Source organism: Cricetulus griseus, chromosome X (assembly GCF_003668045.3).
Source record: "Cricetulus griseus strain 17A/GY chromosome X, alternate assembly CriGri-PICRH-1.0, whole genome shotgun sequence".
Taxonomy (NCBI): domain Eukaryota; kingdom Metazoa; phylum Chordata; class Mammalia; order Rodentia; family Cricetidae; genus Cricetulus; species Cricetulus griseus.
In genome coordinates, this window is record NC_048604.1 from 58123383 (window position 1) to 58267561 (window position 144179).

The following is a 144179-nucleotide window of genomic DNA, read 5'->3' on the forward strand; positions in this document are numbered from 1 at the left end:
ATACAGAAATATCTGAAAAATATTTCCCTATGTAGTTATTATAAGATCTTAATTGCCAATTAACCATTTCTCTTGATTCTTCTGTATTAGGAAAGAGGTGGGTAAAATAATAATACTAAGGATGTCTGAAAAATATCATGAGGAATCATACTATTAACTATCTACATAAAAACCCAATAATACACATAAGTTCACATATAAAAATACATAGTTGAAATGTAATTTCCTTTTCTGGGCTGACAATGTTCCCACTAAGAACCAAAGACCATCTAATAAAAGTCCCAACACCAAGCATGAGAAGCCCTCTTTTTGTGTCATTGGTCAGAGTTGTTCATGAGATTCCCCAAACATAACAGACAATTTTTGTTGCCCTTTCTTACCCCACAGAGATGGAAGGTAAGTCCTTAATGCTGAAGATATACTTCAGACAGAAGGCCCAGAGGGCCCTGAGCTAGAAATGACCTGAAAGTGTCCCTACTAAGGACTAGATTTCATGGTACCAGAAGGCACCCTGCAAGCTTCCAAAGGAGAAAAACAACTAATAGTCCCATTATCTATGGTGATTATGAACCACAGCAAAAGCTACATGGCATAATTACCCTAAGCATGAAGTAGTAGCACACATACCTTGACGGTAATCAAAAGCTCTCTAACTGGACTTAAGACCAGCACAAGAGAGAAATCATTCCTAGTACTAGAAACCTAGCTAACTACCCAGGGCTAGTGAAGTCATGGAACTTAGAGAAAATTCTACAACTTCTACTCTATTAAACCAACACAATCCCTAACTGTTTTCTAAATATTTGTCCTTATACACAGAGATAAGTGTAGTCCTCATCCCTTATCAAAGAAATGTCCCTTTTCAATAGACAGAGATCACTACAGAAAACTACAACCAATCAAAATTCAGAGTTGTGGAGTCCAGTAACAATGGATATATCTACAGTACAACCACTGAACCTAAGGTTCAGGAAATCTTGTGGAAGAGGAGATAGGAAGATTATAATAGCCAGAGGAACACGCAATTTGCTGTGAAACTCTGTGTCATGTCAGAAGCTACACATATGAAGTTTCACCATCATGAATTCCAAAGCATAAGCTAATGAAGGACAGCAATAGTTATGCCAAAGTGGACAGAAGCAAGTAGCCCAAATTAAATGTTTTCCTTTTTAAGAGTTACTGTGGTTATTTATGGTGTCTCTTCACAGCAATAGAAACCATAACTAAGACAATGGTTGTAAAAGCATAGACATGAATAATTCAAATATTAATTGAAAATTAAAAAGAGCAATTAGACACCATTATTGATATTCTGGATAATATTCTTTATAATTTTTCTATTAATAGGTTTTCCAGAATAATTGATATTGTATATTTGTGATGGTAAGAAATTCATGTGTTGAGAGCCTGCTATACAAAAAGATGGATGAAGATGAAGTGACTTGAAAGTAATTGTCTTATATGGGTTCTGATATAATTTGATGATATGCATGATAGGTCATAGAAAGTGGGAGACCCAGCTGGTTAAAGGAAATAGATCACTGCTGTTTTATTTTTGAAGAATATATCTTGCTCTCGCCCCATCTCTTTTTTCTCTACTTCCTGGATTTTATAAGATGAACAACTTTCATCCATCATGGCATTCTACCGTGAGTTTTCTGCCTTTTTACAGGCATACAAACAATGTAGACAGCTGACTGTTGAATAAAACTCCTGAAACCATGTGTGAAAATAATTTTTTTTTATTTCCTTAATGCATTTTATCATGTGCTTCACCACAGCAAAAATTTAAGATCATAATAAATATGCACACATAGTCATACATAATTTTCTCTGTTGATATTTTCTGCTACATTAATATATTCAGTGTAACTATCACCTAGGTAAAATACACTTTCATATATAAGTTTAAACTAAGCAAGAGAAGTACACTCATGAGTAAACAAAAAATTATATATATATATCAGTAAACATAAATATTATAAAGTATTATATTAATTTACATGCATATATATTAATAATGTTATCTATACACAAATAATAACATAAATATGATTTTTAAAAGTTTCAAGATAACAAAAACAAAGGTAAGGTTAATCATCTTCATGTCAGAATACATGGAAGAGAAAACCACATGAGATATTATAGAACATGTTATACTATTCAGGTGCACAGTTCACAAAATAAGGAAAATAATTCTTTTTATGCTTCATAACATGACAGAAAAAGTTAGATAATATAAATTTAAAAATCTGAAGTTTACAAAATCAAATCAAATAATTGATTTATATTTAAATTTTAAATCTCAGAGCAGATGATATATATATATATATATATATATATATATATATATATATTTGTGCAAATATCTTGAACATCTACATTATTAAATTATTAGTATAAGCATAAATAAATGCAAATTTGTATATTTGTGTTGGGATATAATTATATATTCAAGAATTATAGAACGTATATGTAAAAATTACCATCTGTTAGACATTTGTTGCACAAAGTACAACCATGTTATTATGGTAGAATTTATTAGATTTACCCCTCTTACCAGGTCTGCTGAATCCTAAACTGTATAACAATTCCCTCAGGAGATTTGTTCATGTATTAAATTTTAATATGCATTTATGAGGCTACATAAAATTCTTAAGGAACAATATCAAACATATCTGACCCCAGTGGTGCAAAACTCAAATATATTGCAAAATCTGAAGACTAAACTATCCTTTTGCTATAAATTAAGAAAACAGCTCCTAATTCTTCATAGACCCAATCCCCAAGTTTTATTCTCTGTTTCAAAAAACCTGCTGCAGTATCCCCAATGTCCAAGGAATCACAAAGATCTCTTTGAACCTGCCTTCCCTCAACTAATTTCAGTATCCCAGTCTCCAACACTAGCATGCATTCATTTGTTACACACCAGCTGAGCATGACCAAGGAAACAGAAAAGACAGTGGCATCACACTATTCAAAAATACAGAATGGAAATAGAAACCAAGGAGAAAAGCACCCACCCAATGAAGACAAGTCCAGAAATCATGATCTAGGCATATAACAAACCGAATCCCAGATGCCTAGGTGCCAACACAAAACAACAGCAGCAAGAACAATATGTCTCCACTAGACCCCAGCTTTCCTACCACTGTGGGCTGTGGATATTCCAACATAGTGGAAACACAAGAAAAAGACCTTTAAAATGTCTCTAAGAAGATGATAGATGTCCCTACAGAGGAAATTAATGAATCCCTTAAAGAAATACAGGAAATCCAGGGAGTGGTTGCACATGACTTTAATATCAGCACTTAGAGAGGCAGAGGCAGGCAGATCTTTATAAATTTGAGGACAGCCTGGTCTACAGAGCTAGTTCCAGGACTGCCAGGGCTACAGAGAGAAACTCTCTTAAAAAAACAAAAACAAAAACAAAAGTGAATCAAAACAAAACAAAATAAAACAAAAACAAACAACAAAACAAAAAAGAGAAAGAAATAAAGAAAAACAAAACAAATATTGTATGAAAATGAATAAAACTGTTCCAGACACATTGATAAATGAAATTTAATTGAACACCCAGACATGAGTCCACACACCATGGCCAGCTGATTTTTTTTATAGAAACAGCAAATATACACTGGAAAGAGATAACATCTTCACCAAATTATACTGGTCAAACTAAATATCTGTATGCAAGTAGATGCATATTTATCCCCCTGAACAAAACTCAATTCCATGTGGATCAAAGACATCAACAAAAACTAGAAGAAAAAATAAATGTACCCAATAGAAGAAAAAGTAGGGAATAGCTTTGAACTTGTTGGCAGAGGAGAGGAATTGCTGAACAGAACACCAATTGCATAGGCCATAATATCAATAATTAAAGAATGGAACCTCATGAAATGGAGAAAACTTCTGTGAGGCAAAGATACCATCATTTGTACAAAGTGGTAGACTATTGAATGGGAAAAGATTTTTTTCTTTTACAACTCCTCATCTGATAGAGAACTTATATCCAAAATATAAAGAGCTCAAGAAACTAGACACAAAAATAAACCCCAAGTAACTCAATTAAAAATGGGGCACAGATCTAAACAGACAATTTTCAATAAAGGAAACTCAAATGGCTGAGAAACACTTAAAGCAATGTTCAGCATCCTAAGCCATCAGGGAAATTAACTTCAAAACTACTTTGAAGTTGCATCTTACACCTGTCAGAGAGGCTGAAATCAATAGCACAAATGACAGCTCATGATAGCGAGGATGTGGAATAAGGAAACACTCATTCACTGTAGTTGTGAGTGCAAACTTGTACAGGCACTATGAAAATCAATATGACAGTCCCTCAGAAAGTTGGGAATTGATTTATCTCAAGATCCAGCTTTAAAACTCTTGGGCATATAACCAAAGAATGCTTCATTGTACCACAAAGACACTTGCTCAAGCATGTTCATTGCTGCTATATTCATAACAGCCATGAATTAGAAACAACCTAGATGTTCCTCAACAGAATGGATAAAGAAAATGTCATACATTAACACAATGGAGCATTATTCAAATCTTTTTAAAAAAATACATCACTAAATTTGTAGTCAAATGGATGGAACTAGAAAAACAATCATCCTCAGTATGGTAAATAAGACCCACAAAGATACATATGGTATGTATTTACTTATATATGGAAATTATCCATTAAATAAATGGTAAACAAACTGTAATCTGTAGACCCAAAGAGGTTAGGTATAGAGGGATGGATTAAGGTGGACACTTGGATCTCCCTGGGAAGAGATAGAATGCATTTCTAAGGTGGGCTGGGGGCAGGGTGGGACCCAAATCTGAGGATCAGTTGGGATGTGGGAGGGTAAATATTTGTTTATAAAGGGAATTCAGGGAGAGGCAGCTAGAATTGAGAAGCATATGAGGGAAACCTAGCACAGTGGAAATCTCCAAAATGTATGCAGGTGATCCTAATGAGATCTCCTAGTAATAGCAGTGACTGAGTTCCACCTTGCCTTCTCTTGTCAGTAAATGAGTCTTCCAGTGGTGTAACTGGGTTGCATTCAATAGAGTTGTTGGCAAAGGAGTTCCCATTGAAATCCTCAAACAACCCAGGCTATAATTATAACAATGGGTTGCTCTCTACAAACTGACCGTGGGGCCTCATTGCTGAGGACAACACTCACACAACTCACTTCATGCCTACATTCTAATGTCTTTGGTGCAGAAAGGTATGCTACAGGCTACCAAAAGGGAAACAGAAACAAGAAACACCAACCAAACTATAAAACCTTTGACCTAAAATATGTCCTACCCACAAGATATGCTAGAGCAATAGTGACTTTGAACTTGTAGGAATAGCCAATCAAGGTCTGATATGACTCAAGGCCAAACCTACAAGATGGAACCCATACCTATCACTGGTACGTTGACCATGAACCAGAGACTACATCACCTAGACTCCTAGAGTAAATTCAAATACTACTGGTCTAAAAAAGAAAAAGTAACCATAAAATTACTCCTTGATTATAGTCTGAAGTACTTATAGATTTGGGCCTTAGTCAGTCATCATCAGAGAGGATTCCTCTTGCAGCAGATGGAAACAAATACAGAGACCAATAGCCAGATATTATGTAGAGAGAAACACCTTGGAACACACAGCTCTGAATGGATGTCTCCATCAAATCCCTCTCCTCAGAGCTCAGGGAACCCCAGAGAAGATAAGGCTTCTTGAAAGAGTATAAGTCAGAAAAGACGGTAAAATAAAATACAAAAGTTTATAATTGGAACAAATAAATAATATATAGCTATATTTTTAAATGGAAGTACAATGAAATTAAAAACATAACACGCTAGGAGAGTGAAAAGCTCTTGTTTGTGAGCAGATATTTTCAAGAAATAATCTGAAAAAGGAATGAATTTATTGCAAAGAACTGATTGCTAGTAAGTCTTTGTGAGACAGTCTCTTCTAGAAACAGCTGCATAAACAAGAACAAACCAATGACAAAAACTAAAAGGTGTGTTAAAGTAGAGTTGGGAATATTTTGTGTGGTCCTAACCCTAGACAAAGAATTACAGACTAAAAATGAGTGCTCAGAGGAGAGTTAGCTTCTCCCAGGGATGATCCCCCTTACTGCTTGTCCAGTGCAGAGTGTTCAGTCCTGAAACCATATACATGCACACACACACACACACACACACACACACACACAAATGCATATATTCATGCACCTATGTATTTGTGTACATATGCAATTATAATAACCAAAGAAAAAGCAGACCATCAACTTGAGTATAGTGGAGGAGACATGGGAGATGTTGGAGGGAGGGTAGCTGGGAGGAGCTGGAGGGAGGAATGGGTTGAGTGAGGGAAAGCGATATAACTCTATTTCAATTAAAACATATTCAAAAAACAAATAAATGGAAATTAAAAATCATAGTAGCAAAATAATCTTTACAAAATCAGTAGAAAAGGACAACTAAATGAAAATGCCTAAAACTATGGAATAATCAGTTCCAAGAACAGGATATTAACATAGATGAAAAACATGTAAAGATACTCAACATCATTCATCAAAAGGGTAATGAAAAATTCACAATATAATCTGGGCCACATGGCACATGCTTTTAATAGGAACACAGGAGAAATTGAGACAGGAAGTTTATAAACTTGAAGCCAGCAAGAGCTAAACAGCAAGATGCTGTGCCAAAAGTAACAAATGAACAAATAAGCAAGGAAGCAGACAAATAGTAATTTTACTACATGTTGACAGAAGCAAATAAAATTCTGTGTTTTGTAACGATGTCATGTTATTGGGAATATCTACTGTTACTAGGGAATTCATAATTTGTATCTTTAGATACTCTCCATTCATATACATGAAGATGTATACAAATGTCACCTGAAAGAAATACATGAAAATATTCATATAACTTTAATCATAAAGGCAACAAAATTGCAAACATTTACACTCACATCAGTACAGCATAACCATAACATAAAACTTCTCAATAAAAAGGATTCTTAACACATGTAGAAACATAAGAACAAGAAAACCATTTATTCTAACAAATCAATTTTGTTGTATTGGTTTCTTTGCAGAGCTTGCAAATGAAGGACAAAGGAAATAAATAATATTAGAATTGAAGATAGCAATGACCTTTGGATTCAAAAAGGGAAGTTTCAAGTGGCATAGATATGCAGTATCTTGATCCATGTACTGATTACTATGAGGTGTTGATTTTGTGAAAATCGGTGATCTATGTACTCATATTTATCATATTTGCATATAGTATGTATCAATTTGTATTTTATTAATGGAATTTTTAAATGAAAATAATGACATGGTGCTTTCTGCTTATCAGACATTATTCCAAGTAATTTACATGAAGGAAGTTCTTTAGCATTTTCAATGAGGGAACTGAGATTTAGTCATTACCTAGCTTGCCTAAGGTTATGTAGCTAATGAGTTGTACAGTAGAATGTGAAATCACTACAGCTTGTCTGTAAAGCCTAAGCTCATAACTACTGTATCATAATATCTTAAAATGTCATTTCCTCCTCTTCGCTATGTAACTTTTAAGATTTTAAAATATGACTTAATCGTTATTTATGCAGAAATTAATTATCCCATCTAGCAGCTTTTGTTTGTGCTGGTGTTGCTTTTCTACATTTCAATTACACAAAATTGGATATTAATCTTAATCTTAGATTTGTATCTAGGGAAATCTCTTGTCATGAAATTGAACTAGATTAATGGAACATTCCTTGTCTACTTTTACTCTTAGGTGTTGTGGGACATTTCCTGACCATATAGGCCATATTTAAGCAGTCCATCTGCCTTTTTCCATGAATTTGATTCCATTGCTTTGAATTTCCTTCAGGCTTTTATTACACATGAAGTAGTATATCAAAATCCTATCATTTATTTTCCATTCACATGAAAACACAAAATGATAGCAAGCTACTAGGGATAACAAGCTCACTTAGTTATAGCAAATTACATCTAATTTTCTTATTAAGAAAACAGGTATTGATCAGACGCTTTGAAAAGTGTCTCATGTAGACTTTCCCAAAGCATTAAATTATGTTTATGATACAAATAAATATACAATTTGTGCTCTTTGTTAAAACAAATAAGCAGTGATCTTTTCATCATTGTGTGTATCAAGTATTTTATGACTATTTATTGTCCACTTACACATAAGCTTTTTACTTTTTGTCATTTTGTTAGGCTTAGTATAACTATGTTATCCTGACTTGCCTGGAACTCACTATGTAGACCAGCATAGCACAGAACCCACAGATATCCACCTGCCTCTGTCTCCTACATGCTGACATCGGAGGTATATTCCATCACATTTGGCATATAGGCTTTTTTAATGCAATAAAATGCATGTAGCATTAAATTTATAATAAATGTTTTAAAGTATATGATGAAGTGACATTAGCACATTGAAAATGATATAAGTCTATGTGTCTTCAGAAATAAATCAATTTAAATTAGTACTTGAATCCATTAAACTAGAACAAAGCTATTCTCCACTTTATCTAGAAACTCATAACTATAATTATACTTTCTCTCTCTCTGAGTCACACTGTTGTGTATATTGCATGTAAGTACTATGCTGTCTAAACTTAGGTCAACTTTACACAAGCTTGGCTTTTTGAGGGTGGGGAAAGGGAACTTCCATTGATGAACCAAAAGGTTGTTCTGTGGGAAAGTGGCAATTTTTTATTGATAATGTGGAAATGCTAAGCTCCTGTCAGTAGTGACACTCCTGTGTTGGTGGTGGTCTGGTTGATAATAAAGAAGTCAGGCTGAACAAATCATGAGGAATAAGCAATTAGGCAACAGTCATGCATAGTTTCTGCTTCAGTTCCTGAATATAGATTCCTGTCTTGAGTTTCTGCCTTGCCTACCTTCAATGATGGATTTTGATGTGGACCTTGAGTAGAGATAAACCATTTCATTTCCAAGTTTTTTGGGGTTATGGTGTTTTATCACAGCAGTGGAAGCCCCAAGACAAGGTAGTAGAAAAATAATTTGTAGTTGTGTATATATCTAACATTACATAGTGTAATGTCTTTGAAGTCTTTTGATGCTATTGTAATATGTATCTGAATTTCTTTACTTCCTATTGGTAAATAATATTAAATTGTTTATATATGTCATATTTATGTTTATCTATTAATCCACTGCAGTACTCTTGTGTTTTTCTACTTTCTGAATATTGTGAATTACAAGAAAAATGATTATGTGACAATATATTTCAGTCTTGTTTTCAATTCTTTGGGTTATGTACTCAGAAGGAGAATTGCTGGGCTATATTGTAATTTAATTATTTTGCACAGTATTTCTGTCATGTTTTTTTCTTACCAACAGTTCATAAGTGTTGCAAATTCTACATGGCAAACTCAAAACTTTTTCTCTTTACTTTGTTTCCTCCCAAAATGTATGCTATAAATGTTATAAATACATTGGTATATCTTTGTTACATACTGGCATAGAATTATACTTATCTCATGCAGTTGATTTTTCAGCACTTTAGAAAATTTGTTGTAAATACAAGTAAATTTGCAAACATGATTTACCTTATATGTTTTCATTGTTCAGAATATAGCAATTTAATGCTCTCAGTTGATGTCCTTACGGAAAGATGTCTAACAGTTTTGTTTACCTTTATGTTACTTTTTTAGAGGATAAAGTAATATAGTAAGAGAAGAAAGTCAGGGAAGGCTTCAGTTAACCAATGTCTTCTGGACATGACTTAACTCTTTCAATCATATACTCACAGCAGCTGCAGAAGCCTGAACATGATCAAATCAGTCAAAACTACAGGATATATGTGGAAGGAGCTCAGGAGTCCCTACCCTTAATTGAGGTGTTATTTACAGTTCATAATTGCTAGATGTGGAAGAGTCAGTTTTCTTCAGAGATATGGCCCCAGATTAATTTCCATGCTCCAGTGTTATGGCCTTAAAACTATAAGGGCAGAACTGACTGGCCTTAGTACGTTACAAATAAAAAAATAGGGCATAAGATTAAGAAAGTATGGGGGAGTGGGGAGTGGATCTGAGAGAAGTTAGGAGGGAAGTAGTATGTGGGTAAGATCAAAATATACTGCATTCATGTATGGACTTTTCAAATTACTAAAAACCTGTTATGGTAAATCTAGTTTTAGCTTTTCTCTTATGATCACTCTTAATTATCTAATACGACTTTTTATTATTTTATATATTTCAATTTAATTTTTAAATAATTTCACACATTAATACTGTATTTACCTAATTTCTCTGTCACCATTGTCCAAGTATTCACAGTCTTTGGTACTAGTTTTCTAATTCTGGCTATTATTGAGTCTATTTAGGACTGCTTTTGTATATGTGTTTAGGGATGACATTTTAGGATTGGATAATTTACCAGGAGACTGATTTTTTCCCCTTTCTCATCAACCATTAATTACATGGGCCTTTTTTGGATAGCTGGGGACTTTTGTGGTTCCATATGAATTTTGGTATTTTCTTTTTCTGTGAAGGATGACATGAGGATTTTGATTGGGATTACATTAAACCTGTAAATTATTTTGGTAGTGTGTTTATCTACACAGTGTTATTTCAATTAATCCATGAACATGAGGGAGGGTAACACAGAGGGAGAAAGAAAGAAGAGAGATAAATTGCACCAAAAATGTTTGTAAGACCATAATGAAACCAATTATTGTATGTTTACATAAAATACAAAAATATTTATTTTTGTTGCTTAAAACACACATAGGTGTGCATATATATGTATATGTAATTTAAATAAAATTATGCCACTTGAGGTGAAAATGTTCTTCCCAAGAGTCATACACTATGTATCAAAACCCCAGTGCTAAGCAAGGGAAAATAAAAAATAAAAACAAGAACAACAAAATGCAGAAATATAGCAGAGAATACTCTCTTAAAGCTATTGGTCAAAGAAGTCCAAGAGACTCCCAAAACAATATAGTTAATTGCCATTGCTCTTGGTTGTCTCTGAGGTACTGAAGGCAAGACTCTATTGTTGAAGGCACCACACACTTCAGAAATAAGACATGGAAGAATCAATGTGGAGCTGACTTGGAAATCTCGCTGAGGATAAAGTTCTCACAATATCTTGAAGGACTTATGCAAGCTTCCAAGGGAAGAAAATATTCAATAGTTCCATTCAGTTATAAAAATTACAAAGTACAATGAAAATCCTAGGAAAATATACCCAGGAGTTTAGTGGTTACCCTTGAGGATAAACAATAGCCATCTAATTGGGCTTAAAGCCCAATCAAAAGGAGGGGATTAATACCAGGCACTGTAACCCTAGCCAACTATGTGGTTATGGACCTTTGAAAGGAACACACTACTGCTATTTTGCTAAATCTATATATTTTTAAATGCATCCTAATTATATATTCTTATATCCATAGATGACTATAGCTAGTATGTCTCATCAAAGCTTTGTTTTGTATCAGACAAAGACTTATTACAGGCATCCATAATTAGTTAAAATGCAGACGATAGCAGGTTGTGGGCAGCTCAACTCAATTGGTACATCTACACCATAAATACTACACCTAAGGCTCAGAGAAAAATCACAGAAATCAGTGAGTCAATGCAAATGGAAGAATCTATCACAAGAATCTACCCTAGATGAAAATATTTATTAGATTTTGAAATCCAATATATGGTATTTTCTTTCTGGTGATATAGTCAAAAGTCAATTCCTTGAAGTTAATTACAAATGGATATTAATATATCAACATATTATTTCCAAACTTTTGTGTGAAAGTACACATTTAATTATAGTAGCAAATGTAAGGTATTTTCTTTTCAGAATCTTTCACATTAGCCCACTGTAGTGGTTTAACTGAGAACTGCCCCGCATGGGCTTGAGTATTTGAACACTGGATCCTTAGTTAGTGTAGCTCTTTGTGGGATATTATGGAAATTTTAGGAGGCCTGGTCTTGAGGTAAGAAATATGTCACTGGGGATGAATTAAAAAGATTTTACTCTGATCTGAGTTTCCAGTTTGTTCTCCCTGCTTGTATTTGCGATTTCTCAGCTTCCTGCTCTGGCCACTTGTTGTGAGGCATTTCTGTTTCAGTCACTTTTCTGTTGCTGTGACAAAACAGCATATTTCATTCCATGGCCACCATATGTTCATGTGTAACTCCTAATGCCAAATGCATTTATTACTCATCTTTCAGTAACAACACTTTAAGAGTCCAAAGTTAAAAGTCAATTCTGAGACTCAAGGAAATCTCTTAAGTGTAAGCACCAACAAAATCAAAAGGCAAATTACACAATTCCAACATCGATAGTACTGAAAAATACAGTTTATCACAAATAGAATTTGGGTATAGTGAGAAAATGGGCCACCAAATACTGAAATCTAGCAGAGAAAGCTCCAAAAGCTATAGATGTCTGAAAAACTGTGTAGCTGGTTCTGCCCTTTCAGGCTTGCCTCCTGAAAGACAAATTCCTCTCCTGGGCTGATTCTACTTCTTATATGAAGCTTTCTTTTGCAAATACCCATGACTTTGGTATCTTTAATATTTTAGTATCTCCAAGTGTGGTAGTTTGAGTGATGATGGCTCCCAAAAGATCATATGTTTGAATAGTTAATCAACTATTTGGGAAGGAATAGAAGATGTGGCTCTTTTGGAGGAGGTGTGCCACTGGGGATGGGCTTTAAACTTCCAAAAACCCTCATACCATTTCCACTCTTTCTTTCTTTCTGCCTTGTAGTTTTGTCTCAAGATTGAGCAATCAGCTATTACACCAGTGACATGTGACCATGCCTGTTGCTATGCCTCTTGTCATGAAGGTCATAGACTCTAATTCCCTGAAACTGGAAGCCCCAAATAAACTCTTCTATAAGCTGTCTTTTTCATTGCGTCTTATCATAGAAATATTATACTATGATACTGCAGCAATCCAGGCTTCACTTTGACAGCTTCATGCCTCCATGCAGAGACAAGGACTCTCAGGCCCTATGCCTGGCATCAATGCCTTCACCATTGAGTCAGATTCCATAATCCCTTCAGTGCTTTATTCTTCATGACTCTAAAGCCAGAACCATATACATTAGATTGTCATGTTTGGTTGCCTGCTTGGAATGGAGCCTGGCTTTCCTTGAATCTCAGTTGGTAGCTTTTTTTTTGCTGATGTCTTTTAGGAACAGAAATTCCTCCTGTCTAACTTTCACAAGTTTGAAGTTATCTGGGTGGAGTCTTGCCTTGAGGGCACCCTTCACTTTAGTCCATTTTGTGTCAGGCCTCTCATTAATGACAGAAGCCAACATTCCAACATTAAAATAAATTTCCGGATGCTCTTTTTCTCTCTAAGTGCATTTTGTACTTCTTTTTGCTCTACTTGTTCTTTTTCATTGGATAACTCCATAAAAGTGATTATTAAGAACCACATTACCGAGACAATGTTAGTCTGTTTTGAAATGTCTTGCAAAAAAGAGCTTAGTCCATTACTTTGCAATTTAGCCTCAAAATCTAATGACAAAAGACAGAAAACAGCCACAGTTTTGCCTAAATATCACAAGAACAGTATCTTGCCCAGTTGCTCATATTCTTCCCCTCTAAAATCTTTTGATCAGGGCCTCCACAGTCTGTTGCTCTTAACACTATCTTCTAAGTGCCAAATAGGATGTTTCATTAAGCTCCACTTAGAATGTTCAACTGCTTTCCGAATGAAAAATGCCAAGGCCTTTCACATCCCTTCAAAATACATTATGGTCAAGTATATTGCAGTAGTAGTCCACTACCAACATTAGTCTTAGTTACTTTTCTATTGCTGTTACAAAGCACCATGCTCTATGGAATGTCCTGGAACTGTAAGCCAAAATAAACCCTTTCTTCCTCCATCAATTATTTATTCTAATGCAATGTTATCATGGCAACAAAAAGATACTGCTACACTGTCTATCCACTAAATTCCTTATCATTCTCTATATTTACTGGTGATAATGTTGGATGATGATGGTGTGCTCCAACGTGTTTCATTACTGTATAAAATTGTTATTTTCCATTTGTTTTCTTTTTGTCAGAAATATATTTTTTCTTCCTATTATATTCTTTTTATTTTAATTAGAAACAAGATTGTTTTACATGATAATCCCAGTTCCCTTCTCCCTCATATCCTCCCCTAACACCCCCCCCCAACTAGAACCCTACCTATCACATATCCTTTCTGCTCCCCCTGGATGGGGAGGCCTTCCATAGGCTGTCATCAGAGTCTATTGTATGCTTTGGGATAGGACCTAGGCCCACCCCCATGTGTCTTGGCTCAGGAAATGGGCTCCCAAAGTCCACACCTATGCTAGGGATTAGTACTAAACTACTACAGGAGGTCCTGTAGATTTCCGAGGTTTCCTCACTGAAACCCAGGGCATTTAAGGTAGCCTCTCCTCTGTTGCTTAGATGGTTAGTTGGTATCATCTTTGTAGATGCCAGACACTTCCCTAGTGTCTGATTTCTCTGTAAACCTAAAATGCCTCCCTCTATTATTCTTGATTTATTTCTTTCTACTGATTTCTTCATCAAAACATGAATATTTGAGATTACATGATTACATTTTCAGCCTTGGTAGCATGTTCTGACAATAGTTCCCAGAAATTTGATTTTTAAGCATTCCTCTGCAATTATAATGCAGGTGTTCCAAAAGTTCAAAGGAAAATTTATGTAACATTGTCTGTAACTTCAGTGGATAACAAAGATAACAATGGTTAGAAGTGTTCTAAGCTGTGGGAGGCCAAATATAAGAATATTGACTAACATGGTAGTAAGAATATATTTGCCAATTTTAGTAAAATCAAACATTCATTGTGCACTACCCCCCAAACATTTGAAGGAGTTTAAGAGGGCATCCAAGTAAAAGAGGGAAAATAAAAAAAAAATCATTGTAGACAAATGTAAAATTATTTTCTCTTAGGAATCCAATTAATACAATCAGAAAATACAACTTTCCTCCCATATAAACCCTATGTATATTATCTGAGTGAAGTAGAGAAAAAAATTTAACTCACTTATCTCATGACTTAATTATATCTAGTTCTATATCTATTTTATAAGGTCTAATTGTACTCATTATAAAATACATGATACAAATATGTTTAATAATTTGGGTTAAATGATATTAGATACCATTAGATTTATAGACATTTTGCAAGAGCTACTATGAGGATAGGAATTCCTTTATTTTATTGATTAGCATTTGAATTTTACCTTTTATTTTTAATGTAGATCAATTCTGCATCTTACAGGCTTTATAATATCACAAATATTTATTTTCCACAATCAAGTCATTTAAATAGTACACAGGTACTTGAGAGATTTTTGTTGTTTTTTTGTTTTGTTTTTTGTTTTGTTTTGTAGCTTTTGAGACAGATTTTCCCTACATTACCCTGGCTGTTCTGGAACTTACTATGTAGAACAGGTTGGGTCTCCAACTCAGATATCCACCTGCCTCTGCTTCCTCCCAAAGTGGAATTAAAGACATGTACCATCATGGATGGATTACTGTTTTTTTAATCATATACATTTATATGTAAACTATTTTATGTACTAAAAGAATCTGAAGCTTTAAAAAAAACTATCCATATTGTGCTTTCTATAATACACTGTCCTGTCTCCTCCATTATTTTTATCAAATTATACTCTTTTAATAAGTTTACATGCAAAGTGGATTAAAGTAAGAAACATAAAAAATAGACCAGATCTGCTTCCATATGTGATATCAGATTTATTCCAAAAATGTTATATTGATAAAGAATAATTGTTCTAAAAAATTGCAACTGTGGTCCCAGAAAAACTAATATGGCAACTTATTAAGCTAGCAAAATGCTGTTTTCTGGACCATCAATTGCCTTCCCCTAACACTCACCATTTTTTTTTATTTGAATTAGATACAAGATTGATTTACATGACAATCCCAGTTCCCTTCTCTCTTCTTTCCTCCCCTATCATCCCCCCAACTAAAACCCTACCTGTCACATATCCTTTCTTCTAATCTACACCTGATTCAACCTTTATGCTCCCTCATGACCTCTGCATCTTTCCTCTTCTTGGACAACCATCTTCTGTCTAGTCACACATAGAGGCAGGCAGAGAATGCCTATTAAGATAAGTTATAGCTAGGTTCTTCATCTGTAACATTCCAGCTTCTCCACAGTCACTGAAAGTCAGTTAAGCAGCCTTTGTATAATGTTCAATGTAAGGTACACCTTCTTTTCAGAAACTTCTCTCATAATCACTTGCTATGAGCTATTTCCTCAAATTACTTAAGTACAGATGGAGCAATGTCCTCTCCTTTCCATAATCCATGAGTATGATATAGCTTGCTTTCAGATTTATGGAGTAAACTATTGATTTGAAGGAAAATTCTATTTATTTCCTAAATTTCCTACTGAAATGAGGGAGATAAAGGACAATTAATGTCAGAAAGTAGGGCATTGATTTGATATGCTGTAACTGTAACAAGGCTTAAACTCATAGCCATAGGAAGAGAACAACTTAGTAAGGGCTCAAATACATGATCTGAGAACAACTTGTACATGCTGAAGGAGGGCTATGATGTGGCAACCACTTCATTATTTTTTGCATAAAAATAATTACCATTAAAATATGTTCTTCAAACAATAGAAATTAACATACAATGATAAATTTAATGTTACCACAAAGAGTTATAAATGTCTTTTAGATGTCTCACAATGAAGGCTTTCCTTAATATTTTGGATAGCATACAAAGCAAATAGAAATTTAATAAATAATCAAATAATTACTTGATGTCACATTTGCGAAGTATCCTGAACATAAATTTAATAACCATTAGATTATACCACATCAATAAATCTTTTATTTATTCATATTTTATGAATGCAATCAATGGTTTCTTTTTTCAAGACGTAAATGAGAAATTTCATTTTCATGTTTTTTATGGTAAAATATTAGATTAATTTTATAGTAAGTTATAAAAGTTCATTTTCTTTCATCATTAATTCCATTTTTCTTTAATGCAGAATAACAATTACAAATAACATCATTTGAAGGGTGTCTCATTAATCAGTGAGTATGATATAGCATGCTTTCAGATTTATAGAGTAAACTATTAATTTGAAGGAAAATTCTATTTATTTCCTACTGAAATGAGGGAGATAAAGGACAATTAATGTCAGAAAGTAGGGCATTGATTTGATATGCTGTAACTATAACAACATTTTCTAGGTAACTCATTACTGAATAAATTCGATAAAATATGTGAAAGCCTCTTTCAAAGGATTTAAGAAAAATTACACTGGAAGAAAGGTTTAAAATATCTTATCAAAAGTATGAGCAAGTATATAACATAAAATTATGTAATTATCTCTTTGCACAGACATATCTATATCATATGAACTTTCTAGCATATCCTTGAAAAAATTCATAATTTAAAAAATGATGTACTTGTTAAAACAAATGTTACTTTCTATATCAACCATTTGGATTCTGTATTTATATTTATACTATGCCTAACTTAGCTATTATAAAAACAGCAATATATCAAAAATATAATAGCTGCATCAAAGATATTCAAAATTTCTTCTCCTAAAAATATAAATGTGAAAAGAGATTATTTTAAAGTATTTCTCTACATTGTTTCTTTGCTTTCACTACAAAATTACAGCCATAATTCAAGAGTCCAGGAAGCTACTGTTAATTAGTTAAACTGATGGGAACATCTAACTATGCTAAAGGCTTTGTCTCTACAACCAGTCATGCCAAATAATCATCAGCTCAATTTAAAGCAAGAAAAATAAGTACAGAATGAAAACAGTCACCAACAGAGGAGAAAATAAGGAGGTATATGTTAAAGTATTATTAGAATTCTTATACTAAATAAACCCACATATTTGAATAGCATAACAGGTTTTAAATATTTTTTAAAAGTACTAAGCAGATTGTTCAAGACATGAAATTATTTTGGATGGCAATTATTGAAAAGGGAACTTTTCCCATTATACTGAATGGCTACAAATAAAAAAGCCATAGTTGATGGTATTTCCTTCATTATTAACATCACAAGCTGTTAGCAATTAGTTTGCTGTTTTATTGTAAAATGGGGCTTTAATGCTGTGCTGCAAATTGTAGAGTTTTCTATAGAAAGACAAAACAGTTCTCTGGAACTCTAGGCTGTATTTTCTGAGAGTAATCATCACATATAATGCTTTTCATGAACAAAAGGGGCAATTTGTGCAGCATTAGTTCTTTTATCAAGTGGTCAAGGTGAGCTGGACTGAAATGTCAACTCTCCTCTGTGGTTCCCTTGTGAGCAAAATGCAACCTTGTATGTGACATCTGACCAATGCTAAAGCAATCTGCTTCAATAATACACAAATAATGTAATTATTATATGGCATCTCAGTGACATAGGCATCCAAGTATCGAATAAAGATAGATATTTACTTTAATATTCTGTATCACAGGTTTGATCCTATGGCCCAGTTACTTAGACACACTGAATTTTTGATGTGTTAGAGCTTCTTTATAGGAGAAACTATTTAAAATAGAGATGTATTCCATATGTACACCATACATATTCTCTTATCCCTAGTTCTGTATCTGAGAGTGCCAAACAAAATAACGTTGTGTCATTTTGCACAAAATTTTAGCTTAGAGAAAGAATGTTAATTTCCTGCTACTAGGAAAGGTAGTACATGTGTTTGCTCAGCTATGCATCTCTCTCTCTCTCTCTCTCTCTCTCTCTCTCTCTCTCTCTCTCTCTCTCTGTGTGTGTGTGTGTGTGTGTGTGTGTGTGTGTGTGCGTGCGTGCGCGCCCACACACGTGCTTATACCATTGTCATCTGTAAATAACCAAAGCAGCACTGTTACATTGTTGGTTGTGTGTAGCTTCAATATAGTTATATTATAATTGCTTCCCACTCTTTCACAGTCAATTTTTTTAAGTTCCAGAAACCTACATATGACACACAACATATGAAACTAAATAGAATACTTAAAAATAAAAGTCATGAATTATCTGCAATTAAACTCATGTACAAAGTCCATAACTAAAGCAGAAATGTGTTAAATAATGAAAACATAACCAAGCATGATGGTGCACACCTTTAATCCCAGCACTTGGGAGGCAGAAGCACATACAACTCAATGAGTTTGAGGTCACTCTAGTTTTTTGCTTTTAAATTTATTTTTATTTAAATTAGAAACAAGCCTTGTGGCGCAATGGTAGTGTGTCTAAATCCAGCCTAGTTTATATAGCACAAGTTCCATGCTAGCAAGAGCCACACAGTGAGTCTCTGTCTCAAAACATAAATAATGAAAAAAATTGAATAATAAAATTGACCATATGAAAACTTGAAGTGATATTTAATTGTCAATAAAACAACGAGAGTGGTAATACTAAAATACTGACACAATTTAAAGCAATGATTTCTAATATGAATGCTGACATATAACTCCAAATAGTAAAAGTGTGAAAATTGGTAGGTAATATATGAACAATATTGACATATTCACTGGTTCTTTCATTCTGCACAGCCTTATTACATTGAATGGATTTTCACATAAAATGTAAATAGGAGGCACAGACTTTTAGACAAACTTCCAAGCAAACTTCTGAAAACACTACACACCTCATTGTCTTTCAAAAGAGATTGAAATGCTATATATTGAGAGAAGTGTTAGTTTACCAGATTAAAAGAAAAACTTTATTCCTTAAGAAATCTTATTTTTTTGGTAAGTAAGTCATGAATACTTAAAAGAAAGAACTTAAATAAACCAGAATACTGTATATTAGGCAAAATTCATGGAAATGATCTTTTAAATGCAGATAAATCATTTTTGGCTGTCATAAATATTATATTTTAAAAGAAGACACTGTCTTCTTTTCAATTACAAATATAATATATTAAATATGATTTTTGTACTCATACACTTAATACCAAGACACTTTACACTTAGAAGATACAATTACCTGGTATTCTATCACTGATAAAATGAAACTTTATGTGCATTTTCAGATATTTTTCTCATTTATTTAATAAAATTTCATATAAATTACTATAATGTCATACATAGGCTGAAGTATTGGAACAATTGATCTACAGTTAATGACACTGTTTCCAGAGGTCTAAGAAGTACAGTATTATTGAAGGAAGTATGTCACTGGAGGAGGGTTTTGAGCTTTCAAATCTTCATGATATCCCCAGTGTGTGTTTTTCTCTCTCTCTCTGCCTTGTGTATTTTGTTTGGGTTGTAATCTCCCAACATCTTGCTTCAGTAGCCATGCCTGTAGCTTGCTGCCACACTTTCCAACAAAGATAGATTCTTAACCCTCTGAAACTGTAAGCCAAATAAGCTCTCCTTTTTTTTTCTCTTTTTCCATCAAACGTATTTTGGATATCTTTTATTAATTTGAATTAGAAACAAGATTGTTTTACATGACAATCCCAGTTTCCTTCTCTCTCCTGTCCTCCCCTCCCCCCTCTCCCCAACTAGAACCCTACCTATCACATATCCTTTTTGCTCCCCCTGGATGGTGAGGCCTTCCATAGGCTGTCATCAGAGTCTATTGTATGCTTTGGGATAGGCCCACCCCCATGTGTCTTGGCTCAGGAAATGGGCTCCCAAAGTCCACACCTATGCTAGGGATTAGTACTAAACTACTACAGGAGGTCCTGTAGATTTCCGAGGTTTCCTCACTGAAACCCATGTTCCTGTGGTCTGGATCAGTCCCATGCTGGTATCCCAGCTATCAGTCTGGGGAGCAAGAGTTCCCCGATGTTCAGGTCAGTTGTTTCTTTGGATTTTACCAGCCTGGTCTGGACCCCTTTGCTCTTCACTCGTCCTTCTTTGCATCTGGATTCCAGTTCAGTTCAGTGATTAGTTGTGGGTATCTGCTTCTACTTCCACCAGCTGCTGGATGAAGGCTATCGGGTGGCATATAAGTCAGTCATCAACCTCATTATCTGGGGAGGGCATTTAAGGTAGCCTCTGCTCTGGTGCTTTGATTGTTAGCTGGTGTCATCTTTGTAGATCGCCAGACATTTCCCTCGTGTCTGATTTCTCTGTAAACCTAAAATGTCTCCCTCTATTATGGTATCTCCATTCTTGTTATCTTCTATTCTTCCCCTGACTCAACCTTTCTGCTCCCTCATGTCCTCTGCATCCCTCCTCTTCTCCCCTTCTCATTCTCCTAGCTCCCTGCCCCTCTTCCCGTGCTCTCAAATTGTTCAGGGGATCTTGACACTTGACGCTTTCCCCTTCTCCAAGGGTCCATGTATGTCTCTCTTAGGGTTCTCCTTGTTTACTAGCTTCTCTGGCAGTGTGGATTGTAGGCTGGTAATCCTTTGCTCTATGTCTAAAATCCACATATGAGTGTGTACATATCATGTTTGTCTTTTTGTGATTGGGTTACCTCACTCAGAATAGTTTCTTCGAGTTCCATCCATTTTCCTGCAAATTTCAAGATTCCATTGTTTTTTTTCTGCTGAGTAGTACTCCATTGTGTAAATGTACCACATTTTCTCTATCCATTCTTCGGTTGAGGGGCATCTAGGCTGCTTTCAGTTTCTGGCTATTACTAATAGTGCTGTGAACCTAGAGTCCTCTGCCTCAGTCTGCCCTTTCCAGGTCCCTGTGATGACCACTGCTGTACTGGTTGCAATACATAATCCTAACTTAGAGTGGTTTTTCCAACTTGAAAATACATAATGTAAGGACTATGTGGGCCCTACTACTTTAAGGTTTGGCTGATTCTTTTGGGAACTATCAACCAAAACATCATCATTTTATAATTTCTGATCAAAAAAATAATTCATTCATTTTCGACATGTAGATACTAAGCTTCCCAGTCAGTACTGGTTTAAAGGCTATCACATTTTCACTGCATGCTTTTGGTACTTTGAGGAAAAAGAGATATGAATTAACCATGTATTTATTTATTTATATCTCATGTATTTTATTCCATTGATCTATGAAATGGATTTTTGTCAGTACTGTATTGTTTTGAGTAATCTGGTTTTGTTATGAATATACTTTGTAGTAAAGATTTATCACATAATACCTCTAGTTTGTCTCTTTTTCTCAGAATAGACTAGTGTCTTACAGACCTTTGTGCTTCTTTATGAATTTCATGAATTCGAGAATTTTTTTTGGGGGGGTCGAGACAGGGTTTCTCTGAGGCTTTGGAAATTCAAGAACTTTTTAAAACTAGCTTTGTGAGGAAATGTCGTTAGAATTTTGATGAAAACTGCATGGAGTCTTAATATAAATTTTGGTAATATGAAAATTTTACCAATACTAATTGAATTCTAATGGATGTGGGATGCATTCTTATCCTATAGTATCTAGTTATTACTTTGATGTTTTAAAGCATTCATTATGTAAGTATTTAAGCTACTTTGCTAAGCTTATTCCTTGGAATTTTGAAGGCAATTAGTAATAGAAAATAGAAATGTTTTCCTGATTTATTTCTCAGAATATCTATTATTTTTATATAGAAACGATAGTGATGTTATATGCTAGTGTATCATTCTACTTTACTGGAACCATTCACCTGCAGTGAGTTTTCTAATGGAATATGTAGAGTCCATCTATGCTGAAAATTGTGTTGGCTTGATCTTGGGCATGTCTTCTACAGATAATAACAATTTGAGTTCATGAGGGCAATAGTTTGGCATCTCTCTGAGCATGATGTTTGACTAAGTTTAAATTGCCAGGCATGAGTTCTCTACTGTATATCAGGCCTCAAATTCAATTAGAAAGCAGTTAGTAACTCCAAAGCAGTCATCTTGCCTGGTAGTTGGGTATTGTAAGAGAATCCTCATATAGTATTCATGGAAGCCTAAACAAGTGCAGTCATTTTAGACATCAGTCTATAAGTTTGTCAAAATCCATAAACATATTTATCATATGAATCAGTTATGCTACTCCTGGGCATATACCTAAAGGATTTAGTCTACTGCTATAGAGACACTTGAACATCTGTTTAATGATGCCCTGTCCACAATAGCTAGAAAATGGAGTCAATCTCAATATCCATAAACAAACAAAGTAGATAAAGAAAATGTGATACATATACACAATGGAATATTGTTGAGCTGTTAAAAAACATGAAATCACAAAAATTTAAGGTAAATGGAAAGAACTGGATAAAAATATTTCAAGCGAAGTTAAGACTCAGACAAATGCAGGATGTGAGGATCTTATGTTTGTTAAATTGTTAGTTTTTATTAAGAGCTGACTGAAACTGTCAAGTCTAAGGATAAATGAAAACTCATGGGAAGTTTTCTGTGAGCTTCTCTGAAACACTTGTTATGCTTTGAAGATATGGTCAGTTGTGGGTTATATCAGCAGATCTTATCACCACAGAGGTATCAAAGTGAACCTGGAGAAGTAAGTACATCAATATGTATTATGGGATAAGATTCAAAGCTATATATTTTATATGGTTAGACCTCATACCAGAATTTATATCAACCAAGGTGACAAGCATCTAGAAAGAAGTTAGCTTTGTGGCCGAATTTAGAGCAGCTAGTAGGAGAAGTTGGTAAATCCAAAGTCTCCTAAATTAAGATACATGATTTGGTTTTCATCAAGAAATGAAGTAAGCCATATATTAATTAACATAGTTAAGGCATCACAGAATATGCAATCATCTTTCCTTTTCTACTTGATTGATTCTGGGGTGTATTATAGACAATCATATGTACAAAGTTTCACATTCCTTATTTAGATAGGCATGGTACTTGTATTTAACCTAAGCACATATATGTTAGCTTTTCATTAGACATAATAACTATTAAACCGCATCATTTAGACTATAATGACAAAAATTAAAGGCTATTACAGAATCAGTTTAGATACAATTTTGAAAATTATTTTAGGTTTATGGTTGGCTAACTCTATGGACTAAGACTTGATGGATACAAAGACCCAAATATGTAAATATTTCAAAACAACAAGCTGTACATGAGAGATATGTACAAGTTTCATTGAATAACTAAATATGACTTGTATAAAAATGAAAATACTCTTGAGGAGGGCATGAAAATCGTTACTGGTTTTTCTTAAATTGACTCTGTTATATCAAAGTTTGTAATATAATTAGTTTTTTCACAAAATGCAATGAGTGAAATTAAGTAATATGAATAATATGAAATAACATATATAGCCAGATGATTTATTTATATTTTCATATAGCAAATATTCTTCTGACATATCTATAAAGTATGTAATTCAATTTTACATGTTTATAATTACAACAAAACCTTTATTATTATGACTAGAAATAGCATCATAAAATTTTAATATTGTTTTTGTACTAATCAAAATGATTAAAAAGCAAATCTTAGTTTTAAATTGTTAGATAATAATGCATATTAAGAGTTATTACTTTTTCTTGCTTTGAACAGTGGTAGTTGTAATTTTGTAAGGCTCCAACAATGATTAAAGACTAGAAAAGTCATCACTTCTGAGTAATGTGGGAAATAAATAGGAAAAGTCTCCCCACAGACAAAAACAATAAACCCTGCTAATCTACTGTAATGAAATTAATAGGTTTACAATAATGGAATGTGCCACATAATGAGATTTATTTGTGGGTTTTTTTTGGTTTAAGGTTTAAATGATCACAAAACAATTATGTTTAATAATGTTGTTTTAAATGTTAGCAAAACTACTTTGCCTGATAATGCTTTCATATAGCAGTATATGATTAAAATTGTTATTTTAGAAGTTTCTTTCTTAATTAGAGAGTAAATTTTCGAAGATTCCTTGTGTAGTTCAATATCTTAGTTTTAATTCTTAGTGTAATTTATTGCCAAAATACTTGTCTAGGATATATAAGACCCAGTATTTAATCCATTGCACTGCTTCCCAAGTTTGCTTCTGAAACATCTGACAACTAACAATAGATAAACTTTTTAAAGAAATCAGATTTTGAGAGGGAAAAGGGGAGGACATGTGAGAAATTTTAGAGGGAAGGGGTAATGTGGAAATGTTATATGTAAGTACAGTACTCAGGTAGGAAGTTCCCTATAAAGTAAAATAAATTTCAAAGCAAAAATAGAAATTGATATGAAAGTAAGCCTAGTTACATTGCTATTTTATGTACTCAATTATTAGTTTATAAACATGAAAAGGCTTCAGTTATATGTGTTTAGTATAGCATGTTTATATTCACATTATTTTTCTCTGTCATCAGATACATTTGTGAGAAATCTATAATAGATAAATGTTAATGTTATCTGTTATATCTCTCCAATATAGAGATACATGTAAATATTCACATATGAAACAATAATAAAAATATTTCAGTTGATTAAAATGACAAAATGGATGAATTTAGTTTTGATTTGTTATTTTCTTAACCATTATGTTTTAGAAAATCTTTGGATATTATTTTTAATAACAATTTATGTTACATTTAGTTTATGGAATGCCAGGAACACTTCTATTTTTCCATAAAGTATCAAGGTGACTCAGATAAAGTTTTTCGGTAACAAAATTGTAAGTTCACTAGAATTAAAATTACATTGGAGCTTCTCTTAACTAAGCTAAGTTTATTTGAAACTTTAGTATAATCACAATTTGAGGGGAAGAAGTCAGGGTAATGGCTTGGGAAGGCAGAACAAGATGACATCTAAAAGTTGAATAACTATAAATATCTATTCACATACAAAACCATCTGCCTAGGAGCTAAGTAAATCAGAAGAGAGACCATTGTGCCCAATTTCATACATTTGAATGGAAAAAGATGCATCAAAGAAAGCAGGAAATATCATTGTTTATGTTATCACCACCATCCCCAAAGTATAAATAGCCCACCATAGAGGGTGTCACCTCTTGCTTTGGGGAGGAAAGGAGAGTCTGATCTATTCTTTAAGTTGACATTCATTACTATGTCCCTCACAGTGAATCTCAGTATTCATAAAGACCCCAAACCTATATCAAAAGCCTATGATTGTACCTGAGCCTCTGTAATTGTATTGTCAGGTGAGAAAGAAACTACCTATAAAATTCTTTCTCCATTCTCAGTTAGAAGAGCATTGAATAGCTCAGAATGAAAGATAACATATGCCTCGGAATTTAGTTTCTGGATCATTGTGGTGAGAAGACACTGAGGGTTCCATATAAGCAATAATTTGTAATATATCTATATTACTTCTAACATCAAGATCAAGCTTTTTCAGGTCATACTTATTTCAGCCATATCAATTTCAGATTTCTGTGGGCCTGGAGTGTGTCCACTTCATTTAAGATTGTACAATTCTTTTCTGCTGTGAGACTCTGGTGTGATCCAACTTTGCACTAGCTTTGGTGGCTAAACAATTGTCACACCACTCATCACCCAACATCTGGCAGTACAGTCATTGCTAAGCCAGTATACATAGATAGGGATGAAGAACTTCCACGGCACCAAGAGAGACCTTTGCCTCAGTGTGCCCATTAGTCCGCCCCCCACTGGCATTATCATTGTATGGAGCATTGGACTTAGTATAACCCATAAAATTTTGCAGGCTCCTTGAGCTGAAATATTTAGGCATAACCCAGCTTAGCATTATTGCAGATGGACAGAAGACTATTTTCCTTATTACTTCCTAAACTTGAGCAACTTAGTAGCAAGCAGACAACATTGCCAAAGAACTTAGTGCTGAGTTGATGAAAGTCAACATTAGATAGAATCTAGCATCACCCACCTCACAAATTACTGTGGAAGTCTCTGTAACTATTCTAGTGAATAGTTGAAATATTCAAGGAGAAACATGCATCTCTGGTATATCAGAAATCTGATCTTGATCAGATCAATTGTGACTGACTGCAATTGTCTAATGCAACAAAACCATCTACATAAGAAATACCCCATATAAGTGTGAGCATTTTTCCTAAGCTGCAGAAACAGCTGACCTGAACAAATGCAGGCTCACAGACCCCAGACTGACAGCTGGTGAACAAGCATAAGAAGGAACCAGTCCTCCTGAATGTGGGTGTCAGTTAGGGGGCTTGGACAGTCTGTGGGAACTCTGGCAGTGGAACCATTATTTATCCCTAGTTCACGAATGGGCTTTGGGAACCTATTCCCTATAGAGAGATACTCTCTCAGCCTAGGTACATGGGGGAGGGGCTAGGTCCTGCCACAAATGATGTGACAGACTTTGATGATTCCCCCACCGGAGGCCTCACCCTCCCTGAGGAGTGGATGGAGGGAGGGATGGGGGATTCCTGGGGGCAACTGGAGGATTGGAGGGAGAGGGAACTGGGAGTGGTATGCAAAATAAGATTGTTTTTAATTTTAAAAAATAAGGATTGTATTCATTTTCATAGAATTGGAAACAATCCCACAGGCTCACAAAGGGGTGAGAGAATGTCATTGGCACATACATATACTGGGGATGGGGATACTAACATGGTATAACGTCTAAGGCAGGAGAAAGCATGCTTTATTCTTTAATGTATTTCTTTCTCAATATTATAAAGTCAATTACGGTATAATATTGCTGCTGATACAAGTTGTAAGAGAAAATACTCTCTTTCACATTAATTTGAATGGGTTTGAAATATTTGTTTTTATTTATTGTTATGCACAGCTTATTTCTTGCACTTTGTTTCTTTCAATATCTGTAGTGATATATTATTTATGAATTATTAAGGCTTGACCAAGGGTTTAGAAAAGAAAAGTCAGCCTCAAACTATAGAGATCAGGCAGTGGTGATACACACCTTTAATCACAGCAACCAGAAGCCAGAAGGTGGTGATATACACCTTTAATCCTAGCACTCAGGATTAAGAAATAGATGGATCTCTGTGAGTTTAAGGCCATGCAGATCTACACAGGATTGAAACAGTCTAGAAGATAATTAGAGCTCACACATTTAATCTCAGCACTAGAGGGGTATAAAAGACAGGGGCAAATATTCAGAGAGGCATTTATTCTCCGGCCACACTGAGGAGAGGTTACAGTCTGAGGCTTGGTGAGAGATTGTGGAGACAGAATCAGCCCATCCTGAGGTAGAGGTAAGAAGCTAGTGGCCAGCTGCTTTGCTTTTCTGATCTTCAGCTAAAGTTTGAACCCCAATATTAGTCTCTGTGGTTTTTTATTTATTCATGTTACAAGTAATTAAAGATTTAGATTTGTCATTTTCAAATACTTCCTTGTTATAGTAAATTATAAACAGTAAGTGTGGCCTACTAAGCATTTGCTTTTGAAAGATTTTCTTTGCTATCTTTTCTAGGATATGCTTTCAAGGAATATGGTCCAATACAAAATCATAAACTTACTTAAAACATTATGAATTTTGTGATTTTTAAAAATTTTATTGTGGGGTAAACAAGCATGGATAGGTAGATGTCAATGTTATATTTTAAAGTGAAATATTGAACATAGTTGCAAATACAGACTTATGAGAAACTGTTAAGACTGTTCAAGGGATATAGGCTTCTAAATACATATATTACATATGCCAATTAATTTTATTATTCATCCCTTTCCCTGTTCTCGCTTCCCATCTACAGATCCTATAATATTTGAATCGAATTTAAATAGTTTAAGACTAGTGTAGCTTTCAAATCTCAGAGTTTCTTTGTACAATGGATGGTGGTTGTATTCATTACTTTTCTGTCACTATGAGATAAAACACCACAAACAAAGGCAACTTAAGAAGAGATTTTATTTGTGCTCACAGATCCAGAGGAATAAGATAATGATTGTGGAGTGGAGAGTGGCAACAAAACACAAATACAGACACAATAGGGGTCTGAGCTCACACCTTGAACTGCAAGTATGAAGCAGGCAGTGGGAGAAGGAACTAATAAGCAAAACTGGTAACAAATGGCAAGATTGTAACTCCTAGGCTTCCCCACATAGTACCACCAACTGGCAACTAAGAGTTCAAATGCCATATCCTATGGGGAATTTTTTCATTCAAACTGTTAGAGTTATTAATAGAGAAACTCACAACTGGTCAAAATACAGGACTGGGATTTTCAACAACTGTGACATCTATATCATACCTCCTCCTCAGGACTTAGGCATAACCATGGAATATGGGGTGGAAAAATTATAGGACCCACATGTCAGAGACAATAGGAGCAAAGTAGTGTCTTCTAAATATGTCAGGACCTTTGCACTGAAAACCACAGCATTTGTTTGTGGTGATGTACACATGATAAATCCAGCCAACATTCTCTCATGGAAAAGACAGGGATTTGGGAGCCACAACCAAGAATTGAGGAGCTATGGACAGTTAATGGCTTGGGGAATGGGGAGAATTAGTTTTCTTTAATATGTGGATTCTGGTAAGTGCATGGCCTCACACAGAGTTGCCAGATTTTTAAATTTAAAAAAGCAGATGCAATGAGGTTTAAATTATTAAAGAATTAATACAAATATTTCAAACAGAACAAAACATGTAACTCTTACTAGTGCTGTTGTAGTGTTTTAAATAAGAATGATTCCCATAGGTATGGTGATATATTGTTTATGACCTAATAAAACCCCTGGAGATCAGAATGCAAAACTAGCCACAGTCCTAGAAGCTGGTCAGTGGTGGCACACAACTGTAATCCCAGGACTCAGGAGACAGAAGCAGATGGATCTCTGTGAGTTCAAGAACACCCAGAGCTATGCAATAGTGAATCAGCCTAGAAGAGTAACAGAGCTCATGCCTTTAATCCAGCACTAGAGAGATATATAAGGATGAAGCAATGGGTCTCATGCGAGATTCAGTTTCCAGTCTCAGGGAAGACAAGATCTCCATTTCAGCCTTGGTAGAGGTAAGAGCTACTGACTGGGTTCTTTGCTTCTCTGGTCCTCAGCACGAACCCCAATATCTGTCTCTGGGTTTTTAATATTCATGTTACACATAAACTCATGTATTTTAATTCTTATTCACCAGAAATTGTAAACCTTTGATAAGGTTTGAAGGACTTAGAGGTGTGGGATTTTAGGAGGAAGCTTGTCACTGGGGGATGAGCTTTGATATTTTTAAAGCACATGCCAGGCAACTGTGGGAATTACCAATATGGAGCCAGGTAAAATACAAGGGAATTTATTAGGGAAAAGCCTTACTTACAGAGCGACCTAGCCAGCCAGCAGAGCAGCAGTAAGTACAGAAGGCCGAAGATGAAACAGAAGAAAGGAAGCCCACGTGAGTGCCCCTCACTCTTAAACTTTCTGAATGTCACCCTGACCACGCTAGCAGGCATGGCTACAGTGTCTCCTACAATTCCCCTTTTAGTCTAAAAGAGGATTAAAATTTAACAGTGTAAAGTATACAAAATTAACAATCATAGAGGTGAAATATAAGAAGATACAACAATCTGCTTATGTTACATCCTAACTATCTATTTTAAGTAAACCCTAAAGTTATCTGAAGGAATTGTCCAAGTCTGAACACCTCCTTCCAATCCCAACCATAAACAATAGGAAGCTATCCTTAACTAGGTGTATATTATCCTTAGTGACAACAATGAGGAAAAGGGGGTGTAGCATACTCCAAGTTACTTCCTGCTCAAATGGGATGGCGATAGCCTTGTGGGGTCCTGTAGGAAGAAAATGTTAGTATAGTGAAAGTCTTGAATGGATTGTATCCAGTCTATGTTAGATGGGATTTGCTTGATTGAAGATCTTGCTTGAAATCCTCAACTTGATTGAAGTCAATACTGGAAGCTTGGCGGGCAGAACTCAAGCAGGTAGCAGAAAGATTTATCGTAACACCAGGCCTAGTCTTTCTCCCTGTGGTCTATGGATCACGATGTAAATCTCTCAGATATAAGACTATGCCTGCTTGTGTGCCACCATCATTCCTGTGACAATTATTGTCTTAGGGTTTCTATTGCTGTGAAGTATCACATGACCATAGCAACTCTTATAATGGAAAACAGTAATTGAGGTGGGGACTTATAGTTTCAGAGGTTTAGTCGGCTATCATCATGGTGGGGATGGCAACATTCAGGAATACATGGTGCTGGCTACATCTTGATCAGGAAGCAAGAGGAAGTGGATATGAGGGTAAAGTGAGGTTTTTGGACTTGCTTGGTCCCGCAGGCACATCAACACCAAATGAATGAACAAGACTTATATTAATTATAAAGCTGTTGGTCGTTGGCTAAAGTTTCTTATTTGCTAGCTCAGTCTTAATTATTCACCCATTTTCTAATAACCCCTGTATTTCCACATGGTCTTACCTTACTGGAGAAAGGTCCAGGGACCTGTTACTACTCTGGCATCCTATATCTTGACTGTTCAGCATCTCTGCAGTGAAAAGAAAAGAACATGATTTCCTGTTTGTCCCTGCTTATATGCTGATTCTGCCCAGCTATGTCACTTCCTAAATTGGCTAAATCAGCCAATCAGTGTTTTATTCATTAACCAATAAGAGAAACATATGCACAGAAGGACTTTCCCCATCATCTCCTCTTTTCTGTCTAAATAAAAAGAAGGGTTTTAACATTAACATAGTAAATATATATGTATATATATATTATATATATATATATATATATATATATATATCAGTTACCAAGTAAGAACTATAGCTACAATGTTATTTAATTAACTTTTGGCAAAATTTATAAAAATATTCTATCATCTATCCTATCTTCATGAGTCTACAGTCTTATATGTAACTTATATTAATCATAACTAATGAAACTATAACCCTAACTGTCTTCAACTCCATCAAAGACCACAGAAGATTAGTATATAAACTCTAGAATTGACAGAGATATATTGATAACTTTGTCAGTCATCCAAAGTTTCTCTATAATATTGGAGTACCCATCTTCAGCCCATAGGCCACAGTGTGTCTGGCAGACTTCTCATCAAAGCAGGAAACTTTAAAGTGTATACCAATATTGACAGTTTGTCAGTCAATTTTCTCTGTGTACTGCAGAATGTCTGTCAGACTCTTCCACAAAGCATGAACCCTTCAAAACTGTTCATCTTGTTTTGCAAGTTCAGCAGTCACTTTCCTGTGTGTCCTACATGTCCATTCTATCAAACAGTCCAGGTAAGAGTGGTATCTTGCCCAAATAGCTAATCTCAACACATTGAAAGCAAACTCCATAATGATGTTCTTCGATGCCTATCCTCCTTTCTAACATAATTGATGTGCCAGGAGCAGTTGTGTCTCACTGTCATGAAAAACCCTAAACCATTTTAAATGCCATATTCTAAACGTCTTTGAAAGGTTTGAAGACTATTGATACAGTATTTGAGATGGATAACTAACTAACCTAACTATAAGTTTTGACTATTATAGGTGACTATATACAATCTGTATTTAATTACACATTACATTTTTAAAGGAGATGTATAAGCACAATACCTAAACAAGAGAAGAAATATACATATCACAAAATTGACCTTAAATTTGTATCAATAAATGAAAATCCATACCCATTCAAAGTATTCATTTCTATATCATATTTCACCCTTTTGTTTTAAAAGGAAGATAACTGTAATCGGGAACCATCTATAACCAACCCCATTTAACTGAAAATGAACATTTATAAACAATATTTGGGAATATGGGCTTCGTTCTCTCCAAACTACTTTCTGCTGTTCAGGGGTACTGTCTTAGGGATCCTAAGAAAACCCAGATATCCTGGCTGTATTGGTCTATGAATGCATTGTCTCAGCTGTTTTTGATGTTGGATCTACTGGACCACTGCTTCGGGGGGTGTCTTGCTTCATCAAGCCATATTAGTCTGGAAGGAATCCACAGCCTTCCATTTTCTGTGGAACACAAATTAAATCTCTGTTCCAAAGTAACATATCCTTATCTTTAAATTTTGAAGTCAAGGCATTATTTAAAAATACAAATTGGATTAATCCAGCAGCATTTCTTTTAGCAGTTGTTGCTATTTCATCAGCAGTCAAGTAATTCAAGACAACACAGTAATGTACAGTATCCAGACTCTCTGTATTTTCCATCTTTAGGTGGCTTATTTATTTATTTATTTATTTATCTATTTATTTATTATTACTATGTTTCTTTTTTTCCTTTTTTATTAGAAAGAAAATTATTTTACATGTAAATCCCAGGTCCCTCTCCCTCCCCTCCTCCCCTGTCCCCACCCCCTAACTAATGCCCTACCTATCCCATACCCTTTCTGCTCCTCTTCAAAGTCTGTCATATTCTTTGGGATAGGGCCTAGGCCAACCCCCTTGTGTCTAGGCTCAGGGAGTATCCCTCTATGTGGTATGGGCTCCTAAAATCTATTCCTATGGTAGCGATAAGTACTCATCGACTACAAGAGGTCCTATAGATTTCCAGGTCTCCTCACTGACACCCAAATTTAGGGGATCTGGATCAGTCCCAATCTGGTATCCCATCTATCAGTCTGGGGACCAAGAGGTTTCCCTTGTTCAGGTCAGCTGTTTCTGTGAGTTTCACCAGCCTGATCTCGACCCCTTTGCTCATCAGTCCTCCTCTGCATCTGGATTTTGGTTCAGTTCAAGGTCTAGCTGTGTCTGCTTCTACTTCCACCAGCTGCTGGATAAAGGCTATACAATGGTATATGAATTAGGCATCAATCTCATTATCAGGAGAGGGCATTTAAGGTAGCCTCTCTTCTGTTGCTTAGATTGTTAGTTGGTGTCATCTTTGTAGCTCTCCAGATATTTCCCTAATGCCTGATTTTTCTTTGAACTTATAATGTCTCCCTCTATTATATTATCTCTTATCATGCTCTTTTCTGTTCTTCCTCCAACTCAACCTCCCTGTCCCATGATGTCTTCCTCACCCCTCCTCGTCTCCCCTTCTCATTCTCCTAGTTCCCTAGCCCCTCTCCCCATGCTCCCAATTTGTTCAGGAGATCTTGTCCCTTTCCCCTTCTCCAGGGGACCATGTATGTCTCCCTTAGGGTCCTCCTTCTTTACCAGCCTCTCCAGCAGCCTGGGCTGCAGGCTGGCAATCTTTTACTCTATGTATAAAATTCACATATGAGTGAGTACATACAATACCTGTCTTTTTGTCCTGGGTTACCTCACTCAAAATGGTTTCTTCTACTTCCATCCATTTGTCTGTGAATTCCAAGACTCCATTGCTTGTCTCCCCCCCACCCTCCCACTAAGTAGTAGTCTATTGTGTAAATGTACCACATTTTCTCTATCCATTCTTCAGTTGAGGGGCTTCTAGGTTGTTTCCAGGTTCTAGCTATTACAAATAATGCTGCTATGCACTTTGTTGAACAGATGTCCTTGTTGCATGAGTGTGCTTCTTTTGGGTATATGCCTAAGAGTGGAATATCTGGATCCCATTTTCCTGAGGAGTCAAAATACTGATTTCCAAAGTGGCTGTATGAGTTGGCACTCTCATCAGCAGTGGAGAAGTGTTACCCTTTCTCCACATCCTCTCCAGCATAAAATGTCATTGGTGTTTTTGATTCCAGCCATTCTGACAGGTGTAAGATGATATCTCAAAGTCATTTTGATTTGCATTTCCCTGGTGGCTAATGATGTTGAATACTTTCTTATGTGTCTTTTAGGCATTTTAGATTCCTCTAATGAGAATTGTCTTTTTTATTTCTGTATCCCACTTTTTAATTGGATTGTTTGGTGTTTTGGAGACTAGCTTCTTGAGTTCTTGTATATTTTGAAAATTAGCCCTCTCTCAGATATGGGGTTGGTAAATATCTTTTCTCAGTGTGTGGGCTGCCATTTTGTCTTGCCAACTGTGTCCTTTGCCTTAAAGAAGCTTCTCAAATTCAGGAAGACCCATTTATTAAATGTCGATCTCAATGTCTGTGCTACTGGTTCAGGAAGCAGTCTCCTGTACCAATTAATTCAAGGGTATTTCCCACTTTGTATTTTAATAGATTCAGTATGGCTGCATTTTTGTTGAGGTCTTTGATCCATTTTGACTTCAGTTTTGTGCATGGTGACAGACTTGGATCTATCTGCAGTCTTCTACATGCCAGCATCCAGTTATGCCAGCACCATTTGTTAAAGATGTTTTCTTTATTCCATTGTATAGCTTTAGCTTCTTTGTCAAAAATCAGGTATTCATAGGTGTGTGAGTTAATATCGGGGTTTTTAACTCTATTCCATTGGTCTACCTGTCTATTTTTGTGCCAATACCTAGCTGTTTTCAGGACTATAGCTCTGTAATAGAGCTTGAAGTCAGAGATGGTGATGCCTACAGAAGTTCCTTTATTGTACAGGGTTGTTTTGGCTACCCTAGGTCTTTTGTTTTTCCATATAAAGTTGAGAATTGTTTTTTCAAGTTCTGTGAAGAATTGTGCTGGGATTTTGATTGGGATTGCATTGAATCTGGAGATTGCTTTTGGCAAGATTGCCATTTTTACTATGTTGATCCTACCTATCCAAGAACATGGGAGATCCTTCCATTTTCTGGTATCTTCTTAAATATCTTTATTTAAAGACTCAAAATTCTTATGATACAGGTCTTTCACTTTTTTGGTTAGTGTTACCCCAAGGTATTTTATGTTATTTGTGGTAATTGTAAAGGGTGATGTTTCTCTGATTTCTTTCTCAGCACATTTATCATCCATATATAGTAGGGCTACTGATTTTCTTGAGTTAATCTTGTATCCTGCCACTTTGCTGAAGGTGTTTATCAGCTGTAGGAGTTCCCTGGTAGAGTTTTCCGGTTCACTTATGTAGACTATCATATCATCTGCAAACAGTAAAAGCTTGACTTCTTCTTTTCCAATTTTTATCCCCTTTGATCTCCTTTTGTTGTCTTATTGCTCTAGCTAGAATTTCAAGGACAATATTGAAGAGATATGGAGAGTGTGGACAGCCCTGTCTTGTTCTTGATTTTAGAGGAATATCTTTGAGTTTCTGTCCATTTATTTTGATGTTGGCTGTTGGCTTACTGTATATATATATGTTTATGTTCAGGTATGTTCCTGTTATTCCTTATCTCTCCAGGACCTTTATCATGAAGGGATGTTTGATTTTTTTCAAAGGCTTTTCAGCATCTAGTGAGATGCTCATGTTTTTTTCTTCTTCAGTTGGTTTATAAGATGGATTACACTGATAGATTTTTGAATGTTGAACCTACCCTGCATCCCAGGGATGAAGCCTACTTGATCATGGTGGATAATTTTTCTGATACGTTTTTAGATTTGCTTTGCCAGTATTTTATTCAGTATTTTTGCATCAATGTTCATGAGGGATATTGGTCTGTATTTCTCTTTCTTAGTTGTGTCTTTGAGTGGCTTGGGAAACAAGGTAATTTTAGCTTTGTAAAAAGAGTTTGCCAAAGAACCTTCTGCTTCTATTGTGTGGAACAATTTGAAGAGTATTGGTATTAGTTCTTCTTTGAATTTCTGGGAGAATTCTGCACTGAAGCCATCTGGTTCTGGGCCTTCTTTGGTTGGGAGACTTTGAAGACTGCTTCTATTTCCTTACAGGTTTTATAGGTCTGTTTAAGTTGCTTTTATGTTCTTGATTCAATTTTGGTAAGTGATATCTGTCCAGAAAATTGTCCATTTCCTTTATATTTTCAAATTTTGTTGACTACAGGTTTTCCAAGTATGACCTGAAGATTCTCTGGATTTCCTCGGTGTCTGTTGTTATGTACACCTTTTCATTTCTGATTTTGGTAATTTACATGTTCTCTTTCTGCCTTTTGGTTAGTTTGCATAAAGGTTTGTCTATCTTGTTAATTTTTTCAAAGAACCTACTCTTTGTCACATTGGTTCTTTGAATTGTTTTCTTTGTTTCAACTTTATTGATTTCTGCCCTCAGTTTGATTATTTCCTGGAGTCTATTCCTCTGGGGTGAATTTTCTTCAATTTGTTCTAGAGCTTTCAGCTGTGATGTCAACTCTCTGGTGTGACTATTCTCTAGTTTCTTCATATGAGCACTTAGAGCTATGAACTTTCCTTTTAGTACTGTTTTCATTGTGTCCTGCAATTTGGGGTATGTTGTGTCTTCATTTTCATTGAATTGTAGGAAGTATTTAATTTCTTTATTTCTTCCCTGACCTAGGAATGGTGCAATTGTGTGTTGTTCAATTTCCATGAGTTGATAGGTTTTCTGCAATTTGTGTTGTTTTTTAATTCTAACTTTAAATCATGGTGGTCTGATAAGACACAGGGGGTTATTCCAATTTTTTGTGCTTGTTGAGGTTTGCTATGTTGCCAGGTATGTCGTCAATTTTTGAGAAGGCTCCATGTGATGCTAAAAAGAAGTTATATTCTTTTGCGTTTGGATGGAAAGTTCTATAGATGTCTGTCAATCCCAATTGGGTCATAACTTCTATTAGTTCCTTTGTCTCTTTGTTAACTTTCTGTCTGGTGTTCCTGTTCAGTGGTGAGAGTGGGGTGTTGAAGTCTCCCAGTATAACTGTGTGAAGTCTTATTTGTGATTTGAGTTTTAATAATGTTTCTTTTACAAATGTTGGTGCCTTTGTATTTGGGACATAGATGTTTAGAATTGAGACTTCTTCCTGATGGATTTTTCCTGTGATGTATATGAAAAGACCTTCTTTTGATTGAGTTTAGATTGAAGTCTAACTTGTTAAACACTATGATAGCTACCAAAGCTCATTTCTTGGGTCCATTTAATTGGAATATCTTATCCCAACCCTTTACTCTTAGGTAATGTCTGTCTTTTAATTTGAGGTGTGTTTCTTGTACGCAACAGAAGGTTGGATTCTGTCTTTGTATCCAATCTGTGAGCCAGTGTCTTTTTATAGGCGATTTAGGACAACTAATATTAAGGGAAATTAAGGAACATTGAGTGTTTATTCTTGTTTGTTTTTGATTTGTTGTTGGTATTGGCATTGTGTGTGAATTTACCCTGCTTTTTCTTTTGGGTTTTGTTAATGTGGGATTATCTATTGCCTATGTTTTTGTGAGTGTAATTAATTTCCTTAGGTTGGAGTTTTCCTTCCAGTACTTTCTGTCAGGCTGGATTAGTGGTTACATATTGTTTAAATCTGGTTGTGTCTTGGAATATCTTGTTTTCTCCATTTATAGTGATTGAAAGTTTTGCTGGTTATAGTAGTTTGTGCTGGCATCCATGTTCTCTTTGGGTTGGTAGAATAACTATTCAGGTCCTTCTGGCTTTCAGAGTTTCCATGGAGAAGTCCTGTGTAATTCTGATAGGTTTGCCTTTGTACGTTACTTGGTCTTTTTCCTTTGCTACTCTTAATATTCTTTCTTTATTCTGTATGTTTGGTGTTTTAATTATTATGTGATGAGGGGACTTTCTTTTATGGTGTACTCTATTTGGTGTTCTGTAGGCTTCATGTACTTTCATTGGCATGTCTTTCTTTAGGTTGGAAAGTTTTCTTGTATGATTTTGTTTAATATGTTTCCCACACCTTTGAGTTGGGTCTTCACCTTCTTCTATACCTATTATCCTTACGTTTTGTCTTTCACGGTGTCCCATATTTCCTGGATATTTTGTGTTAAGGATTTGTTGGACTTAAGATTTTCTTTGCTTGATGAATTTATTTCCTCTAATTTATCTTCAGCATCTGAGATTCTGTCTTCCATCTCTTGTATTCTGTTGGTTATGCTTGCATCTGTGCTTCCTGATTGTTTACTCAGCTTTTCCACTTCCAGCATTCCTTCAGTTTGTGTTTTGTTTATTGTCTCTGTTTCAGTTTCCAAGTCCTTAACTGTTTCCTTTAGCTGTTTAATTGTATTTTCTTGGCTTTCCTTGATTTCTTGCTTCTTTTGGTTTGTCTTTTCTTCCATTTCTTTGAAGTATTTTCTGATTTCCTCTCTTAGGGTCTCTATCATATTCATGCACCTGTTTTTGTGGTTGTTCTCTTTTGCTTCCTCTGTGTTGGGATGGTCAAATCTTGCTGGTATAGAGTTCCTAGACTCTGGTGGTGTCCTATTGGTTTTCCTGTTGTTGGATGTGTTCTTATATTGTCGTCTTCCCATCTCTTCTTCCAGTGGGTACAGGTGGTATCTCTTCCTTTCCTTGTGTGTATGGGTCCAGTGTTCTCTTCAGGTGGGTGCAATTGGCTCCAATACTCTGATGGGTCTCAACGTGGGTGCAGGCAGGTCTGAGGCACTTGCTCTCCAGGTGGGCGAGAGTGGGACTAGGGCACAGATATCAGCAGACTTTGGGTTGCTTGGTCCTCAGGGGCCAATTCAACCTGCCTCTACACTGCTTGGGGGCTGCAATAGCCCACCATTCTCAACAGAGTCAAGGTTCCTTGATCCTCAGGAACTGATTCAGTCTGCCTGCAGACCCTGGGGCAGGATTTCCCAGAGTGGACAGGCAGAAGTTGGGCCCAAGGCAGGGGCCAAAGCAGCTCACCTCTGCACTCTGTTGGGGCCAGAATACCCCAGTGACCTCTGCAGAGTCAGGGACCCTGGGGCCTCAGGAACCAATTCAGTCTTCCTGTAGACCCTGGGGTGGGATTTCCCAGAGTCCTCTATTTCTTTTCCATTTATTTTTTTTGTTTTTGAGATAGGGTTTCTCTGTGTAACTTTGGCTGCCCTTGAACTCACTCTGTACACCAGACTGGCCTTGAAATCACAGAGATCTGCTTGCCCCTGCCTCTCAAGTACTGGGATTAAAGGCATGTGCCACCACACCCAGCTACTCTATTTCTTTTTTCTCCCAAGCCTATGTATATTTTTAAGCACATTGAAAACATTTTATAGTGTTACTTTATCTGAATCTGTCTTTAGTGTAAATGTTTATCTTTTTCTAGCCATAAGTCTTTTATCTGCTAAACAACATTACTGAAATTAAAGCTGCAACTGTTTTAGCCACTGTCTTTTCAAGATGGTGGGGGTATGTTTATTGTCAGCACTGAGAGCTGTGTGCACTGAGTTGGTTTATGCTGCCATCAATCAGCATGCTGCCAGTTTGGAGATGTGGTCACTGCCACTACCAGCTGCTTATACATACCATTCAATTGTTAGCAGGGCCTCCAAAAGAGCTTTCCACTTTTCTCTGCTTACTCTGAGTTAGAAAGACTCCCTTAAAAGAGCCACTTGAGTTTCTGCTTGTCTGTAGCAAAACAGCTCGCCTGAGGAAATGCTGCTACCAAGAAGCCATGCTTGTCTTTGTTCTTTTGTTTTTAAAAATCACTTTTTAAACTTTTTAAGTGAAATCCTTGCCTCATGTTGGGTGCCATTTTGTTATGTGAGGTTTTCTGCCTAGCAGGTCCCTCCGTTGCTTCAGCCCCTAATGATCACACAGACACTATATTAATTATGAAACTGTTGGCCACTAGATATGGCTTCTTATTGGCTAGCTCTGTCTAAAGTATTAACACATTTCTAATAATCTAAGTATTTCCACATGGTCTTACCTTACTGGAGAAAAGGTCCAGGCCTCTCACTCCATTTGGGTCTATATCAAGTCTGTTCAGTTTCTCCAAAGAGACGAGATGACAGTGATTTCCTGTTTGTCCCTGCTTATATTATGATTCTGGCCAGCTATGTCATTTCCTGCCTGGCCAAACAGTCAATCAGTGTTTTATTCATTAACCAATAAGAGAAACAGGAGGAATTCACCCATCAGGTGACACTGAGTGCATCATAAGCAAAATATAACTCAAATCCAACTCCAACATGTTGACACACTTCCTTCAACAAGGCCACACCTATTTCAACAAGGCTGCACTTCCTAATAGTGCCACTCTCTATAAATCTATGGGGGCCAATTACATTCCAACTACCACAATGATAATAGACTAATCATCTTTATTCCTACTTATTCTTATTTCCTTCTATGGTGCATAAAAGTATGAAATGAAAACTATAACCAAGCCTCCAATTAAATACTTTCTTTTATAAGAGTTGCCGTGTTTATAGTGTCTCTTCACAGAAAGAGAACATTGACTAAGATAGCTGTATCAGTGGTCACCTTTTAAAATGCATGAGTTTGACCCCTTCTAGCTCATTCCCTGTCACATTTCAATTCTAGCTTGGGATATCACAACAAAAGGACACTCACTTGGTGTGGATTATTTTCAATCTTGACGTTTGACTACACTATATTCTATATGAACTGAACCAAAAATCCTAGATAATGTTTGATAATTTTTATTTGGATAGCAGCATTGTAGAAAGAAATTTTACATGAAAACTTTCTTCTCTTTCATATAATAAATGATCACTTGGGCAGTATTCATTTGATATTGACACATGAATGAATAGCTGCAGTCTCATATGAGAGATGCCCATAGTTAAAATTAATGTCCAGAGGTTGTGGCAATAAAATGTGGTATATAATGGACAAAACAATCCCAGGTGATAAAAGAAATAAAAATGAAATTTCATTTGATAGTAGAATGTTCCATATAAACATCAGTACAACTTGCCTCTCAAAGGCCAATGATATCTGTTTGCCCTCTCTGTGTGCAAGTAGAATGAGAATTTTGCTTAATAAATGGCTTCTTTTTTGATAATATAAATAAAATGAAAGCATCCCTATTGGGACACTTATTTTACACAACTGTTTGTGCAGTCAACAGATAATGTGGATTGATTTACTTTCTCTAGCAAAAATTGCCAGAGGAGACCAAGTTTAATATTGAAGGGAATATTGTGTAAAGGTTTCTTTATTTCTGCCCATTCTTACCAATGTTGCTACAAGGAAGAGTATCAAATATGAACACTAAAATGTCAGTGTTTGAGATAGGTAGAACAAGACACAGAATTTCAAACAAATCAAGCAGCTGACAAGTAAATACATAGGGCTTGTTTGGAAGAAAAGTGTTTTAGTGTTTAGGAGAATAAGCAAGCAAATCAGGTTTATTATATTATCTCTAATCTTTAAAATATCTTAGTTTTTGGGACAGGGTCTCTTTGTATAGCCCTGGCTGTCTTGGAACTAACTCTGTGTAGAATAGACTGCCCTCAAACTCACAGTGATCCACATAAATGTAAATGTCTGTGTTGCTTTTTGTGAGCTGGCAGCCCAAAGAAAAATCTGGCTACAAAACCCAGACTAGAGGATCATAATTACTCATTACATAAATGTATTTCTATAAGCAAAAAAAAAAAGGTTTAAAAAATGGTAGGGAAGGGGCAGGCCTGAAAATAAGACAGGCTTGGTTTTTTTCATGATAAATCATGTCTATAGTATGAATATTTGGAAATCACATATGTTTTATAGTATTTCCTACCTTGCATTTTATTTACTGGAGTATTAATTGCTTGAGTGCCATTGTGAAACTGTATATCATGCTCAGGAACAGGAACATAATCCTTCCGGTCAAACTCTGTAAAATCCTGCACAGTATTTGGGGAAATGGGGCATAATGTTGAACTACTTTGTTCTTTCTTAGAGTCCTGAAAAATGTGCTTTGGTAGGCATACAGTTGCTCAAGACTTCACAGAGACAGAACAAGATGTATTGAAAGTTGAATTACATGAATTTTAAAATCAAAGAAGTTTTATTTTAATGTGTAAGTATAGTGTTATAGTTATTTTGTCTTCTTTATATAAATCTAGCCATACCTGGGAAGACAGAATCTTACATGAGGAATTGCCTCAATTAGAATGAACTGTAGGCATGTCTCTGGGGCATTTCCTTGACTGCATATTGATGTTGAGGTACCAAACAAGCCCTATGTGCCTGGTTCCGGCCCTGAGCAGCAGGGCTTGGAATGTGTAAGAAAAGCAGCTAAGTAAGACAGGGGAGCTAACATTATTCCTTGGTCCCTACTTCAGTTTCTGCCTGAAGGTTTCTGTCCAGGCTTCCTTCTACAATGAACTGATAACTTAAAGTGTAAGATGAAATAAATTTTTTCCTCCTCAAGTTGGTTTTTGTCATGGTGTTTTATTACAGAATCAAAAAAGAAACAAATGTAAATCAAAATATTTAAATTAGATCTATTACAATAAAAGTGTTTGATATGGTGCAACTTTTTTCTCAATTGGAAGTAAAATACAGCACTTAATTTTTTTCTGCATAAGGACGAGAGTACTCATAACCAATTATTATTTTCCAGATTGTAAATAAGTGATTTTCTGCTCAAATAAAAAAATGAGTGCTGAATTTTCAATTTCTGTACATGAGCATTTTGGATCTAGAGGATTTAAAAATATTTTCAAATACTTGTCTGGATGCCAAAGTGTTTTTCTCTGTGGGGATAAGAGAAATATCTATGAACAATAAATCAAGAAACATATGAAAAACAAGCTCAAATTAGACTTGCTTGTGTCAGATTTGTGCACTGTGAGAAATGGGATAGTATGGAGTATTCAGGAAGTCATGCTAAAGTTCTCATCCATTAGCTTTGTTTTCTAAAATAATAAATCTCATGTTGCTGGATTTCCTGTTTCTGATTAATAATAATTACAAAAACATATGATAATATTATTTCCAATTTAACTTTCTGGGCATCATTTCTTCTCAGGGAAAGAATTCTTGAGATAAACACCCACACTGGTAACAAAACAAAAATCTTAACAAATAAATAGAACTAAATAAATAACTCAATCAAATGATCATTTTGTCCTGGAAAGCAACTATCCATGAAGTTCTTGGTTCTAACAAAAACTCTTGCTATTCATTTGTCATTCTGTTTTACAATAAAAGGAAAAATCAATGAAAACCCCTTCATTAAAATACAATATGTACAAGGGCAGTAAATGTTGGATTTGGAAATAGATAACCTAAGATTTTTCTAATAAATGAAAGGGATTTTAATTCAGGAAACAATTATCATAAAATATATGGATAGTGAAAACACAAGAATGTTTTTGATACAAATTACTTACTTTAATACCTTAAGTATGTATCTGGAGTCTGAGATGGTTGAAAATAAATTTCTTTTTACTATTCCATTTAATGGATATGATTAGTGGTCATCCCATTATATGAAACCTTCTTTTGCAAATGGTAAGGTATTTTTTATACTACCTGTGTTCAAAGTTTTCCTTTATCCCTTTGTAATTCTTACAGTATTTTGGTAAAGATGACAATATTTATTAGCTCTAAGACATGTTGACCAGAGATTGCCATATAGTTTAATGTCTGTGTAATTTCAGCTATTACATGTAACTTAAATTATTGAAATTTGTTTGGAATAATTTATTTCACCTTTCCAGATTCAAGATATATTTTATTTGGACCAGGTTCACTCAATAAACATATTCAATCTTTATGGTAAAATGATCATACCAAGAATTAATACATTACTCAGGATCATATACTTAGAAACAAATTGCAGTGTCTACTGAAATTATTGGAATGGGAAGGTTCTCTTTCCGTGGTGTCTCCTGAACCACAGTAATGCAAATGTGAAGTTACTAAGTACCATGATGTCCTTTTGTGGAAAAAGTCCACTTGACAGATGATGCAGCACAGATGACCGGACAGTCCTGCCACAGAAAGAGAAGGAAGTTTTATGGCATTTTTATAGAACCTAATTCTAGTTATTCCTGAGCATATATTTTCGTGAAATGAACCATTGCATAATTGGATTTATGACATAAAAACGAAAGCATTTAGGTAACTATGGTCATTTTCTTTCTTCCCCTATTCTGTATTTTCAATTTATTTGTGAACACCAAGAAACTTAACTGCAAAAATATGGCTTAAATGTATTTATTCATTGTAAAAAGTGAAGTTTATAAATATAACAGTCATTTCAATACATAAATTATCCCATAGAGTAAATACTTCTGCCAAGATTATAAATTAATTTCTTTCACTACATATTATACAATTGTTATATAGAATATATAAATTAATTGAAGTAAAATTGCTATTTCCTATTGTTGAAAAGAAAGCATAAAAATAAATATCGCAGTCCCCAAATCACTAAAATAGTAACAGAAGAAATAACTGTATATTTTTAGAGTCTGGCACAGTACCAGTATAGGATATGAAATTCAATAGTCAAGTAAGCCTCTTATTGGTGTGAGGAGTGTGGTTAATGAAGGGATGTATTACTCTTCAAAATGCTAAAAATAACTGATTATAAATGCTCATCCATACATAAGACACGAATATTATTGCATTCCGTGCTTAGGGAACATTTCTGAAGAGTGTGCAAGAAATTTGTAAGACATAAAGGATGGGGAGGAATGATAAGAATGTCTACCCTCTAGACATGACATGGCTGTTTCACATACAAACTTACAGCAAACTTAACTACCAATATCTGAGCAAGAGCAAGCCAGCTAAAACATTTATTGTGAATTATAAAGGAGTTCTGAGGTCCCAGCCTGTATCTGGGGAGCTATTGGTTGATGATAACTTCTGGGGGAAGGATAGTCAGTTTTGTTTCTGGAGAGAGGCTACTAGTACATTCTACATACCTCAATGAATGACCCTATCCCAGTGTGCTTACGGTAAGCACAAATTGGACTTAATGGTTTAAAAATGTATAAAAATTATAAAAGGAAGACATGAAATTGGAAAGAAGACATGATAACAGGTTCCGTGTGGTAAAAGGAAAGGGCCATCAGGCTGGATATGATCAAAATACATTTCATGCATATATGAAAATTCCCTACAATAAATGAATGTTTAAATGTGTTTATTATTGAATTCATAAACAAGTCTTAATCTAACCTATGGGTCCTTTCATATATTTGAGTTCTTTCACTGAAGGATTTCAGAATCAAGTCATGTGTTTTTATTAAGGAATAAGAGGGAAAAGTTCTCATTAATTTTTCTTGATTAGTGAAAGAGACAAATGGAACCATGGAGTTTGATGCATCACAAAAGCACATCTGTTCTTGATTATTCTTTAACAGAATATGAGTTCTTTCAAATATATTGTAAATTTAGTCAGAACTTGTAATTACAACACATCATTTGTTAATTCATTAAAATAATATTTAAAGGGAGCTGAATAAGAGGCAAACAGCTTCTAACTATTGGAGATACATCAGAGAATAAGAAAAATTTCTTCTGTAATATATCTTCTCTTCCAGAAAGAGTATGTAAACAATAAATTAAGACACATAATTAAAATTTAAAATGACAAAGAACTAAAAAAAGTAAACATGCTCATGAATATGAAGAGGGCAAAATTGTGTATAGAGCAAACAAAAGAATATCACCTCCCATATCATTGGCATATTTTTATCAATTCATTGATTTCCAAAAACCAGCAACAGCATTTTATTTCCAACAGAATTTATCATCCCAGATAAATAAAAGGCAGAGATTATTTGAAGTCCATATTGAATATTGTCTCTGAGTTTTCCAACAAGATAAATTCCAAATACCCTTCATTATAAATTGTTTCACTCTATGCTTCCTGGGTCCCTTTCCTTCCTTGAAAAAGGATTCTGGAAACAATTCCTAAATGAAGTGCTGGCTTTCTGAACCTTGTCTACATACCTCCTCTCTTGGTAAGGTCAAATTAAGAAAATCTCATATGAAAAGAGATAAAATTCCTGGCTGGAGAGATGGCTTAGAGGTTAAGAGCACTGACTGCTCTTCCAGAGGTTCTGAGTTCAATTTCCAGAAACCACATGGTGGCTCACAACCATCTGTTATGAGATCTGGTGCCCTCTTCTGGTGTACAGATATATATGGAAGCAGAATGTTATATACATAATAAATAAGTAAAATTTTAAAAAAAGATTTAAAAAAAGGTCGGGCGTTGGTGGCACACACCTTTAATCCCAGCACTGGGAAGGCAGAGGCAGGCAGATCTCTGTGAGTTCAAGCCTGGTCTCCAGAGCAAATGCCAGTATAGGCTCCAAAGCAACACAGAGAAACCCTGTCTTGAGAAAACAAAAGAGAGAGAGAGAGAGAGAGAGAGAGAGAGAGAGAGAGAGAGAAAATTTCTGTAGAAAATAGTCTATGAACTATATATAATGTTTAATACTAATATTTTGTATTTTTAATTTTTGAATTAATATTCCCATTTTATAAAATACAATAAAAATAGTGCAAACATATGCCATCAGTAGTGTCATTATTGTAGATGTATCTAATAAACTGTCAATAATCACAAATAGAATCAAAGTACTAGAATTAATTCATTTGAATAGTGAATAGTTCAGAATTGTGTTTCTAGGTAATCAGCTCTTTAGTTAATAAAATTTTTAAATTAATCACCTGGTAAATATTCATGTTAATATTGTGTTTTTATATCATTCTCATATTTCCTTTAATAAAAATTTAAATGTTTAATTCACATATTTTGCCACATTTTATGTAATTGGACTATTCTATTTTTACCTCTTTTAATGATAGCATAAATAGCTTGAATAAAACAGGAGCAGTGGATTAGAATTAAAAAATCATTGTCTTAGTTACACTAGTTTTGCTGTGATAAAAGACCATGGTCAAGACAATGTACAGAAGAATGGATTTCTTTGGATTCAAAGTTCCAAAGGCAAAGTGTCAATCATGTCAGGGAAACATGGAAACGTGATGCAGACAGAATGGTAGCAAAAGATGAGAGCTCATTTCTTGAACCATAATGGGAAAGCAGTGAGAGTGAACTCAAATGGTTGAGAGACAGTGGAACCCTCAAAACCTACTCCCAGTCACATACTTCCTCCAGCAAGGCCAGAACTCCTAAGCCTTCTGATAGTTAATAACCAACTTGGGACTAAATATTCAAGTAGTTGAAGCTGTGGGGACATTTCTGTAGCGCCTGCACTACAACACTTCCACAGTATAGGGAGAGGGGCTTGAGGATTTAAATAAAGACAAGATAGCAGGTCTTTCTTGCAGGGAGAATGCCCTTTATTCCAACAAGAGTGGGGGCTTATATACCAGTCAGCAGGGATGGTGGAAAACTACCCAGATCAGAAGTTCAGGTTCCCAGGCCCATCAGGCAATCCTGAATGGGCAAATAACAGAATAACAGGAACTTGCACTCAGGCCTTCAAGGAAGAAAGAAAACAGGGTGTACCTGCTAGGTAAGCTCCTAGTCACAAACTGGTCAGCAGACCCCTATGGGAGAAGGTCCCAACACATTTCATTCAAGCAGATACAAATATTACACATTTTTGGAGAGGTGTGTGTGTGTGTGTGTGTGTGTGTGTGTGTGTGTGTGTGTGTGTGTGTGTGTGTGTGTGTGTGTGTTCAGGTGTACACTCACAAGTGTGTACAAGTGCACGGAGGAATCAGGTTAATCAGATGCCTGCCTTAACTAATACCCATTTCAGTTACTGAGCCAAGGTGTCCTGCCATACCTAGAACACTTAAATTCTGGGTATGTCTAGTTACCCAGTTGTCACCCCATCTATCCCACCCCTGTGATTCCATGTTTCTACTTTCCTACTGCTGTGATTACAAGTGGTCACCATGTATACCTAGCCTTGAAATTAGTTCTGGGAATGTGAACTCCTCATACTTTCACCACAGGTGCTTTTTCTCCTGGGACATGCCCTCAGGCCTTGAGTAATTTATCAGTATCATCAAAATAGTTAATATTTGTTGGCAAATATATAGTTTTGAAAGTCCTACTTAATAATATTTGAATATTCATAGTAATATCCAAAGGAATGTAGTAAAACTGAAAATGATCTCTTATGTCTTAACAGTCTGCTTTAATATCTAAAAAATCAACTGCATAATTTGTAATTGAAAAGTATATAATGAGACTAGAGAAACATCTTAGCAGTTAAGGGTGAGTGCTTCTCTCACAGAGGATTACAGTTCGGTTCCAAGTACCCATATCAGGTGGCTCACACCCAGCTTTAACTCCAGCTCCAGGGAGATTCCACACATAGCACAATGAATAAAAACCCAAGACAGATATTGAGTTTCAAGCTGAAGATCAGAAAACCAAAGCAGCCAAGCCACTAGAGAGTTCTCATCTCTACCAGGGCTAAGACCAAAGAGGAGTGATCCTGTCCTCAGTGTGATTGCAGACTGCTGTTCTCCACCAAACCTCAGAGTTCCTTGAGCTCCTGCCTTATATTCCTTTCTACTGCTGGGATTAAAGTCATGTCATCCCAAGTCCTGGAGTCAAAGGTGTGAGCTCTGCTTCTTTTATAGACTGAATCACTCTCATGTAGCCCAGGGTGGCCTTGAACTTATAGGGATCCATCTGCCTCTGTCTCCCAAGTGTTGGGATTAAAGGTGTGACCACCACTTCCAGTCCTCTATAAGTAAGTAGTGGCTTAGGTGTGTGGCTAACTATCTGCTTAGTGTGTGTGTGGCTAATGCTTTAGCTCTAAACTGTGTATGTGTTTAACTAGTGGCTTAGCTCCATATTTTGATCTTCAGACAAGCTTGATTTGTTAGATTATAAACAAAATATCACTACACCCACACTTTTCTGAACTCCACAGACATGTAGCATTTACTCACAGAGGTACATACACTTATATAAAAATCTAAATCTTTGTAAACATAAGCACATTTTAAGAATGTACTTAGATATTATAATGCATCTAGACTAAAATGAGAGCCATAGTCGACTTTCAATTTTAAAATGTTTTCTTTTTGGAAATGATTCAAATTGTCCTCCCATTACTGACAATCTAGTATATATAAACCCTGAAATAAATCTCTGTAGGAAAGAGAGAAATCAAGAAACAAAACAGAAAGAAAGATAGGTTAAATTTGAAAACAGTGCTTTTAATAAAGTTCCACCTCAATTAAACAAGCCAAGCTTCCAGCTGTTTGTCTATAGTTACAAGTAAAATTGGTAGGGGAGACTTAAACCACTAAATTTAAAAGCTTATTTTACACATTATTCAGTTAGCTGCCAAAGAGAGGACAGAAAACAAAGTGAGGAAACAGATGTTCTTCCTAACAACACTTAAAATATAATTGCTGACTTCCCAAGCTATTAATACCACATTGACCTATGTTGTTTTAAAATGTTTGTAATAAAAAGGTTCATTATTGAAATGAAAATTTCATTCCAAGTTTCCTAAATTTCCTTGTATTCTTTTCCTAAAATTTCTTTGTATTCCACAAACTCAACACGTCTAAACTTGTTGCAATTTCTACAGAGACAACAGATCTGATTATTCATTAAAATTTTTAAAGGCACTTAACCTGTGAACCATCCCTCCAGGCCTGCATGGGATTCTACACCAGCAAGATCTGAACATCCCAATGCAGATGAAGCAGAAGAGAATGACCATAATAATAACTTTATGAATACGAAGAGGCTCTCAAAGAGGAAATGAGAAAAACCCTTAAAGAAATGGAAGAAAAAACCATAAAAAATGCAAGAAATGGAGAAAAAGACAAACCAAAAAAATGCAAGAAATAACATCTCAATCCCTCTGTTCCCTCTCCTTCCCATCCTCCATGACCCCACTGACGTCCCCAACACACACTCACCCACTCCCCAAGGATAGTGAAGCCTTCCATGGGGGTCCTCAAAGTCTGTCATATGATTTGGGGGAGGGCCATAGCCCTTCTCCATGTATCTGGGCTGAAATAGTATCCCTCCATAGATAATGAGCTCCCAAAGTCCATTTGTGCACTTGGGATAAATACTGGCTCCACTGTTAGAGGTCCTATAGACTGCCCAGGCCTTCTAACTGACACCCACATTCAGAGGGCTTGGTTTAGTCCAATGTTGGTTCCCAGCTTTACGACTGGTGTCCCTGTTCTCTCACTAGGTAAGGTCAGCTGTTTCTGTAGGTTTCTCCAGCAAGGTCTTGACCCCTTTTTCATCCCCTCTCCCTCTCTACAACTGGTTTCCAGGAGTATGGCTCAGTGCTTAGCTGTGGGTGCCTGATTCTGCTTCTATCAGCTACTGGATGAAGACTCTAAGATGGCAATTAAGGTAGTCATCAGTCTCATTATGTGGAAGGGCATCAAAGGCAGCCTTTCCATTACTTCCTAGATTCTTAGTTGGGGTCATCCTTGTGAATCTCTGAACATTTCTCTGGTGCCAGAGACTTTAAACATTTAAAAAGAGACTTTGGACTTTAAAGAACCTTGGCTTTTGTTTTGTTCTTTTGGGTGTTTTTTTCTTTGCTTTTCAAGATAGGGCTTTTTGTGTGTCCAGCAACTTGCTTTGTAGACCAAGCTGGCCTTGAACTCAAAGAGACTGCCTGCCTCTGCCTTCTGGGTACTTGGATTAAAGGCGTGTGCCATCACTGCCCAGAAAGACTGGATATTCTTAAAGAGACAACTTTTAAAGTTTTTAGATTTGTAAGACTACGTGGCATTTTAAGAAAATGCTTCCATAGGACCCAGCTGTAGGCAAGCCTTTGGGGCATTTTCTGAATTAGTAATTGATATGGTGGGAGAACCCAGGCCATTGTGGATGAAGCTACTCTTGGTTCCTACACACCAGAAAGCAGACTAAGCAATCCATGAGGAGCAAGACAGCAAGCAGTACTCCTCTGTGGCCTCTGCATCAGTTCCCAACTGCAGGTTCCTGTCCTGTTTGAGTTCCTGTCCTGACTTCTTCTAAAGATAAACTATGATATGTAAGTATAAGCAAAATAAACTATATTTTCTCCATGTTGCTTTGGTCATGCTGATTTATCACAACAATAGTAATACTAAGTAAGATAAACAGCAAAAGAAATGAAGTAGTAGTAGAGCGATAAAGAAGTATTTTTAAATTAATAACGCTAATCATTTTAAAATAAATTGTTATGTCTTTAAGATAACCTATATACTAAGAGTTAGATTACCAAATAATATCCCTACTGTGTATGGAGAAGTATAATTTATTTTAATATTGAAACATCAACCAAGCACACAGAATTTAGCAGAGGAAAGCAGGCATACAAACCTGCAAAATATACATAAAAATAACCAAAATCATAGTAACAAACTATCTCTAGTTAGTGGTGACTACATATAAATCAACCAAATGCCTGAATTGAAAGAAATAGATGACAATATATCCAGATAGTCAAAGCAATTCTGAATAAATACAACAAAAATAAAGTGTAGAGCTATAGTAAAAACTTCATGGCACCAGCACAAAAACAGACATACATATGAATGTAAAAAAGAGACACAATATGAGGTCATCTAACTACAGTCATCTGATACTTGACAAAGAGCCAAAAAATATGCAACTCCAACAAATTTTTGGAAAATTGGATGTCCAAGTACAGAAGAATAGATTTAGAGATAAATCTATTACCCTGTACAAAAATAAACTCCAAATGGATCAAAGGTCTCAATATGTACATTGAAACATAGAAATACTAGAAGAAATAATAGGTAGTACCTCAATAACTATATACATGGGAATGTACTTTCTAAATAGGACTCAACTTGGTCATGAATTAAGGCAAATAATGAACAAATGGGATTACATAAAATTAAAAAAGCTATTGTATAACAAAAACAAACACTCTAGTGAAGCGTAAGCCCACAGAGTAGGAGAGAATCCTGGCTCATTATATATCTCACAGGGGATTAATATTGATAATATATAAATAATCTAAAAAACAAAGTCAAGAAAGCAAATGACCAAATTAATAAATGTTGGTGCTTCTAAACAGAGAATTATTAAAAGAAGGAATAAAAATGGCTAAAAATTTTTCAAAATATCTTCATATTCAACATTCTTTGAAATTATGAAAATGAAAATTTAAACTCTTTTGAGATTTTATCTTTCCCCAATCTGAATGGCTAAGATCAACAAAACAATTTACATTTAATGCTGGAGAGTGTGTATAGAAAGGGCAATCCCATTGACTATTGGTAGATTAGTGCAGCCACTAGCTGTTTTTCTTTGCTTTTCCATTGCTGTAATAAAATACTATAACCAAAAGGCAAATAAGGTGTGAAAGTGTTTATTTCAACTTAGACTTCCAGATCATAGACCATCATTGAAGGAAGTGAAATCAAGAACTCAATTTAGGAACATAGGAATGAAACCATAGAAGAACACAGCTTGCTGTCTTGATCAAAGCCTGGCTCTCATAGCTTGATTAGACAGTTTAGGCCCATATGCCTAGGGATAGTGCCACCTGCATTGTTCTGGAGCCTTCAACATTAATCATCAATCAAGACAAACTTTCACAAACATGACTACAAGCCAATGTGATCTGCGTAGTACCTTAATTGAGTTTCCCTCTTCCTAGACATCAGGTTGTGTCAAGTTGACACATAAAAACTAACCAGCACAATAGCTAAAATGGTAAATAAAACAGTAAATTGCAAAATACTTTGCAGAAATAAAAATTATATGGGAGTAGTCTGAATAATTCTATGCAAACAATGAAAATCTTAAAAGAAATGAAGTGTCATTATTTAGAAAACTTATTAATCATGGTAGAATTCTGCGTAACAAGAAGACATAACAAAACAATAACTAGTAAAGACATCAAATTTGAAACAAATATATCTGAACAATTAAAAGCCAATAATGGGAAATGCTTCTCTCAATAATTCTACCAAACACTTGAAAGGAATAATCATCAATGAAACTCCTTAATAATCTAAAAAATTTAACAAACATTAAAACTGTTTATGAGTCCAGCATTACTTAATACCAAAAACAGGGAAAGAATGAGAAAAGAAAAACAAAACAAACAAATAACAATACCTATGATGAATAATATTGTGAAATTGCTCAAAATATGTTATTTAACTAAATTTGACACCATGAAAGGATTATATACCATGAGGAAGTGACAATTATTCCTGGAATGTAGAGATATTTTCTAATACCAAAACTCAACCACTATACACCAAGTAAAGGGAGAAACCTTCAAGGTCATCATATTTCATTTTTTAAAAAAGTAAAAATATTCTGTGCCCTTTCACAATAAAATACTCAACAAACTAACACTAGAATTGTCTTCAGTAGACCAAAGGCCAAATATGCTAAATCTATATTTAGTATAGTCAGTGTTGAAAGATTTATTACCATTTTTCCTAGGAACAAACTCAGGATGCATACATACATTGAATATTTCTTTTTAATGTCATGTTAGCCACTTTTGCTAGAATACATAGGCTAATAAAAAGAATAAAAGATGCTGATATATGTAAAATAATTAGTCTTTATCTTGTTAGGTGACATCAAACCATTAAAACAATGCCATTTTAACACCAAAACTATTAGAGTTAATAAATTAACCACTGTTGCTGGATAGAAGAAACATGAAAAACATGTCAAAATTCTAAACACTGACAATGAATAATTAGAAAATCATATTAAGAAAACAACTTTGTTTATAAAGCATGAAAAATAATATCATAACAATAAATTTAACCATGAAGGCTAAAGTCCTGTGCACTGTAATGTTACTAAAAGTAATTAAGGCACATTTCACAGTAACTCATTTCTCTTAAAAAATATTAGAAAAGATAAATTTGAAGTTTTCCACATAAATGTTAATGTCTAAGAAGATTGAAATGCAATTATCCTGCTTTATTACTCATTTTATACATGTACCAAATTACCACATAACTATGTATAATTATATATGCCAGTCATATATATTTTTTTCAAAAACAATCCACAAACAAATTGTCGTCTCCTGTTCATTGACTGCAAGGCTTGATATTATGATGTCAGAATCTACATATTAAATACAACAATTTATCTTATTCTTTATTTTCACAAAGAGAAAAGCAAATCCTAAAATTTATATCAAATATAAGCCTATCACTAGTAGCTCAGATATTATTGAATAAGAAAGAAATTAGAAGTCTTTTGCCTTTGAGTTTCAAACCTTACTGTGGTTATGTATGGTGACACATACCTTTAAAGCTATGACTTAGAAGGCCATGGCTTCATTTAGATGTGTTAGCATTTAAAGCTTGGTCTGCAGAGAAAGTTCCTCAGAGAGTGACCCTGTATAAAAAACAAAACAGAAGAGGAGAAACAAAACTTTCTATGACAGTTTAAAGTAATCAACTAAATTCAATATTTATCTATTGACCGACAAATAAATAAATAAGAACCAAGAACCAAACCTTACTTGTAGAAACAAATAATTTTCAGCAAAGATATAAATTTTATTTGGTTTAAAATAGATAGTCCCTTCAACAAATAGTGTTCAGAAAGCAGGTAAACACAAAATAATAAAATTGAGCCATTGCTTCCTAACCTTATAAGTATGAACTAAAAATATCAGATAAAGATTCCAAAATATTGTGTAAATCTAAAGAATTGACAGAACAAATCAAGAAATGTTTTATTATATTGATTTAGAAAAGGTATTTTTGTATATATTAAAAGGGTATGGAGCAAAAGAAAATATAGATTAATTGGATTTATCAAAATTGTAAGTAGGCAGGTATCTGACTGTTCAAAAACTGCCAGTTCAGCATGGAGAACTCAAGGGAGCAATTTGATTGGCAAATGCCTCTATGTTGGCTTTTCTACTTTTCTTCCCTGTCTCCCAGACTCCGAGATTTGGGAGATGACTCTCGATATGTTGTCCCATGGTCTTTGAACAGCGAAAGCTCTTGAATCAACCATTTCTCCATCTGCATATTGGAAAACCAGGGCCTGTTGCAAAGCATATTTTATAAAGCAGTGACAAGTTTTTTCCACAAAAATTACATGCCTTTTAAAGGCCCATGGATAAAAGAAAGGGAAGTTATTTTTATGAAAATTTAAAGAGAAGTTTCTGCAAATGAGCTGTTCAGGATCAAAGGAATTCATACAACCACCAGACTCCTCAGTGTTTTTATACATCATTGACATTAGATGCCAGGTTTTGAAACCTGGATGTCCTGTGTATCTACATTTCTTTCTCTTTCCCTTTCTGCAAACATATCCCCAGTTTCCCAGCAGGTTCAAACACAGATGGCTGCCTTATTGTGACAGAAGCAAAAATGCTACATTAATGTTTAACGGGATTAAAAACCCTCTTGGCAGCAGTGCCATATGTTACCAGTTAATTGTTGTACTGGAAGATTCCCTGCTGTTTGAAAACATGGGCTCATTTTACATGCTTTCTGAGGAGCAGTATGAAATGTCATATTTGTTGGGGAAAGTTTTAGATTGAGTTTGATAAAAAAAATTAGTCATAAAGAAGACAACTCTTACTAAGTCTTTGAGGACTTAATTAAAAATGGATTTCAGTATCACTTCTGGTTAAAAGAGGACAATGCTTGCTTTCTACTTAGAAAAGCTTATGTGAAAATCAGATGCTTTGTGGATGTTCATTGATTTTTATTTTTGTTCTAGACAAATTTAGATGATTGATTCCTTGAATATAATGGCTAGCTACATGACAGAAGTAATTCACAATGCAGAATGACTTATATAAACACTTTACAAATAAATGTTGAGAAAGGTGTTGTCATAGATAGGGTTTCTATTGTGGTAAAATACACTTGTCAAAAGCAGTCTGGGGATGAAAGGTTGTATTTCAGCTTATGCTTCTATCTCACAGTCCATCATTCAAAGGAAGTCAGGACAGGAACTCAACAAAGAAGGAACCTGAAGGCAGGATTGGATTTGGAGGCCATGGAGGAGTGATGCTTACTGAATTGTTCCTCTTGGTTTAGTTGGCCTGCTTTCCTATACACGCCAGGAACCACCACCACCGCAGAGGAGGCACCACATACCATGCCCTATATCTTCCCACAACAATCACTAAATAAGAAAATACCATCAAAATATTTGTATTTTTAGCTGAAAGTCTCTCATCCCAAATGACTTGAATTTGTGCCACATTGATAATAACCTAGCCAATACAGATGCCTTTCATATATTGAGTGTAATAATTATTTGAAATATTGACTTAGAACATACAGTAATCCATGTAATCAGGTAATGAACACTGCATAAAATATTACCACCCAATCACTGTTCCTTTGCTAACTTCTAACAATGATTAGGTGATGTGGCCCACATGGCAACCAATGGTACTTGACAAAGTTCCAGCATTTCAACTTTATAGATCACCATTCTCCAGCACCCTTTTACTTTCGGTTTTAATGATTCTCAGTGTTATGGGAGTTCCCTTATTCCTTTTCCTTTGGGAAAGTGTGTGCTGGCATTGAACAATGAAAATAGATAAAATGACAACCTTTTTAAACAAAATAATTCTTTGGATAAAATTCCTGCCACCGTGGAACCATATAGGGGCTAACTCTGCTTACTCCCATACAAATTAACATCAAGATGCTAGAAAACTTAGATAGGTAACATATACTTGATAAATAAGGTATATTTGAAAATCAAGATTTATAAATTCCTAAACTTTACTCAGGTTCACAGATGTATATATCTAGTTCCATATTTGCTCACTTTAAGCTTTAGGCATTTGGATAAACTAAGCCATACAAAGGATACGTATGGCTATGTACACACACACACACACACACACACACACACACACACACACACACACACACACCACTCTCTCAAGGTCTTAAAGTTTCTGCTTCCTAAGAAAGGGAATTCTTATCTCTGGCAAGAGGAACTTGTGACCCTTTCATTAACATGTGACTGGTACCTATTAATTTGTCAAGGTCAATGCTAGTTTCCTCAATCCCTGATCACAAGACACACTCAAGATCTCATGCCTCATTTTCCCTCCTATTATCATTTGCGAAATTATAGAGTATAGAAAGTAAATTGTTTTTTCAACAAAGGGACAGGCAGACTAATTTGCCCACAGATTGTGTCGGTCTCCTTACCTCAATGGCTCTAACCTTCTCCTTTGGGAACTGAACCCTACTGGAGCAGGTCTTCAGAAATTAGTCATCACACATGAAATAATTCTATTTTAATTCTACATATTTTAGGGGGAATAGAAAATCAACAAAAAAATCACAAAAATACAGAGGTTGATGCAATTCATTTCAATTGAGTTTCTTTTTCAAATACAGGGATTTTGTAATTTTCATCTTTTCTCCATTTTCATGTAAATATTGTTTTTATCATCCTCTAATATATTCTAAATGTGGCTTCAGTTTTCTTTTTTTTAAATGCCAATAACTCCAAGCTTGATTTTTTTGACTCATGTGTTTCTAAAGTATTATTTTTACTCTGTCTCCTTTGGGTCACTCACCTCAGATTTTGGGGAATACTACTGAAAATGGTGGCAGAAGATTGTAGGAGGCAGAAGGCATGAAGAAAACAAGGAGTACACAGCCCACTGAGTCAACTAAGCAGGGAAGTATGGACTCACAGAGTCTGAAGCAGCAAGCATGGGGCCTCACCAGCATGGGTCTACACCAGGTCTTCTGCATATATGTTATGGCTGTTTGCTTAGTGTTTTTATAGCAGTCCTAACTTAGGGAGCAGCTGTTTCTCTGACTCTTTTGCCTGCTCTTGGGACTCTTTTCCTCCTGTTAGGTTGCTTTTGTCCAGCCTTGGTGTGCGGGGTTTTGTACTTTGTTTTGTCAGTTTTGGTGGTTTTCTCTTGGGAGGTTTGCGCCCTTCCAAAGGGAAAGAAAGAAGGAGTGGATCTGGGGAAGAGGGAGGTAGAGAGGATCTGGGAGAAGCAGCGGGAGAGGAATAGAACTGCTGTTTTTGTGGTCTTTATTCTGGCATTTATTCATATCCTCGGAATTTAAAAAAAAAAAAAAACAGGTTTTTTTTGTTATTTTTTTTTTTTTTACAAATCATTGTCTTGTATGTCATCTAAGTTACTTCTGAAGGAACATTACACTGGAAGTACTAATTCTTGGTGTTCTGTGAGTTTGGTTAGTCATATTTGTGTATTTGTGATAAAAAAAAAAACCTAGTCATCTAGAGTCAGGTCACTGGTACTGTTTTTTGACAGGAAATCTTTTCTTTCCTTTTGTTAAGTGGCTGTTTGAAGGTTATGTTTCCAACTTGTTGGTTGGTTGATCAGCTGTAGGTGGATTAAGTGATGAGAGTCAAACAGGGATTTTAGAAGTAGCCCCAGCTCAAATCGAGCTAAGTGAGGTTTCTAAGTGCAGGAACAGACCCTCTGTAAAGCTAGAGGATTCTTACAGCCAATATTGAGGAGTCTGAAGGAGGTGCTAGGACTTTTCCTCAGGTTACAGGTGTACCTTGTCTAGCTCACAGGGAATAGAGGTGGTTAAAATTGGTAGTTCCGAGATGAAGTCAGTGATAAGATACTGGGATTTCTTATGTAACAAGAAGGACTGGGAGGACGGGGGCAGAAGACAGGTATAGGCCATGTGATCATGTGTCACAGATGCCGGAGGATTTGCTAGCATGGGTCTCTTCTCTCTCATGAGAGGGTTGGTAATTATGTCTAGGTGATGACTGGAGTTGCTGTTGCACATCTTGTGTCTGCTGTGAGAAGGGATCAGCTGTGTGAAGAAAAAAAAAAAAGAAAAAAAAAGGAGTTTCCAGGGTTGGTAGAATTGAGTAGAGGAACCTCTGTGTTCTCCAAGGGCCCTCCGGCAGGTTTTGATGTGTTTATCAATGCACGAACCTTCTTACCTGGTGAGTATATGTGGAAAGGGGGTCAAAAAATGTACCCATGGCATAAGTAGTAATTAGGTAGCTCACAAGTTGTGAGGGATTATATTTATTTATGTTTTATTATTTAAAAGTTGTAGCATTGAGAGTATACATTGTGATATTTGAAACAAAATACAGTGAAATGATTATTATAAAGTTAATAATTATACCTGTGATCATATGTAGACATTATTTTCTCCGCATGGTTAAAACTATAATGTGTAATTTTTAATTACAATTTATATAGATATCAAGCTGTATTATAGATCTACAAAAGTTATTCATCTTGTAACTGGAGGTTCACAAGTTTTGGAAAATACTTTTTCTTTGCTCTGAACCCCTTATTCTATAATCTATTATCATGGGTTTTACTTTTTTTTAAGATTATACGTAACAGTGAGCTTAAATGCTGTGTTTAATTTATTTAAAATGAGGTCATCAAGTTTCATCCATGTTGTTATAAATGATAGGATTGCCTTTTCTATAAAGCTGAATGTATGTAATATACATTAGTTTATTAATTGGTATTTATATTTTTATATGCTCTTTGAGAGTTTCATACAATACGTTTTGATCATATTCACCCCCTTCCCTAAATCTTCCTTGGTTTACCCCCATTATGTTCCCACCAAATTTTGTATCATTTAAAAATATTCTCCTAGACAAATTTGTGCTTCCCAAATATTCTTATATATGAGGTCTCCTACTGGAGCATGGCTGACTTATAAAAGGCTACACTCTTAGAGAAAACTATATTTCCCTTTCCTCACAGCTTACAATTTCCAGTAGCTACATAGTTGTGGTGAAATTACATTCCCAACTCCTCTTTCCTTGCTAGAATTTGGTGTGGCTTGGGCTTGCAGAGGTTTTAGACATGATTTTGCAACTACTCTAAGTACATATTTGCAGATTTCCTGCTGTACATAAGATAATATTTCCTTCTAGTAATCCACTGTCTCAGTCTTTTATACTGCTCCCTCTCCTGCAATGACCCCTAAGCCTTGGGAGGGATTTTCAGGGCATATGGTCCCTTTAGGTCTAAACATTCTGCAGTCGCTTATTGTCTGAAACTTGTACAGCTGTGGGTCACTGTGTTTCTCATCATCTATTTCAAATAGAAGGTACCTAAAAGAGTGATGAGAGATATAATAATCTATGGGGTATAATGTTAAATCATTAGGCATCAGTTTAATACTATACCCATTTGGCAGCATGATAGTAATAGGTTCTTACATAGGGTCTATGACATTTCTAGATTCAGGTTCTTAGCCTGGTAATGCTTCCAGGTATGGGATTTATCATGTGTTGCAGGCCATAGATAAAATCACTAAGTGTTTGGTCACTCCAGTGATGGTCATATCATTATTGCACAAGTGGCCATACCTTGCCATGCCAGTCATTGTCACAAGGATCATAGTTCAGTGTGATTTATGGTTTCCTTTCTCTTCCATTAGTTTACATAACAACTTTCAGCTGTGTGAGAGCTAGCCATTAGGGATTAAGCTTCCAGGCCCATAGCTTCTTGATCCAGCCATGTTCTATGATTCATATATGTGGTGTCTTCAGCAATAGGGCCTTACCATAAAGTTTGGGGGAGTAAGTAAAGCAATGGCAACAACCTGTCACTGTTTGGGTGTCTATAGTATATCACTACTCAAAAATTACAAAACATAGAACCCACTCAGAAATAATATTTCCAGCTTCATCGAGCTACCAGTGAATTTCATTTTTCTTAATAACTGAATAATGTTCTATTATGTATATACACCACATTTTCATTACCCATCCTTCAATTGTTAGTTTCAAGGCTGTATTTCTGGAGTAGAATATGGAGTCTCTTGGGTATGTGCCCAGGAGTAGTGTAGCTGGATAATATGGTAGGTTTATTTTTAGCTTTTTAATGAACCTTCATACTGATTACTATAATGACTGCACAGATTTGCATTCCTGAAAGCACTGAATAGCGTTCCCCTACCCCCACATCAACACCAACTTTTTTCTAAGTCTGAGCCATTCTGTTTGAAGTGATATTAAAGCTTAGAGATGTTTTAGTTTTCATTTCTCTATTGGCTTAGGATTCTGAACATTTGTAAAAATGTTTCAACCATTTGTATTTTGTTCTTTGAGAAATTTCTTTTTTTATTTTTATATATTTTTCTTTTTTCATTTTTTATTTGAATTAGAAACACGAATGTTTTACATGTCAATCCCAGTTCCCACTCACTCCCCTACCACCACCACCCAACCAAAACCCTACCTATCACATATCTTTTCTACTCCCCAGGGAGGGTGAGGCCTTCCATAGGGGGTCATCAGAGTCTATCATATCCTTTGCGATAGGGCCTAGGCCCACCCCCGTGTGTCTTGGCTCAAGGAGTATCCCTCTATGTGGAATGGACTCTGAAAGTCCATACCTATGCTAGGGATAAGTACTGATCTACTACAAGAGGCCCCATGGATTTCCAAGGTCTCCTCACTGACACCCACGTTGATGGGGTCTGGATCAATCGCATTCTGGTTTCCCAGCTATCAGTCTGGGCACCAAGAGCTCTCTCTTGTTCAGGTCAGCCGTTTCTGTGGGTTTCATCAGCCTGATCTGGGCCCCTTTGATCATAACTCATCCTTCTCTGCAACTGCATTACAGTTCAGTTCAGTGTTTAGCTGTGGGTGTTTGCTTCTAATTCCACCAGCTGCTGGGTGAAGGCTCTAGGATGGCATATAAGTTAGTCATCAATCTCATTATCAGGGAAGGTCATTTAAGGTAGCCTCTCCTCTATTGCATAGATTGTTAGTTGGTATCATCCTTGTAGATCTCTGGATATTTCTCTAGTGCCTGATTACTCTTTAAACCTAAAATATCTCCCTCCATTATTATGGTATCTCTTATCTTGTTTTCTTCTATTCTTCCCTGGAAACACCATTCCTGCTCCCTCATGTCCTCATCACCTCTTCTCTTCCACCCTTCTCATTCTTGTAGATCCCTCTCCCCTCCCCCCATGCTCCAAATTTGCTCAGGAGAACTTGACCCTTTCCCCTTTGCTGGGGGACCATGTATGTCTTAGAGTCCTGCCTTTCTGGCAGTGTGGATTGTAGGCTGGTAATACTTTGCTCTATGTCTAAAATCCATATATGAGTGAGTACATACCACGCTGTCATTTTGTGACTGGGTTACCTTGCTCAGAATGGTTTCTTCTAGTTTCACCCATTTGCTTTTGAATTTCAAGATTGCATTGTTTTTTTTCCACTGAGTAGTACTCCATTGTGTAAATGTACTGCATTTTCTCTATCAATTTTTCAGTTGAGGGACATCTAGGATGCTTCCAGGTTCTGGCTATTACAAATAATGCTGCTATGAACATCGTTGAACAGATGTCCTTGTTGTATGAATGTGCTTCTTTTGGGTATATGCCTAAGAGTGGAATTGCTGGATCTTGTGGTAGACTGACTCCCTTTTTTCTGAGGAAGATCCATACTGATTTCCAAAATGGCTCTATGAGTTTCAACTCCCACCAGCAGTGGAGGAGTATTCCCTCTCTAGTGTAAACTGTCATTGGTGCTTTTGATTTTAGCTGTTCTGAGAGAAGTCCTAAGTTTTCAATCCAAAATGACACTGACTGATATGAGATAATTCCTCTCCTCATTTGCTGGCAATGGAGACTCCATAGACTCCCAAAACATACATTCTATTACCTCTGTTTTTGATTGTTCACCAGACCCCTACAGTGAGGGCTAATTGCTCAAAACACAACCATCTTAGATACAGAACAGAGAAAAATCAACCTGAAACTGAACTATAAGCTTCCCCCTTACTGGATGTCACACATGGTGATCCTAGAAGGTACTATGCAGTTTGCTGAAAGATAAAAGTCATCAGCAATCTTACTGATTTAAAAGACCAATATTGAACTTCCAGGAAAGATATGTCCACTGTTACAATAGTGACTTGGTTTTTTCAGTGATAACCAATGACTTTTAAAATGTTATTTGATATTTCCCTGATGAATAAGGATTGTGAACATTTGTCCACATGTTTATTGGTCTCTCTCTCTCTCTTGAGCTTATTCTTTTGAAAGGAAGCTATTCAGATTATCTTACCATATGCCAATTATAATATAGCTAACTTATTTGAATTCTTCATATATTATAGTTATTAATCCACAGTAAGATGAATAGATGTCAAAGATTTCCTCCTAATAAATAAACTGTCTATTCTTCCTACAATGTATGTCCTTTAGTGTCCAGATCTTTAATTTGGTGGATTTCACTATTTAAATTTTTCTCTATGTGAGCTGCTGTAGTTATACTTAAGTAATTATTGCCTATGCCAATATCTTGAGGTGCTTGCCTTATGTTTCCTCATAGGAGTTTCATACTTTTCTTACAGTGAGATGTGTATCCATTTTGACTGAATATTAAGCAATGTAAAAGATACAGACATAGTTCACATTGTCTACATGGTTTTCCAGTTTTCCCAGAAGCAGTTATTAAAATGAGGTGGAGGCACCAACCAATGTTTTAAAATGTTTTTGTTTCCGAGATAACTATCCCACTGATGCAAAAAATGCTTTGCAGCTCAAATCAAAATTTTATTTTGTGTGTTGTTTCCATTTTCCGACTATGACTTTTGAGTTGAGGGCTATTACTTGACTTCTTTATCATTTATTATTTTACTTTGGAAGGTATACATTATATATAATTACCTTACATAATTATGCTATGATGTTCACTTATCAGGGACATTTCATGAGGACATACCTTTTATTTTATAAATCAAACACTTTAAAAAATACTTTTCTCTTTGACTAGTTATATTGGACAGCACATTACTGCGTTTGTGTATTCTGTAAAATAAGAGGTGTCTGTGATTTACTAAAAGATTTACTTACTAAGCATCCTAATCTAATTAAGTTTAATAAGGCTGCCACTAAGCGGCAGTGTAGCAACATTCTTAGGCATAGTCTTGAAACCTATCTAAGCAGTTCACATATCTTTCCTTTAAAAGTTTCAAAGCTTTACATTAGCTACTAGGGTTAATAGGAAGGAAATGTTATTCTTATTCTTAATTCCTGTTATCTTCTTGTTTTAACTGCATAAACCAGCATGAAAATCATGCAATTAAAGTTTTGTATCAACTGGATATACATGAGCAAGCAAATGAAATATTAAATTCAAAATTGGCTTTGTCTCTGCTTTGAAATCAAAGATATGATTCCAGCTTTTAGAGGCCATATATGCAGTAGTCAAAAGGATGCTATGTTCTGTATTTTATCACATGGTATATCCCATCTAGAAGGGCTTGCTGACACATGTCACTAAATGGAGTTTCCGTGCTAATGACTGACAACTCTGTTATTCAATTCACTCATGTCAGAACTAACTTCAAAGATTGTGTAACAGTCTGACAGCTCTTTTTACATAGGAGAATATTAGATTCTCAAAATATTTATAAGACTGATTGTGTTACCTTAGTCATTTTCCCACTAAACCAAGACTAGAGCTTAGCCGCTTTCATTCTCAGTTTGGTTGTTTTCATAATTTTGATATTTGAAACTCAAGCTATGAGTACAAATAACTTTAAAGAAAATACATCAACTATCTTAATTTGTACAAATAACCACATAATTGACATACATGCTAAGCCTTAAATTTGTTTTTCCCTATTAGAATAATCAATATTATATTGGAATAGTTAGAAAGATGTAATTTATATTCCAAATTAAGTTTAATTTACTATCAAGTAGTTCATAATGGAGGAAGTCATTACTGGATTTCAAAATGGAATATATGAAATGTGTTTAAGTATTTCAATTATTATAAATGAAATGACAAATACTGTACATTCAAATATAGTTTTTGCTGCTTTTCCATTACAATAAGAATGATTCCTCTTTTTCAAAACTCAATAGATTTATACACACACTCATATGGGGTTGCATTATAGTAGCATTTACATTTAGTCACATTGTGATTGCTGTCAGCTTGTTCCAATTTTGTCTCATGAAAAAAAAAGTAGGGTGAGGTTTTTTTGTTCTTGAAATCAGAGAAACCACAATAGATGTTTTAAGGTTAACAGTAAATCATGTTGAGACCCAGGTAGTTTCAAACTTCCTTATGTTGATATCAGAGATATGAGTGCCTTTGCAGGATCTCTAAGCAAAATGCCAAAGAAGAACTTGGTCTTTATCAGTTGAAATGCCAAAAACTCAAGCAAAGAAGTGAGGCATGTGATTGCTCTTATTTACAAATCACTATACAGTAGCAATAACCAAGTATAAAGATCAAAGAAACATGTAAAGAAATCATAATTTTGGTTACCTATGTAATAATTCCCATGTTAATCTATCAAATGTAGTGTATACTTATTTTTAATGATGTGTTGTCATATATATTATGCAAAGATTTGAGTGAGCATTCAAAATTTTTAACAGTGCAAATACCCTTCTGTTTCCCTCCAGTGTTCATTCACCTTAAATCTGATTTATGTACTACATTTAGATCACCTTGTCTTACTTGAGCAGTAGACTGTCAATATATAAAACATAAATAGCTTGCAAAATGTGATTGCCAACATATCATTATGAAAAATCAATCTTGTAGTAATGATTTTTACATTATGGAGAATGTATTATACAATAAATTGAGCTTATTTAATGTCATACATTACATATACTAACGATAATGTGATTAATTAGAATTTCATGTACACATGAAAATAATAACATGTGCTCAGCTATATCCAAGAATTAATGAAGATAAAATTTGCATAGCAGTAAAGTTCACTATAGGCTTTTAGGTTCAAACTCTAGTCTTATTCCTAGATATCCTTCATATTCAATCTCTGAATTGTTGTTGTACTATTGATAACAACAGTACACAATATCTACTTAAAATGATTTTAAATTAATTAAAAAATAATATTACCCCTTTCCGTGGACTCACCGCAGACCAGGTGAGCCACCCCCTGCTTTTACCCAATTCTTGTCCTAAGCGCCATCCACCCAGATCCCTCCAGGCTTGTCCCTGCTTGAAACAGACACGCCCAGGCAGGGTGGAGCTTCCTGAATCTGGCTTGGTTCAGGACACTCTTCCTTCCCTTTCCGTGGACTCACCGCAGACCAGGTGAGCCACCCCCTGCTTTTACCCAATTCTTGTCCTAAGCGCCATCCACCCAGATCCCTCCAGGCTCGTCCCTGCTTGAAACAGACACGCCCAGGCAGGGTGGAGCTTCCTGAATCTGGCTTGGTTCAGGACACTCTTCCTTCCCTTTCCGTGGACTCACCGCAGACCAGGTGAGCCACCCCCTGCTTTTACCCAATTCTTGTCCTAAGCGCCATCCACCCAGATCCCTCCAGGCTCGTCCCTGCTTGAAACAGACACGTCCAGGCAGGGAGGAGCTCCCCGAATCTGGGTACAGGCCACTCTTCATTCCATTCCCGGCGACCGATCCACCAAGAGGCCTAACGCCATCAGAGTGAGGAGGCTACGAGGAGAGGCAAAACCATCCAGAGCTTCGGACATTGAATTCCTGGCCCACACACACTACAGAGTAACAAGAGGAGATAGAGAGATCCTACCTGCACTCACTGGAAAAAGATATGGGAAGAAGACAGAATAAGAACCCGCTCAACAACAGAAAGACCAATATGACACCACCAGAATCTAGGGACTCCACTCCAGCAAGATCTGAAAAGCCCAACACAGTGCATGAAGAAGAGATGGACCTCAAAAATTATCTGAGCAAGATGATAGAGACCTTCAAAGAGGAAACAAGAAAATCCCTTAAAGAAATAGAAGAAAAAGTAAGCAAAAAATTACACGATATGGAGGAAAAGACAAACCAAAATATTCAAGAAATAAACAAATCTCTTAAAGAAGCTAAAGAAACCCAAGATAAAACAACCAAACAAGTGAAGGAAGCTCTTGAAACAGTTCAAAACATGAAAGCTGAATTAGACACATTAAAGAAAACACAGAATGAAGCGATGCTGGAAATGGAAAGGTTGGATAAACGAGCAGGATCTAAAGATGTGAGTATAACTAATAGAATTCAAGAGACAGAAGAGAGAATCTCAGCTATTGAAGACTCGCTAGAGGATATACATTCATCAACCAAAGAAAACCTCAAGACCAACAAATCCCTAACACAAAATATACAGGAAATATGGGACACCGTGAAAAGACCAAACCTAAGAATAATAGGTGTAGAAGAAGGTGAAGAAACACTGCTCAAAGGTACAGAAAACATATTCAACAAAATCATAGAAGAAAACTTCCCCAACCTACAGAAAGATATGCCTATGAAAGTACAAGAAGCTTATAGGACACCAAACAGACTGGACCACAAAAAGAAGTCCCCCCGACACATAATAATCAAAACTCCAAATCTACAGAATAAAGAAAAAATATTAAGAGCTGCAAAGGAAAAAGGCCAAGTAACATATAAAGGCAAACCAATCAGAATCACACCCGACTTCTCAATGGAAACTATGAAAGCCAGAAGGTCTTGGATAGATACACTACAAGCACTAAGGGAGCATGGATGTCAACCCAGACTACTGTACCCAGCAAAACTTTCAATCACTATAGATGGAGAAAACAAGATTTTCCATGACAAAAACAGATTTAAACAATACATATCCACAAATCCAGCACTACAGAAGGTTCTGGAAGGAAAACTCCAACTCAAGGAACATAACTACATGCACAAAAACACAGGCAATAGATAATCTAATATTGCCAAACACAAAAAGAAGCAGGAGAGCAAAATCCACACACAATGACACCACCAACAATAAATCCAAACCAAGCAAGAACCAACGAACAATGGACATTAATATCCCTAAATGTCAATGGCCTTAACTTACCCGTAAAAAGATATAGGCTAACAGAATGGATACGAAGACAGAATCCATCTTTCTGCTGTTTACAAGAAACACACCTCAACTTCAAAGACAGGCGATACCTCAGAGTAAAAGGATGGGAAAAGATTTTCCAATCAAATGGCCTCAAGAAACAAGCAGGTGTAGCAATCCTAATATCTAACAAAATGGACTTTAAACTAAAATCAATCAAAAGAGATGAAGAAGGGCATTTCATACTCATCACAGGAAAAGTCCATCAAGATGAAATCTCAATCCTGAACATCTATGCTCCAAATACGAAGGCACCCACATTTGTGAAAGAAACATTACTAAAGCTCAAACCACACATAAAACCACACACACTTATAGTAGGAGACTTCAACACCCCCCTTACACCACTAGACAGGACCACCAGACAAAAACTTAACAAAGAAACAGAGGATCTGAAAGAAGTCATGGCCCAACTGGGGTTAACGGATATCTATAGAGCATTCCATCCAAACTCAAAAGAATATACCTTCTTCTCAGCACCACATGGCACCTTCTCCAAAATTGACCACATAGTAGGCAACAAAGCAAACCTCCACAATTACAAAAGAATTGAAATAACCCCCTGTATCTTATCAGACCACCATGCATTAAAGCTAGAATTCAGCAACAATACAAATGGCAGGAAACCTGCAAACTTTTGGAAAATGAATAACACCCAATTGCACCATTCCTGGGTTGAGGAAGAAATAAAAAAACAAATTAAAGACTTCCTAGATTCTAATGAAAATGCAGACACAACATACCCAAATTTATGGGACACTCTGAAAGCAGTCCTAAGAGGGAAGTTCATAGCACTAAGTGCCCACATGAAGAAACTAGAAAAAAGTCACATTAGAGAACTGACAGAACAACTGAAAACACTAGAGCAAAAAGAAGCAAACTCACCAAGGAGGAGTAGACGCCAGGAAATAATCAACCTGAGAGCTGAAATCAATAAAGTAGAAACTAGGAAAACATTACAAAGAATCAATGAAACAAAGAGTTGGTTCTTTGAGAAGATCAACAAGATAGACAAACCTCTAGCCAAACTAACCAAAAGGCAGAGAGAGAGCACACTAATTAACAAAATCAGAAACGAAAAGGGGGATATAACAACGGACACTGTGGAAATCCAGAGAATCTTTAGGTCATACTTTGAAAATCTGTACTCCACAAAATTCGAAAATCTAATGGAAATGGACAGTTTCCTGGATAAATATCACTTACCAAAATTAAATCAAGATCAGATAAACAATTTAAATCGACCCATAACCCCTAATGAAATAGAAGCAGTCATCAAAAGCCTCCCAACCAAAAAAAGCCCAGGACCAGATGGCTTCACTGCAGAATTCTACCAGAAATTCAAACAAGAGCTGATACCAATACTCCTCAAACTGTTCCGCACAATAGAAGCAGATGGGATATTGCCAAACTCCTTCTATGAGGCTACAATCACTTTGATACCCAAGCCACACAAAGATAAGAATAAGAAAGAGAACTACAGACCAATATCTCTCATGAACATTGATGCTAAAATACTCAATAAAATATTGGCTAATCGAATCCAAGAACATATCAGAAAAATCATCCACCACGATCAAGTGGGCTTCATCCCAGGGATGCAAGGATGGTTCAATATACGAAAAACCATCAATGTAATCCACCATATAAACAAACTGAAAAAGAAAAACCACATGATCATCTCACTAGATGCTGAAAAGGCCTTTGACAAAATCCAACATCCCTTCATGATAAAGATCTTGGAGAGAACAGGAATAACAGGAACATATCTAAACATGATAAATGCGATATACACCAAACCAATAGCCAACATCAAACTAAATGGAGAGAAACTCAAAGCATTTCCTCTAAAATCAGGAACAAGACAAGGATGTCCACTCTCTCCATATCTCTTCAATATTGTTCTTGAAGTTCTAGCTAGAGCAATAAGACAAGATCAGGATATCAAAGGGATACAAATTGGAAAGGACGAAGTCAAACTTTCACTATTTGCAGATGACATGATAGTCTACATAAGTGACCCGAAAAACTCTACCAGGAAACTCCTACAGCTGATAAACACCTTCAGCAAGGTAGCAGGATACAAAATTAACTTAAATAAATCTGTAGCCCTACTGTATACAGATGATAAACTCAATGAGAAAGAAATCATGGAAACATCACCTTTCACAATATCCACAAGCAACATTAAATATCTGGGGGTAACACTAACCAAAAAAGTGAAAGACCTGTACAATAAGAACTTTGAGACTTTAAAGAAAGAAATTAAAGAAGATACCAGAAAGTGGAAAGATCTCCCGTGCTCTTGGATAGGCAGAATTAACATAGTAAAAATGGCAATTCTACCAAAAGCAATCTACAGATTTAATGCAATCCCCATCAAAATCCCAACACAGTTTTTCACAGACATTGAAAGAACAATACTCAACTTTATATGGAAAAATAAAAAACCTAGGATAGCCAAAACAACTCTTTACAATAAAAGATCCTCTGGAGGCATCACCATCCCTGACTTCAAGGTCTACTATAGAGCCATAGTTCTGAAAACAGCTTGGTATTGGCACAAGAATAGACAGATAGACCAATGGAATCGAATTGAAGACCCAGATATTAACCCACGCACCTACGAACACCTTATTTTTGACAAAGGTGCTAAATCCATACAATGGAAAAAAGATAGCATCTTCAACAAATGGTGCTGGCACAATTGGATTCGAACATGCAGAAAATTGCAGATAGATCCATACTTGTCACCATGCACGAAACTTAAGTGCAAATGGATCAAAGATCTCTCCATAAACCCAGCCACACTGAATCTTTTAGAAGAGAAAGTGGGAACAACCCTTGAACAAATTGGCACAGGAGAACGATTCCTGAACATCACGCCAGAAGCACAGACACTGAGGTCTGCAATTAATAAATGGGACCTCTTGAAACTGAGAAGCTTCTGTAAGGCAAAGGACACAGTCAGTAAGACAAAACGACCACCCACAGAATGGGAAAAAATCTTCACCAGCCCCACATCTGACAGAGGTCTGATTTCCAAAATATACAAGGAGCTCAAGAAGCTAGCCACCAAAACACCATACAATGAAATTAAAAAGTGGGGTGCAGAACTAAACAGAGATTTTTCAACAGAGGAATCTGAAATGGCTGAAAGACACTTAAGAAAGTGTTCAAAATCCTTGGCCATCAGAGAAATGCAACTCAAAACAACTCTGAGATACCACCTCACACCTGTCAGAATGGCTAAAATCAAAAATACCAATGACAACCTATGCTGGAGAGGTTGTGGAGAAGAAGGAACACTCCTCCATTGCTGGTGGGAGTGTGAACTTGTAAGACCACTTTGGAAATCAGTATGGCGGTTGCTCAGAAAAATGGGAATCAATCTACCTCAAGATCCAGCCATTCCTCTCTTGGGTATATACCCAAATACTGCTTGTCCATACAACAAGGACATATGTTCAACCATGTTCATAGCAGCATTGTTTGTAATAGCCAGAACCTGGAAACAACCTAGATGCCCCTCAACTGAAGAATGGAAAGAGAAAATGTGGTACATTTATACAATGGAGTACTACTCAGCAGAAAAAAGCAATGGAATCTTGAAATTCGCAGGCAAATGGATGGAACTAGAAGAAACCATCCTGAGTGAGGTAACCCAATCACAAAAAGACAAACATGGTATGTACTCACTCATATATGATTTTTAGACATAGAGCAAAGGTTTACCAGCCTATAATCCTCTACCCCAAGGAAACTAGAAATCATGAATGACTCTAAGGGATAAATGGACCCCAGGAATGGGAAATGGCATGAACTCCCGAGCTAATTGAGAGCATGAGGGTAGGGAAGTGGGTGCTGCCACAATAAGAGCACAAGATGAAGAGTAGAGGAGAAGAAATGGAGGAGCAGATATATTGAGTTGGGGGAAGAATAGAGGAGAGAGAGCAGGATGAGAGATACCATATCAGAGGGAGTCACTATAGGTCCGAGAAGAGATCTGGAACTAGGAAGATCTCCAGAGACCTATAAGGATGACACGATCTGACAGTCTGGGCAGTGGAGGAGAAGTTGGCCTAGAAACCCTTCCCCTAGAATGAGATTGATGAATACTCTCTATGCTATTCTAGAGTCCTCATCCAGTGGCTGATGAGAGCAGAGACAGACATCCACAGAAATACACTGAGCTGAAATCTGGAACTCAGTTGAAGAGAGGGAGGAATGAAGAACGAAGGGGTCTGTACCTGGTTGGAGAAACCCACAGAAACAGTTGGCCTGAAAAAGGGAAAGCATATCGACCCCAGATGCTCTTTGGGAGGACAGTACAGGACTAATCCAGCCCCCTGATCATGGATGCCAATGGGGAGGCCCCTGCACTCCTGGGATTTTTAGACATAGAGCAAAGGTTTACCAGCCTATAATCCTCTACCCCAAGGAAACTAGAAATCATGAATGACTCCAGAGGGAGGTGGACTGGCGTTTTGCCCTGGTGGGTGGGAGGGACTTCGAGAGCCCATCCCACTTGAAGGGATTCGCTCTGTCTCTGAACACATGGGGAGGGGCCTAGGCCCAGCACAGGAAGATTTGGTGGACTTGGTGGAACCCTGGTTGGGGGCCCTACCCTGCCTGGGGAGTGGCGGGTGGATGGGGTGGGGGGTAGGTTGGAGGTGGGGGAGAAGGAATGGGGGTGGGGGAGGGAGAGGGAGAGGGAAAGTATATGTGAAAATATTAATAATTTAATAAAAAAAGAAAAAAATAAATAAAAAATAATATTACATATATAATCCTTTCACTTATATTGTTGATATTTCAAGTTGTTTACTACTGTGTTAATAGTTTTTGTGTATGAAATTTTTAATGATAAAAAAGTCTCTGTCATGGAAATTATATATATACAATGATATTAATCAATCCATTTAGCCTAAGCAAATTCATCTACCCCATTGCTGTCCTAATATGGATCAAACCTCAAATATCTACCTCTGTACATGAATTTTAACACATATTAATGGTGAATAGTAGGACCACATACACATATAATTATTGGAAGAATTACAACTGGTAATACATATAACTCCTGAAAAAGCATAAGAGATTAGGCAATCAATTTGTATTAATAAATAACAATGTCTTCATCACCAAGGAAGGGGTGCCCCTATTGCACCTTTCAGGGTATCTTGCAATGGTGATTATTATTGTGGTTCATGGTTTTCACCACTTGGTACTAGGACTATGAATTGCTTCCCTCTGTTGGCAGTTTCCCTATTAGCTTCTGGTATTATGAAAGCTATAACTCAGGAAGGAGGCTTTTGGCCATATCTGTCTCGATTCTTCGAATTCCTGTGCCTGTTGTTGTTGGTGTCTTCAGCAAGAGACTTACTTTCTACCTCTGAGAGGGAACAAAGGGCAACAGCAATAAACTGTATTATTTGGACAATCCCTTGGATAACCCTGACACAAATCTCAAAAGATGTTTTCTCATGGCAGATAATATGTAATTTGTCAGTCTATGGTTCTTGTAAGAAGGATTTTCAGCAAAGTTGCATAACTCCATATCTAATTGGACAACAGCCTGCTCAACAGGTGAGAAATAAGCATGCCTGTTACTGAAAAACTAGCCAACTAACCATGCTAATGAGGTCATGGGTCTTAGAGGAGAACTTAACTACAATTTATCAGACCAGTGTAATTCCTGATTACATTCCAAAATCTATTCTTATTCCCACAGATAAGAGTAGTTTTCTCTCCTCAACAAAAAAGCTTCTCTTTGCAACAGACAATTACAGAGCCTCAACTGATCAAAATGCAGAGAACAACTGATCATGGGTGCCCAGAAATAAATGATATATATATACAACACAACTCCTGAATCCAAGGTCTAGGAAACATCACAAGAGGAGACAAAAAATTCAGAAGATCCAGAAGACAAAAAATTTACTATGAGATTGTGTCTCCTAGAAATGATAATGAAGCTATACCATGAGTCCTTGCAAATACTGCTAACAAATCCTAAGAAATGACAATCCCAATTGTTAAACTAATATGGAAAGGGGAAATATCACTAGAAAAAGAACTATAGGCAACTAAAGGATTTTGAGAGTGGGAGACAGGATTTTCCCAGGAGTTCCCTAGTTAGTTATCCAATAGCAAGTGCCTAAACCTGAAATAATGTATATGCAAGCAACAATGAAATTGCACATCAGGTTTTATTCATATAGTTCTGTGTACCGGAAACTAGGGTAAAGGATTTGGATTTCACTCCCAGATTTTGTTTTGCTTTGTTTTGATTGTTTTTTATTATTTAATTTTTTATTAGAAAGAAAATTATTTTACATGTCAATCCTGGGTCCCTTGCCCTCCCCTCCATCCCTTTCTATCCCATACCCTTTCTGCTCCCCAGGGAGGGTGAGGCCTTCCATAGGGGGGGTCTTAAAAGTCTGTCATGAACTTTGGGATAGGGCCTAGGCCAATCCCTTGTGTCTAGTCTCAGGGAGTATCCCTCCAGGTGGGATGGGCTCCCAAAGTCCATTCCTATGCTAGTGATAAGTACTGATCCAATACAAGAGGCACTACATATATTTCCAAGGTCTCCTCACTGACACCCACATTCAGGGGGTCTGGATCAGTGCCATGCTGGTTTCCCAGCTGTCAGTCTGGGGACCTAGAGCTCTCCCTTGTTCAGGTCAGCTGTTTAGCTGTTTCTGTGGGTTTCACCAGCCTGGTATGGACCCCTTTGCTCATCAGTCCTCCTTCACTGCAACAGGATTTCAGTTCAGTTCAGTGTTTAGCTGTGGGTGTCTGTTTCTACTTCCACCAGCTGCTGGATGAAGGCTATACAATGGCATATGAATTAGACATCAATCTCATTATCAGGAAGTTTATTGTCCATAAGAGCTCATGTGGAGCAACATTTAGTCTTTAAGAAAAATTAAATTCTAGGACCCAGAGACACGGTTCAGCATTTAAGAGCAATGCCTAATCCCGCAGAGGAAGACAGTTCAGTTCTTAGCATCTATATGGCTGCTGACAACCATTCCTAACTTCAATTCTAGAGGATCTCAAATCCTCTTCTGTCATTTGCAGGCACCAGCCAGGTGTAGAGTGTATATTCGTACATTCAGGAAAAACATTCATGCATATTAAATAAATATAAAATAAATCTAAACAAGAAATTAAATTCTGCCATGACATGAACAAATGTGAAACGACAATGACTGTCTTAATTGGCATAAGTTAGGCACAGGCCGATACCCCATGGCTTTGATTTAACTGGCTTTTAGCAAACTAATGAGATTGTAGAAAAAAAGGCACATTTTCTTACCTTGTGCCCAAGGTATTATATATGCTTAGGCAATGGTACCAAAGCAAAATAATAATAATAATCAAGATATATTTTGATGGATTAAACAAAGTAGGTGATTTTTTATTTACTAATACATTCTTTGTTAAATTGATGACTCAGTTCAGCTACAGCAAAATTATGACAATGATTTAGTCTTAACACTTTGATTTGGAAAAATGTAGGTCAAAAACAAATCTCAGTGAAACACTAAGAATAGTGATTTTGTGAAAATTCTTGTTAATATTTATGTTTCACTAATTGCACCATAGCTACCAAGATTGAATGTGTCTAACTCCTAGTAACTTTGGTACAAATGTAACCATTTTTAGTTATTTAGGTCATGGGTCATAATTTAATTATGTGAACCTGTTTCATATCTAGAATTCTTGTTGGCTTACTAAGTTGGTACACTTATACCAAAATAGTCTCAAGCTGCTATGATAGTTTAATGTGTAAAACTCATGGAATTATTTTTGCATTTTTCTGTTTCCTCACCAGTTGAGGGTAAATATAATTCATAGAGGTTCAACAAAAACATTGTTCTGTATTCTGCAGATGTCCTACTCAAGCAAAGATTTTTCTTCAAGTTCTCATAGAACAAGTAATGTATATTAACTTTTGCTTTCTCCAACATGAAATTTCTTTTAAAAAAATTATTGGTCTCTACACTACACCCAAACCACATTTTCCATTCTCTTCATTCCTCCCAGCCACCTACCCATTTCTCCACCCCCCCCAGAACCACACCTCTTCCATTTCCTTTAGAAAACCACAGGCTTCCCAGGTATATCAAACAAACATAGAATATCAAGTTTCAATAAGACTAGGCATAAGCCTTCATATCAAGACTGGACAAGACAAACCAGTAGGAGGAAAAGGGTCCCAAGAACAGGCAAATTTTTCAATTAAGAACAAAACATGAAAAGTACTGTCATGTGTCATTTTATAAATTTTATAATATCTTAGTTTACTTAAATATTTCAGTCTCATATTGAGGCTTGGCACAGTTTGTTCATTTTTATGATACTCAATTATCAGTTTATTAATTTGTGAGGTTATTGAATCTGTTAGTACATTGTTCAATTTATTTCATCAGTATTTTACATTTTACATTCTAGGATCTTTCACTTACTTGGTTATGTTATTCCTAAGTATTTTATTTGCCAAGGGTGTAATGAATATGATTGCTTTTCTCATTTTCTCCTTGGCAATCATAAAGCTCTTTATAGTCATTGTTAACTACATATACATATACATATACTTTGTTGAAAATATTAATCAGACTTACTATATTTCTAGTGCAGTCCTTAGGATCTGTTTCTTTTTTCCATTTCTTTATTTGAATTAGAAACAAGGTTCTCTCTCCCTCCCCTCCTCCCCTGCCAGGCCTCAACTAATATCCCACCTATCCCATACCCTTTCTGCTCCCCAGGGATGGTGAGGCCTTCCATAGGGGGGGTCTTCAGAGTCTGTCAAATCCTTTGGGCAGGACCTAGCCTCACCCCCATGTGTCTATGTGGAACGGGCTCCCAAAGTACTTTCCTATGCTAGGGATAAGTACTGATCTACTACAAGAGGCCCCATGGATTTCCAAGGTCTCTTCACTGATACCCACATTGATGGGGTCTGGATCAGTCCCATGCTGGTTTCCCTGCTACCAGTCTGGGGACTAAGAACTGTCTATTGTTCAGGTCAGCTGTTTCTGTGGGTTTCACCAGCCTGGTATGGACTCCTTTGCTCATAACTCTTCCTTCTCTATAACTGGATTCCAGGAATTCAGTTCAGTGCTTAGCTGTGGTTGTCTGCTTCTACTTCCACCAGCTGCTGGATGAAGGCTACAGGATGGCATATAAGTTAGTCATCCATCTCATTATCAGGGAGGGCATTTAAGGCAGCCTCTCCTCTGTTGCTTAGATTGTTAGTTGGTGACATCTTTGTAGATCTCCAGACATTTTCCTAGTGCAAGATTTCTCTTTAAATGTATTATGGCTCTCTCTATTATGGTGTCTCTTACCTTGCTCTCCTGTATTCTTCCTCCAACTCAAACTTCCTGTTCCCTCATGTCCTCCTCACCCTCCTCTTCTCCCTTTCTCATTCTCCTAGCTCCCTCCACATTCTTCCCATGCTCCCCATTTGCTCAGGACATCTTGTCCCTTTCCTCTTCTCCAGATGACCATGTATGTCTCTCTTAGTGTCTTCCTTGCTTATTAGCTTCTCTGACAGTGTGGATTATAGGATGGTATTCCTTTATTCTATGTCTAAAATCCACATATGAGTGAGTACATACCATGTTTGTCATTTTGTGACTGGGTTACCTTGCTCAGAATGGTTTCTTCTGGTTTCACCCATTTGCTTTTGAATTTCAAGATTGCATTGTTTTTTTCCACTGAGTAGTACTCCATTGTGTAAATGTACCACATTTTCTCTATCCATTCTTAAGTTGAGGGGCATCCAGGTTGCTTCCAGGTTCTGGCTATTACAAATAGTGCTGCTATTAACATCGTTGATCAGATGTCCTTGTTGTATAAATGTGCTTCTTTTGGGTATATGCCTAAGAGTGGAATTGCTGGATCTTGTGGTAGATGGATTCCCATTTCTTAGGATCTGTTTCAATATTAGATGATACCATCAGCAAATGGGGATAGTTTTGTTTTTCCCTTTCCTATTTGTCCCACATTTACCCCTTTTCTTGTTTTATTAATCTGGCTAAGACTATCGTTAATAACTTGAATAAGAATGGAGACAGTTGACACTCCTGTATTATTCTTGATTTTAAAGAAAAAATTTTGTCTCATTTGGTGTAATGTTGATTACTATATTGTCATATGCATACTTTTTATAAAGCTCTGCATCTAATCTCTTTCTATTTTGTTCATTGCTGCTATCATTAATGGTTGTTAATTTTATCAAAAGATTTTCTACATCTATTAAGATGTTTATGTGAGGGGGCTGGAGAGGTGGCTCACAGGTTAAGAGCACTGAATGCTCTTCCAGAGGTCCTGAGTTCAATTCCCAGCAACCATATGATGGCTCACAACCATCTGTATGAGATCTGGTGCCCTTTTCTGGCGAATAGGCACACATGAAGACAGAACATTGTATAAAATAAATAAATAAAATAAAAAATGTTTATGTGAATTTCTGTTCTATATTTTGTTTGTATGATGGATTACATGCATTGATTAGCATATTTTGAGCTATCTTTGGTTCCCTTTAATGGAATCAAATTCAAGATCAAATATGATATTTTAAATGTGCTGTTGAATCTGTTTTCTATTTATTTTGTTATTTGTGTCTTGATTTATAAAGTAAATTAGTACATAGCTTTCTTATACTTGCTGTTGTGGCCTTACCTAGTACTGTTATCAAGATAATGGTACCATAAACTGGAACTTTATAGCATTCCTTATATCTTATGGAAAAAAGTTTATGACATTGATATTGCTATTTCTCCAAATTTCTTGTAGAACCCAGCAGTTAATATACCTGTTGTGCTTTCTATTGTTGGTTGATTATTTCTATTTACATCTCTTCTAGAATTTTAGATCCAGTTATATTGGTTTTGTTACTGTCTTAAATTTTCTTGTCCTGCAATGAAACACTGTGGTCAAAAGACAAGTTGGAGAGGAAAGGGTTTATTTGGCTTACGCTTCCATATTGCTGTTAATTATTGAAGGAAGTCAGTGCAGGAACTCAAACAGGGCAGGAACCTGGAGGCAAGAGCTGATGCAGAGGACATCAATGGGTGCTACTTACTGGCTTGCTCCATATAGCTAGCTCAACCTGCTTTTTTATAGAACCCAGGAACACCACCCAGGGATGGAATCACCCACAATGGACTGGGTACTCTCCCAACAATTGCTAGTTAAGAAAATGCCTTACAGCTGTATCTTATAGAGGCATTTTCACTTATGTCAAGTTGACATAAGACTAGCCAGCACAGTTACATTTTTACAATTTAGGTTTGTCATATGTTCTTAGAATTTACTTCATTACTTCCATATTGCCTACCTTCTTGAAAAGTAATTTGTGTAATGTTCCACAATGAACCCTTAGGATATAATAATATTTGTAGTAATACTTTAGTTTATACTTCTAATTTTTAAAAGGTATCTTATCTCTCTTTTGGTTAGCATGGCTAGATATATGCATACATGTTTTGGTTTTATTTTTATTTTATTTTGGAGATTTCAATGATATCATTTTCTCTTCCCTTTCCACCCTCGAATAAATCAGTAAATACCTTAACGAATGCAAAGAAAGCAAAAAAAAAAAAACAAAACAAAAAACAAAAAACAAAAACAAAAAATGGGTAAAGGAAATATTTCAATACCTGAAAATGGAAATAGAACAACAACAAAAAAACCCACAACCAAACAAACAAAAACAAAACAAAACTCACACACTAACAGATTCTGGAAAATGGAAATTCTGGGTAAGCAAATAGGAGCTACAGATGCAAGCATCAGCAACAGAATACTGGTAGTACAAGAGAGAATCTCAGATACTGAAGACATGATAGAGAAAATAGATTTATGCTCAAAAACTCGGAGAATATATATATATATATATATATATATATATATATATATATATATATATTTCCCAAACTAAAGAAAGACATGTCTATAAATGTAAAAGAAGCTTACAGAACACCAAATTGATTGGATCAGAAAAGAAATTCCCCATGCCACATAATAATCAAACACTTAAAAAAGCATAACCAAGCAAGAATATCAAAAGCTTCAGGGGAAGGGCCAAATAATATATAAAGACAAACCTATTAGAATTAAACTCAATTACTCAAGGGAGGTTCTAAAATGCAGAAGGGTCTGAACTAATGTCTTTCAAACTGTAAAAAGCTACAGATTCCAGCCCAGACTACTATACGTCAAAATTTTCTATCAACACTCATGGAGAAAACAAAATATTTCACAACAAAGTCAAATTTAAACAATGTCAATCCACAAATCCATCCCTATAGGAGTTGCTAGAAGGAAAACTCCAACACAAGGACGTTAACTACAGTCACTAAAACACAGGTAATAGATAATCTCACCCCGACAAAACCCAAAGAATGGAAACACATGCATACACACACACACACACACACACACACACACACACACACACACACACACACACACACACACACCTGCCACCACCACTAACAACAAATTATAACAGGAATTAACAATCAATTGTCATTAATATCCCTCAATAGCAATGGAGTCAATTTGACAATAAAAGACACAGGCAAACAGGATGCATATGAAAACAGGATCTACCCATGTGCTGCACACAAGAAACATACTTCCACATCAAAAATAGACATTGCCTCAGAGAAAATGGTTAGAAAAAAGGTTTTCCAATTAAACACACTGAAGAAGAAGCTTGTATAGCTATCCTAATATCTAACAAATTAGAATTCTAACCAAAATTAATTGAAAGAGATGGAGAAGGTCACTCCATATTCACCAAAGAAACAATACACCAGGATGGTGTCTCAATTCTGAACATCTATTTCACAAATTCAAGGGCATCCCCATTTGTAGAATAAATATTACTAAAGTTAAAATCACGTATGAAACCCCACACATTAGCAGTAGAAGTCAACACCCCATTCTCACCAATGGACATGTCATCAAGACAAACTAAACAAAGAAATAACAGAACTAACAGATGCTATGACTCAATTAGACCTAACTAACATCTATAGAAGATTTTTACTCAAACACAAAAGAATATACCTTCTGCTCAGATCCTCATGGAACTTCACTCTCTAAAACTGACCACATACTTGGCCACAAACCAAGTCTCAACAGATACCAAAAACAAAATTACCTCCTGTATCTTATCAGACCACAATGGAGTAAAGTTGAATTTCATCTACAGAAACAACTAAAAGTCTATAAACTAATGGAAACTGTACAATTCTCTACTGAGTTCCCACTGGATCAAAGAAGAAATATAGAATGAAGTTAAAAACTTGCTCTAGAAGTCACTGAAAACTATATACTCAAACATATGGGACACAATGAAAGTGGTGCTAAGAGGAAAGTTCTTTGCACTAATTGCCTTCAGAAAGAATTTAGAGAGCTCTTAGCTAGAGATTTAAGAGCACATATGAAAGATCTAGAACAAAAAGAAGCAAACTCACCCAAGAAGAGTAAAAGGTAGGAAATAATCAAACTGAGGGCTAAAATCAATAAAATAGTAACAAAAAGAATACAAAGAGTTTGTTCTTCCAGAAAATTAATACAATATATAAACCTTTAGTCAAACTAACAATAAAAGCAGAGAGAGAACATCCAATTTAACAAAATCAGAAACAAAAGGACAACATAAGAACAGAAACCAAGGAAATCCAGAGAATTGTTAAGTCATACTTGAAAAACCTGTACTCCACAATATTGAAAAAATCTAAAAGAAATGGACAAATTTCTTGATAGATACCACTTACCAAAGTTTAATAAATATCAGATAGACAATTGAAATAGACCAATCACCCCTAAGATAATTGTAGCAGTCATTAAAAACTTCCCACCCCCTCTAAAAAGCCCCGATAGAAAACGATTTTACATCAAATTCTACCAAAATTTCAAAGAACAACTAATAATAGTATTATTCAAACTATTACACAAAATAGAAACAGAAGGAACATTGCCAAATTCTTTCTGTGATGCCACAGTCAGCCTGATACCCAAACCACACAAAGAATCAACCAACAAGAATAAATACAGGCCAATTTCTCTCATGAACATTGATGTATAAAACTCAATAAAATACTGGCAAACTGAAACTGAAAACACATCAGAAAGATCGTCCACCATGATCAAGGAGGCTTCATCCAAGAGATGCAGGGATGGTTCAACATATAAGAGTCTGTCAATGCAATTCACCCTATAAACAAACAAACAAAAAATAAAACACCACATAATCATCTCATTAGGTCCTGAAAATCCTTTGACAAAATTCAACAGTCCATGATAAAAATCTTGCAGAGATTAGGGATACAAGAAATAAGAACATAACTAAACATAATAAAAGAAATATACAGCAAGTCAAAAGCCAACATCAAATTGAATGGAAGAAACCCCAAGCAATTCCATTAAAATCAGGAAAGAGACAAGGTTGCCCACTTTCTCCATACCTACTCCATATAGCACTTGAATTCTAGCTACAGCAATGATACAACTAAAGGAAATCAAGAGGATACAAATTGGAAAGGAAGAATTCAAATTATCATTATTCTCAGATGATATGATAGTATACATAAGTAACTCCCAAAACTCTACCAGGGAACTTCTATAACTGAAAAACACCGTTAGTCCCATGGTGAGACACAAGATTAACTAAAAATCTGGAATTCTCCTATATTGAAATGATAAATGGGCTCAGAAAGAAAACAGGGAATCAACACTCTTCAAAAAAGCCTCAAATTATATAAGTTCTTTGGTGTAAGTCTACAAAGCATGTGAAAGAACTATATGACAAAAATTTAAAGTCTTTGAAGAGAGAAATTAGAGAAGGTATCACAATATGGAAAGATCTTCCATGCCTATGGATCAGTAGGTTTAACACAGTGAAAATGGCCATCTTACCAAAAGAAATATACAAATTTAATGCAATCCCCATTAAAATCCTAGCACAATTCTTCACAGACCTTGAAAGCATAATTCTCAACTTCATATGAAAAAGCAAAAAGGCCCATGACAGCTCAAACAATGCTGTACCATAAAAGAACTTCCAGAGGTATCATCATCCGTGTATTTCAAGATCTACTACAGAGCTACAGTAATAAACCCCATGGTATTTGTATAAAAACAGGCTTATTTGATTCAATGTATTCGAATCAAAGACCCAGATGTAAATCTATATGCCCATGGACACTGACTTTGGACAAAGAGGCCAAAATTATACAATGGAAATAAGAAAACCTCTTATACAAATGGTGGTGGTCTAAGTGGTTGTTTGCATGTAGAAGAATGTAAGTAGACACATAGCTATCACCCTGCAATAAACTCATGTTCATATGGATAAAAATCATAATATAAATCCAGTTTCACTGACCCTAATGGAAGAGAAAGTGGTAAATATCCTTGATTGAATTAGCACAGGAAACAACTTTCTGAATTGTACACCAATAGCCAGACACTAAGATTGACATTTAATGAATGGAACCTCATGAAACTGAAACACTTCTATAAGGCAAGGGACACGATCAATAGTACAAAATGTCAGCCTACACAATGGAAAAGATCTTTACTAACCCCACATCTGACCAAGGTCTAATTTCAAAAATATATAAAGAACTCCAGAAACTAGATATCACAAAAACAAAAACAAATAATCTAATTTAAAAATGAGGCACAGTTGTAAACAGAGAATTCTCAGCCAAAAACCTCAAATGGCCAAGACACACTTAAAGAAATGTTCAGACCCATTGTAGCCCCACTTGCTGGTCAGCAGGTAAGACTCCTGTCAACAGGTTGATTCACCAACCCTGCCTCTCATGGAACCCTGTAATGTTCAAGCCCTCACTCCACCCCACAAACCCAAGGAACCCATCATGCCCATGCCCTCAACAACTATCCCCTGTAGTATTAACTGCTTCCAAGGCAAAGAAAGGCACTGTCTGTACCAATTGGAGGAAGAGGTAAGAGACTGGTCTCTGGGTGGACAGCCCCATCTCTAGGCTCTAGGTCTCAGGGCATATCCCATGCCCCTCCACCTACCCATTGTAGCCACACTAGCTGATAAGCAAGTAATACTTACTAAGACAGGCTGCTCCATCATCTCTGTCTCCCACAAGTCCCACTCAGCTCCACAAATCCAACCATCCCCTGATGCATAAGCAGCCTGTGGAGGCACAGGTACCACCTGCACTGATTGGAGGAAGACATGTCAGGAGTGCAAGATTACATTCAATAACATAAAGAGCAATATTGCACCACCAGAGACTAAGGTTCTAACAGCAAGACCTGAGCTTCCCAACTCACTCAGATGAAGCAGAAGAAATTGACCTTAGAAATAACTGTATATAGATGACAGAGACCCTTAAAGAGGAAATGAAAAATTCCTTTAAAGAAATGGAGGAAAAGATAAAACATTGGAAGAAAGCAATGAAATCCAAGAATAAAAACAATCAAACAGGAGAAGGAAACAGTTCAGGACTTGAAATAGAGGCAATGAAGAAACACAAAATGAGGGAATTCTGGACATGGAAAATCTTAGTAAATGAACTTGAACAAAAGATGCAAGCATAAAGCAGAATTTAAGAAATGGAATAGAGAATCTCAGGCAATGAATTTATGATAGAAGAAATAGATTTATTATAAAATACATTAAAGCCAACAAAGTCCTAACACAAAATTTCCATGAAATCTGGGACACCATGAAAAGACCAAACCTAAGAATAATAAAGATAGAAGGACAAGGAGGAGGAGGAGGAGGAGGAGGAGGAGGAGGAGGAGGAGGAGGAGGAGGAGGAGGAGGAGGAGAACAAGAAGAACAAGAAGAAGATCATATAAAAGACGCAGACAATATATTCAACCAAATCATAGAAGAAAACATTGCCAAACTAAAGAAATACATGTCAAAGAAATGCAAGATGCTTACAGAACACCAAGTAGACTGGACCAAAAAAAAAGTCCACTTGCTGTATAATAATCAAAACACTGAACATACAGAATAAAGAAAGGATATTAATAGCTGCAAAGGGAAAAGTCCAAGTAACATACAAAGGCATCAAAATAACACGTGACATCTTAAGGAAGACTCTGAAATCCAGAAGGTCATTGACAGATATTACACAGACAGTAAAAGACTGTGGATGCCAGCCCAGACTATTATACCCAGAAAAACTTTCAATCACCATAAACGAAGAAAACAAGATATTCCATGTCCAAGCCACATTTAAATACCTACCCACAAATCCAGCACTACAGAAGGTACTACAAGAAAAATTCCAACCCAAGAAAGTTAGCTTCACCCACGAAATCACAGTGGATAATCCCATACCAGCAAATCCTAAAGAAGGGAAACACAAACACACTACCATCAAAAAATAACAGGAAATAACAATCGTTGGTCATTAATATCACTTAATATTAATGGACTCAATTCACTTCTAAAAAGACACAGCCTAAAAGAATGGATATGAAAACATAAGCCTTCCTTATGGTACATACAAAAAATATACCACAACTTCAAAGACAGACATTAACTCAAAGTAAACAGTTGGGAAAGACTTTCCAAACAAATGGACTTAAGAAGCAAGCTGGTTTAGCTACCTTAATATCTAGCAAAGTAGACTTCAAACTAAAATTAATCAAGAGATGGTGGACATTTCATATTCATCATAGGAAAAATCCATCAAGATGAAGTCTCAATTCTGAACATTTATGCCCCAAATACAAGGGCACACACATGTAAAATAAACACTATTAAAGCTTATACTGCACATAAAATCCCACAAACTAATAGTGGGAGATTTCAACACCATACTCTCACCAATGGACTGATCAAACAGAAAACTTACTGAGAAATAAGGGAATTAACATGCATCATAACTCAAAAGGGCTTAGCAGAAATCTATAGAATATTTCACCTAAACAAAAAAGCACATATCTTTTTCTCAGGACCTCATGGAACCTTCTCTAAAATTGACCACATACTTGGTAACAAAGCAAATCACAACAGATACAAAAAATTGGAACGACTTCCTCTATCTTGTTGGACAACCATGACTTAATGTGAGAATACAACAACAACACAAATTACAGAAAGCCTACAATCTCATGGAAACTAACTCAACTGAATTACCACTGGGGCAAGGAAGAAATAATAAAATTAAAGACTTCCTAGAATTCAATGAAAATGAATACATAAAATACCAAAATTTATGGGACACTCCAAAAGCAATGCTAAGTGAAAAGTTCATAGCACTAAGTTCCTACATAAAGAAATTGGATAAATCTCACACAGTACACCTGAAAGCTCTAGAACAAAAAGAAGCAAACTCACCCAACAGGAGTAAACACCAGGAGATAACCAAATTGAAGGTGGAATCAATAGCAACCAAAGAATGAATAAAACAAAGAGTTGGTTCTTGGAGAAAATCAACAATATAGAAGAACCCTTATCCAAATTAACCAAAAGGCAGAGACAGAATATCCAAATCGACAAAGTCAGAAATTAAAAGGGGGGCATGAAAACAGACACTGAGGAAATCTAGAGAATCAAGTCATACTTCAAAAACCTATACTTCATAAAATTTAAAAATAAAAATGAACAATTTTACTTATTAGTACTGCATACAAAAATTAAATCATGGCCAGATAAACAGTTTAAATAGACAGATAACCCCTAAGGAAATAGGTGCAGTCATTAAAAGTCTCCCAACCAAAAAAAAAAAAAAAAAAAAAAAAAAAACCAAAAGCCCAGGGCCAGATAGTTTCAGTGCAAAATTCTACCAGAATTTCAAAGAAGAGCTAATCAATACTCCGAAAATTGGTACACATAATAGAAACAGAAGGAACACTGCCAAACTTTTTTTTATGAGGCTACAGTTACCCTGATACTCAAACCACACAAATATGCAACAAGTAAAGAGAATTATGGACCAATCACCCTCATAAACATTGATGCCAAAATACTCAATAAAACATTGGCAAGCCAAATCTCAGAACTCATAAAAAACTATCCCCATGATCAAGGAGACTTCATCCTAGAGATGCAGGGATGGTTCAACATACTAAAATCTGTCAATGTAATCCACCATATAAACAAACTGAAAGAAAAGAGACCACATGATCATCTCATTAGATCCTAAAAGAGCCTTCAAAATTTAAATGTCCATTCATGCTAAGAGTCTTGGGGAGATCAGGGATACAAGGAACATGCCTAAACATAATAAAGGCAATATACAGCATGCTAACAGCCAAAATCAAATTAAATGGAGAGAAACTCAAAGATATTTCAATAAAACATTGTTTACACATGGCTGCCCACTCTCTCCATATCTATTCAGTATAGTACTAGAAGCTCTAGCAAGAACAATAAGGCAACAAAAGATGAAAGGGGTTAAAAATAGGAAAGGAAGAAGTCAAATGTTTGCTATTTTCAGATGATAAGATATTATACATAATTGACCTTAAAAATTCTACCAGGGAACTCCTACAGCTGATAAACATCTTCAGTAATGTGGGATACAAGATTAAGTAAAAAAAAAATAGTAACCTTCCTATATACAAATGATAAATTGTCAGATAAAGAAATTAGAGAAACATCACTCTTTACAATAGCCACAAATAATATAAAATATCTTGGGGTAGCTAACCAAATAAGTGAAAGACCTGTATGAAAAGAACTTTAAGTCTCTAAAGAAACAAATTGAAGAAAGTATTAGAAAATGGAAAGATTTCCCACACTCTTTGATAGGTAAGATTAACATAGTAAAAAAGGTCATTCTACCATAAGCAATCTAGAGATTCAATGCAATCCCAATCAGAATCCCAACACAATTCTTCACATACCTCAAGGTAGCATGTTAGGGGGTTCAGGGGAGGAGGGGAGGGAGAGGGAACTGGATTAACATGTAAAACAATCTTGTTTCTAATTTAAATTTAAAAAATGGAGAAAAAAGAAAATACTCAATTTCATATGGAAAAACAAAACAAAACAAAACAAAAACCCAGGATAGCTAAAACAATCCTGTAGAATGAACAAAATTTTGGAGGCATCACCATACCTGACTTCAATCTCTACTATAGAGCTATAGTAGTAAAAACAGCTGGTATTGGTATAAAACAGACTCATGGACCAATGGAATCAAATCAAAGACTCTGACATTAATCCGCACACCTATGACCACCTGATTTTTGACAAAGAAGCCAAAATGGTGGTGGCATAACTGGATGTCAACATGTAGAAGAATGTGAATAGATACATATCTATTTCCATGAACAAAACTCAAGTACAAGTGGATCAAAGACTGCAATACTGAACCTGATAGGAGAGAAAGCGGGAAGTAGCATTGAACATATTGGCACAGGAGACCACTTCCCAAATATAACACCAGTAGCACAGACGCTGAGTCTCTGTAAGTCAAAGGACATGGTAAATAAGACAAAACAGGAGCCTACAGAATGGAAAAAGATCTTTACCAATCTCATATCTGACAGAGGGCTGATCTCCAAAATATACAAAGAACTCAAGAAACTAGACATCAAAATACCAAATAATTCAATTAAACACTTGGGTACTGATCAGAATTCAAAGTAAAAGACTCTCAAAGGGCCAAAAGATATTTAAGAAATTGCTCAACCCAGTCCACATAGAGGGATACTCCCTGAGCCAAGACACACAAGGGTGGGCCTAGGACCCATCCCAAAGGATATAATAGATTCTGATGGCCCCCTATGGAAGGCCTCACCCTCCCTGGAGAGCAGAAAGTATATGTGATAGGTAGGGTTTTAGTTAGGGGGGTGGTGGTAGGGGAGGCAGGGAGGGAGAGGGAACTGGGATTGACATGTAAAACAATCTTGCTTTTAATTCAAATACAAAGGATGAAAAAAAAGAAAGAAATTGCTCGACCTCCTTAGGCATCAGGGAAATGAAGATCAAACAATACTGAGATACCATCTTGCAGCAGTCAGAATGGCTAAAATCAAGAATACTGATGACTGCTTATGTTGGAGAGCACATGAAGTAAGGGGAACACTCCTTCACTGCTGGAGGGAGTGCAAACTTTTACAGCCACTTTGGAAATCAGTATGTGTGCTTCTCTGATAATTGGAAATCAATCTACCTCAAGACCCAGCAATGCCTCTCTTGGGTATATAACCAAAGGATACTCAATCATACTACAAGGGCACTTGCTCAACTATGTTCACAGCAGCATTATTCATAATGGCCAGAATCTGAAAACAACCTGGATGCCCCTCATTCAAAAAGTGGATAAATGAAATCTGGTACATTTACACAATGTAGTATTACTCAGCTGCAAAAACAATGACATCATGAAATCTGCAGGCAAATGGATGGAATTTGAAAAAAAATTATCCTGAGTGAGGTAACCCAGATCCAGAAAGACAAATATGGCATGTATTCACTCATAAATGGATACTAGATGTAAAGCAGTGTTACCTAGTCCTAGAGAAGATAGGTAACAAGGAAGACCCTAAAAGAGAGACAAGGATCACCCTAGGAAGGGGGAATAGATATCTCCTTTGTACCCTGGGGCCTGGGTGTGAGAGCACTATGGGGGGAAGGAATGGGGGATGAGCGCATAAGGGAATGGAATGGTCTAGTTGCATGGAGGGATGTAGAGGGAGAGCAATGAAAGAGATAACTTGATGAACAGAGCCATTGTGGGGTTGGGGAGAAACCTGGTGCTAAGGAAATTCCCAGGAATCTACAGGGCTGAGTCCAGCTAAGACTCCTAGCAATAGTGGAGAGTGTGCCTTAACTGGCCTTTTCCTGTAATCAGATTGGTGACTGCCCTAATTGTCATCTGTCGCCATAGAACTTTCAACCAGTGACTAATGGAAGCAGATGCAGAGATTCACATTCAATCACTGGGCTGAGCTCTTGGAATCCAGTGGAAGAGAGGGAGGAAGGAACGTAAGAATAATGGGGGTCAGGATCATGACAGAGAAACCCACAGAGACAGCTTACCTGAGCTTGTGGGACCTAATGGGCTCTAGATCAACAGCTGGGTAGCCCACGTGGGATGAACTAGGCCCTCTGCATCTGAGGGACAGTTGTGTGGCTTGTTCTGTTTTTGGGAACCCTGACAGTAGGACCAGGATCTATTCCTTTTGGATGTGCTAACATCTTGGAGCCCATTCAATATGGTATCATGCCTTGCTCAGCCTGGATGCAAGATCGAGGTGCTTGGGCCTGCCTCAACTTGATGTTCCAGGATTGTTGACTCCCTATGGGAGGCCTTGCCCTTTCTGAGGAATGGATGTGTGGACAGCGGAGGGATATGCCAGGTGGGGAGGAGTGGGAGGAGGAACTGTAATTAGTATGTAAAATGAATAGAAATTTAAAATAAAAAGAAATGTGCAACACCCTTAGCTATCAGGCAAATTCAAATCAAAAGGATTCTGAGATTCCATCCTATACATGTCAGAATTGCTAAGATCAAAAACACAAGTGGCAGCAACTCCTGGCAAGGATGTCTAGCAAGAGGAACACTCATCCCTTGTTAGTGAGAGTGCAAATTTGTACTGCCAATTTGGAGATCAATATGGAAGTCTCTCAGAAAATTGGGAATCAATCTACCTCAAGACCCAGATATACCACTCCTGGGCATATACCCAGGGATGATCAATCATAGCAAGTACACTTGCTCAACTATTTTCATAGCAGTTTTATTTATAATTGCCAGAACTTGAAAACAACCTAGATGTCCCTCAACCTAAGAATGGACAAAGAAAATGTTGTACACTTATACAATGGAGTGTTGCTCAGCTGCTAAAAACAATAACATCATGAAATTTGAAGAAAAAAATGCATGAGACTAGAAAAAAATCATCCTTTTCTGAAAAAAATGGAGGGGCACTGGATAGGATAGGCAGAGGTGGGGTAGGTGATGGACTGAGATTAGGGGAGGGAGGGGAAACTGCAGTCCGAATGTGAAATAAAGAAATAAATAAAAATAATTCATGTGCAAGCAGGGAAATGGAGACAATAATCCATGTGCAATGAATTTTTCATTACATCCAATTTTAATAGTTTATTATGAGAGTTCATCATGCAGCCAAGCATATTAGCACATAGCTATCAAACCAGAATTTATGAAGTTGAGGTACAAGGATTAGAAGTTCTAAGCCAGCCAGAACTATGTAACAAGGCCCTGTCCCAGTGAAATAAATTAAAGATAATTATAAGATGGCAGACTAAGTAGTTATTTCATCATCAAAGGAAACAGATAAAGAGATTGAAACAGATAAAGAAATAAAGTCATTTTTTCACATCTTTTACTATTGAAAACCTGTGCTGAATAAAGATGCCCACATGATATGGAAGCAAAATTTCCCTAATCATCTTTTATACTGAAAGAACGAATTGGAATGGCCCTTGTCAAAAATGTTAATAGTATAAAAGTCCCAAGGTGACAAATTAGACTTCAATTAGTCTTTTTTTTTCAAATGAACATATTGGCTTTTTCTAGTTGTAAGTCATCTTTTAGAGTGATTTTATGAATATTTAACTCCAGTGTAGAACTTCTGTGTAAATTATAACCATTTTGGAAATTCCTAATGTTGTGACTTTTTCTTACTACCTCAATGTTTCTAATCTATAAAAGATTAGAGTCAGTTAATGTTTTTATCTTTGAAATATTCTATAATTTCCATATGCAATTCTTCACAATGAATTTTCGAAAGATATTTTACAAGTGGCTATGATTTCTTCAAGCAGTAAGATCCTATTTTCTGTTTTTACCATAGTTTCTTTTTACTGACAGGATTTACAAATAGGTCCCTTTGCTTTCTTATTGTGTCATTTATAAAATAACATCAAGAAGAAAAAGGGTTTTGTGGTATATGATCTCATGGTCAAATAAAAAGGGTAAAGAATTTTGCAAATATGTCTGCATTTTACAGGTTTTGCACAATTTGAAAATAATAATAGAGAATTTCCTAAACTAAATTGTGTGACCCAGTATGTATGTATGCTACAGACGGAATACCTGCTGTATCCTACCAATGTTCATTTTGATATGTAATAATGTAATAAAATATATGCATTGCATTATTCTTCCATCTATTAAATCATATATATACCATCATTAGCAACAAAAATATTGGAAACTCTCCTGTTTTCTTTACCGTTCTTTCTAGCAAAAAAAAATGGGTATATATAAACAAAAAATTTAAGTTTAACAATAGTTACACTTCAGAGACGCAAAACTCAGTAAGAGGAAAAGCATCTGATATTAAATGAAAGGTACAGAAATGTTGACTACAGCTTTAAATACCATTTCTCAAAATATGTTTTTATTCATGAAAGAAACAAGAGCTTAAGCATCCCCTGCTGTCTTGTTGTTTGACATCCACTATTGCCCATCTGCCTATTGATTGGTAGAAAACTCCAAATGGGAATTTTATCTCATTAATCATGTCATATCACAGGGATTAGGACAAAAAAATCCCTTTATGCTTCACAGCAGACGTCTACTGCCCAGTAAGACAAGTGAACAAATGAAATATGGATAGAAGATCTTCACACTAATTAAAGGTCATCTGCTATAAAATTGTGTACAGAATTGTTTAAATTAGGCTACAATCATTATTTATATAATGAGTCATATGAGAAAACTCTAGCTTCTCAACTTCCCATTATTTTCCTATTACTGTGACAATTAAAAATTCAACTGAAAATATCTAGTCCATATATATTTTTAAATAACATACCATTGCATTCAACATAAAGAATAAAATGTTGTTCATGCAACATAATGAACAAAATAAAAGTTGAACTGACATTGTACTTTCCTTTTGTGTTTTTCCATGCCTTAATTTTTCACTTAAAAACACCATTCGTTAAAGTAGAAGATGAAAACCAAACCAAAGTTATGATGATACCTGCATATTGAACAGTAGCAATTAGCATCTTTTTGTATAAATATTCAGTAATCTATAAAACTCAGTCCAAATTCGAATCTTTGGAAGAAAGCTTTTCAACAGGCTATTAATCATCTTAGCCACCAAAGCCATCAAGTGTGTGAAAATGGTTCATATGTTGATACTTTCACAACTGCTTTACATATTTCTTTATTCAACACCCTCCGAATCCTATCCATTCAGACTTTTGCCAGTAACAACTGAACTTTCTCTCCTTAGTACAAAGTTAGCATTGTCTACTAGGAATTTAAAGGAATCATTATGAACAAAATATTGTAGCCATGGTTAAAGCTTTCCAGTATAATATTTCAGAGCATTAATGTATCAAACATACTGCACAAATTTTATTATATGCAATATAAAGTTGTATATGAACCAATCTGGAAATAGTGTGTGGGGAAAATTGGTGAGTGGATGAAAAGTTAATTGGTGCTAGTAAAGTTCAAACAAGCTGACAAAAACCTGTAATATGTGCAAAGAATAATGTAAATATAATCTAGTTTGACTATTCTCCAAACGTAAGTTCCTGAACTCATGCACGCACACACAGACACACACACACACACAGACACACACACACACACACACACACACACACACACACACACACACACACACACACACTATACTAACACATTCTGATGTGCAGAATTTTAAGATAAGTCTCTAACTTACATTTACCTTTTGCTTAAATATGAATAAGGAATGTCACTATAATAATTCAACTACCTTATACTGAACATAATGTGTTATAATGATCTCTAATGAGTTGATTTGAATGAATAAAAGGAAAGTCACTGTGAATAGGCTTAGCCTAACCAAGTGTTCCCATAAGAGACAGAAGGAACAGCAGATGTTTTCTGTAGGCTTCGAAGACCACTGTCATATTTGAAAAAGTCATGTTGTAGGACACAATAGGTGTCCCTAAGTGTTAATATCCTCTATAATTATAAAGCTTTAGTACTGCCATTAACCAGGGAGCTTGGAAGTGGACTCCAAGAACTTTGTGGAACCATAGTTTCTTCCAAGAACTCAGTGGTTACTAGTCAGATCAAATAAAGTGGCCCCAAATACTTCATGCATAGACCTCTGATTCATAGAAGACAATAATGTGCTATGCTAAGCAGTTAATAATTAGATATGTGGCAATTCAAAATCAATATACATGTACATTCATCAATGTATTTTTTATAAGGAAGGAAATCTTATATGATTACATATGGACTATAAGATCAATACTTTGGAGTCTGACTCAGAAAAATTACTATTAGTTTATGGGTACTATGGGGACCAATAAATCCAAAGGATATAATGTCATGTAAACAAGAGACTAAAAGGAGGATCAGATGTTTGAAGATTATATATCATTAGAATATATAGAGATGAATTAAAACTTCTAGCCACCAAAGGATTTGTGGTAACAGAAGTCATGTGACTGTGAGAAGAGAAATGTTTGGTCAGGGCCTGGAAAGATGGCTGAGAGGTTAAGAACACTGGCTGAACTTCCAGAGGTCATTAGTTCAATTCCCAGCAACCACATGTTGGTTCATAGCCATCTATAATGAAATCTGATGCCCTTTTCTGGTCTGCAGGACATGTAGGCAGAACACTGTATACATAATAAATAAATAAATATTTTTTTAAATGTTTGGTGAATTAAAGTTTTCTTGTTATGCTTCTAGAATACCTATCCAATGATTTATCTTGTCCAGAAAATTGGTAGCAGTTTCTCTTGCAGGTTTCCCACCCATGATCTCAGTTAAACTTGACAACTTGATGAGATTTCCTGGGATGAGCTCCATGACAAGTGTGTTCTTCTTTGCTTATTATAATTTAAGAGAAAAGAAGAACTCAGAGAAACACCCTTCCCTGTATTACCATTTCTAAACCAATTTCAGTTCATATCAACTAATGTTTAGGAATATGTATTTCAAAATAATAAACACTGTCTATTGAATAAACATTGCATATTGGCAATAAATAATAATAATAATAATAATAATAATAATAATAATAAATCTTAAAATATTTCCTCTATGTTCCAGAAAAAGGAAACAGTATCCTCTCAAATGACAATAGTTCAACACAGTACCAACAGCCTTAGGCAGAATAGTTGAGAAAGAGAAAAAGATGAAAGTAATAAAAATATGAAGAAATGACAAAGTATGGTGGTTTATTGATAAAAATAATTCTATATAAAAAGAATAAAACTAGAATGAGTACTAATGAATGAATTAGATAAAATCAGTAGATTAGCAATTGGACATACAATACATGCTTAAAATATAACAGAGATTACTAGAACCTTTAAGGCTTGAAGTGGTATAGAAGAAATTTATAAAGAGTACTAAACATTGTCAATTAGGAGAAATATTTGTTATGGCCTATAATTCAACAAGAATTGTAATGCTTTACAAAACCTTTCAGTTTTATGACAAACTAGAAGTGTTGGAGGCTCCAAAGTTAAAGAATTGAAAAAGTGACATTTTTTTCAAAGGACACAAGCAATTACTCTGATTTGGCATCTATGTTTTGTATATTTATTAATGTATCACCATGTACACAAATATACAAAATTATTAAATGTGTATTTTAAACAGAAATTGAATTTTAAATTGTCAAATATCTCTAGGCCAGGAAAATTGGCTAAAAGTGAGGGTCTTTTCTGCAAATTTCAAACATCCATGTGGTAGAAGGAGAAAACTAACTGCAAGAAGTAGTTCCTTGACACTCACATGCTTGCTGCATCCCTCCACACATACACACAATAAATAAATCAATGTAAAAACATATTAGCCATAATTGGACCACATCCACTGCTCCACACCTAACTCAAAATGAAAATGGTATAGTAACTGATAAATCAGTAATGAAAATGCAGTACATATATACAATGTAATTCTATTGACAGGTAATGAAATTTGATATCCTGAAATTTGAAGTTAGTGGATGGGCCTGGAAAAATTATACTAAGTGTGATAATTCAAACTCACATAGATAAAAATTAAATATTCTCTTTTATATGTGGATTTATGTGTTTGGCTTGGAATATTTGCACAAGTAAGAAAACTAGAAAGAGGCCATTAGAGGTGGGTAAAGAGATGGTATGTAGCCAAAAGAGGACTAATGTGGGGACTTTTAATTGGGGACTTCTAACCAGCTAGGGTGGAAAGAATGGGAAGGAGGGGTAGAGGATATTAAGGGTTTTGAAAAAGTTATAAAAGCCATGTGGAAACACACTACTTAATAGCCTTCCTAATATTGTATATTCACTGCAAAGAGTTTCTTTGATGACATTGAGAGCCCCACTCATCTATAGCTATAGAGATGTATTTAGGGGCTGTTTAACATTATATTTAGCAGACTAATAATATTAGGTCATAGGTTCTTGATCTAGTTGACAGTAGCAGAATGTGTTTCCATCTTGAGGAACAGTCCTAAAATTCAGTCAGAAAGTGTTTGGTTAATTCCATTAAACTTTGTGCTATTGAACTAATCCTCATATATTACGGGCTGGTCATCCCTGTAGCTGAAGAGGCATCATCCTTCATCTTTTTTTTTGGTACAAATGCTGCTTGGCCAATGACTAGGATTCTCATTGGTAAGCTAAGTCTTAATTATTATAAATCTATATATTTTATAAGACTTATCTTATCAGACACCTTCCATTGGTATCCCTCCTTGCCGGTGGATCACATTGTGCCGCTGGAGGAAGAGCAGAGGGGAAAAGAGACACTTCCTGTTTCTCCTTGCTTAAATATGAGTCTCCTTGCTATGTCATTTCCTGCCTGGATCACCACTTCTCTACTACATTTCCCAGAATTCTCTTTGACTCCTTGTCCTGTCTAACTTGCTGTCTCATTGGCCAAACAGTACTTTATTCAATAATCAATAAGATGAACATACACAGAGGTACTTCCCCCATCATTTCCTATTTTCTGTCTAAATAAAAAGAAATTTAACTTACCTTTTATAATAACTGAAGAAAACTATAACCATAACTATGTCTTCAACTCTATCAAAGACAAAAGAAGGATAATATATAAATTCTAGAATTGACAGAAACATCTGCTACCTGGACAGTCATCCAAAGATCCTCTGTAACATTGGGACATCCATCTTCAGCCTAAAGGCCACAGTGTGTCTGGCACACTTCTCCATTTCAAGAGGAACCCTTCAGTACTGTCTTGTTTTGTAAGTTCAGCAGTCACTTTCTTGTGGGTCCTGCATGTCCAGTATATACAACAGCAAACAGTCCAGGCAAGAGCAGTTTCTTACCCAAATGGCTAATCTTGCCATGTTGAAAGCAAACTCCATAACGAGTTTCTTCGATGCCCATCCTCCTTTCTCACATAATTGGTGTGCCAAGAGCAGTTGTGTCTTGCTGCCAAGAAAAACCCTAAACCATTTAAATGCCATATTTCTGTAGGTCTTTGAAAGGTTTGAATAATACCTAACCATCTCAAATACATCTCTGTATATCTAGAAAACCTAACTAACCTAATTATAAGTTCTATCATAGGCGATTATACAATCTGTATTTAATTATGCATATCATTTTAAAAGATCTATATAAACATAATACCTAAACGAGAGGAGACATACATATCACAAAATTGACCTTAAAGTTGTATCAATAAATGAAAATCCATACCAATGCAAAGTATTCATTCCTATATCCTATCCCCCTTTTTTTTAAAAACAGAGATTGACTATGCTCATTATCATTTATAACCAACCCAATTTAAATGAAAACAAACATTTATTAACAATATTTGGGGATATGGGCATCATTCTTTCTAAACTGCTTCCTGCTGATTGGGGGCGATGTTCATACCATTGGGATCATGATAAACACAGAAATCTGACCAAGTCCTTGTTTTTGTAGTCTGTAAGGCTGTATAATCTCAGCTTCAGGGGGTCTTGCTTGATCAAACCATATTAGTCTGGAAGGAATCCACAGCTTTCCATTGTCTGTGGAAACATAAGCACAAATTCTTTTTCCAAATAGCCTGTCCTTAGACTTAAATTTTGAAGTCAAAGCATTTTTAAAATGTATAAGTTGGATTAATTTAGCAGCATTTATAATCAAATGTATTTTAGCAGCAGTAAGTCTTTCCTCAGCAATCAAGCAAGTTAAAGACAACAATATGGCATATAGTTTCCAGATTCTCTGTCTATTTTCCATCTTTACGTGGCTTTTTTATTACTTTATTTTTACTTTCTTTTGTTTCATTTTTCCTGAGTCAGGGTTGCTCTGCGGAAATCTGCCTGCCTCTGCTTCCTTCAGCAAATCCTACCAGCATGCGCCACCACAACCAGCTACTCTATTTCCTCCTGTTATTTTTTATCTCATAAGCAGACATATATTTTTAAACACAGTGTAGACCTTTAGAGGTTTTTCTTTATCTGGATCTGTCTTTATCATCTCGGGAGTGCTGAGTCCAAACCCCAAGAGTGCCAGGACGGCGTGAGTATATGGAAGGTGCTCTGATGCCTCTCAGCGGCCCAATAGGGCAGGTTGTGACAGCAGGTTTCCCTCTTTCTCTGGGAACTTTGGGGCATGGGGTCATCCCTCTCACTGACACCATTCTGTTATGATAAATCTTTCTGCCAAAAGCTGCCCGAGTTCTACCGCCACGTGGATGGACAAAATAATACACAGACTTCTATTAGGTACAAATGCTGCTTGGCCAATGACTAGGATTCTCATCTGTTAGCTCAGTCTTAATTATCATAAATCTATATATTTTATAAGACTTACCTTATCGGACACCTTCCATTGGTGTCCCTCCTTGCCGGTGGATCACATTGTGCCACTGGAGGAAGAGTGGAGGGAAAAAGGGCCATCCTTCATTTTTTTTTATAAGATAATCTCAATTAAACTCTCTTCATATATATCTTTTAGAAAGCTTCTAAAATAGTAGGGTTCCATATGGATTTTTCAAAGGTTATTGAACAGGGTTGTAAGGATGCACCAGAGGTAATTGACAGCTAAAATTTTTCAGTCATATAACAAAACAACAACAAAATACTCTAGAGGATGGATGACCCTTTGTATATACTAGCATCACTAAGAGGACTCACTAGCTTTTAAACTCTTCATGATGTTGAGAGGGAAAGCAATAGTGGGGCTATGGAAGGAGTTTGAGGAGAGGGAGTGGATGGAGGATTTGTTCAAAGCACCTTATATGCATACGTAAAGCAGTTAATTTAAAAGGAATTATCCTCCACAGAGAAAAATGTTCTTCCTAGAATACAGGTTGTCAAACAGAAAACCCAAGACCGGTTATGAAGTGTCTCCCTTCAAATTGTTGATTAAGGGAATAAGAAAGGTGCCACAAACAATACAGCCTATTTTCATTCCTATGGCTTACCCTTCAGAACTTGATAGTGACCATATTGCTGAAAACACCACACACACTGGCCAAATGACATGGAGAAACCAAGCTGGTACTAATCTAGAATTGTCTCCCTTGCTAGCATAGTTCCAGAAGGTGCTATGTAGGTTACTGTGGGGAAAATTGTCTTAGCAGATGTGAATCCTGCAAGCTGTGATACTGACGTGCAAGGCAAGACAAATCCCATGAGGCAATAGTGTCATAATAGAGGGTAACTAATCATTATCTGGTTGGTTTTCAGTCTTGTTTCACAAGAAGAAATTCATAGCTGGTACTTAAATCCTGTCCATAACCCAAGGCTGAGGTGGCTGGGAAGTTCAGTTGCCTCAGTGATGAAACTACTATTATTTTACTAAATGCTCATAGTAAAATGACCTCTAAATTCTTATTTCTATATCCATATATTAGTGCAATTCCCAAATCAGCAAGTCTCTTGGTCACAAGTCAGACACTTAAATTTCAGGAAAACCAAAATATAAAAAATATATACAGACCTGGTGTTAGTATTCAGGCATCTGTACTGGCCTGTTCTTGGGGTTCCACGGGCTACTCACTCAGCTTCAGCCACGAAGAGCACCACCTGTACATATTCACTGTTTTCCCTTTTAAAAGGGCCCTGACCACCTCCCATCCTCCCAATCTACACTCCTCCTCTCTCTCTCTCTCTCTCTCTCTCTCTCTCTCTCTCTCTCTCTCTCTCTCTCTCTCTCTCTCACACACACACACACACACACACACACACTTTCCTCTCTCCTGCTGCTCCTGACCCCCAAGGCCAGTCTCACCCCTTCCCTCTTCCCTTTCCCCCTTTTATGATCCCTTTCCCTGCTTAAACCATGTTGCATGGTGTCTTTCTCTTGCACAGTGCTTTTCTTATATTACAACACAAGGCATACTGCAAAATCAAACATGATAAATACCTAGGAGCCTAAATGTGCTGGGGTTTCAGCTTATGGACACCCTCTTAATAGATACCATTAAATTTGAGGAAAACAGAAAAAGGCATTCACCAATAAATCTTGTACTAGTCCAAAATAAATACAGGATGGGCTTTAATTATATTGTAAATATCACTGGGTAAAGTTTGGTAAGTTACTCAAAATACATTCACTATTTAGAAGTCATGTATTACTTGGAAATAATATAAATGGTACTAAATTAAATTATTAAGTACATTTTGTATAAAGTATGTTTCTTTAGATGTCATATTTGTGATTAATATTGTTCTGTCTAAAGTTATGGTTTTATCTAAAACACTTTCATGATAATGAGCAAAACAAAAGCAATTAAAATGTTCTGCTATGATTGAACAGGTGAGGTGAGGCTTCCTTACAGTGATGATACCATGGCAGATGAGAGGGACAAACATATTCTTGGAAGAAGGCCAGGTTCTTAATGGAATTTGACCATGCAAAACTTGCTAAAATCCCAATAGAACATCAAATGCCACATTATAATATCCTTACAGAAATGTCTAGCATGCTGCTTTCTAGATAATATTTTCTTCTATCCTTCAATATATAATTCAAAGAAAAAAGTGTTGTTTGTGTTGAACAATTCTTCACAGCATTCTAATGTGGGGTATAACATGCATAAATGCAAGACTGCTATTGCTCTCAGTGAAGCACCTTTTCAACTCATAACAGATAATTTTCAAAGGGTTGATTAAACATAATTTTACTATAAAATGATAACAAATTGAAAGAAATCAATTCAAGGAGCTTCATAGAAGAATAAAACTAAGCAATGGGCAATGTGAACTAATGAATATGGGACAGGCAAGGATATAACAGTCTGTGCCAAAGCTACTAGAAGAGAAGATCTGGTGAGAAAATGTGAACATAAATAAACATCTAGTTAAATAATGGGTCAATATTTCTATACTAGATTGTGTTTCCAAGTTATGTGCTCCATCATCTTCTCCTATGGCCTATTTTGGTCATCTATAATCAACTTTAGTCATCCATCCCCCGTATTCATTTTTATCTTTACCAAGTAGGTTTCCATTCCTTAGCCATCTTCTATACCATTTAGATGCCGTCCTCACATAAATCTTTTGTTTCTTCAGGAACCTAATATTCTTCTTTACTTTTGACTCGTTCATTTCTGTTTGTTTTTGGTCTTTTCCATTTCAATGTTTCTATGATTTTCAAGATAGAATAGACCTATAGAAGGTCAACATCATCTTTATAGTATGAAAGTTACCTTCTTTTAACTTTCCACACTTGGAAGAAAATTTCCATGGTTCATTCCTAAAATTCAAACTGCTCATGCTACCATTGAGAAATGTCCTCATATACATTGGCCTGAGGACATGACATCTTGAGAAGCACGGGGAACCTACACTGGGTAAATGTTCAATCAGTCATAACAATTGCTTTGAAATGTATAGTCAAAGTAAAATAATAGCCATTATTCACTTCCAAAGATTGTTCTGCACTGTTTTTCCTCAATTTGTGTGAGCTTTTCTGTCAGGCAAGTATCAAAAACCTGGCCTGCAAAGATTCTGACGCCTCCTGCTGCAATACACTGTGCATTTCTCTCAATACAACAAATGAATGGAAAAGCATTCTAAGCTGAGCAACTCACAGTTTTGTCATAGAAGCCTATTACTTTCCCACAATACTTCTTCAAAAGAGTATTGTGATTCGCAATACTTTGGTATACAAAAAATTATGAAGAATTTGCAAATTTCTAATAGGTCTAGTCAATTTGTAAAGTGCGTATTATATGATTCAAAATATCTCAGAGCTACGTGTGGTGGTATAAGCCTATAATCCGAGCACTTGGCAGCTAAATGTGCACGAGTTTGAAGCCAGGCTGGACTACACAGTAAGGTATGCTATAAGCATATTGGGGTACAAAATTAGGTCCCATCTCAAAGAAAAGGAATAAAAACATACATAACATTAAGAGGACAGAAGGAGAGGGAAAATGATTCCATATCTCCTATTCCTGTGCTTTGTGTAAAGAGAATTTAATACTCTTTAAGAGTGACAGAGAGACCACATCAGCCAGTTTTTGCCACTTCAACATGTTTCTTTAATTCCTTTCATTTCCTTGTAATTTTAAAAATTAAACTATTGACTGCATATTAATTGGGTGATTATCTATCATATATATGATATATATCTACTATCTACTATCTAATATATATATATATATATACATATATATATCACCTATCTACTTATCTATATTTTGCCAGCATGCACCAAATAAGGCTTTTCTTTATCTACCTTTATCTACCTATAATACCTTCCACACCTTTGGGTAATTATCCTTCCACAGTCTACTTTCTGTCTTAACTTTACATATGAGAGAGAACATGTAGCACTGCTCTTTGTTCCTCGATTATACCCCTTAAATTGTAATACGTGAACTTGAAAAGGGTCATAATTTTAGTTAAATATACTTTGATGAAAGTAATCAATCATAACAGTAAATGTAGTGCATGTATGAACACCTTTTCCACCATAGTATTCTATTAAAACTGATTTATTACCAGAATCCATTTTTGCTACAGCTTTGTGTGTTACTTAGGGTTTTTTTTGTTGTTACTATGGTATACATAAAAATGTTAGTTTAAACTAATACAACTTTGGTTTTTTGGCTCAGTGGTTTCAAATCATAGCCATATACTTCTGATGATTTAGGGCAAAAGCAAGACAGAAGAGTATGATATAAAGTATGTGGTGGAACACAACTGTGTAGCTCATAGTAGCTTAAACAAACAAATCAGGCAGAGAAAAAATATGAAAATTCCCATTGTCTCACAATAAATGTCATCAGTTGATAACTAGCCTTATTACTTGTGAAGGGAGACTGGTCCACTGAGCATGTGGCTCTGGCAGGCCCTGCCCTGCTCCCCAATTTCCTCTGCCTTGCTAAAAATCTATTAGATTACATTCCTGAAGCTAACCCTAAAGATCCATTTCCTTATTTATCCACTTCTTCCTCCTTAAGCTGACTACCAAGCTCCAGCTATCAGAATAGGAGCCTAGCTATCAAATCAGAAGACCCCTTTGGCTCACCGAATTAACATGCCCAACTAGAATTAAACACTTATCCTAACATGGGGTTTCCCCTTGTACCTTTGTAAACAGCCATTTTCCTATGTGCCATGTCTGTCTCCTCTCTATCCAAAGGCAGTCCTCTGTCCCTTCTGGGACAAAAACCCCTATACCCTTTCCCTGGTTCCCTTCCCCATTTTGCTCATTCTCTATCGCCTGCCTTTGCCTTTTATCCCTGTCCTCTGTCCTTCTGGGCAATAAATCTGCTTTGTGATGAGAACATTGACTTGGGGGTTCTGAGCCAATTCTTTTCATTTCAACATGGCCTCCTCTTTTTTTCTGAGACAGAATCTCACCATGCCACAAACACTGGTGTTGAACACAGTACTCATCTCCCAACCTATTGAGCACTAGTGTTAAAGGTACTCATCACCATGCCCAGCTATCATGTAGCCTTTGAAGAATGTAATAGACACAAATCATAAAAGAAAATGATCTTAAAAAATATGATTGCTCAGGAAATCTTGTCCCTTTCCCCTTCTCTGGATGACCATGTATGTCTCTCTTATTGTTCTCCTTGTTTCCTAGCTTCTCTGGCAGTATGGATTGTAGGCTGGTAATCCTTTGCTCTATGTCTAAAATCCATATGTGATTGATTACCTGCCATGTTTGACATGTAAAACAATCTTGTTCCTAATTTATATTTTTAAAAATGGAAAGAAAGCTTATTCTGCCCTGCTGGGGTCATCTGAGGCCTGGAGGGGGTGCTCATGGAAGATCCCCTTGGCAGGATCCAACACATCCGGAGACTTTCAAGTCCCTGGTGCCAATTCCAACTCAATACAATGGACTGAATGGGCTTGGGGCTTTTTTGGCCCTTCTTCCTCTGCCTTGCTCAGGGACTCCTGGGGACAGGAGCTGCTCACAGTGGATTCCCAATTCGGCAGGATCCAACACACCCACAGACTGCCAAGGCAGCAGTAACAGTCCTGCCTCCATTCATGGGAAGAGGAGAGACATCAGATTATTGGATCTGTTTGCACCTACCAGAAGAGGACCTTGGTCCCATAACCACCAACAGAGAAAGAGAGTCCCACCAGAATAAAGGATGGGAAGAAGACAATATTAAAAAAAATATATTTAACAACAGAAAAACCAATACGACACCACCAGAGTCTAGGGACCCTACACCAGCAAGACTGAACATAACAATGCTGATGGTGCAGAAGAGAATGACCTTAAACACATCTTCATGAAAATGATAGAGGGCCTCAGAGAAGATACGGAAAAAATCCCTTAAAGAAATGGCAGAAAAAACAACAAAAAACCACTGGAAATCAACAAATTTCTTAAAGCCAAGAAGATACAATCAAACATCTGAAAGCAAGTATTCAGACAGTTCAAGGCCTGAAAACTGAAATAGAGACAATAATGAAAGCACAAACTGAGGGAATTCTGGAAATAGAGAAGTTGAGTAAATGAATAGGAACTACAGAGGCAAGCATAACCAACAGAACATAAGAGATGGAAGAATCTCAGGAGCTGAAGATACACTAGGAAAAATAGATTCATTGACCAAAGAAAATCTTAAATCCAACAACTCCCTAACACAAAATATCCAGGAAATATGTGACACTGTGGAAAAACAAAACCTAAGAATAATTGGTGTAGAAAAAGGTGAAGACACCCAACTCAAAGGTACAGAAAACATATTAAACAAAATCATTGAAGAAACATTCCCAAACTAAAGAAAGACATGCCAATGAAAGTACAAGAAGCCTACAGAACACCAAATAGAGTGGACCACAAAAAAAGTCTCCTTTCCACATAATAAGCAAGAGTTGGTTCTTTTTGAAAATCAGCAAGATAGACAAACCTTTATCCAAACTTATCAAACAGCAGAGTGAACATGCAAATTAATAAAATCAGAAATGAAAAGGGGGACATAACAACAGACACTAAGGAAATCCAGAGAATCATCAGGTCATACTTTGAAAAACTGTATTCCTCAAAATTCAAAAATCCAAAGGAAATGGATAATTTTCTGAAGAGATTTCAGTTACCAAAATTAAGTCAAGAACATATAAGCAATTTAAATAGACCTATAAACCCTCACAAAATATAGGCATTCATCAAAATCTCCCAACCAAATAAAGCCCAGGGCCAGATGGCTTCACTGCAGAATTCTACCAGAAATTCATGGGATGCTAACACCAACTCTTCTCAAAGTTTTCCACACGAAACAAGTAGATGGGTCATTGCCAAACTCTTTTTACAAGGCTTTAATAATCTTGGTACCAAAGCCACATAAGCACACAACTAAGAAAGAGAACTACAGACCAATATCCCTCATGAACCTTGATGCAAAAATACTCAATAAAATACTAGCAAATTGAATCCAACAACACATTAGGGAAATCATCCACCATGATCAAGTAGGCTTCATCCCAGGGATGCAAGAATGGTTCAACATATGAAAATCCAACAATGTAATCCACCATATAAACAGACTGAGAAACAAAAAAACCACATGATCATCTCACTAGATGATGAAAAAGCCTTTGACAAAATCCAACACCTCTTAATGGTAAAGGTTTTGGAAAGATCAGAAATAACAGGAACATACTAAACATAATAAAAGCAATATACAGCAAGCCAACAGCCAACATCAAAATAAATGGAGAGAAACTCAACTTGTTTCCTCTAACACCAGGGACAAGACAAGGGGGTCCACTTTCTTCATATCTCATCAATATTGTCCTTGAAGATCCAGCTAGAACAATGAGACAACAAAAAGAGATGAAGGGGATACAAGTTGGAAAGGAATAAGTCAAGCTGTTACTGTTTGCAGATGATATGACAGTCTACATAAGTAACCCGAAAAACTCTACCAGAGAACTCCTACAGATGATAAATATCTTCAGCAAAGTGGCAGGATAAAGATTAACACACACAAAAAAATCAATAGCCCTACTATATAAGGATGATAAATGTACCGAGAAAGAAATCAGAGAAACATCCCCCTTTACAATTACCACAAACAAAATAAAATACCTTGGGGTAAAGCTAACCAAAAAGTGAAGGACCTGTTTCTTAAGAATTTTGAGTCTTTAACAAAAGAAATTAAAGAAGATACCAGAAATGGAAAGATCTCCCATGCTCTGGTATAGGTAGGATCAGCATGCAAGCCCTATCAAAATACCAGCACAATTTTTCACAGACCTTGACTAAACAATTCTCAACTTTATATGGAAAAACAAAAGACCCAGGATAGCCAAAACAACACTGTACAAGAAAGAAACTTCCGGAGGCATCGCTATCCCTGAATTCAAGTTCTATTATAGAGTTATAATCATGAAAACATCTTGGTATTGGCAAAAATATAGACAGGTAAACCAATGGAATAGAATTGAAAACCCTGGTATTAACCCACACACATATGAATTCCTGATTTTTTATAAAGATGTTAAAGTTATACAATGGAATAAAGATATCATCTTCAACAAATGGTGCTGGCATAACTGGATGCTGGCATGTAGAAGACTGCAGATAGATCCATTTCTATCACCATTCACAAAACTTAAGACCAAATAGATCAAATATCTCAACATAAATTCAGCCACACTGAACTCATTGGAGGAGGAAGTAGGAAATACCCTTGAACGAATTGGTACAGGAGAACACTTGCTGAACATTAAAACATTAGCACAGACACTGAGATCCACAATTAATACATGGGACCTCCTGAAACTAAGAAGCTTCTATAAGGCAAAGGACACAGTCAACAAGACGAAAAGGCAGCTAACAGAATGGGAAAAGATATTACCAGCCCCACATCTGACAGAGGATGATCTCCAAAATTTACAAAGAAATCAAGAAGCTAGTCTTGAAAACACCAAAGAATCCAATTAAAAAGTGGGGTACAGAACTAAATACATAATCCTCAGTAGAGGAATCTAAAATGGCTGAAAGACACATAAGAATGTGTTCAACACCCTTAGCCATGAGGGAAAGACAAATCAAACCAACTCTGAGATACCATCTTACACCTGCCAGAATGGCTAAAATTAAAAACACCAATGAGTTTATGCTGTAAAGGATGTTGAGAAAAGAGAACACTCCTCCACTGCTGGTGGGAGTGCCAACTCGTACAGCCACGTTGGAAATCAGTATGGGGATTCCTCAGGAAAATGGGAATCAGTCTACCACAAGATCCAGCAATTCAACTCTTAGGCGTCTACCTCAAAGAAGCACATTCATACAACAAGGACATCTGTTCAACGATGTTCATTGCAGCATTATATGTAATAGCCAGAACCTAGAAGCAATCTAGATGTCCCTCAATTGAAGAATGGGTAGAGAAAATGTGGTACATTAACACAGAGGAGGACTACTCAGCGGATAAAAACAATGGAATCTTGAAATTCATAGGCAAATGGATAGAAGTAGAAGAAACCCTTCTTAGTGAGGTAATCCAGTCACAAAAAGACAAACATGGTATTGCTCACTCATATATTATTTTAGACATAGAGCAAAGGATTACTAGCCTACAATCCACACCGCCAGAGAAGCTAGGAAACAAGAGAAACATACTTCATCCACTAGAGAAGCCGGAAGGGACAAGATCTCCTGAGAAAATTGGAAAGATGGCTGAGAGGAGAGGGAAGAATAGGAGGGGTGAGGAGGACATGAGGGAGCAGGAAGGTTGAGTTGGGGGAAGAATAGAGGAGAGCAAGAGAAGAGATACCATGATAGAGGGAGACATTATGGGTTTAAAGAGAAATCAGGCACTAGAGAAATGTCTGGAGATCTACAAAGATGACACCAACAAACAATCTAAACAACAGAGGAGAGACTACCTTAAATGCCCTGCCCTGATAATGAGATTGATGACTAACTTATATGCCATCCTATAGCCTTCATCTAGTAGCTGGTGGAAGTAGAAGCAGACATCCACAGCTAAACACAGTACTGAACTGGAATCCAGTTGCAGAGAAGGAGAAGTGCTGATCAAAGGGGTCCAGACCAGACTGTTGAAACCCACAGAAACTTCTGACCTGAATAAGGGAAAGCTCTTGGTCCCCAGACTGAAAGACGGGAAACCAGCATGGGACTGATCAAGACCCCATGAACCTGGATGTCAGGGAGGAGGCCTTGGAAATCTATGGTGCCTCTTAGTAGATCAGTACTTATCCATATAATAGTAATGGACTTTGGGAGCCCATCCCACATAGAGGTCTACTCCCTGAGTCTAGACACATGGGGGATGGGCCTAGGCCCTATCCCAAAGGATATGTCAGACTCTGAAGATCCCCTTTATAAGGCCTCACTCTCCCTGGGGAGCAGAAATGGTATGGGTTAGTTAGGGCGTTATTTGGGGGGGGTGCAGGGGAGCAGGGGAGGGAGAGGGAACAGGGATTGACATGTAAAACAATCTTATTTCTCTGGTACCTTTCTCTGATTCTTCCTTTTTCTCCATTTTTTAAATTTAAATTAGAAACAAGATTTTTTTTCTTGATGCAAACTACATGAGGCTTTATTATTTAACGTGCTAACCCCATGTTAGCTCGGGTCTTTCAGCCATCCACCAAGGCGGATGGCTACAAAAGACAGTTCAAAAGGGCTGCATAGAGATCTTATAGGGCAGCATAAGGGAAGTGTCTAGGCGTACACACAGGCTCAAGATTGGCGTGCCTCCAGGCTTAGAGGGCTTGCCCTATGTTGATTGGTCAACTGGTTGTTATGGCTCATAGGCCCTCTCAGGGTGGTTGCTATGCTCTGTGCATCATTGCTGTGCGCTTGTCCATAAAGTACACCCAGAGCCGTAAAGCATACCACCAACAGCTAACTTCTGATTGGTTCTTTGCCACGAGGCAGGCACCTAACCTCTAGTGACCAAGGCAAGGTCAGAAAAGCACGTGTCTGGCTGTTATGGCTGCCGAAATGGGGAGCTAGTCACTTCATTCCCCCATTTTCTTTTTTGGAAATTCCAATCATGGAATTGCTGTCTCTCCATCGTCCTCATAAGGGAGTGAGAGATATTGGCATCCCCACGCAAGGGAGTTCCTTCTGACTTAGCATTTCAACCAGTGAAAATGGGTGATGTATTCTTTCCCAAGCTACTTCCTGCTGACTTTGGGACAAAGTTAGGGACCCCCAAAAGGCTGAAATGCTAGTCAAATGCAAAAAAGGGAATTTAGGTATTGGGGATTCCATCAGGAGCTTCTGGTTGGTAGATTCTATTGCAAAGACAGGGGGTGTCCATATCAGCTGGTCTGGTTCACATCCCACAGCACATCCAGGGCTCGAAGTCTACTTAGAACAGCCTGTAGTCAGCAACTGATACTCAGATGTCTGCCAGAAGCAGAAACCTGTTTAAGACATGTTTAAACTAGGAACAGAAGTTAAAACTTATTTACTGAAGCCCACGATGCATAAAAAGCAGATATCTGGATCTGTTCAAACAGCAGGAACATATTTATAACTTTGAGTCCTAGCAATAACTACAGATTTGGGCTAGAAGCATGTACACTTTTCTTCTGTCCAGAGAGCCAGGTATGGATTGGACAGAGGTGCCTTTGGCCTGATGAAAAGCCCTTTAAATTTATACTTAGATGACAACCAAAATAAACCTAAAATCCTTGAGCTTGTGCCTGAACAGTAGTCACTATTTTATCAGCTAACATGCTGACTATAGTCTATAGTGAATCTGACTGTGTGATGCTACCAAGCTGACAACCATTAATATTTCAGAGATCTGAGAAGGGTATATTTTATCCAAATCTACTAAAAAGTGACAGAAGCCAGTTAGAAGCCAGTCCATATACAGTTAGTCACACCCAAGTCTCTCCATTATCACTGGAGGCAGATGTCTCAAAGAACAGCAATCTACACCAGGCCTATGGGGTGAGGGTTTTTTTCCTCTCTGTGGAAGAGGGACATGGAAAAGACTGACCTTGTTTTGTCTAGGCAAAGGGGGTGCAATCAATTTTCCAGTGTCCAGCAGCTTTGTTCACAATCTCAGCCAGGTCCTGGCAGGCAGAAGGTATCACATCTGAGCATCTCGCTCACTGGTCAGCATCACCATCAAGAAACAAGATTATTGTATAACCATCCATTGATGGCATTTTCTCATTACCTTCTCCCTCCTAATCATACAAGTCTCTTATAGTTAATGTTATGTTCTCTGTGTCTATTAAAGAAAACCTGCATAAAATTCTTATGTTTACTTATTCATTTGCTCTGTGTTCATCCATTCGTTTGAGTGGTGAAGCACATGACATGGTATACATGTAGTCGTAAAACCACAAAATGCAGGAATTAGTTCACTCTATCCAGCTTGTGAATTCCAGGAGTCAAATTCAGGCTATTAGGCTCGGCTCTAAGCAGTTTTACCCTCCAAGCCATATCGCTGAACTCAAGTCAATTCTTGATTTCTCATTTTAAATTTGATTTTAAATAAAAGTATTATTAAAATTTACACAATGTGAAAATAAGTGATGATTTTTTCTCAGTGTAAAGAAAACAATTATATTTGAGCTGATAATATAATTACAGGCATGCTAAGTATCATCCCTCCCAATTCTCTCTAATAAAAAATCATTTAAATGTGGATTTCTGATATTACTATGCATACCTACAATGAACTGATTGCCGAAGTGATATCTTTTTTCTGAGAATGAAAGATCAATACATGCCTTTCCCCCCATTTTTGTGCTGTAACTCTTTATATTTTTGTTAACACATTAATTATTCATAATAACGGAATTCATTGTGATATTTTCATATATATACAACACATAATTATTCACCTCATCATTTATTCTCTCCTTTCCTCCAACTGATCCTTCCTGCTCCCAACCATCAGTACACAAGTATCCTTACTATATTAATATTCATTTCCCTTCCTCCCTCCCTCCCTTCCTCCATCCCTCCCTCCCTTCCTCTATCCCTCCATCCCTTCCTTCTTCCCTCCCTTCAATAAGTTTCATTATAGTAGCTTTTAGGCCCAAGAGCAAGAAGTTATTGATATCACAGTCACATTTCCAGTAGCTACCACAACTAAAAATGTTTCTCTCTCCCCCAGCAACCATTAACTGCCTAAAATGTTTCAGGGAAGGATGGAGCCAAGTGAGCTCCTCCTCCATCTATTATATAATAAAATGGGCCCAGTCTTGTAAATAATGACAGATGCTTCACACGCTGGATGTTCAAGCACACCAAGACTGTAACATAGCCAGAAGATAATGTTCCCCAATATTTGATCATATCTTCTAGCTCTTACATTCTTTTTGCCCTCTCTTCTGAGATTTTCTCTGAACCTTAGAATGGGTATTATAACATGCCCATTATTTGTGAAGTATTGATAATTTATTAATGAAAATTCAAAGTTTGTATGCTAATTGTTTTTCAATAAAGAAAAATTAACATTTCGAAAAGCTTTTTATTTAATTTCATTTAAAGTATTTCAAATGGTTATTAGAATGTTAAAAACTTTTACATTCAGGTCACTCTGCCCTTAAATGCAGAATGCCTTTTAAACCTTAAAATTTAGGATTTATTTATCTAGATTATTCTAAGTCTTTAGCCAAAGTTACAATCTTTGATGTATAGTTCACATAGAGATTAACAAATTTAATTTCAGTAATAATTATTAATATTTTGCTAAGCCTCATATTCACTTTCCTGCTGATTTTATATTAAATCTGATCTGAGTGGGTTTTAACCGCATGCATGTTGCCACACTTAAGTCTATAATATTTCAATATAATCAGAGGTTATGCATAGTGTTCAGGATAGGTGTTATAGTGTGTGCCTGGGATTCCAGCACTTGAGAAGCAGAGGCAGGAGTTCAAGAAGCCATGGAACTCTCTCAATAAATGAATACAGAAACAAACAAATTAAAACCTAAATTCCCAAACAAAAAACCTATAATATTATTTTATATTCAGGGAAACCTTAAGGAAAAACATATGCTCATAAATTTTTGGAAGTCAGTAATTGTTAGTTTTAAGATGTTTTTTATTTTCTCCCAACCTGTTCTTCTTTTACAATTTCTCAGTTTTTCCAGTATATTTAAAATAAATACCTCATATTTTATTGCAAGGTGTGTTGGTTTATATTAAATAAGTCATTGGATAAGGTTACATGAAAATGCCTTTGGTTACTCTGAAAACTATTAAAGAGTAGTTCTACCTACCATACAGGTCTTAAATTAGTATACTTAAATATGCATTGTCTTTACTTTCAACAAGATTCCCTCTTTAATTTTTCTTGATAGAGACTGCTGTCTTTACTAGTCTGTAATCTTCCTATCTTTTTTCCATTCATTTATTTAGTTCATAAATAAAGTCATGCACAATTATGATGCAGAATACAGTATGTTCACAATGGCATGGCTAAATTAAACCAATTAACACATTATATCACACATATTCATCATTTTTGTTTTGAGAACACTTAAAGTATACTATCTCACAACTTTCAAAAATATAGCATATTGTTATCAACCATATTTATCATGCTCTCTGTAGACCTCAAGACTTCAGAGAGTCCATGCCTCTTGTCCAACTGCAGTTTTATATCCTTAAACCAATTGTTTCCCCATTGTTAAAAGTCCCACATTGAAGCCTAAAGCCACAATTCTGCTCTCTGTTCCCATAAGTTCATTATTTCTAGGTTACACATAAAATTGAAATTGTGTGACATTTGTCTTCCAGTGTGTCACTTATTTTTTTTGGCAAGCATATAACTTTTTACTACTTACTAAAGATGAAATCAAATTTGCATGCACAGGTGAGCACTCACTGAAACACCTTGGATTCATCACATATTTGAGTTTCAATTAGCATATATATATATATATATATATATATATATATATATCAATAATGGCAATATGTTATGCATCAATAGCAGCAACAGCTTTTCCAGGTTCTGCAGTCTTTGAACAAAATTGTAGAGACATCCAGCACACTCAATTTAAAAAAACAAAAAACAAAAACAAACAAACAAACAACAAAGTAAAAAACAGAATCCCAGAAAACAGCACAGTTCTGTTACTCTTGTGGTACTTGGCACCATTTTTTTTTTAAATTAGTTTCTCAGTCATCATCTGGGAGGAAACCATTCTGAGCAACATCATTAAAAACAGCTCTGATAAAGCACGGTCACTACTATGTATCATAAAGCAGGTCCACATATGAGTGAGTACATATCATGTTTGTCTTTTTGTGATTGGGTTACCTCATCTTCCTATCTTTAAAAAGGAGATTTTTACATAAGACAACTGACTATTTTGTTCTCTTAATTTTATAGCACAGGGCCAACAAACTGGCTTAACTGGCAAAGTTGCTGTGTTGCCAAGCCTGACAGTCTGAACTTGATACTTCCACATGGTGGAAAGGGAGAACTGACTCCTGCAATTTGTCCTCACTATCACACACATTCCTTTGGTACATGTACATATGAACACACACACACACACACACACACACACACACACACACACACACACACACACACACACACACACACACACAGACAGACACATACACACAACTAATAACTAAAAATGTATAATTTTATTATTCCATTCTACCTGAAGATAAATTGTGTAAGCTCTTCAAAGATGAAAGGAAACTGACATGACATCATGCTAAAAGCCACTGACCTGACAACTGAGTACTGAATATACAGCTTTCGCTTAGGCAGGTAATATTAGAAACACCTATTTTATTCTGAAATCTTATGTTGTTTAATAACTATCATTGAATAAAAGATTTAATCACACTATGCTTGCTACAATGAATTAAATAGAGCTAACAATGCTCTAGTTTGTGACAAGCAGTCACATTTTTTTCTAGTTTACCTGAAGTAATTGATATATTGCCTTTAAAGCTAACACAGTTTATTTTCTTCTTCTCTGTTTGGTTCCTCTTCTCAGCATTCTAGCAACATCTTTATTTTTCTTTCTTGTATATAAGCACCATTGTCTAAGAATCTAAGTGAGCTATTCTGAAACTCTTTGTTCACTTTGAAAGTTCATAATCAATGTAGTCTGCTTTCTTCTTTTATAAATGAGAAAAAATGACACATAGAATATAACATGCCCATTTGTGTTCATTTACTTTATGAAATGGTTGGCCTTAAAGTAAATTTGTTCTAGTATTTACATTAACAAAGTGTATATCATTTTTTTCACTGCAATATTCTCAGCACATAGTTTCTTAATTCTTTTTCTCCTTTATTTAATGAGGGCTACTTATGCTGTGTGAGGGATCAATGCAAAGATTGCAAGCACCAGAGGTGGTGAGAGACTACAAAGACACTATTTTTATTTTGTTTTGCTTTTTATGTTTTCAGTGGGGAGGATGTAGCATGTCAGCTGCACATTGGTTAAGGCAATATGCACAAAACATGTGCAAGCTGAAGCCAGAATGAATCCAAGCCTGGAGAGGGATGCTGAATACACAATCCTACCTCTACCAATGAGAACTGAAATTTGTTAGCTGCTGGGAGAGGGAGAGACAGTTTTGTCTAAGAGTGCAATCCCTATTAAGTTGTCCATGCTCCAGTGGAAGATCACAAACCAACCATATTTTGGGACCCAATATTGGTCTTAAATGATGTAAAAAAAATACATAGGTATGTAGTGAAGGGTGTAGATCTGGAAGTAGTAGGAACATTGATTTGGTTAAAATATGTTGTAAAAAAAAGCTCTCAAAACTGATAAAAATAAGAAGACAAAATGTCAATTTTCTTTTTTGTGGTGTGTTCAAAATATTCCATTTTTGTGTGATACTGAGTGCATATGTATGTGGGTATACTGTATGCATGTGTTCATGTGTGTAAATTATTGTATATTTTTATATTCATTCAGGGAGGGTGACTTTGGACAGGACCCTTTCTTTGTTTCTTTACTGAAAATAGGTTTTTCTCTCATAGAGTTTCCTGTCCCTTCACTCCTCCCTCCTCCACCTATCTCCTCCATTCCCCAGATCCATTGCTTTTCCCTTCATATTCTTTCATCCTGAAATCTTATCTCAATATTCTTTATTATGTAATTATATTCATTCTGTATTATTTCGGTGATGCATACCTATGAGAAAAACAATTTTCTTGCCTCATTTTTAAGTAGTTTTTCTTCATAGTGAATTCTACATTAAATGTTGTTTTCTTTTCAATCTATAGACTTCTGAGGTTCAAATATTCTAATATCTGTCCCATTTGAATCTCTATTACTTCACAGTCTTTGATTTTTATCAATTTATTTTCCCACTTTGGATTGATTCATTTTTTGTAAATTTTGAACACATTTAAATAATAAATAAAAGCGTTTCTTAATATTTGAAGGCAATGCACTGGCATTAGTTCTGTTACCAATTTTTATTTTATTTATTTGTCTATGTTTCTCCGTGTGTGTGTGTGTGTGTGTGTGTGTGTGCATTTGCATGTACATACCACAGTATACTTGTAGACATCAAAAGAAAACTTGTAGGAGATAACTTGATCTTTCAATTATGTTGGTCTTAGGGATCAAACTCATTTTCATAGGCTTAACAGCAAGAATATCAACCCAATGAGTCATGTTGGTTCTTTTTACCTTAAATTTTGTATATTATGATTGTATATGCTGTTATAGACCAGCTTTATAATTGAGTTCTTGTTTATATCACATTTTTGTTCTCAAGTCTTTTCCTTGGTTTCTTTGAGCCTGTCCTTGTTTTAGCTTGTTTTCTGTCACTTTGATAAACACCATGGACAAGAATAGCTTGGGAGAGGAGAAAGTAAAGAAAAGAGCAGAGGATGCTGCTCCTCTGGCTTGCCCAGCTACCTTTCTTATACAGTCCGGTCTCACCTGAGCAGGGATAGGTAATACTGCCTACCATGGGGTGGGACTACATATACAAACTGGCAATTAAGGAAGTGCCCTACAGACTTTTTCACAGATCAATGTTATGGAGGCTCTTCTTTGATTTAGATTATTCTTCTCAAGTATGTCAAGTTAACAACTGTAACTATGAAATTCCATCAGTTATCAAATTAGATACATGGATGACTTTGTATTATAACCTTTTCTGTTTACATCAAATATCTTACATTAAATATCCTACAGTCTTTAAATTTTTCAAGGTTTTTAAAGTTTGATGTCTTATTTAAAGTCCAATGTTTCTTAACAAGGACATCCTGTAAAATTTTAAAAAATCGTATACTTTCTTACTCCAAGAGGGAAGAACCAGACTACAGCTACCAATAAATAAGAAAATTTCAAAATACAACATTAAGTATGTAACATAATAAATGAAAAACCCAGATACAGATATTGGGATCCCAATTGAGGCTGAAGATCAGAAAAGTGAAGCATCTGGTCACTAGCTCTTACTCTACCTCAGGCTGAAAGGCGATCCTGGCCCCAAACCTCAATTTGGCTGGTGAATGGATGTCTCACACTGACTACTGAAGACCCTTCTCCTATCTATTATACCCCTCTAGTTCTGGGATTAAAGGTGTATAATCCTAGATGTTGAGATCATCTTTGTGTGAGCTGTTTCTCTTCAGAACTGAATCAATCTTGTGTAGATCTTGGTCACCTTGGACCCATAGAGATCTATTCCTTAATCCTGAGTCCTATGATTGAAAGTGTGTACACCACCTCCTAAATTCTGGTTGCTAGGATTAAAGGTGTGTATCAGCATTTCCTGATCTCATTAGCTTGAGGCTGACTTTGCTTTCTAAATCCCCAGGCAAGCTTTAGTAAATCATAAATAATATATTACCACACAAGTAGCTCATTGTCCAATATCTGGGGCTCTCTAACAATATTCTGAGCTTCAGAAGACGTAGATAGTCCCATAGCACTTATAGCATATCTACTAGTGTCAGGCCAGCTTCACTTGACACATGAAGCTTCCCTTTGTGATCATTCCATGGTATATTAGTTAGGGTTACTACAGCTATGATGAAAAAACATGACCGAAAGCAAGTTGGGGATAAAAGGGTTTATTTAGATTACAGTTTGACATCATAGTCCATTAGTGAAGGAAGTTAGAACAGAAACTCAAGTAGGGTCAAAATCTGGAGGCAAGGGTTGATATGGATGCCATGGAGGGGTGCTGCTTACTGGCTTGTTCCCAAGGATTGCTCAGCCTGCTTTCTTATAAAGCACAGGAATATTATCCCAGAGGTAGCACCATCCACAATGGGCTGAGTCCTCTCTTGTCAGTTACCTTATAGAGACATTCTCTCAGTTGAGAGTCTTTCCTCTATGATGACTCTAGGTTGTCTCAAGTTGACCTAAAACTAGCCAGTTCACATTGCACTGGTGTCTCCAGTATCTTGGAGTCACCACTATTTTCTTAAATATGTTGATTTACTCCTTACCATTAAGCCATTAAATAAGAAAGTTTTCATTATGTATTGGAAAATGTGTGAGAAATTTCCAAGTCTATTTGCAATTTGAATACGGCTTTATTATATTTTCAAGCTGTCATATACCAATGAAAAACAAACTATAAATTTAACTTCAATTACTAAAACAGTTTGCATTCCACCAATTCTAAAATTATACTAAAGCTAATAGTTATTTTATTTATATTTATTTCATCTTCTCTGGCTTTCTATTACATACATGGCATATATATATTTCCATATAATTGTAAAATTTTTGTTCTCCCATGGCATACGTGTGTGTGTGTGCACGCGCACGTGTGTGAAGACATATGATTATGTACATTTGGGTGTATGTTTAATTATCTCAGAAATTCATTGGCGCACAGCTGTTCTCTAACATAATTTACAGCTCCTTATGTAACAATGCAGCTACTATAAAAACAGAGAACAGGCTGACTAATAAACCACAAATATGTGTTAAGCAAGCAAATTCTACAGATGTCAAACTTTATAGTGTATCAGATCAAGCACTCCATGTATACATGCAAGACCTATTCATGTGTGCAATTAAATGGTGCATTTTCCTGGAGGAAAATTGAAATCCTGCATGCTCATAGCTGCATTTTCCTAATTCAGGTAAAAGACTATTCAATAATATATTTGAATGCTCATTTTTATGATGATCATCCCAGGTTTTTTAAAAGATATTTATAGAAATAAAAATAGCTCTTACTCCACCAGAAACCAGACCAGCATCCCAAAACACAAAGATCAGTCCAGCTCCCTGCAAACCAGGCAGAAGGCTCCTACCTAGATCAGAGGCCAAACACATTAATGGAACTCCAGCTCCCAACTTGGAGAGGGGGGCATCCAGGACATCAAAAGTCCAACCCCCAACTTGAACAGACACCCTCTACTCAGCCACAGGCAACTTTACCATGAAGACCAGGGTGGAAACTGAAACTAAGAAAGAAAATACCTAATCCAACAAAGATAAACCCTAAATCAGCATCTAGACTATAATCACTCCAAATCCAGATGCCTAAATGTAAGTATAAGAACACAGTCAACAACAGCCAGGGCAATATATCACCACCAAAGTCCAATCATCACACTACAGAAAGCCTTAAATATTGTAACACAGCTGAATCACAAGAAAAAAATCACACTTAAAACCAACTTTATAAAGACAACAGAGGTCCTTAGATAGAAAATGAATAAATCCCTTAACGAAATCTAGGAAAGGATTATCAAAAATTGGAGGAAATCAATGAATCTCTTGAAGAATGACAAAATGCCAAGCCAAGAAAATACAGTTGAAGAAAATGAATAGAACTGCTCAAGACCTGAAAATGGAAATAGAAGTAAAGAAAAAAATTGGGGAAATTCTGGAAATGGAAAATCTGGTTAAGCAAACAGGAACTACAGATGCAGCCATCACAAACAGAATACTAGAGATGGAAGAGACAATCTCAGGTGTTGAAGACATGATAAAGGAAAAATAGATTCACAAGGCAAAGAAAATGCTAAATCTAAAATGCTTCTAACATCAAACATTCAGAAAAAATGGGAAACCATGATAGAAATAGAAAATGGAGAAGAATCCTAGCTCAAAAACCCAGAGAATATAATGTGATTAAATCATAGAAGAAAATCTTCCCAATCTAAAAAAGGGCATGCCTATAAAAGTACAAGAAGCTTACAGAACACCAAATAGATTGGATCAGAAAAGAAAATCCTCATGCTACATAATAATCAAACAATAAACATACAGCAAAGAAAGAATATGAGAAGCAGCAATGGGAAAGGCATAATTACACTCACACAACCATAGGCAACATAGTCTCACACCCGCATAATCAAAGGAATCTTTTTCTCTCCCTCTTCACCTCTCTCCCTCTCCCCCTCTGTCTCACACAAATATACACTACCACCACCACCACCACCAAAATAATGGGAATTAAGAATTCTTGATATCAACTAATCATTGATATCTCTCAATATCAATGAACTCAATTCTCTAATAAAAGGCCACAGACTAACAGAATATATGCTAAAACAAGAGCCACCCTTCTTCTGCATAAAAGAAATACATCCCAGTCGGGTGTTGGTGGAGCACACCTTTAATCCTAGCACTCAGGAAGCAGAGGCAGCGGATCTCTGTGAGTTCAAGGCCGGCCTGGTCTATAGAGCAAGTGCCAGGATAGGCTCTAAAGCTACACAGAGAAACCCTGTCTCGAAAAACCAAAAAAAAAAAGGAAAGAAAGAAAGAAATACATCCCCTATATCTGACTGCCAGCTTTTATTATTAAGACCTATTAAAATTCATGTTACAGGAATATATGATGTGAAATCCACAAAGACTCGATAAAAGTTAAAAGAATTAAAAGGCTAGAAAAAGATTTTCCAAGCAAATAGACCCAAGAAGCAAACTAGTCTAGCCATTCTTAATATCTACCAAAATAGACTTCAAATAAAATTAATCAAAAGAGATACAGGACACTTCATATTCATTGAAGGCAAAATCCACCAAGACTCTCAACTCTCAACATCTATGCCCCAAATGCAAGGGCATCCACATTTGTAAAAGAAACATCACTACAGCTTAAGTCATGTATTGACCCGCACACATGGATGGTGGAAGACTTCAATACCCAACTCTCATCAATAGAAAGGTCACACAGACATAAACTAAACATGAAAATAATGAAACTTACAGAATTATGACTCAAATGGACCTAACATATCTACAGAAAATTTCACCCCAAACACAAAAGAATATAACCTCATCTCAGTGTCTCTGGTACATTCTTCAAAATGGAACATATACTCTGTCACAAAACAAGTCTCAACAGATAAAAGAAAATTGAAATAGTACCCTGAATATTATCAGGAACACCATAAATAAAAGCTAGATACAAAAACAACACCGAAAATCATGCCAGGGAACTCATGAAGTTAGTGAAGTGAAGGAAAGCAGGATTTACTAAAAAAATTAAATTAGTAGCCTTCCTATATACAAATGATAAACTGGCAGAGAAAGAAATCAGAGAAACAATACCCTTAGCAATAGCCACAAATAATAGAAAAGATCTTGTTGTAACTCTACCCAAGAAAATTAAAGACTATGGCAAGAACTTCACGTCTTTGAAGAAAGAAGTTGCAGAAGATATCAGAAGATGCAAATATCCCTCATGCTCATGGATCAGTAAGATTTAAATAGTAAAAATGGCCACCATACCAAAAGCAAACTACATATACAACCTAATCCACATTAAAATCCTAACACAGTACTTTACAGATCTTCAAAGAAAATACTCAACTTCATATGGAAAAACACAAGTATAGCTAAAACATCCTTGAACAACAACAGAACTTCTGAAGGTATCACTATCCCTTTCAAGCTCTACTACAGCGTTATAGAAATGAATAGTGAATGGCTTTGGCATAAAAATAGGCTTTTGTAGCAGTGGAATCAAATTGATGACCCAGACATAAATCCACATACCCATGGACACCTGATTGTTTTTCAAAGAAGCCAAAATTATACAATGGAAAAAGGAAATTTAACACATCATCTATACAACATTCCATCCAAACACAAAAGAATATACCTTCTTCTCAGTGCCACATGGAACCTTCTCTAAAATCGACCACACAAGTGACAACAAAGCAAACCTCAAAAGATACAAAAAATTGGAATAACCCCCTGTATCTTAGAGATCACCATGGTTTAAAGTTAGAATTCAACAACAACACAAACTACAGAAACTCTACAAACTCCTGGAAATTGAACAATGCTCAAATGCAGCACTCCTCAGTCAAGGAAGAAATAAAGTGTCCAGACAGCAAAGGTCCTTGTGACCACAGATCTCCAGGAAAACCCAGAATGCTAAGCAGGCAGAATTGTCCTCACAAAGGGATGGATTCATAACCTGTTTTTCCATACAGAAAGTTGGAAATTGGAAATGATTAATAGCTTGGTGATCTGGGTTATCTGTTAAGCCATGTCATATCAAGCTACAACAAGGAGGAACAGAGGTGGATGATAGTAATCTAAATGAACCTTAAATTCAGAGGCTACCCTGGCTCCCACAACCAGGACCAGAGATTCCTAATAATGTACATGACCTTACATTATTTTATAGCCAGTGGTTCCCACAAGTTCCCACAACCAGGACCAGAGGTGACTAATAGCCCAAATGACTTCTGCACTATCTGTATGACTAAGAGCATACCAGATCCTTCCTTAGGTCATAAGCTAGTAAAGATAGCCTATCTCTGGAATACATCCTCTTTGAAGAAGAAACAACTTGTACCTTGAGTTGAGTTTTGATACAATTATGCTTCCTTGTGCACTGGGGATTGTATTACATCAGGAGATATTTTTCCACATTATACTGTATTTAAATTTGTTTGCAATAAAGTGTCTTGGGTCAGAATCCGTGAAGTTTGACCCAGGTTTTCAAAGTCAAACTAAACTGAATTTCTTACCTCTCTGTGGTTGGTTTCCCTGACACATGCAGGGACTCCCTAGAGCAAGTACTCCAAAAATATGTGTTAGTTACCAAGTAAAAACACTGGACCATTAAGCATAAATTCATATTTCATTCACTGCTCACCTGTAATATTTAAAATATGATTGTAGGTAAAAAAAAATAATGTTAATGTTGAGCACACCAAGAGTATTATTCCGATATCTGAGTACATATGGGAATCATTGTCCACTGGATTTCAATGTGAATTGCAGCATAAATCTTTGTGAAGCACTGAACATTTACTGAATTCATAGAAGGTGATTTTCCTCATTAAATACTAAAGGGCAGAAATAGCTCCACAGGATTAAAACTTTTTGCCTTGAGGCATAAAGGGCCTTAAGCAAATACAGCAGATGACAGTTGATAATACAGAGGTTGACCCAGCAGATAACACCATTGAAGCAAGGCTTTTGGCACCACAGATTCTGGAAACTGACTGCTCTACTTCTTTCTGTAAATTCACATATGCAAAGATGGCTATAGTATCTCCCCAATACCTACACTATCATGTGTAATCTCATGTGATGTGTATATGTAATATCATGATTACATCTCAGTCTTTTGGGCACATATATCTGTGGATGCTAAGGAAGACAATTTCTCATTACCTGTAGAATTTTGATATACAGAAAATATACTAGAATATGCTTTACAGCTAGATTTATTGTTACATGAGGACTGTAACACAATTAGGAACCTGTTTTTCTTTACTCAGACTAACATATGAAAATAACAATTTCTCCCCAGTCGAAGACAAGCTACATATATTTAGTTGATTTAAAACCGCAGGACATTTTCAAACTATACTTAATGTCTCTGTGAATGGATCATAAGATAAAACTTTGCAGACGTGCACAAGGACAGAGTTTCAGGTGTCCACCCAAGGTTATTAGCACAAAGCGGCCTAGAACTGCTATGCCAGACTCTTTAGCCAGGACTGTCTGAAAGCAGAAACAAGCTGCCACTCACTACTAAATTCTTAAACAATTAGGACTCTACATAAACTTCTAACCTCAGTTTCTGGTACAAAATTCAAGGCTCAGCTAACTAATTTTATGTGTAAGTCCTAAAATATTATGGAGGACAACAATAACAATTAACCAAGTTTAGAGAGAAACAGCTGTAGGTGGGAAAAGTTTCACAGATAGCCAGGGCTACAGAGCAGGCTGGAGTAAAAGTTAGAAGCTTCACTCCTTGTGCTCTGGAGCTGTGTGCAGGATAAGAGAATGTATCTTTAGACCTTGGATACATTCAATGACAGCCATTTGACGAGAGTGCTGATAGGCTCCTCATTACTCCTTACTTGCAAAACATTTCCAGCTGAGCTGCTGCACTCTCCTGTTAAGAACTTCGGGAAAAACTGATACCTTTACATCTTGTTAATCACACAATGTCTATCAATAAGGCTTAGTACACTTAAGAAATGTAGAATAGTACACAACTTATTTATTTCTTCTTTAGACCTGTAATAGTTTACCCTCTCTCTTCTATACTCCTTTGTAAGCAACCTTCTTAATTCCAATACCCCCTTTTACAGCTGCCTACTAATCAGAAGCTGACAAGTTTGTTTCACAGGTGTCCCTTAGGCTTTTACTCAAGGAATGCATTATGTCCCTAGGAGGGGGAAAACCTTTCTATCCTTTTTTTTTTTGCCAAAAGTTTACTGTCGAATGTGAATATAAGCTGTGTGGACAAGGAAGCTAGAGAGAATTGGAACTGAAGATTTAGAACTAGAGAATTGGAATGAGAGAATTGGAACTAAAGATTAGAGAGAAGAAGAGAAGTAGAACTAGAGAGGTGGAACAGGAAGAGGAGAGCAAGAAAGAAAAGACAGCATATATATATATATTTTTTTCCTTTAGACAAGAAACTTCTCCTAAGTCCCTGCTATTCTGTGACACGTTTAAAAATAGCTTCATGATCATTTTATTCCCGTCTGATCTGTGGGTTCTAAGAAAAACCGTGAAAACATGATCTACATGTTCTTCTATTTACCAAAGATATTATAAAACCAAACACATGTGAATACTTTATTTTAATGGAAAACTATTTTTTCCTCTTATACATCAAGGTCAGCTAAAATGCAATAACCTGAAAGTATATTGGTCTGTAATGTAATAAATGTAATTAACCAGTTGACTTGATTTCTCATATATGCCTACTAAATAAAAATTACAAATAAATGATTCATAGAAAATTAGAAATGGTTAATAAATGGTCCCAATAAATATAACCATAGACACAAGATTTTATCACACTAGAATGTTTATTTTGATTGATATTTTTTAAACTGGCAACATTAGGGTGACAATAGACGTATCACAGTAGACCAAAGAAAGATCATGAGGCTTCAACCCTACACAAATAACAATAGGCAACTAAGGAATGCTCAGAATGAGAGAAATCATCTTTCCCCTGGGAGGAGTGCTCTGACTGATTTTCTAAGACCAAATGATTAGCTCTGAAAGCACACATTCAAAATATATATATATATATATATATATATATATATATATATATATGGAATCACACTATTAATGAAAACTGACTCTCTGTATCCTACTAACCATCAAGTCCATAGCACCTCATTTAAGGGCATTGGTCATAGAACTACTTCAATATGTTAGAATGTTAACTGGCTTGGTATTGTATGAGTCTTGTGCAAGCAAACTCAGCTGCTGTAAATTAATGAGAATGTAGATGTCCTCTCATGACCAAAAACACCTGTTTTTTTCAAGCTCTCTCTAATTCTGGGACTTGAAGTTACTTTTCCCTCTTCTATTATGGCTCTTAAGCCTTGGGGAGCATATAATAGTAAGTGGCACAGCATTCTACTGATTGCTATTCTCTATATTCTGGCCAGTTGAGAGTGGTCAGTTGCTGACCAGAAAGCTTCCTCCCTACCACATAGCTTACAGAGATGCTACTTAGGCTGCTAGGGGACAATATCAATGGTCTCACGCATCTGTAAACTCTACATAGTGTAGTAATTACTGGTGTGGCAAGAATGGTATGGGGTAAGCAATCAAGTTTGGATTGGATTTAAGTTCCAATACACAAGAAAAAACACATGTCCAGATCTATAAAAATGTATAAGACTCCATGTAGTTGTAGACCTTGTGGTCCCAAAAGGTAGAACCTATTATTATTATTTTACTAAATAGTTATATTAGCAAGCTGCCCTCTAAATTTGTATTTCTCTACCCATAGATTAGTGCATATCTCAAACTTCAACAATGAAACTTTCTTGTGTAGTAAACAGTAGTTAACATGGAATAAACATCCCTTAAAATAAATTTCTGAATGCAAACATGTAGATTCTTATATATATATATATATATATATATATATATATATATATATATATATATGCAGCTGCCATAAAACAAGAATGTTCAAGGGCTCTATGAGAAAAAAATGTAAAATACCCATTTTCATTCTTAAGCACGCCATATTTCTCTTACACATGAAATTTTTGATTGTGCTTTAAAGAATGTAAAATTTTAAATTTTGTTTTTTAACATCAACAGATGCTTCATCATGGACAAATTTCACATCCTGGTTGTTCAATCATGTGGAGATCTGAATTCATTTAAATGCAGAAAGCCCAAGTTGAGTGTTGAGTTGTGTGCACCAAGTTGAGAAGATTCTCTATTCCTCAAAAGTAACCAGGAAAGTGTTTCCCCAGGATCAGCACACAGAAGCTGATATCACTGTGGTCTCAGGAGACTAGCTATACCTCAAGTTAATGCCATAATTCAGTAGTGCTGTATGTTCTCTGTGTTAATGGTTTTGTTGTTTATTTTTCCAGGGTGGAATAATTAAAATTGTATTGTGAACTCTATAATTATCATCACATTGGGAATATTTTTTCTTCTTTTGCTTTCTTTTTCTTTATTCTTGTCTCACACATTGAACACAGCCTCCTCCCTCTCCCCTCTTCCCATTATCTGCCACCTCCTTTCTTCCCCCAGATTCACTACTCCTACATTTCCCTTCAGAAAAGAGCAGGTTTTCCAGTGATAGCATACACACAACCTAACGAGTTTCAATAAGTCTAGGCATAAACCCTCATATCTAGGCTGGAAGAGTCGAAAACAGAGGTGTGAGATTGAAGGGGTTATAGCAAGCGGTAACTGATGCCAAGCATTGTATATCAGTGCTAGTAAAGAGCACCAGATGGATCAGAAAACCCCAGGATATTGACAGATATGATGCCAAGACCATAGATTATTTCCCAAGGAGAGCTTTCTGCCTATATGGGATAAACTGGCTCAGGCTTGAGAGAGAATTTGTATGCACTGAGGTAATAGAGCTGGAAGGGTAGGGCTAGCCAAGCCATTCAGAACCCACCTGATCATATTTTGCCCTCTAAATCCTATGCTGTACTATGGAGCTAAAGCATTTGATGATCCCCCTTCTCTGATTCTTCTTTTGGAACAAGAAGGTTTACAGTGCACAATTATATCCTGAAAGAGTGTAACTTGTTTTGTTTGATTTTAAGAGACTTTATACTTTTCAAGTTTTGAAATTTTTAAAGAATTTGGAGACTTAACAGTTGCATTGTGCTTTGCATTATGGGACACAAGAAACTTAGAAGACAAAGGCAGATTATGGTTTTAAAATGTGTTTGTGTGTCAAGTTGACAAGGGGGTGCAGTTGTGATATTCTTAATTATCAATTTGACTCTATCAAAAATCCCCTGGCAAGAGAGTATCAATGAAAGATTATCTAGAAAGGTCAGTCTGTGGGCATGTCTTTGTGGTATTAGCTTGATTGTATTCACTGATGTGCAATGAATATAAAGTAACACTATTCCCTGGCAGGGGATCATCAGCTATAGAAAAGTAGAGAAAGAGAGATGAACACAAATATGCCTGCATTTGTTCTTCATTCTCCCGTCTATGGATGTGATATGGACAATCCCCTCAAGAGTCTGCTGCCTTGATTTCTCAATGATGGTGTGCCACAACGTGGAATTATTGCCTAAAAAAAAACAGTTTCTCCCCTAAGTTGCACCTATCACAACAGAAAAAGAAACTAATATAGACATATATCTGCCTTTAGGGCAGTCTTGAAGCCTGGGGGTATTGATCTTGATCTAACACTTAAGCAGACCTAAAGCCCTGTGCCATTAAAACTTAACCTCATGCTGAAATAGGCACGAATTTGCTGTCCAGGTTAGTAATGCAAGAGTTCTAATGCCCAGTCACTGGAAGAAATTTGCTGAAGAGGCATTTCACCACCTACAGGCCACTGAATTCAACCCAGTAGTGGTAAAAAATAGAAGTTTCAAGTACTAAACACATTTGAAGTTTGAAGCTATGCAGTCTATCTGGCACCAGAATACTAGTAGAAGCTTGGTCTGTGGGCGCTCATCTGGACTGCAATCATGGAGGCCTATCTGGTGCTATTATTTTTATAAAAGCTGACAGCACACAGTCTTATGATCAGTTTCCTTTCTTTCCTTAAGCAAAAGATCACTTTCCTGACTGTTACACGGATTGAGGGAAAAGTGATTTGGATAGGATAAGTCTTTTTATATACTTCCATAAATATGTAATTGTATTACTCATATGCTATAACTAAGTGATCCCATAACTGATTTCCTTGGTTCTTATAAAGATCCTCTTGCATGGATATTTGCTTAAACTGATGTTTCTCTGGGAAGAGATCCCTAATAAAAATATAGTCTACTCATTCACCGGACGATTATTTTTTTTCTTTTCTTGCCCTTTTAAATTAAAATATAATTACACCATTTTGGTCAATTTTGTTTCCTTCCTCCAACTTCTTCGATGCCTCCTTTTAAATTCTTGGCCTCTTCTTTAATTATTATTGCAACACAGATACACACATAAATACAAACACATACACACTAACAAGTATGTAAAACAACCTGATGAGTTTGCTCAGTGTTGCTTGCCTATACATGATTTCAGATGTGACCACTTGATATTGGATAGCCAGTTAGGAGGCTCCTCCCAGGGGAAAGACTTTCTCCCACTCTCAGCATCTCTTAGTTTTCCATAGTTATTCCTCTAGCTGTGGGGCCCTGTGAGATTTCTCCCATCCTCATTACCATGTCTATTGGTATTAATTTTTAGATCTTGTTAGGTAACCATACTGTTGAGGTATTGAGGTAGTTTAAATATAGGAATGGCCCCCATTGTTCATATGTTTGAATGCTTGGTGATAGTGAGAGGCACTATTATGAGGTGTGGCCTCATAATAACAGTGGGTTATTGGGTAGACTTTGGTGTCTCAGAAGCTCAAGTCAGGTCTATTGTCTCACAGATTTCTTCCTGCTGCCTAAGGATCCAGATGCAGAGCTCTCAGTTCCTTTTCTAGCTCCATATCTGCCTGCACCTTGTCATGCTCTTTGCCATGATGATAATGAGTTAAATAGTCTCTACTGTTAATTGGGCGTTAAGTTCGGTTTGACATATACCGGTTACCACAAAGAAAGAAGTATTAGTATTGTATTGATAGGAATAGCTTGCTGACAGGTGATTGCTGTGGCTCACAATTATGGGTAAGAATAACGAGGGTTTTTCTTCACCAGCAGCTTGTATAACATCTGGTAAAGTAAGGGTTAGCTATCATGAAGAAAAATCACAGTTCAGTTTCAGTTTTATTTCTGTATGTCCTGCAACTGAAGTATGAGAGGTCTTCAGCAATAAAGTCTTATCATTTAGCTCTGGGAAGGCAACCAATAACAGAGCAACAGACCGTACGTATTGTGTGGAGGTCTTCAGGGACTATCCTGACCAACAACTCCTATGGAGCCTCCATTGCTAGCACTGGTATTTTCATTTAAAAGTTTATGGCACCTGGTTTTAACAATATTCACATGAGCATGATATCTGTGACTAACTAATATGGTCAATTTTATATTCTAGAAGAAGGTAGAAATCTGACACATGATAGAGCAAATAAGAGATTATTGTATAGGACAAAACTGAGCAGTTAAGGAAGGAGTTCTTCCATCAATGATGCAGAAGAGAACTACCTAAGAACATGACATTCGTCAGTTGGCCAGACAGTTCACTGGATAAAAGTACTATATTCTATGTCTGACAACCTGAGTTCCATCCCCGGGACTCACAATGTGGTAGGGAAGAAAACAACTCCTGTGAATTTTCTGGTGACTTCTCTGTGTGCACCGTGAAAGGTATGCACATGCGCGCACACACACACACACACACACACACACACACACACACACACACACACACACACACACACACACACTAAATAATAGATAAGTACTATGCAATTTAAAAATTGATTAAAATTTTTAGAAAGGGCCGGGCATTGGTGGCACACGCCTTTAATCCCAGCACTTGGGAGGCAGAGGCAGGCAGATTGCTGTGAGTTTGAGACCAGCCTGACCTCCAGAGCGAGTGCCAGGATAGGCTCGAAAGCTACACAGAGAAACATCTCAAAAAAACCAAAAAAAAGAAAAAACAAGAAAAATAATTTTTAGAAAGTATGTGGCATTTGAATAAAAATTTAACAGAAATGATAGACTGAGTCAAGCATGTAAATAAGAAATAGAAAATCTAAAATGAGCTACTAGTAAGTATAAATGTTTCTAATGTTCCTGAGAAACAAGAAGATTTGTGTACTACTGAGAGTGTGGAAGAAAAAATAAATTTGGAGACAATATCATAGGTTAGATCATGTAAAGTCTAAAATTCCTAAAGTCTCTAGGCATTGTTTATGTTTTGAGTTTGGCTCTGGAAAGGGACTCCACTATAGAATTTTGCAGAAAAAAAATGTCCTGAAAGAAGTTTTCCATCACGAGCACCAGTAACTGCTGTTTTATCAACTGTTTGAACCAAGACAATGGTAGCTAACAAAATTAGTTGATCAATTAGTATACTACAGGAAAACTCATGGCAATAATAAAAGCTATTCAAAGAGTTTGCATTAATTTTTGACATTTTAATTTATACAAAGATTAAAGTTAAAAACTGTCCCGTTAAGGATGAGACTATATTGAGTCCTAAGATATAGAATACAAAGCATATAATATTTTCGCATGCAAACATCTATATTCTTCAGGAAAATTACTCAATATCTTTATATGGGTCCTGAGTACTTATCATTGCTTTTCTATATAGATATGGAACCATCGTACATATAGACTTAATTTATTTTAATTTCTACATTTACTAAACATTTAATTTTAGATTTTCATGAATGCTACTTGTAATGGATTTTAAATATTTACAAAAAGGGGGAGGTGCTTTTTTCTTAGTGCAACTTTATATGCCATGTTTTGTTGAGAAACTGAGGAGGAATAGATGGGGATAGAGAGGGGGAGGTGGGGGAAGGGAATGGGAAGAGAGGAGGGAGGGGAAACTTTGGTCACCATTTAAAATAAATAAGTAAATAAATAAATAGTGAAAAAGTTCTCAGTATTTTTCTTTTTACTTCACCTATTTAACCAACAGTGAAGAAAATGCATTGACTATTGTTTCATAGTTTTCAACTCTGCAATATGATATTTTTATGATTGAATGAAATAACTATTTAAGACTCCAACAGCCTAACTAGAAATGAAAAAAGACTTATTTTTGAAATTTGTCACCCAAGCCCTTGTCATAGAAATGGGTCTTTTTTTCTAAGACTTTTCCCCCCAGAAAGATCACAGCCTCTACCATTCCTCTATCATTTCCTCAGTTTTAACTATGTATAGCTGTTACTGATGGCTTGTGTTTATGGGAGCTCAGAACTGTGTATATTTAATAATTTTTATATCTTCAAACTATTCTTAGTTGAATTTTATAAAATCTAGAGACCACCTGATAACATCAGTTAATTTTATTGTTCACTTAAGGCTGAACATCACATAAACAGATTGGTTGCATTTTAAATTCATGGTCATATCTCTCAAATAGCCCTTTAATTAAGCAAACTAATTCATCTCATGTCTCTATTAAACACTTCTTTTCCACTATGTTAGCTATTTTGAAACTTGTTATTTTAAATCATTAGCATTTTCACTAGTTCCCTCCTTTTTAGATGAGAGATTGTATTGATACTATTTTCATCTTTTCCAAGTCAAATTCAAAACCTTATATTCAAACAAATATTCTTCTACTTCATAGTGCTTATGTCATTTTCAACAATACAGTGAAGTAATAGTTATTTAATGAATAGAGTTAAGTAGATTAAAGAAGCTAAATGCTTATTATGCTCAGCTTGTTTTCACACAAATACATACATAATGTTTTATTTTATGTTGTCACTTGGCAAATGTCCAGTCACTTCCCCTCCTGCACGATTAGAATGTACCTTCTTTAATATTAGGCTGTCAGGTATGTATGTCCCTTGACTTTGGAAATTTCTGTGTGACTTTCTTGTCTCAGAAAGTTGTCATCAGATATGATATGATGCAAGAACCAGCTTAAAATATTTTCATGGTTGCACTTGTTTTCTTGAATTTATGCTAAAAATATAAAGAAGAACATATCATGAATTACACAGGACTGAATCTTGAACAAGAGATGAGAGCTAGGTAGCAGACATGGAACCAGTATTGGCCATGGAGTGAAGACTAGTAAAACATTACATGTTGATTGGTAGTCCATGTACTTACTGTTCTCTCTCTCTCTCTCTCTCTCTCTCTCTCTGTTTCTCTCTCTCTCTCTCTCTGTGTGTGTGTGTGTGTGTGTGTGTGTGTGTGTGTGTGTATCTTTAGTTTCAGTGACTGAGTTTGTTTGATTTGGTAGGGACAGTTATATAACATTATCATAGGAAATATTAATATATACAAACTATATATATATATATATATATATATATATATATATATTGTTGAGATACTATATGACACTGATATTATTCATTGGGTCATAGACAAATGTGGTAAATTTGTACAGACTGGTACAAATAAAAACAGTACATTTTCCACAATGCTGGAAATGATTAAGTTTTTTGTAAAGTAGTAAACTATTTGATAAAATTGTAACTTCTATATGTAGAGGGGGGAAGGAGGAAGGGCAAATGTTGCTACATAAACCCACACTTAGAAGAAAGTAGAATGTTAACTTAGCTGTGTACCATTGAAACGCTCTCTTTCTCTTCTTGCTGGCATGTAAAATGTCATACTTATATTAATTTTAATGAAAACAATAGGTTTCTTTATGATATTTGTATACATATCCACCAGTGAAATTTGATATTTTTGATGTTTCAGGAACAAACAAAACAGGAAAACTAGGTTTTACTAGATGCTGGGTAGATTGAGGAAAAGGGGATATACTCAGTGACTTATGAAAACGTTTGCAAGGGTTATATGAGGATAACATTTGGTTAGTTCTTCACCATACATTTTCTCTATTTATTTATTTATTTATTTATTTATTTATTTATTTACAGAATGTGTTCATGTGTTTACTTGCATGCATGTCTGTGTGCCACCTGCATGACTGGTATATGCAAAGGTCAGAAATGGGTGTTGTAACTCGAGCAACCAGAGTTACAAACAGATTAGAGATGTCATGTGAATGCCTGGAGTTGAACCCTGACCATTGGAAGAGCATCTAGTGCTCTTAAATGCTGAAAAATCTCTCCAGTCCTTCATCACTCTTTTTCTAGTAGCTATCCATTGGTATTTCCTGAAACTTAGAGGAGATGGTACAAATGTCCTCCTTAACCCTATCCTGAACTTATTCATGTACCTAGAGCAACCATGACTCTCTGAATTTACCAATGTTCACTGCAGAGAGAAGCTTCTCTGAGGATAGTTGAGACTATCATTTTCTGATGAGTATAAATGTAAGAATTTAGAATTGGGGACAGGAGGAGTCAGGAGTCACTAGCAGATGAAGAAAGAAACAAGATGGGCATGCTGTACTGAGAAAAGGCACCAAGTCATGTCGATAAGAACTATGGGTTATACTGAAAATCTAAGAGTTATCTAGTAACAAACCTGAGCTATAGGCTGAACATTTAAAAGTAATATTAACTCTCCGTGTCAGTTATTTGGGAGCCGGCAGATGGGATAAAAGAATCCACAAAAAAGGCACCAAATATGGTGCCAGAATTTCTACATAATACCTGACAAATCCAAAAAAAAAAGGTTTGTAGGCACAAAAAAACGGAGTCAAACATTAATCCTGGTAGCTGCACTTTTTCATGTGGGTTCAGTTTGTTGGATGTGATCAGAGCCATGGCTTTTTTAAGATATGGCTTCTTGGTTCAGTGCTAGGAACAAAAACAGTGTGGCTTGTTAAAGAGCCCCTCCTGTCAAATACTGAAATGGTGTTTATGAGCAGTGGAATGCACAATATTCAGTGGCAGCATGGATCCAGGAACTTCCCAGAGTTAGGGTAGTAACATGACTCCCAGAGCTAGCGGTAAATGTACCTCTACTATGAGACTAGGCTTGAGACTAGGCTCTCAGGAACTGAGAGAGAGGATCTAGACTCCAGCATGCCATGACGTTCTTTGAGGATTCCATACAATGTATTTTTATCATATCCATTGTCCTTCCCCCAATTCTACCCAGATCTTTGCCTTCCCTAGTCACCCAGATTTGTGACTTCTTCTTTTTTGTTGTTGATTTAAAAGGCTTATTTATTTTACTTTTGCATGTATGGTTATTTAACCTATAAGCATGACTGTGTGCCAAGTGTGTACAGTCTCCATGGACTCAAGAAAAGGATGTCAAATCTTCAGAAATTGAAATTATAGATGATTGTTAGTACAATGTGAGTTCTGGGAACTGAACCTGAATCTACTCTAAGAGCAACAAGTATTCTTAAACATTGATCCATCCTTCTGGGTCTTTTGTTGTTGCTTTCTTGGTGTCTAGTTCTTTTAAATCTTTGTGTATTCCAGATATTAATCATCTATTAGATACGGAGGTGGAAAATACTTAACCAATTCTGTAAGTTGCTGCTTGATTGACACTTTGCTTTGCTTTTCAGAATTTTATTTGAAAATCTTGAGGTACCATTTTTCCAGTTGTGGACCTTATTTCTTGCTGTCCTATTTGCGAAATCATTGACAAATGAATTCCATACTATATTGTTCATATCGTGTAGTACATTCTTCACATTTTTTCCTATCAGTTCCAGCATTTCACATTTTATTTTGAGGTTTTTTGATACTTTTGTAGATAAATTTTTATTTTTTCTGTGAACAAGAAAGATCTTTTACCTGTGGATATCTAGTTTTTCCGTGACCATTTGTTGAGGTGACTGGCTTTCCTATAATTTGCCTTTTTAGCGTCTTCAACAAAAATCAGATAGATCTAGCCATATGGATTTATAAATGGTTCTTCTATTATATTCCATTGATATATGCATCTCTTTTTCCAATTTCATGGTGTTTTTACTACTATAGATCAGTAGAGTAACTTAAAATCAGTTATAATATGTCCAGAGATGTTGGTATTACTCAGAATTATTTGAGTATGTAGGTGTTTTCATATATATTTTTGACTCATTGTACCTATTTCTTTTGAGAATATAGTTTCAATGTTTTATCAGAGTTACATTGAATGTGGAGAATTTTCATTTTCAATTTATTTTGTCAATTCATGAAAATATGACAGGTGTTTCCATCTTTAATATTTCCAATATTTTTTCTTCTAAAGTTTTTGCTAGACAAATCTTTTATGTCCTTATTTAGGTCTATTTCAAGGTACACCTTTTGTAGCTAGTGTGAATGAAATTATTTCCCTGACATCTTTCTCCATATGTGTGTCATTAAAACAAAGGAAGGTTACAGATTTATATATGCTCATTTGTTGTCCTGTTATTTTGTGAAAACTGTTCACCAACTGTGTTTTCTGATCTGCATCTGTATTTTGTATATAGAGTTAAGACATCTTCAAAGGATACTTTACCTTCTTCCCTTTCCTATTTATATTCCTTTTATCTCCTTCACTTGTCGTATTTCTCTAGTTAAAACTTAAGTTATTATACTGAAAAACAATTGAAGGAGTGAAAATCATTGCCTAGGTTATTGTTTAGTTTGTTTTGTTTTAGGTTTTTCTCCACTGAACATTACAGGGATATACACTTGTATCTCACCTTTATTACTTTTAGAAATGTTTCTTCTAGACTTAAGTTCTCCAGTGATTTTTATCATTAAAGGTTGTTAATTTTGTCAGGTGTGATGGTACATGATTTTAAGCTCAGAATTCGAAAATATGTTTGGTTGAAAGAAAATGGACTCATGGATCTATGTATTTGAATTCTTGGTACCCAGTTGATGGACTGATTTGGGAATGATTAAGAGAATTGTGGCATTGTTACAGGAGGTATGCCGCTGTGGATGGGCTTTGGGATTTTGAGAGCCCATGCCACACCCAGTTAGCTCTCTGTCTCATGCTCACAGACTGAGATGTAAGATTTTACCTCCTGCTCCAGATCCATGTCTACCTACATATTACTATGTTCCTTATCATGAAGGTCATGGACTTTAACACTTTGAAATGATAAACCCCACCAATATTCTTTCTTATGTAAGATGTCTTGGTCATGGTGTCATATCACATAAATAGGCAAGTAACTAAGACAACTTTAAAGATAGTTACAACCTTAAAGTAAAAGATGAACTGTACAGTACTATAGTCCAATGATACCAGAAACCAAGGAGAATTTGCTATGCTAATATCTAACAAAAGAGACTTAAAACTACAACTAATCAGAAGAAATAAAGGATACCCCACTGAAGTGAAATGAAAAAATGAACAAGACAATATTATCTCATATATATATATATAATATATATATATATAATATATATATATACTTTTTATTTAAATTTAAAAAACAAGCTTCTTTTACAGGTCAATCTCAGTTCCCTCACCCTCCCCTCCAACCCTCCCCCCCACGGACCCCTTATCACAACTCTTTTCTGCTCCCCAGGGAGGGTGAGGCCTTCCATGGAGAATCTCCAAAGTCTGTCATATCATTTGGAGCCGGGCCTAGACCCTCCCCGGTGTGTCTAGGCTGAGAGAATATCCCTCTATGTGGAGAGGGCTCCAAAGTTCATTTGTGTACTAGGGGTAAATAATAATCCACTCCCAATGTCCCCATAGATTGTTCAGATCTCCAAACAACTTCCTCCTTCAGAGGGTTTGGAACAGTCTTAATGCTGGTTTCCCAGCTATCAGTCTTGGGTCCATGAGCAACCCCTTGTTCAGGTCAGCTGTTTCTGTGGGTTTCTCCAGCCTGGTTTTGACCCCTTTACTCATCATTCCTCCCTCTCTGCAACTGGATTCTAGAGGTCAGATCAGTGTTTATCTGTGCCTGTCTGCCTCTGCTTCCATCAGCTACTGGATGAAGTCTCTAGGATGGCCTATAAGGTAGTCATCAATCTGATTATCAGAGAAGAGTATTTAAGGTAGCCTCTCGACTATTGCTTAGATTGTTAGTTGGGGTCAACCTTGTAGATTGCTGGATATTTCCGTAGTGCCAGAATTCTCTTTAAACCTATAATGGCTCCCTCTATGATGGTAGGTCTTTTCTTGTTCTCCTCTATTCTCCCCTGACTAGATCTTCCTGTTCCCTCATGTTCTCCTCTACCAGGGTCTTCTCCACTTCTGTTTCTTCTAACTCCCTCTCCCCTCCCACCATGCTCCCCATTAGCTTAGAGATCTTGTCCCTTTCCCCTTCTCCTTGGGAATAATATGTCTTTCTTAGGGATCTCCTTTGCTCTAGATCTAAAAACCATATATGAGAGACTACATAAATTTTTTTTCTTTTTGCGACTGGGTTACCTCACTCAGGATGTTTCCTTCTAGTTCCATCCATTTGTCTGTGAATTTCAAGATTCCATTGTTTTTTCCCGCTGAGTGGTACTCCATTATGTAAATGTACAACATTTTCTCCATCCATTCTTCAGTTGAGGGGCATTTAGTTTGCTTACAGTTTCTGGCTATTACAAATAATGCTGTATGAACATGGTTGAACAGATGTCCTTGTTGTATGAATGTGCATCTTTTGGGTATATGCCTACGAATGGAATTGCTGGATCCTGTGGTAGATTGATTCCCATTTCCCTGAGGAATCACCAAACTGATTTCCAAAGTGGCTGTATAAGTTGACAATCCTAGCAGCAATGGAGGAATGATCCCCTTAATCCACATCCTCTCCAGAATAAACTGTCATTGGTGTTTTTTACTTTAGCCATTCTGACAGGAGTAAGATGGTATCTCAGAGTTGTTTTGATTTGCATTTCCCTGATGGCTAAGGATGTTGAGTACTTTCTTATATGTCTTTCAGCCATTTTAGATTCCTCTATTGAGAATTGTCTATTTAGTTCTGTACTCCACTTTTTAATTGGATTATTTGGTGTTTTGGAAACTAGCTTCTTGAGTTCTTTGTGTATTTGGGGAATCAGGCATCTATCAGATATGAATGTAGTGAAGATCTTTCTCCATTCTGTGGGCTGCCGTTTTATTTTGTTGACTGTGTCCTTTGTCTTACAGAAGCTTCTCAGTTTCAGGAGGTCCCACTTATTAATTGTTGATCTCAGTGTCTGTGCTACTGGTGTTAGTTTCATGAAGTGGTCTCCTGTACCAATTCATTCGAGGGTACCACCAACCTTCTCTTCTAAGAGGTTCAGTGTGGCTGGTTTTATGTTGAGATCTTTTGCAGTCTTCTACATGCCAGCATCCACTTATGCCAGCACCATTTGTTGAAGATACTTTCTTTTATCCATTGTATAATTTTAGCTTCTTTGTCAAAATCAGGTGTTTGTAGGTGTATGGATTAATATCAGGGTTTTCAATTCGATTCCATTGGTCCACCTGTCTATTTTTGTGCCAATACCAAGCCATTTTCAGGACTATAGCTCTTTAATAGAACTTAAAGTCAGGGATGGTGATGCCTCCGGAAGTTCCATTATTGTACAGGGTTGTTTTGGTTATCCTGGGTCTCTTGTTTTTGCATATAAAGTTGAGAATTGTTCTCTCAAGGTCTATGAAAATTGTGCTGGGATTTTGATGGGGATTGCACAGAATAAGTTGATTACATTTGGCAAGATTGCTAATTTTTCTACGTTGATCCTACCTATCCAAGAACATGGGAGATCCTTCCATTTTCTGGTATCTTCTTTAATATCTTTCTTTAAAGACTCAAAATTGGTTTTTTTCTTTCTTTTTTATTTGAATTAGAAACAAGATTGTTTTACAAGTCAATCCCAGTTCTCTCTCCCCCCCTCCTCCCCTACCACCCCAACCACAACTAAAACCCTACCTATCCCATATCCTTTCTGCTCCCCAGAGAGGGTGAGGCCTTCCATAGGGGGTCATCAGAAGACTCAAAATTCTTATGATACAGGTCTTTCACTTTTTTGGTTAGTGTTATGGCAAGAAACTTTATGTTGTTTATGGCAGTTGTAAAGGGTATTGTTTCTCTGATTTCTTTCTCAGCACATTTATCATCTGTATATAATAAGGATACTTATTTTTTCAGTTAATCTTGTATCCTGGCAATTTGCTGAAGGTGTTTATCAACTGTTGGAGTTCCCTGGTAGAGTTTTTTGGATTACTTATGTAGACTATCATACCATCTGCAAATATATGTATGTATATATGTATCAAACTCTAGTGACCCAATTTCATAAAAAATATATTACTGGAATACTGGAATTAAAGATACAGATTAACATCAACACATTAACAGTAGCTAAGTTCAATAGCTAACTTCTCCCAATTGAGCATCTGGAAAAAAAGAATCAGTAAAGCCCCAAAATAAATGACACCAAATAAAAAGCAGACTTAAGAGGTACTTACAGAATATCCTACCCAAGAATTAAAGAATATAATCTACTCATAACCCAACAGAAGCTTCTCTAAAATAGAACACATCTTGTGTCATAACCAATATTAGCCAAAACAGAAAGATTGAAATAACTATCCTATATGGTCATAATGCAAGACATCTTAAAATTGACAGCAAATATATCTCCAGTAAGTATTAAAAACTCATGGAGATTAAGTGGATCATTATTGAATGATGAATTTGTCTAATCAGAAATCAAGGATTCAAGGATCTTACTTGAAATACCCCTTTCTATTGACTAGCTTCAATGGCCCCATAAAATGGTACATAGTGTGCCAAGAGATGAAAGTAATTAAACTGTCCTACCCAGCTGCAACATCTACCATCCATGAAAATTTTCAGTGTGGCTAAATATCTGGAAGATGCAGTAAGTGTCATTCACATACTGTTGATAACCAGCAGCTGTCTAATTAGATTTAGGGTCCACTTAAGATGAGATAAATAATGAGTGGTATTTGAAGACTAGCCAGCTTCCCAGAGCTTTTGAGGTCATGTGTTATGGAACATATAACTATGCAAAGATGTGTTACATTTGTTTATGATGCAAAATATTACTTTAACTGTAGAAAGGTATGTTACATTTATTTCTGCTACATGTGCTTAATCATGTAAGGATATGTTACATTTGTTTATGCTGCATTTGCTTAATTATGAAATGATGTATTGTTGTTTCAACTTGCCTGCCGAAGGCACCTGGTTGGGTCATTAAAAGCTAAATGGCCAACAGTTAGACAGGAGGATAGGTGGGAGTGGCAGAGAAAAAAAGCGAATAGGAAGAGAAATCCAGGCTCTAAAAGAATGAGAGGATGAAGAAGAAATGAGAGAATGAGGGAGACATCTGGGGCCAGAAGGCAGGCAGCCACCAGACAGACACACACACACAGAGATGGCAGGAAAATAAGATATACAGAAAATAAGGTTAAAAGCCCTGAGGCAAAATGTAGATACAGAGGAACAGGTTACGTTAAATGAGATAGCCAGAATTGAGCCTAAGCTAGGCCGAGAATTCATAACTAGTAAGAAGTCTTCATCAGCCCTTAAAATATATAAATACAACTAGCAAAATAGACTCAGCAGGAAACATATTGAACATATTGTTGTGAAATAGATAGTGATACATATATATATATATATATATATATGTGTGTGTGTGTGTGTGTGTGTGTGTGTGTGTGTGTGTGTGTGTATGTGTGTGTGTGTGTGCGCGCGCGGTGCGTGTGTGTGTGTGTGTGTGTGTGTGTGTGTGTGTGTGCGAGCGCGCGTGCGTGTGTGTGTGTGTGTGTGTGCGTTACAAGTAACATTATACTGACTGAGCAGAATGTATATTATACCAACAATTAAAGGAAAAGTGGTCACAAATTTGAAACATAGCAAGGAGTATATATGATAGAGGTTAGAAGGGAAATGATATAATTATATTTTAATTTCAGAAAAATCAAGAAGTCACAAAAATGATAACACAGATCTATTCGATGCCCTTGCTATCCCATTAAAGAACTGTATATAGCATATGTGGAAAGATGAGTAAATTGTGACCAATAGAGAATTATTTCAGGAATATAAAGTCTGGTTCAACATAAAAATATGAGTAAATGTAATTTGGAAGTAGAATTGAGGCTAAGAATGAGATGCAGGATAATTTGACAAAATCCATATTTTTTGTGATTAAAAAGTCCCAGTGAACTTCTTTATCCTGACAAAGGAAATATATTTTATTAAATACAGACAGCCTAGGATTCCTTTGTCTTTTGGTTCAATGATTAGGACTAATAAAATATGCTTTCTTTTACCACTTCAATTAAATATTGTTACCAAATGAGGAAAGTCTATAAAATTTCTTTTATAAACACAATTCCAAAATTTTATATAAGAATTAGTTTTTGCAACACATGTAGACCAGTAGATATTTCTGTGTTTTTATTTTAACTTCCAACTCTATCACCCAAAACATGCTTCATTTTCTTTAAACTTGACATAGAAATTGGAAATAGCTTTGGGGGCTCTTGGGCCAAGCCCATTTCCTAAGCAGACACTCAATTGCTGTCAATAATCCCTGACGGAAGAAAAGAGCTTTGTTTTAAATCCACCTTCTTTCATCTTGCAACTTGAGGTTACATTATGATAATTGCTAACAATGAAATAATTACTGTATTTTTGTTTCTTTTCCTGTAAACATCCCTTCAAAAAATTCTGCTACATCAGTTATTATCAGCTCCCCTTGTTATAGGACTAATTAACTGCCTGTCATGAGGTTAATAACAATTTCAGAAAAGACTTGTTAATTCATTTTAAGAAGTTAACAGAGTGCATTCCATTTTCATTTAAACTGAATGGTTGCTTTCCATAAATAACTGAATGCAGCCTCAGTGTGCTTTTTTGGTTCAGGATTTTTCTATCTCTTTTGTGCCCTAGAACCAACACTACAAGTTTTTAATCAAACTTAGCTTCCAAAATAATCTTTCAGTACAATATTATTTCAATGCAATTAATTGTGCATTGTTTCTTGGTGGAATTCCTGAAAAAGTAATACCATTCTACTTACAGAATGCTTTTTATAATTACTCAGTTGGAATATGTTGCATTTCCATTGATGTGCTTGTACAAAGTACTATATAAATAGTTTATCAATATAAAATTGGGATCCCTAGACAGCTATCCTGTTTGTTTCTTCCAAGTGTATAGGAACATAACTTCCATGCCTATATTATGTTCTCTATACACTGACTTATATTTTAATATACTTAATAACTACATTTTTACATGGATTTTATTCTTTAAATTTTTTCCATAAAAATTGGCAGTAAAGTTGAATATTAGATAAGTTGCAGACACAATTCTAATATTAGATTATTACTTACCTCTTATAATGTATTATTACTTGATAGCATATATTATTTCATAATGTTGCTGTTTATAAAGTGTACATGTATGTATTAAGTAGGTTTTGAATCACTGTAGTTAGCTTTCAATCACAATAACTATGTCAAGCGAAGTCAAAGAACCTGAGATAGTAACAGGTTTTTGTTTGATTTGGATTTGGGTTTTGTTAAAGCAAAGTTTTGTTATCTGACAAAATGACATGAAGTGAGGCTCTGGATTCTAAGAGACATTGCATTTAATAAGACTGTCAGCATGATAGGCAAGAAATTAGACATCTCTATATATTTTCTTGGCACAATGTCAGTTGTAGTAATTCACTGTAATTATGAAAATGTAAGGAAAGTGGGAAACAATTATAAATTATAAAGGAATTCTGGAATTCTAGTGACAAAATAAGATTATGTTGATCTTGGGGAACTAAAGAAATTATATATATATATATATATATATAATATATATATATATATATTCATACTCATTTACTGTACATTAAAATGACATATTATTAGTTAAGCATCACATATTGACAATGACTAATTTTTATTTAGTACAATTGTTTAAAAGAAGTGAAAGTGAGCACTGCCAGTAGCATTCTAAGCCAAGAAGAAAGAATTTGAAAGAGATATTAAAAGCTGAGTGTTGTGGTACACGCCTTTGATCCCAACACTCAGGAGGCAGAGGCAGGCAGAACTCTATGCATTTGAGGCCAGTATTATCTATAGAGCAAGCTCTAGGTCAAGTAATGCTATACAGAGGAAATCCTGTATCAAAACAAAAAAAGAGTGATGAGCAAAGAGGTCAAGATCATGCTGGGAAAACCCACAGAAACAGTTGACCTGAGCAAGTGGGAGCTCATTGACCCCAGTTTGACAACTGAGGAACCTGCATAAGATCAAACCAGGCCCCCTGAACATGGGTGTCAGCTAAGAGGCCTGGGCAGGCTATGGGGCCTCTGGCAGTGGAACCAGTATTTATCCCTAGTGTATGAATGGACTTGGGAGCCCATTCCCCATAGAGGGATACTCTCTCAGCCTAGACACACCGGGAGGGGGGGGCAAATGACTTAATGGACTTTAAAGATTCCCCCATTGAAAGTCTCACCCTTCCTGGGGAGTGGATGGGGGATGGGATGGGGCATGGGAGGATGGGAGGGAGAGAAAACTGGGGTTGATGTAAAATAAAATTGCTTCTGATTCAAATAAAATTTATTTAAAAAAGAAAGAAAATGTGTGGAATATTCCTTTAAACTATGTAAATATGTGTCTCTGTGATTGGTTTAATAAAGAAACTGATTGGACAATAAATAAACAGGATAACTTTAGATAGGACAACCAGACTAAGGACATTGGGAAGAAGCCAGACCTGAAGAGGGAACAGGAGGTACAAGATGAAAGAGGGGTAACACCACATGGCAGATTGCAGATTAATACAAATGAGTTCATTTAAAAGGTAAGCTAGGTAGGGACATCCCTGAGATATTGGCCAAGCATTTATAATTAATATTAAGGCTCTGAGTTAGTTATTTGGGAACTGGTGGATAGGAAAGAAATGTCCATCTATAAGGAAGACTTGCTCAAAATACTTTTTCACAGCATAGCTTATTAGAAGTCTCCAAGACCCCAAAATGTAACATTAATGCATACAAATACAATTTATTGATAAATGCAAAGACAGTTTTAGCTATAATCATTTTTGACAAAAAGTTTCTATAACTCAGTATTTTCTATTTCAATAAATGAAGTAATTTTGGAAATATTCAAAAATTAGTATAATTGAGAGAATTTATTAACATTTTATTTATGAAAAATAATATTTAAATGCAAGAACTGTATATGAATGACTCTTCACTAAGTCAAGTGAGGTTTTTGTTTAGTACTGGGGTTTAACCTAGGCTTGGTAGTTTGTCTATCCACTTTCTGTTCACTTTTATACAGATATATTTCATTCAGCAGCTTACTTAAAATTAAAACTATGGTTGTCCTTTATAAGGTTGTGAGTTAAAATGCAGCAATTAAAT